Here is a 144179-nt window from a genome sequence, read left to right on the forward strand (position 1 = left end):
AGTTAGTCTGATATCAATCTCTGGCAAGATAATGAAGCAGCTATTTAACCTTTTTTATTAATGACCTCAAAGGAGATCTAAAATCCTCACTGGGAGTTTTCATATGACATTATTCATCACATGTGGTAAATAATGGAGAGACCTGTCCTCTTCAGTATTCGATTTTTTTTCTAAAAGATACACTCTAGGAATGCTTTTGGGGACGTTCTCTGGCCTGTGTTATGCAGGAGGTCGGACTAGATCAGGGGTAGGCAACCTATGGCATGCGTGCTAAAAGTGGCACACGAGCTGATTTTCAGTGGCACTCACACTGCCTAGGTCCTGGCCACCGGTCCGAGGGGCTCTGCATTTTAATTTAATTTTAAATGAAGCTTCTTAAACATTTTAAAAACCTTATTTACTATACATACAACAATAGTTCAGTTATATATTATAGACTTATAGAAAGAGACCTTCTAAAAACGTTAAAATGTATGACTGGCACACAAACCTTAAATCAGAGTGAATAAATGAAGACTCAGCACACCACTTGTGAAAGGTTGCCGACCCCTGGACTAGATGATCACCATGGTCCCTTCTAGCCTTGGAATCTATGAATCTCTGAAGTTGGAGAAAGGAAGATAGAAAACGGAGGCCCAGAGCTGTTAAATGATTTTCCCAAGGTCACACAGAAACTCTGCAGCAGAACTAGGAACTGAACTCACATCTCTTGAGGCCCCATCCTGTGTCTTAACCACAAGACTCTTTTTCCTCTCTAAAGATGCTGGTGGCATCTAGGAACAACAATCGGACCATTGATTTAAAGTGTTGTATAAAGACATTGCTGTATAAAAATCATAACAACCTGCATTCCTTTCCTCTTGTCTTCTGTACCTGGTGCAGTTTTTCTTCAGTCTCTCTCTTTCCTACTATATTGTGGCCTTTTTCTGTGATGCCGGCAAAGCAGGTGCCAGCTCTTGCCAAAGCTTTAGCTCTCAACCGAGCACTGACAAATTCATTGCTGGAAATCAGTCCGTTTCACCTGGGTGTTAGTAGGGTTAAGATGGGTATTGAACTTATAACAATGTGTTTAGTATTTAGACTTTATGACATGCTTGTAAATTGCAGCAGGCATTAATCTCACTTATACTGTCTTTATCATGTGCTGTAAGGTAATATTTAAGTTCAGGAGGGATTATCTCCTGCTCCTCAAGAAGGCTATCAAAAGGAAATGGGCCATTGAGAGACATCACAATACAAAGACTTTATTAACTGCTCCTTCACACCCCTGAAGAGGCTACAGTGCAAAAGGGATCATTCCACCAACTTGAATTCTGGAAGAAGGAAATAAAGATAGTGAAGAAGAAAATTTTTCATCTCTTTTGCTGTTTGGACTCTCATAGGGCTGAAGTCATGAAACAGCAGCAGAGATCCCCATGGTCAACCTGGGTTAGCCCTAAAAGATATGCAGTGCTCACAGATTGCTACAACTCTGTCACCTTTTGGAACCATAGACTGTAACTCATTTGTGTATGTATGTTTGCCAGCTTTAACCTGTGAGTAACTCTCTCATTTCTTTTTCCTAGTTAATAAACCCTTAGTTAGTTTACTATAAGATTGGCTACAAGCATTGTCTTTGGTGTGAGATCTGAGGTACAAGACACTAAGCCGGGGGGAGAGGTAGACACGCTGGAGGGTAAGGAAGGGTCCAGAGTGATCTAGACAAATTGGAGGATTGGGCCAAAAGAAATCTGATGAGATTCCACAAGGACAAGTGCAGAGTCCTGCACTTAGGAAGGAAGAATCCAATGCACTGCTACAGGCTGGGGACCGACTGGCTAAGCAGCAGTTTTGCAGAAAAGGACCTGGGGATTACAGTGGATGAGAAGCTGGATATGAGTCAGCAGTGTGCCCTTGTTGCCAAGAAGGCCAACCGCATACTGGACTGTATTAGTAGGAGCACTGCCAGCAGATCAAGAGAAGTGATTATTCTCCTCTATTTGGCACTGGTGAGGCCACACCTGGAGTATTGTGTCCAGTTTTGGTCTCCCCAGTACAGAAGGGATGTGGACAAATTGGAGAGAGTCCAGCGGAGGGCAACGAAAATGATTAGGGGGCTGGGGCACATGACTTACGAGGAGAGGCTGAGGGAACTGGGGTTATTTAGTCTGCAGAAGAGAAGAGTGAGGGGGGATTTGATAGCAGCCTTCAACTACCTGAAGGGGGTTCCAAAGAGGATGGAGCTTGGCTGTTCTCAGTGGTAGCAGATGACAGAACAAGAAGCAATGGTCTCAAGTTGCAGTGGGGGAGGTCTAGGTTGGATATTAGGAAACACTCTTTCACTAGGAGTGTGGTGAAGCACTGGAATGGGTTACCTAGGGAGGTGGTGGAATCTCCATCCTTAGAGGTTTTTAAGGCCTAGTTTGACAAAGCCCTGGCTGGGATGATTTAGTTGGGGTTGGTCCTGCTTTGAGCAGGGGATTGGACTAGATGACCTCCTGAGGTCTCTTCCAACCCTGATATTCTATGATTCTATGATTCTAAGTTGACCTAAGTAAGTGACTGATCTCTTGGGACTGGAAGCAACTGGAATCTTTTGTGATCTTTGGTGTATAGCAACCAACAAAGTCCAGCTTGCCCAGGTGGCAAAACAGAGGGGAATGCCCAAGGGGACTGTCTGTGACTCCGGTAAGACTGTTAGAGTGCTTCAGGAGTTGACATTTGTTACCAGGTTGGTGAAATCTAATTGTAGCACATACAACCAGTTTGAGGTCTCCACCCTGCTTCTTGACCCCCTGCCCTGAGACTGGCACTCACAGTCGTGGGCCACTCCAGACAGCGTGACAATTTCTATTTATTGTTTCTTCCTTATTTTGCCTTTATCCCCATCTAGATTTTGCTGTCAGCATTTCCCCTCTCTCCTCCTTTCCTCTGAGTAGCCCGATCTCTACCTACCATTCGGTCTCCTCCTCTGTTTTCTACCAACCCTTAGTCCTCTTGCTCTCTCCCCACCCCCAAGTACTATCTCCCACCCTTTAGTCCTCTCCCCTGTCTTCTCTTCTGCCCTTTCAGGCCTGGGACTGGAGAGCAGGATCTGCTCAGAAGGACGCAGGTGGGGAGAACATTTCAGAGGGCGAGTGGGTGAATATGCAGGCATGGGTGAGTTGACCCAGCTTGAATATCATGACCAAATCCCTTTGCTTTACAGCTTTACCTTCCAGTTGTAGCCAGAAAGTTTCCTTGGGTGGAGATTTCTAATTCACCCCACCCCCAAGCCAATCTGTACTTCATGAATATATAGATGGACACTCCCTGATCAATCAAACCATCCATCTATCAAGCATCTGTCACCATGGTGTCTAAGGATCATTCAGGGTTAAAAACCAGTGGAGCACCATCCAAAGGGTGGCTCCACGGGGCAGGGGAGGTGGGAGTGAGGCATCTGGTTTTCTGTCCTACTCTAGGTGCTTCCAGGGGTCCTAATTTGAGTGCAATGTTAGCTCTCCATCCTAATTGAAGGTATAGTCCTATTGTGCGTGGGCCTCATTTTTTCTGCTTGATCCCCTCCCCTTAAAGTGAGCAGCCATCATCAGGGCCTAGATAGGACAACTTACATTAAATAGAGGCGTACTGCTTTCAGTGGGTAGGGTGCAGCTTTCAGGGGGACGGTGAACAGTGTTGGAGACCCTCAGATTTAGGCTGGATGACCTGGTCCTTTTCTCCCTACATTATTTGCGGTGTTATTGCCTGCCAGGTTACTGCTACGGAACCACAAATAAACTGGTGGGGATGTTTTATATTGAACTCCCAGCATCCATTAGTCTGCAGTGATTCTACGCACATGCCCATTGATCCTGCAAATCCCATCCTTGTGTGGTAAAGAAAACAGCCCCCGCACTAACCGATCCCAGAGTGAGCTTTCAGCACATTCCTGAATCAAGCTACCCTGCTTTTCTTGTCTTTTCTGGCCTGGCCTAGCCTCTCCCCTCTTTGAATTTCCCCATCAGTCTGACTGAGGAGGAAATGTCCAGATTTAAAGGATCTCTGACCCCACCCCTCACAACCTCCACCAATCACAGTGCTTAGTCTGCTTCCTACAAGCTCCCGTTGGCCCTGGGAAAGTGATCAGACCTTTCTCCAGGTGCCTAGGATCAGGGTCCCTGATACACATAATGAGCATGTAGGTTCATTACTGAAGTGATTTAAAGGACGAAGCGTGAAGATTCCTGTCCAGATTCTGTCTCAGGTATTTCTAAGGTGCCTATGCAACTTGGGACAGAAGTGCCTTGTTATCTGCCTAGCCATATCACACCAGTGTGCACTTTGGCCTATCTACAGACTGACCCATGGCCTCTGTTCTGTGAATATCAGATTCAGAGTAGGATTCAAATTTTGCCCTTGCTGAAGGGAGAGAGGGCCACATAGTGCAGTCTCTGTGGCCCGGATCCACAAAGGAACTTGGGTGCTGTGACCCTGAGCATTGCAATGCCTAACTTTTTAGGCACCTAGAAAATCACAGGAACAACACTGTGACCCACTAAGCCTGAGCTAGGCGCCCAGGCTCTCTATACAATGCATGGAGAAAGAGAGAGGTGCCTGAGAATGTGACCCACAAAAGACAGCACGATAGTGTCATAGAGATTTCTGTCCGTTCCAGCTGAGGAATAAGGAGAGACGGACACAGCTAGCCAAGCAAGGAGCCCCGGGAGGGGCGATCCGTTTATTTCAATTGCAATTGGGTTCAAGCTCATAAGTCAGCAAGAACAAAGAAAACACTTACACCAAAGCATTATATGCAGTTGCTTATGATAATCTATCGCTCTATGATTGGCCAAAATTTGCCATCATTACCATACATAATTAGCAAGCTACATGTATCTGCCCCTCTTATGACCCCTTATTGTTCATCTATTTGCCCCCTCCTCCTTGCTTATTTTGCAAACTAAGCGGTTAGCTATCTACAGGACGCAGGCACAGAAAGGTCCATTGTCTCCAGGTTTGGCGTTTGGCTCCATTTCCTCTTGAAGGAACTTCCTGACTACCTATAGCTAACCCTGCATTTTGTCCTTTTTCTTTCTCCCATGTGTACGTGACAAATTTGCCCCCTGGCAGTTAAGCAGAATTATTTTATATCAATAGGAAGGGAACTGCCTAAGCTAGCCAACTGGAGAAGCCAAAGAGAGGGGTTTGTCCTAAGCCCTGCCCCACTCTCAGAGATAGGTGCTGAAGTCTGGGCTATGGGGATGTGCCTATCTCTGCTTATGATCCATGCATGGGAACCCCTCCTGCAGTCCGGTGGCTTAGGCACCTAGGCCGTGTCCATGAAAATGAATTAGGCACCTGTCTCACGCCCCACATAACAGCTGGAGGGGGTCGCCTTGCAGCCTTTAGCCCAGTGGTTAGCGCAATCACCGGGGAGGTGGGAGAGCTGGGTTTAATTCCTCCCTCTGCCTGAGCGGAGAGAAAGGATTCAGACCCGGGTCTGCCACTTTTCAGAAGCGTGCTCTAACCACTGGGCTATGGGCACCCAGCCAGCAGCCGCTGCTCTCCACTCTGCCTTCAGAGCTGGGTGTCTGGCCAGCAGCCGCTGCTCTCCCCTCTGCCTTCAGAGCTGGGTGTCCGGCCAGCAGCCGCTGCTCTCCCCTCTGCCTTCAGAGCTGGGTGGCAGTATATGTACTTGTGGGTGTGGGTGTAAATGACTACAGACACAAAGAATTGGGTCCGATCAAATACGTTTGAGAATCACTGCCTTAGAAGCTCTGGGCCCAAGTACCTGGCCTCAGTGAACTGAACACCAGCTAAGGGCGCTATGAAAGTCACGCAGCCAGCAGCAGCTCTGCCTCAGACACATCTGCATGGCCGACCTCTTTAGGATTAGAAATGCTCTCGAGAGCTGCTCTAACCCCACCCGTGGGGCTGCCGCTCTACTTGCTTCTGCTGCTGAGTGAGTCTGGCTCAAGAAAGCGGCAAAGCGACATTTTGTGTGCGTCTCCTGCCAGTGCAAGCAGCAAGAAAGAGCAGGGAGAGAGAGTGAGCGTAAAAGAGAGCTGTTTGAAAAGCTAATATACAGGCACTGCGTGAAGCAAAGGATTGTCTCTCTCGTTGACACTAGTCAGTGCAGAGAGTTTAGTTACATGAAAAGTGGCTTTTTGTCCAAATGGAGTTTTGGCCACAACATTTTCCATTTTTGTCAAAAGAAATCCAAACTCAGACGTCGGTTGACTTTCAGCTGCTGTTAATAAAACCAAAACCAACCAAACAAATGTGCTTTTTATGTTTGATTTTTTTTTGGGCTGAAAAATGCCAGGAAAAACATAGGAAAAAATGTATTGTTTTCTCATATTATTATAGATTTTGCAGAATATAAAATACATTTTCCAACCAGCACTTGTGATCATGTAAAATCCCTGTGGCAACTACCCCAATTGCTTCTATGGAATAGTAACATTAGTTAGGAGAAAGAACAGGAGTACTTGTGGCACCTTAGAGACTAACAAATTTATTAGAGCATAAGCTTTCATGGACTACAGCCCACTCCACGAAAGCTTATGCTCTAATAAATTTGTTAGTCTCTAAGGTGCCACAAGTACTCCTGTTCTTTTTGCGGATACAGACTAACACGGCTGCTACTGTGAAATTAGTTAGGAGAGTATTTAATGTCTTCTGACATGATGTAGTAGCTGAAAACCAAGAGGATCAGCCAGCACCATATGACCAGCAAGTCCTCCTCGGAACACCAGCAGATACGCTCCATGGCCCATAGCTGGGGACCACTGGTCCAGCATGATATACACCACAAACTAATTTAGCCCACTCTGGATGTGCTGACGGGGAGTCAGGGCACCTGAACGCCAAAGCACCTGTGTAGAAGCTGTCCATGGTTTGGTTGTTAATACATCTGCAATTGATTTTGGTCCTGATTCTACCACCCTTACTCTCATTGAGCAGTACCTTAACTCAATGAGACAACTGACACAGGGCTAGGCTGTGAACCTCCTTCCTCCTCTTACTCACGCTGGTGAGCAATGACTCCCCTGAGTAGCTCCATTGACAAGAATGGGGCTGCTCAGGTGAGTAACTGAGTGGGGGAATCACATTTTGGCCCCACTCAGCACGGGTAAGATCAGTAGAATCTAGCTCCAAATCAATTGTGGGGGCAAATCTGGGTTCCTGCCCCTCTCACGACCTGAGCTGAGACCATAGTTGAATTGCGGGTGCAAAAATGTGGCTTACATTTAGACCTGATGCCTGGGAGGCCATCATTGTGGATATACACACGCCACTCCTTTCACCTGGAGCCAAAGGCAGGATTCGGCCCCCTAATGAAAGACCAACCAAGCCCTTGTAAGACCTGGATGAAACCGTTTGCAATAAAACATGCCCCTCTCCGAAGAAGATTTTGCACCTGCTTTGGAGGAGTTAGGTTTAGTTGAAAACATCAGCAAGGGGCTGAGTTTTTGTCCGCTTCCACACAGACGCTTCGCGTTTGCGTTCAGAAGTTGGCTCCTATCTCACAGCAGATTTCACCACAGGAAAGCGAGTGTCGCTTCCCACGTCACTCTCTGTGCACCACAGACACCTCCTGACAGGGAGAGACCAGCATTTCAGCCCATCGCTCTGGCGAGATGTGCAGCGTTCACGTTCTCGCAGCGTAGAGGCCCCCCCGTGCTTCGGGCCTTTGGTTTTCAAAATGATGACGCTCGGGGCCAGACGCAGACCCCTCTTCTTGCAGTCAGAGTCAAAAGCACAGTGTGCAGTAAATGAAATGGGGGGGGGTGTGTGTGTTTCGGCAGTTATTCAAACGTGTTTCCCTTGCGAATCACCTACCTGCTCTGCAGTTTGGCTGTCTGGGATGATGTCTGGGAGCAGTTCTGGCCAGCGGGGTGTTAAAAGCTTGTGGTGCTCAGCCACCAAACCACAGAGGATGATTCAGCAACTCAAATTATCTCACTTCCTCAGGCTGCTCCCTTTGGCTATGCTTGCGTGAGGGTGACACATGAACCCTATGTCCTTGTATGGACGATAACCCAGCTGGATGTTACCAGATACTTAATTTAGCCTGCATTAATTACAGACAAATCCAGCCTGAGTAACTGGGCTGGACGTTTGGGATCTCTCCCCCCAGGCTGTGGAATGGGAACAAAACCATTCGAGGGGCATTGCTGGAGTAACCCCCCGCAGGCCTTGTGCACACCGCTGGGTAAGAGTTGCACTGTCAGAGATGGCCTGGATGGACGAGCTGTCAGAACTTTTCAATTTGTATCTGCTACACCGGGCTTGATTCTGATCTCACTTACGCCAGTGAAAACAGGGGGAATGCCACTGGAAACAAGGCAGTTACACTAGTGTAACTGGTTACGCTGGTGGAAGAACCAGGCTCTGTGATTTGTTGACTCTTTCCCTCAGATTAACGACAACTGAGCAGTGACCAGATCAGTCAGCAGGATGGGGGTAAATCTTCGGCCGTTTGCTCATTTCTCAGGACAAGTGGAAGGATATATTTTTGGCCTCTGGCACCCCTTACCACTGACCTGGTTCCATTAGTACCACTGTCTATTGTGGGCTAACGTCGTAACAAGAGCCTCCAAAACGTCAGTGGCCCCCTGAAGGAAACTGGTTTCATCTCATATGTTTTGACTTCCTGCATTTTCTTGGTGAGCTTCTCTAGGAGGCCACCATATTACAACTTACCTAGGTATGCAGGATCCCTGGGTCTTCCCTCCCTTTGTGGTTCAGGAATCAGAGCTGGTGCACATCTCTTAAATGTTTGGACATTTTCTCCTTTGTGAAAAATGTTTGCTATGTTTTGACCGGCTCTATCGGGGATTCCCGTTTGGCAAACAAAGGGCGGGCTCATGACATCAGTGCACAAAAGAGTGGAAAAGCTGGTTAGGCAGCGTCCATCCCATCCCAACTTTGGTTATAACCTCAGCCCCAGTGAACATGGCACTACTCTAGGGGCAAAGTGTCATCTGAATACCCAGCAACCCGGCTGGGGAAATCCATGCTTTGTGTTTGCCTCTCAGATCTCAACTCCAATATATTGCTCTTCTTCCCTACCTGGTTTCCCATGATGTCAGTCCAACTGTGCATGTAGGTAGAGCAGAACTAAAAATCTGAGCTGAACGGAGAAGAGTGATCACATTATAGCATGTCTAGCTATGTTTCTTACATAGGTGTCTGGCCCCTATTACTGTAGTATTTGAGCATCTCATAATCTTTCATATATTTATCCTTGCAACATCCCTGTGCAGTAGAGACATGCTCTAATCCCCATTTTACAGATGGGGAACTCAGGCATGGAGGCCCAGATTCATAAATGTATTTCAGGACTTAAAGATTCAGAGAGGCACCTAGAGGGATTTCGAGAAGTGCCTATGCAGGTGAGGCACCTAACTCCTCTGGGAGTTGGGCAACTGGGTCCCACATAGGCATAGGTCCCACATAGGCATAGCATTGACTCCGTGGGTGCTCCAGGGCTGGAGCACCCAGGGGAAAAAAATAGTGGGGGCTCAACACCCACCAGCCACAGCTGGGGCCCCGCTGATTAGCTCTTTGGCAGCTGGGGGAGGGCAGAGAGTGGGCAGGGGCCTCAGTGGTGGAGCTGGGTCAAGAAGAGGCGGACTGAGGGCGGGTCCTCGGAGGAGGGGCCGGAGCGGGGGCAGGAAGGGGTGGAGTCAGCGCTTAAGCACCTACCTGCACTTTTAGGTGCCTGAATGTCTGTGAAACTCTGGCCTTAAGTACCTAAATCCTTTGCAAATCTGTCCCAGAGAGACTAGTCTAAGGTCATACAGGAAGCACATGGTGGAGCATGATCTTGAATCCAGGTCTCCCAAGTTCTAGGGAGGTGCCCAACAACTAGGCCATCTGTCTTCTGTATGTAGTAATTGTTTGTGTTTGATCAGAGCTTCTGCACCAAAAGCTAAGGAAATACAGTACTTCCTCTGGCGTTCTGCTGAACCAGCTTAAGAATGTCAGTAGATAGTGTTACAGATGGGGAGAGGGAGTTTCTATGTCTAGTGAGTGAAGATATTAGAGACACAAGGTGGGTGAGGTAATATCTTTTATTGGACCAGTTTCCGTTGGTGAGAGAGACAAGTGAGTCAGGATGGCTATTTGGGGATGGTTTGTGTGGGTTGGGGGAAGGAGAAATGGGAAGCATTTAGGCAACAGTTCAGAACAATACCGTTCAGATTAGACTTTTCAAACCCAGCTCTGAATTTCTTGAAAGTCTTGGATCTCAAAGGTTTTGTTCATCCCATTGGAGATAGGGGCTGAGCACAAAGTTTAGATCCAAAGCTTCCTATAAGGTAGGCGTGTTGGTAAATAAGGTTTTGATTTGGGTTCATTTCTAATTTGGATGACAGTGTTAATAATGAAACTTGTCTTAGTTCCTCAGTGTGGAACACCAGACAGGATTAGGTAATAGTAAGAAACCTCAGAGCCAAAATTCAGAAGAAAATCAAAGCAGGAGACAAGGAGCCAGTTCAGATATTAAATGTGATATGCCTTTAAGAGGCAATCCGTGATGTATCTATTTGGCAGTATTTCCACTTGATGCGGGGAGGGCGGGGGAGGCGCAAGTGAAATGGCAGAAATTGTATGTCTGCAATGCCAATCCACAGTACTATGAAGTTGAACCTGAGCCAAAAGACAGCTCGGTTCAACAGTTATTCTGGTATAACCCTGAGCATACTGTTGGTGCTCACTAAGGGATAGTGCTGAAATCGGGGACCTTGGGGACATTACTGTACATGTGTATGTCTGTATTGTTACAGACATACTTGCTGACAGGTATTTTGAAATAAATTACCAAAATAATTGAAACTGGCATGATTATATAGTGTTATTTTGACAAATAAAATTTGCAGAATTTTAAAATATCCTGTGCAGAATTTTTAATTTTTTGGCACAGAATTTTTAATTTTTTAGCGCAGAATTCCCTCAGGAGTAGAATAGGCTTGGTTGGAATTCAACAAGCAGGAAGTGACATGATCCATCACTCTAGGTTTAAGTACAGAAAGACCCACCCTTTCAAAGTTAGATGCCTAATAATGGGCTCCTAACTCCGAATGTAAGAATCTAATGGGAAGTTTCCTTCTTACCAGCAGTGCTGAGCACTCCGAGCTCCCACTGACTTCACTGCAAGTGAGAACCAGGCCATCCTCTTTTACATGCCCTATTAAGGATTTAGGTGTGGGATTTTCAAAAGCACACCACATTGGCCTAACTCTGCTCCTGCTGGAGTCAATGGGAGTTTAACCATTGACTTCAATGGGAGCTAAGTTTAAGCCAGCGTTGAGTGCTTTTTAAAACAACACACTGGGTGCCTAAATCTAGGCCTCGTAAGCATATTTGGAACATTATGGTGGATGTTAGACCTCTCTATTATTCCCATGCAACTCCCTTTGTCACTAAGAGGAGAATTTGGCTTTTTACTTTGATCCCTTTTCCCTTGTTATAATATGAATTTTTTCTCTTAGATACAAAAGGCCTGATTCTCAGCTGGTATAAACTGGCATAGCTCCGTCGACTTCCATGGAGCGAAACTGAGATACACCTGCTGAGGATCTGGCCCCACGATGCACAAGGAAATCCCGTTATTGACATTAGCAGGAGAGGCATGCTCCTACGTAAGGGCACAATTTGGTTTTACACTTGCTGTCATCAGAAATAGACGTTAGTCCATAGCACAGTTTTTAATATCCAAATGCGTCCTGACTTTGGTTCCTTACCACCTGGTCGAAATGCCCCTGAAGAATGCACAGCAACGCGCCCATCACAATTTTAATGGCTTTTCGGAGCGGCTCCTTTCTTTGTTCCCCTTTAACCACATTTACGCTGACTCGCCAATCGTACCCAACGTTTTATTAAACTGTACAAACAGCACTGACATTTTAAAAATTCATGTTAACGGTTCTAATTAAACATGATGACTAGCGGCAAACAGCGTGCACAGATTTCGCCTACATTTCATACAGCACAAACAGGGACTTCACAAGAGGCAGGAGACTCACATTACTGGGATATTCTTTTAACAGCACGGTGGTTTTCTTTTCTGTTTTAGATTTTCATACTGCTGCCCATCACCGTATTACGCTGAGTGCCCATTCCCTCACATGGGACCATGGCCACTGACACTGATATCCACAGCGTGGTTGCACAGGTAGAAAGCCTAAGACAGTTTTAATTGTAATGAGTCACAAACATTACATTGCCCTTGGAAATCTCTAAATATTCCTACAGATCCTCAGCTGGAATAAACCAACATAGCTCCACTGAAGTCAACAGAGCTACACAGAGCAGAGAATCTGGCTCTTTATTTCTGCTTTGACATGATAACCAGGCTAAATATTTCCATAAGACTATCAGTGAAAAGCAGTAACTTAGAGGCATTAGATCTTTCCGTTTCTATCTCTTGAACGGCAACTGAATAAATAGGAAGTTTTGCAAATCTCAGAAGACAGCGTACATTTATTGTAAAGGATTTCCACTAAAATCTCATTACTGCTACAATATTTTTTGCCCCAAACAGAACATAATAGGTCAGCAACTTCTTGTCAACAGTTGAGAGAAAATAATTGCCATACCATGCAATGTATTGTCTCATCTTTAGAGTGTTGTGTGCAGTTTTGTACCTTGATTCAGGTCCCTGCTGAATACCAAAGAGCAGGGGCAGCATCATTTGTAGCAGTATTAAGTTGTTCAGTCTTTGAAAGTACTGAATACTATCTTTCAAGTTAATACCTGCAGGGCAATGACTGGAGGCCCAATCTTGAAATCCCTAAATAATGTTTTGGGGAGAGTCTCTCCATAATCCTGACCAGGTGTTAGGCAGGGGGAGTATTGTCCTGCTAAACCCAGGCTTGTGAGCTCAATCCTTGAGGGGACCATTTGGGGATCTGGGGCAAAAATCTGTCTGGGGATTGGTCCTGCTTTGAGCAGAGGGTTGGACTAGATGACCTCCTGAGGTCCCTTCCAACCCTGATGTTCTATGATTCTAAGAAGAGACTCCCCCAAAGAGAACTCAGCCCAGATCTTACCCTGATGCTGGGACAGGAGTTTAGAGCAGCATTTCCCAAACTTGGCCACCAGGGGCTTTTCTTGCGGCCACAGCCCCTGGGCTCTGTGTGTGGGGAGTAACAGCCCCTCCCTCTCCCTGTTGCTCCTGGATGCACCACCTTGGTGTTGGTTGCTGGGGCTGTCAGCAGGGGTTGGGCCCTGGCCCCCTTTGGAGACACGTGGGGCACAATGCTGGAGGAGCAGGCAGCCGGTGAGTTCCCCACCTTCCCAAGGGTGGTGGGGCTCAGGCTTCGGACTTCAGTCCTGGGGTGGTGGGCTAGCAGGGTTTCAGGCTCTACCCCCCCACCTCTCCCTAGCCCCTCATCCAGGCCTTACTTTGTTCCCAGGCTTGGCAGGGCTGAGTAAGTCTGCTGTGAAAAGAGATATTTGTAGGTTAATATCACTTTTCACAACGGACTTACTAGCTAGCAATAAATACATTATAACGATATGGACTTGCATAGGTGCATATTTAATTGTTTTTCTTAAAGCTAATTAAGCATTTTAGGAAAAAGTGTGAGAGCGGCCACCAGCAAGAGTTGGTGGCCGCACGCTGAGGCCACCAAAAAATTTGTCCTGAGAAGCCCTGATTTAGAGAGTCCTGTGTGAACGAACACCCATAGGGTACGTCTACCTTTGGAGATGAGGGTGTGATTCGCAGCTCAAGGAGACCCAGCCACACTAGCTTTGATGGAGCTGGCGGGCTAAAAATAGAGTGCAGATGCAGTGCTGTGAGCGACTGGGGAGGGGGGATGGCCTACCTGAGTGTGTACATGGCTGAGATGCTAGGCGTGAACTTGGGGCAGCTCGATCCTCGCGCTGCTTGCGGTGCCCCAGCCATGCTCTAAGTTGAGCGCACTAGCTCAGGCAGAGCTAGCGTGGGTACGTCTCCTCGAGCTGCCAATCACACCCCCCGGTTGAAGCACAGCCACGCCCATACAATGCAGAGGCGATGAATAAAGCTCAGAGCTGAGCCTCAGTGCATTGACCTAGGGCGAGATGTTTAGTCTGTGGTTTGAAGACCACGTCTACATGTCCCCAGCCTGCGCAAGTGTAAATCCCTGCCTGCGCACCTAGGCAAATCGAACATTTCTGTGCATGCAAGGACTGGAATTTGCACCCGTAAAGCCCGTCTGTGCCAAGGCTATTTTGTGAGGGCAAATTCTAACTCTTGCCTAGATCAAGGCGTTTTTAAAGAGTGCAGGCCGGTGTTCCTCTTCGCCAAGTGCACGGAGGTGTACGTACAATTTTACAGGTGCACAGCTGGGGGCTGAAAAGAGACCTACCTGGAAAGGTAGCCTTCTAGGAGATCCAATTCTTGAACACAAACCCTTTACTCAATGGAAGTTTTGCCTCAATAAGAACATCAGGACTGGACACTGGAGTAGCAAATCTGAGACGCACCGCTAGGGCCGAAATGCGGTTGTCTTACTCACACGAGGAGTCCCACCGGCTATGTGTGTGAATAAGGTGACAGTATTTTGTACCTACTCCTTTTCTATTGCCTTCAAATTCAAGAGCATCCAGAAAAGAGAGAGAGAGACCAGAAAGAGAGTTGGTCATTAGTGAAGTACGTTTGGCATCTGCTACAGGATACCACCAGGTGGAAACCCACAAACACGGTATCAGTTTTCACTGGTGAGTGCTTCTGTTCAGGTCCTCGTCCAAATGAACCATTCTTGGTTTTCAGTTGATAGAAGTGTTACTCAAATCAATTCTCAGAATTCCTTTAGCAAGGAAGGTGCTGGGGAGGGCAGATCTCAGGATAACATCCTCTCCATTTTAGGGTTCACAAATGAAAAGTTGCTGAACATATTCTGGTCCATGCTGTTAATCAGCGCTCTGTCTGCACACGACAGTCTAGGTTTTTCATTGAGAAACTCCTTGTCAAAGTTGCTACAGTCACTTGCGGATTTCTTCAAGAAGGAAGAAGAAAAGAACGAAAAAATCAGTTGTTTCATTTCACAGCATTTACCATTTATCCAAATCTAATCTAATGGTATATTTAAGGCACCCATATCTTTGGTATCTAAGGGCATATCTACACTGTAGCACTGTAGTGTAGACACTTCTTACATTGATGGAAGGGTTTTTGCGTTGATGTAGTTAATCCACCACTCCAAGAGGTGGTAGTTAGCTCAACAGAAGAATCCTTCCATTGATCTAGCCACGTCTACATTAGGGATTAGGTCGACCTAACTATGGTGCTCAGTGTGCAAAATTTTTTCACAGTCCTGAGCAATATAGTTAGTTCAATCTATTTTTAAGCATAGACCAGGCCTAAATATCCATCATCCTGGGATTGGTTACCCTGGTATCAGTGTGGTATCAAAGTATCCAGTACCTTGGTGTCAATCACCTATCTATCACCGTGCTATCTAAGTACTGTAAATGGGAGTACAGATTATATGGGCAACAGTGTGACCCCGGTGAATTCTACCATGTAGGGATATTAGAAAATTGGTTTTTCTTTCTGTAAAACAGGGATAATTATGCTTATGTATCAGTCTGTGAAGGCTAATTAACCTGTGTTTGGAAGGGATTTTGAAGGTAAAAGGCTCTACATAAATGCTGTGTTGTAAGTACTATATAAATGCTCTTGCTATTAGTGACAACATCAATGTTCTCCAGATTTCACAGAGAAGCTGATGGCTTGATTTGGTTTTGTACCTTAATTCTGTGTGTCCTAATGAAGGAAAATCCCATGGGACCAGTGCTTAATTTGTAATGAAAGATGTGCCGGGGCTCAAGCGATTAGGTGCTGGGCCTCAAACCATTTTTTGACATTCATAACTGATGCAGCAAGCCCAGAGGTGCCAAGGCTATGAACTGCCAAGCCTACAGGTGCCCTTGGCAAGCCCTGGCAGAAATTAAGCACTGCATGGGGTACCAGAAGTTAGGTTCAGCATTTTCACATTTGGATGTCTATGGTTAGATGCTTCAATGTATACTAAGGCACTTAACCAAAGGCCAACATTGTCCACCCTGTGTGTCCAAAGTCAATCCACGTGGAGGGATCAGGGACTGATTTGCAGAAGCAAAGAGTTGCCACAACTCCGCATGAAGTTAATGGGTGCTGCAGGTGGGAAATCAGCACAACTAAAAACAAGGCCCTAGGTGCCTAAATGTGGGTTGAGGTCCCTGACATTAGACCCCGGAGCTTGAAAATGTTGCCCAGTATGTCTGACCAAAGGCGACTACATTTGAAAGTGTTGGTCTGAATCCCGCTGGTGCTCTCCAGGCAGGCTGTTCTGATTGGCTGTTGGTGCCTGCTTCAGTGCTGGTACGGAGACCCAGGTGGGCCTGGGTGGGCCATGGCGCACCCACTTAGCATCCAGGCCCACCCCCCAACCCGGGCTCTGCTCTGGTCCCAGCGCTTGCCCTGCTCCTGCCCGATGCTCCAGCCGGGGAGTGGGGTCAGGGTGCGGGGACTTGCTCCACTCTGCCTGCCTGGCGCTCCTGCCGGGGCCTGGCGGGTGGAGCAGGAAAAGCCCCTGTGCCCTGAGCCCATTCCCCCGGCTGGAGCACTGGTGGGGCGGGTGGAGTGGAGCAAGCCCCTGCGCACCCACCCCGATCTCCGGCAGGAGCACCGGGCAGGCAGAGTGGGTGGGGATGTGGGAGCACCCATTTTTCCGGGGCCCTGGGTTGGCCCAATGGCTAATCCACCATTGAGAGAAGGGCGAGCAAGTGGGCAGCCGGTGGCGGTAGAGGAGATCTTCAAAAAAGGTAGGCCCGCTGCCTGGGTGAGCCGGGCCCCTGCGTAGGGGAGTGGCACCTGGAAGAGAGCCGGGAGCCATGCATGCTGGAGAGCAGCATCTCCTTCCAGAGCTTGGTGCATGCCCAGGGCCCCGGGGAGCCCCTGGGCAGAGGGTCCATCCATTGCCCCCCCACAAGGCTGGCTGCATGGGGTGGGGAGAGGCAGGCCCCCCATCTCTGCTGCCCTCCCAGCCCCCTCATAATTGCCCACCCACCCGAAATCGGAGCCCACCCAAATATTCTATGCTGGTTACGCCACTGGGGTGAACGCACAGTTCAGGAACAAAAGAATGTGGTAAGAAAAGCGTTTTGATCGGAGGGACCTAAGAATAGTCCTTACCACTCTGGGTTTGAATGGTGGCTCCATCGCCCGCTCTTCTAGAACCTCCCAGTTTATCTCCTGGAAAAAGGCATGCTGGCGGATGTTCCCCTTTGCTCCGAGCCGCCTCTCAGGTTCTCTCACGAAAAGCTGGAAGTTAGCAGAGAGCAGAGCATCTTACTCTTCTGTGGATAGCACCATCTGACTAGCACACACGTAGCCAGGGTACGTGTCACCCACGGTATCTCTTTACTCAGTGAAAACATGAATCGTGCAGGCAAAGTGGTGCTGATTCCTAGGCCCACATGCCAAGCGGGAAGTTGAATCATCTTGTCCTGTCCTCATTATTTCAGTTTGAAATTTGAGGCCAATTTTTCAATGTCAGCCATTAAGCTGTGCCCTCAAAACATGCTGGTGCACAAGCAAATGGTGAATTGTGTGAACAAAATAGGTGCTTAGATGCACAATTACTGTACCTGTTTGCCTGCACAAATGCCTGCACAATTACATGTGTGTACAATTACCTGTGTGAGGATGAATATTTTGTAGATAAATCTGAGGCATCAGTGTTGGAAAAATTAGGCCTTGACGGCTGGAATATTCATAAGGAAGGTGTTGCCCATCTTTATTTTTACCAAGCATTCCAGTCATCTGGTCTTGCATTTTGTGGGGCTCTCTGAATCAGAAAGGCTGCTAAGATGTGGCAAAGCTACTTAAAAGTCACTCCTTGCACCCTGTGTGTTGTCTTCCCTTCTGTTGGCACTTTTACCATGACACCTTGGCCCAGGGGCACCGGAACAATGGGGGCTATGCCTTCCCACTTTTTACCAGCCGTAAGGACGAGCAACGGGGGAAAGGGGTGGGGCCTCAGGGGAAGGGGCAGTGTAGGGGTGGGGCCTTGGGGGAAGGAGTGGTGTGGGGGCGAGGGTTCAGGGGGAAAGGGCGGTGCGGGGTGGGGCCACGGTTCGGGCACCCAGGGCCCCCTACTGTTAGGAAGTTTCCACCATCCCTGCCACAGCCACAGGTTCCCTCGTTTATCAAGAGTTGAGCTCTCCTGCAGGCCCCTAAATGAAATGGCATGTAGAGTGGGTCAGGGATGTTTTGACAAAATGCGTTTTCACTAGAAAATGCCAATTGGACAAAAATGAGACTTTCTGTAGGTGAGCAGTGTTGTAGTAGGCGTGCTGGACCCAAGGTATTAGAGAGACAAGGACATATCAGGTTTAATGAAAGTTTCATGGGGAAAGGTTGCTTAGGTCCGGGATGGAATTTCTGGATAGAGAGAGAGGGAGAAAGACTGTCCCCTCCCAACATCCAGAAAGACCAGTGACTACAGAATCTGTTGAGATGTTGGTAACCTAAGTTCAAGACCCATCTCTCCCTGACTCAGACCCGGGTCTCTCCACCTTAGCTAACCACCTTGGCTACAATGGCATGGGTCTCTGTGTGTGTGTTTTCATGAAAATCTTTCAAAGGTCTCTGTTCTCGTCCCAATACAGAACAGGACAATTTCTTTTTAAATCTCAGAAACTTTTGCGTGACAGGAAAACCATTTCCTGCCAGCGCTAGTGGCCACATTTTCCAAAGTGCTCAGTGCCCAACAGCTCCCGTTGTTCTCGACACAAGAAGCTGGCTGCTGAGCTCTTTGGGCAACCTGGCCCCCCAGTTGTAGGTGCTGAGGTCTTTTGAAAATCAGGCCTTTTATCTGGGGCAGGACCATGTCTTTTATGTGCATGCTCCTTAGCAAGCAAACACACAGCTGCTGCTCCACAACTAATAAGCAATAAGATCTAGGGCCAAAGGTAGCCACTGAAGAATCAGATGGAAAGAAATCCCAGCTACTCTTATTTGAAAAGAATGGAGTCTTCGGTTGTGTGCCAGCAAATCATAACCTGGCCGCAGTGTTGAAACAGACCAAAGGAGATTGATTGCGCAGCTGTAATTCAGCTATGCAGAGTTCCCTCTGCTAAATTAAGTGCTTATGCTAATGGAGCTAAATATTGCAACATGTATAACTATATAAATTCAGTGCTAATGGGAAGTGGCCAATAACCAGGCTAATTGTCTCTTTCTCAGCAAGGGAGTTTAGTGTTTAGCAATAAGGATGATTTTTATTTCTGATACTACATTAAATAAAGCTCACAAAGGCTCAGTTTGCTTGTGCAGAAAGATGGCATCGTATTCACCAAAGAGACTCCTAGTCAGGCCTCCATAATCTCTGTCTCACACGTTGTGCTTTGTTTGAGCAAGCATGTTTGTACTTCATTATTGTTTATTATTCTTATTATGGTGGTTCCTAGAAGCCTGAGTCCTGCTAGCCTAGGCGCTGTTCATACATAGAACAGAGAATCCTTTTTCTCCATTATTATTGATGGAGCATTTATTGACACATAAATATAATGGTCCTTCCCCCGAGTCCAAACCAGAAAGACTAATATGAAACATGAGAGAACAAGGTGGGGGATGGAGACGATGTGGAGATCAATGTAGGCGTTAAGACTCAGGGGGCCTGGGATCAGGCCCATTGTGCTCTGAGATCCTCAGACAAACCACTGTATATAATCGTGTGTCCAGGTTTGGTCCCTCCACTACAGAAGGGATGTGGACAAATTGGTGAGAGTCCAGTGGAGGGCAACCAAAATGATTAGGGGTGTGGGGCACATGACTTACGAGGAGAGGCTGAGGGAACTGGGCTTATTTAGTCTGCAGAAGAGAAGAGTGAGGGGGGATTTGATAGCAGCCTTCAACTACCTGAAGGAGGTTCCAAAGAGGATGGAGCTCGGCTGTTCTCAGTGGTGGCAGATGACAGAACAAAGAGTAATGGTCTCAAGTTGCATTGGGGGAGGTCTAGGTTGGATATTAGGAAACACGATTTCACTAGGAGGGTGGTGAAGCACTGGAATGGGTTACCTAGGGAGGTGGTGGAATCTCCATCCTTAGAGGTTTTTAAAGCCCAGCTTGACAAAGCCCTGGCTGGGATGATTTGGTTGATGTTGGTCCTGCTTTGAGCAGGGGGTTGGACTAGATACCTCCTGAGGTCTCTTCCAATCCCTGATCTTCTATGATTCTATGTGATTATTTCTCACCATAGGACTAAGCCCATTTCTCTGCAGACCAGTGAGAAGATGCAAAAATCAAAGAGAGATGTTAGCATCTGGCAAAAAGTATTTGACCTGTAACAGTGGAAGTGCTGTGTCTTCTTACCTTCACTAGGATGTCTTTTGCATCCTTATTGAGCCAGCGAGGGTAGAATGGATTATCCATGCGGATGGACTGGAAAAGCTCCTCTTCATCTTGGCCATGGAAAGGAGACTGGCCAATCAGCATCTCATACAGAAGGACACCAAAGGACCACCAGTCAACTGCAGTGTTGTATTTCTGTCCCAGCAAAATCTGTGTCAGAGGGAGATTGGCAGGGAGTGAGAAAGGCAGACACAAAATATTTGACATTAATAGTCTATCCTCTAGATGGTATCCATTAGTGGACCCCTCGACAGCTCCTTTGTGCTGCTTAGGCAGCGGAAAACAGGCATGATGCTGTTTTAAACAGCCATTGGACGATTTTCCTCAGCAACCTCCGGATGGCATAGACTTACCGGAGAACCCTTCCTCACAGTTGCCAGTGTGGGGTGTTTGTGGTCAGGGCAGCTCTAAATCACAGCAACCCTAGGCTTCCTGAACCCTCCCTTTGGGCCATAGACTGCTGGGTATAAGTCAGGGACTTCCCTGAGGCTTCTTTAATTGGTCCGTGGCCACTAATGGAATCAGGGACAAAAAGGTGATGTAAAGACCCTTTTGCCCCATGTCTTTTCCACAAGTTGCACCCAGAGCTGGGATGCAGCGGAGGATTTGGACCAAGGATTTGGAGAAAGCAATTAATTGGCATCATCATCAGCATCATCAAGTGGATGGGGAACCAGCCTGTGGGTCAGAAGACCTGGGTTTGCCAACAAGCTACTGTATGACTTTGGGCAAATCACTTAATCTATCTGTGCCTCAGTTTCCTTAGTTACAAAAAACAGGGATAACAATATGTACCCACCTTTGAAATCTATGCCTGAAAAGCTGTCGCTAGCAAGTATAATTTTACTACGCAGTTCACTTTCCTGCAACGGTAGAAGACTAGTGCAATTTGCTGCAGCAAAAATAGACACATGGCTAGCAGTTAAAGGTGTGCTAAAGTTACATTATAAACCCTGCTGTTTTTCTGCTTACAAACACGGAGCTAAACTGTGGAGTTGCAACATGGGAAGTCGTGCCTGAGCCAGATTCTTTTGCAAAATTCATCAGAAAAAAAAAAAAATCACCTCAGACTTGTGAGTTCCATCATTTAAAGAAAAACCCAGCTTGTGAGGTGCATTGTGGGGCTTATTTAATTAATCAGAGCTGCATTTTAAAGAACTGAATTTGGAACTGATTAGTAGTCTATACCAGTGTTCCTCAGACTGTGGTCTGTGAATCACTTTCTGGTAGCCCACAGAGAGCAGGTCATATGATGTTAGCCCCACCTAGTTACTAGCTTCTTCTACAGACATCCATGCTCTTCATTATAAAGAAAAGCCCTGAGGCCTGGGGAAGCAGGTGATGATAAGAAGGAAGGAGCCAGCCTAGCTGCATGTAATGTAATTGTTGTAATTCCCACAGGGATGTTGTGCAATTGTGAATAGGATCTTTATTAGGAGGGGTGGCAGTCAGTGGGGGAGAGGTAACCAATAGATTATGGACCTACTTCTGTTACATCCAGTTAATAGTGGGTGAAGCAAAATGTATGTGTGTGTTGGCTAGTAGGGAACTTGTTATTCTGTTCCAATAGCCTGAGTCTTTGCCCTTGAATTGGACCAGTTTAGAGAAGCCATGGGGCTGCTCTAAAATGCACCAGTGTGTTATTCCCTAAGGACCATATGCCAGCTGACTTTGTGCTCTGCCAGTCCTCTTGCCCATCCCGACACCCACCTCCCCCAGCACTAGGGTCTGCAGGGAAGCAGTAACAGGAAGCAACTCTGCTGGCTCTATGCTGGGTGGGGGTTCCCGCATGCTAGGAAGTATCAATGCAAAGGTGGTGCAATGGGTCAGAGACACTAGTCTGGCCTGGTTGTTAGGATGTAGTTCACTAGGTGAACAAGTTTAAACCTCTGGTCTTCAACGTGGTCCAATAGCATCTGACATTTTGAGAAATCAAAATCAAAACCGCCAGAATAAAGTTTAAAAATAAAATAATGTGCTCAAGTGTCCACAATCATCCAGTCGTTTTTACAGAGTTTTGTTAGGTTTCTTGTTCTTGTTATTTTCTCTTTTACCACTGACAACGTTAGTAATTACGTTAATGTGCAACTGGCCAGAAAGTTGCCTATCCATGCACTATCCGTACTTCAGCTCTACACCAATGCATAAAGCCTCTGTCAGCTGCACCTTAATGAACAAGGGTTTCATTTCACTCCACGGTTTATCGCTGTACTGGATAGATTTTTGATTCACAGAAGGGAATGCCTCTGACAGCTTGTTTGCAATGATGACTCAAAAACTTCTTGGTTCCCAAATCCCTGTTCAAACAGGGTTCAATTTCCACAGCAGGAGGTGCAAACATCATCGCGTAATAGTCGAGTGCGGTGTCTTGTAAGGTTTGCTGTAAGCAGCTACATGGGATCTTTAATGTGTTCACTAGACCCCAGTTGTAATTTTACAAGCTATCCTCTGGTGTGGTGGTGTGGTGGAATCACTCTAACTCAGGGATTCTCAAACTGGGGGTCGGGACCCCTTAGGGGATCGCGAGGTTATTACATGGGGGGTCGCGAGCTGTCAGCCTCCACCCCAAACCCCGCTTTGCATCCAGCATTTATAATGGTGTTAAATATATTAAAAAAGTGTTTTTAATTTATAAGAGGGGCTGCACTCAGAGGCTTGCTGTGTGAAAGGGGTCCCCAGTACAAAAATTTGAGAACCACTGCTCTAAGTTACCCAGGAAAGGAATGGGACAGCACAGAGGGAATTTCACTCACCTACTAATAGTGCATAAACTAAGCTTCATGTTACGGGCTATCACATGGCCATATTGAAGGCAATGCGTTTACAACGATGGAACTGAGAGCAGAATTTGGCCCGGCAAACCTATTGTGATATGATTGGTCCAGATCTGCTCTCATTTACATCTGGAGTAACTCCCATGTAGCCAGAATCTGGGTGATTGCCTGGAGCCCAGAAATGACCCTTTTCTCGAGACGAGCCAGAGCAAGAAGAATATAACCCCATGCCCAGTTGTGAGTGAGCAAGGCCAAGGTAGAATGCCCTTGAGTGTGAGCAATTTGGCAGGTGGCAAAAGACACAGGTGTGGGCTTGCCGGCATTCATTGTTTGAATTGTAAGGGCTCTATCCTGTAGACTTTACGAAGGTAAATCTCCCATTGAGGCCAGTGAGATAGGGCCACATGACAGCATTCCAATGCCAGAAGTGGGATAGAGACATGATAAATCAATGGGCATTTTACCAGAGTCAGATTGCTGGGTTGAGCCTCAAATGCAATTGTACCTATATAGCATGAGCTACATTCAGTCTGCAGTGGCCATCCCGGAGCTGCCCCCTGCAAGGAACTCTGGGAGAGTCAGCCAGAATTCTTCCTGGGGGCTCTGAGGAAACGACATCACCTTTCAGGAAGTTCCCTCTAGGGCCCTAGTCCAGCCCTCACCTCTCCCCTTTCCACCCTTTTTCAGACAGCTACTGCCCACTGTAACTTGCCCATATTAAGGGGCTCAAGAAATGGAGGGGAAGTTCATTGCGGCTTCTCCCCTATGCTCTTCAGCACAGGGGCTGATTACAATCTGACCCGGTATGCTAGAGTTGCTGTAGCTATAAACAGCTAACGGTGGAGATGATTAACACCACAGAAGACAATTATTCTTATAAGTGCAGACAGAGCCGCTGATGGCTGAAGCAATGTGGTCCGGGGAACAGGGCACTGGTGTGGGAGTCAGGATACCTGGGCTCTATTCCTCGCTCTGCTACTGACCTGCTATGTGACCTTGGGCATGTCACTTTACCTTTGTGTCTGTTTCCCTTCCCACCCTCCATCTGTCTTTTCTACTTAGCTTGTAAGCTCTTTAGGACCAGGTTAGTACAGCACATAGAACAATGTGGCCCCAGTCTCAGTTAGAAACTCCAGGCACTACCGCAATACAAATAACTGGAATAGGCAGCTGTGCTGAAATGCTGGAAAAAGTCTGTTACTTGGCTTGAAAGATGATTAATCAACTCCACCAGTTCTTTCAGTTTGTAAGGAAAAGGTTTTTCTATGCACTGGCTGAAGTTCTAAAGTAAATGATGGTGCCGAGATTAAAGCGCCTGGCCTCTCCAGCTTGCATTAAGTGAAATCGCAGATAATGGATTATCTCTTGGAGACCGTGGCTCTGGTTTAGGATCAGAAAAAGATGTCTTTAAAAGAATGCTGAAGCTGAATAAAAGCCACTGGGGACTTGATTGTGATCTCATGCCCGCCGGCGTCGTTCCAATGACTTCAACAGAGCGGCTCCTGAATTGCACGACTACCGCTGAGATCAGAATCAGGTCCCCGGAGTGCAGTAAAAGACTGACGAAATACAGCGTGGGGGAAAACAAAGCCTTTAAAAGCCATCTGGCAAGCACCGATATCCATCACGAAAACACTAAACTCGGGGAACGGGATCTTGAAAGGCAAAGAAATGGATTTCAGAGCGATGCCAGGCATGATGCATTGAGGGCTCTTGGGTTCTCTTCCTTCCTGAGAAACATTTGGCTTGCTGCTAAATTAGTCAAAGTCTCTCCCCAGTAAGATCTGTGTCTGCTTTCAGCTGGAATCTGCACGCACTCAGATCAACCACAAGGCCAGGCGTGCCAGAACAGGGTGAGGGCAGGAGAAAGAGGCATTGTGGGGGCAGGGCCTTGGGAGAAGAGATGGAGTAAGGACAGGGCCTCAGGGGAAGGGGCGGAGTGAGGGTGGGGCCTCAGAGGAAGGGGTGGAACATGGCCTCAGGGGGAAGAGGCAGAGTGGGGTGCGACCTCAGGGGAAGAGGCGGAGCAGGGGGCAGGGCCATGGTTTGGGCACCGGTGGGCTCCCCCCCCACACTTCTAGAGAGCTTCCGGCACTCCTGTACCAGGCTACATCAGTCAGGGCACACTAAGACCAGATTCTGGTCTCTATACACAGCACATTAGCTGATGCATCCTGATGAAGGAGAAGAGGACAAGGAGGAGTGCAGGAACAGAGGGGACCTTAAGCCACCTTTGTGTCTCCCTTTATCCCAGCCCAATACACTTTAGAGCAGCCTCGGGGTAAGTAATGTTAAGTTTTCCCCAGTCCCATCTAGGAACCAAAGGCAACTGAAAACAGTGAAAGCACAGTGACCACTCCCCCGATATCCCCTCACTGCCCATGTCGTGCACCATACATAGGACAAGGTGGCTACTTATACTGGGGTATTTCCCAGGGGCTGTTTCTGCCCCCTTGGGACTATAAGGGAGAACTGGGCACACTGACTTCAGATTGACCCTGGTATAAGTGAGAGTCCCTATATATTTATATGAAAAACCAGTTGTGATTCATAAGCTTGTACTGGGCCTTATTTAGGGCCCAGTCACGTTAACACTACTACTCAGCAAAGACCCTGATTCAGGAAGCACTGAAGCATGTGTGAGTCCATCCCTATTTTGGAAAGCCCTTTCAACCCATGCTTAACTTTAAGCATGGGCTTAAATCCCATTGAAATTAGGGAGTATTCAATCAACTATTCAGGATTTTCTGTTGAGTTTCGCGACGGGTCACTTTAATCGCATGGCATTTCTGTCGCCGGATTGGATGACCTGCCTTTATAAACAGCTACTGCCTGCAATGAATTCCATTTAATCACAGATCAAATCTCATTTCTTGATTCAGCCACCCATGGAGTCAGCACCTATGTTCACAGAGAGCAATAAAGGGACCAACAAGCCAAACTGAAATCCAGTTTCTAACTAGGGGAACCATTCGCAAGAACCTTATATACCAGGGGTGGCCAACCTGTGACTCCGGAACCACATGCGGCTCTTCAGAAGTTAATATGAGGCTCCTTGTATAGTAGATGACCGGATGTCCTGATTTTACAGGGACAGTCCTGATTTTTGGGTCTTTTTCTTATATAGGCTCCTGTTTCCCCCCATCCCCTGTCCCAATTTTTCACATTTGCTGTCTGGTCATCCTATTGTATAAGCACCGACTCCGGGGCTGGAGCTACAGGCGCCAACTTTCCAGTGTGCCGGGGGGTGCTCACTGCTCAACCCCTGGCTCTGCCATAGGCCCTGCCGCCACTCCAATCCTTCCCGTGCCCTCCCCTGAGCCTGCTGTGCCCTCACTCCTCCCCCCCAGCCTCCTACATGCCACAAAACAGCTGATCAGGAGGTGCGGGGAGGGAGGGAGAGGCACTGACTGGCAGGGCTGCTGGTGGGTGGGAGGCGCTGGAAGCAGGGTGGGGGGAGCTGATGGGGGGCTTCTGATGTATTACTGTGTCTCTTTGGCAATGTACATTGGTAAATTCTGGCTCCTTCTCAGGCTCAGGTTGGCCACTCCTTTTTATATACTTTTCATGCAGCCCTGCAAGTGATTAAACATTGTCTGTTTCCTCAAAGAAAATGATGCAACCCCTGGGCTACATTATGCTTTCAGTAACAACAGCGCAACCTCATTGACATTGGTGGGCTTCGTGCAGGTCGGACTGAGAACAGATTTGACCTAAGTTCAGGTCATACCTACCTCGGGAGCAATGTAATCAGGGGTTCCACAGAAAGTGCTTGTCTTTGCATCTTCAAACATGTTCTCCTTACACATCCCAAAGTCAGCGATTTTGATATGCCCGTCCTTGTCTAACAGAACGTTATCCAGCTTCAAATCTCTGCAAGAGAAGAGCAAAGTAAACATCTCCTATGGAAATGTTATCCAGCGGCGTAAGCGCATCTATAATAGTACATAACATATGTTCTTGCAATGGGCCAGTGGCAAGATTTGGTGATTTGAGAACACAAGAGGGAGGTCAAGGTCTCCATCCTGACCCCAGCAATCTCTACAGCCAACTCAGTGAGTTCACCCTGTCTACTCTACTCCCATTTCCTCACCTGTCATATGGGCTTCTAAATAGTTACTGTACCTACCATGCCTTGGAAGGGGGTTGTGAAGTTTAACAGGGAGCAGCATAGAGCTGTCCTGCCTGCTCAGAGGCTCCAAGAATGAAATTGCCTGTGTAGGAGGGGCAAGAACACAGCCTCACCCCGCCCCCTTTGGGCTGCGTTGACCCCCAGGGCACACAAGGAAGATGCACACCTTGCACTCAGGGAAGCACATGGGCTGTAGTTTTTACCTGGCTGCGGAGCCAGGGTACAAGGAGGAGGGTTTTTTTTACACCTTCTTTCTCATTTGGCAGCCCTGCAACATCCATGTTAAATAGCGGTATAAGCAGCTCTGCTCTTGGGGACAGGGAGGGATATTAGGAATTCATGGAGACTGAGACAAAGGCCACAAGTCCTGTCCCCAAAATCGAATTCCGGTGCTAGCCTCAACGGGTATATCTACACTGCAGTTAGAGAGGCATGTGTGCTGCCGCACATGGACCTATACCACAGCTAGCTTTGATCTAGCTAGCCCAAAAAACAATTGCAGGGAAGCTGCAGCCAAGCTGGCTTCGCAATGGCTGGGAGTTCCCCAGAACATAAGTAGAACATCCATCATCTTTTCCCTCCCCGGGCTGCACTAGCTGAAGCTGAAGTATTTACATAAGTCCTTCACACACTACTGCAAAGCTCTCCTCTGAGGCTGCAGATTCTGCAGGCTGCTGCGGGAAGCCGAGAGCTTGGAGAGAAAAATGTGTATGGGGGAAATAAAAAGCCAGCCAGCCAATGAATCACACACATCAACACAGAACAAAGAGGTGCCCACACAGGAACGACCCCTGAAAGGAGAAATGGGGCGATGGCTTCTTCTGGGTTCGTCTCCAGAGCTGACCTAAACTTCAAGTTACGGCTGATAAAATAGTGATTCAGTCACAGGGACCAATTTTCACGTGGTTTTCTAAAGAGCACATTCTTCTGCACTCACATGCGCCAGCAGGCCCTTAAGCATGTGATTTAGCCACTTTACCTTGAATGGTCCCTTGAAATATGTGCTTACTTATGCAATCTATTCCACCTGACTGTTTAGCAGTGACACTCCGAGTACATTTCCCAGACCTGAAGAAGAGCTCTGGAGAAGCATGAAAGTTTGTCTCTCCCACCAACAGAAGTTGGTCCAATAAAAGATGTTACCTCACCCACCTTGTCTCTGTAATATCATGGGACCGGCACAGCTACAACAATACTGCATATAGAAGTGACTTGTAATTCTGGGCACCCCATCTGAGGCACCTTGAAAGGGGCCTGACTTCCAATGGGTGGCTACTCAGAGCCTTCTGAAAATCAGAACATGTTTCAAATTGAGCAGCCCAAAAATAAAGGCAACCAAAGTTACTTAGGCTATATCTACACTAGAGACCTTACAGCGGCACACCTGTACCGATTCAGCTGTGCTACTGTAAGGTCTCTCGTGTAGCTGCTCGATGCCGACGGGAGAGAGCTCTCCCATCAACATAATTAAACCACCCCCAGCAAGTGGTTGTAGCTATATCAGTGGGAGAAGCTCTCCTGCCAACATAGCACTTGTGCACACTACCACTTATGCCGGCAACATTGATGTCACTCCGGGATGTGTTTTTTTCACACCCCTGAGTGACATCAATTTTGCCGACATAAGTGTTAGTGTAGAAATGGCCTTAGTTGCTTTTGAAAATTTAGAGCACTCTCTCTGAGTAGTCAAACATGAGCCTCCTTGGACTCCTATTAAAGACTGGGATTTATCGAAGGAAAGAAAAGGGAGTTAGGCATTCAAATCCCATTCAGTTGAGGCGCCATTGAAAATCCCAGACAAAGCACCTACGTTTAAAAATAGGGACCATACTATCAAGAGAAGAAAACATTGTCACAGGATAATAGTCTCCTGCTGCCAGGATAAAAGGCGAGACATTGACCAACAAGAAATATAGAGGCAACAGTTGCGTTCACTCTCCAAGCGGCAGATATTCATGTTGTCATCATTCCCAACTTCACTGACTTTATTTCTGTTACACGAAAGAGATTAATCCCATTCTGTGACGTTGTTTTGTCTGACAGATGGAAACAAAGAACAGTATCACTTGCCCCCACCTCCATCATTGATCAGCTACAGTTTTATTGGCTCAAGGGACAAACGTTGAACATGCTTCAGCCAATTAAAACCCAGGCTGTTTATTAAAATTCAGAGGGGAGATGTAGTCAGATCCGGGAAAATGCCTGTAGAGAAGAAGGGCAGCATGTGCTACCTGAACTACAACTCACACGAGTCATCAGGGCAGCATTTCCAAATCAAAATATTTTGTATTTCAGCAAACATATTTTGCTTTTTGGCCAACATTTTTTGGTATTGAAATTTCCGCCAAAAACTATTGATATTCTGCAAACTCACATCCTCCTCCCCCATGCTTTTCATCCAGCTCTACTAAGAACTTTCAGTAAAATTCTCAAAAGCACCAAAGGGCTGGAATAAAAATAAGACACATTCAGATGCTGGATAGCATCTTCTTAGCTTAATGCCAGTGATATTGCTCTCGTATTGACGTAATCACCGGCATTGGTCAATAGAGATTATGTAAACTGCTCCCACATGAATACTAATAACGAATAAGAAGAATGATGTGAGTCAAATCTTTTGTTTTAATGGGCAAGTTGTTTGTAAACAAGTCATTCAATTGTAATTTCTGTTACCATGTTTACACTTCATGACTAACCTTGAAATAAACTGATTTTGGTTTCAGTAAACATTGTTGCTTCTGAGAATTTTCTGATTTTCTTTCAATGATCCGCTTGCGTCCTCATTTTATAAGGTGATAATTTAACAACTAATTTTTACCAGAGCACTGGAAGGTCAATTGGCCTGTAAAGAACTAGTTCAGTCTAGTTCCCACACGTTCAGTCATTACTCCAAAGGCCAGCTATTGTCGTCTTAGGGAACATGAGCCACAAGACTGATTTTAATAGCCCTTTCCACTCCCCATTGTTGCCATGCCCTTTTATTTAGGAACTAAATGTAATCCCTGTTTGTTATATACACACACAAAACTGGCAGCCTGATTCCCCATACCTTGTCTAGTCATTTACAACTGTGCTAAGAGAAGGCAAATCAGACTGATAGGATTTGACATCCATTTGGCAGAGGGGTATTTGGCTACACAAGGTGCAAAAGAGTAGGGAATCAGGCCCTGGATATTTACTAGAGCTGGGCAAAAAAACTTTCATCGTAACTCTTCTCCATCAGAAAACACTGTTTACACAAAACTGACTTTTTGTGTGTGTTAAATTAGATCAAGTCTGATTCAATTTTGTTTAGAAAAAATGGGGGAAAACATTTAGAAAATGTTGAATCCTCTCCTCTTGATAGTGTCTGAAGGAAAAGCTTTGGTTTTTCATTTTGAAACGTGACTTTATAAAAATAAATAAATGCAAAGGGTCAAAATCAAAACAAAGTGATTCAAATTCATTGAAACAAAATGAAACAATGAAAAATGTAAAAGTTTGGCTTTTGGTCCCGTCCCAATTTTGAACAATTTCCCCCCCCCCAAAAGCTCACAATTTTTCACAGGACAGAAAATTTGTTTTCCAACCAGCTCAAATATTTACTGATTGCTGGCAAGGTTAGTTTACATTAAAGAAACCCTGGTGTTGGGTCTGATCCTCATTTAGCCTGAGGCTACTTTATGCTCCTCTAGGGTATGTCTACAGAACCAAGGTTAAAGTGCTGTCGTGGCTGTGTAGTCACGGCTCCAGCGCTGGGAGAACCACCTCCACAAGGGGAGTAGCTCCCAGCGCTGGTGCACCATCTACACTACGCTGAAACTTGCATCACTCCGGGGGGTCTTTTTTCACACCCCTGAGCGAAGAAAGTTTCAGTGCTGTAAGTGGCAGTGTGGCCGAGGCCTGAGTCATGTAAAGGGACTTTTAAAAGGGTATAAATATAAAGTCACTGTAAAGTGACCTTAATGTAAAAGAGAATCAGACCCATTACATCTGTCGGTAAACAGGCTGGGCCTGAGGCACTTTGCACTGCTCTCAGAATGTGAAGTGGCATTTAAAGGCCCTTTTACACTGCTAGAGTGGTGTGCAGTAGCCTTTGTGTAGTTGAGAATTAGGCCCATGGCTTTAGGCCCATAGTTTGTCCATTGTAAATCCAGTTTTGTGTCCTTGGTGTTTGCATCCCAATATTTCCTTAAAATGTGTCAGATCTTGGAAATTAAGAGGGATCCAGACATTCTTAATAATAATGACCTACATTCAGATTAAAAAATGAATAAATAACTTATTCATTAGACTACTTTTGAAAAATAATTCAGAAAACACACAACGACACCTTCAAAATTCGTACATATCTCCTGAATAGAACTGATGGAAAAGAAGAATTCCATTTTGTGAAACATTTTGAGGTTCCAATGTGGAACAAGCCCATGATGTCTGGCAGGGTTTTTTGTGTGAAAACAAAACGAAACAGAAAGATCTCAGTTGACTGCCAATTAGCTAGCGAATACCCTGGTGATCAGAGCACTCACTAGGGTTGTAAGAGACCCAAGTTCAAGTCATTAGTCCCTGTCAGGAGGAGCAGGGGTTTCAAACTAGGTCTCCCACATCCCAGATGGGTGTCCTGACTACTGAGAGAGAACCACCTAGTGTGGTTCTCTCTCATTTTGACCAGCAATTTCATTCTGGACCTCAGAAACCTGCCTGACGAATGTTTTGTCAACATGTCGGTCTTAACAAATTGGCATTTTCCAACAACAACAACAAAAAGTTTTGTCACAAAGTCCCCAGTCAGCTCTAATCACAGCAGGCTGTGCTGTTTACATGCTGAAATATTGTTGGTAGTGCTTCCTCTAGGGACATCTAAGGGTATTTCTACACTACCCACCGGATTGGTGGGCAGCGAGCGATCCAGTGGGGATTGATTTATCGTGTCTAGTCTAGACGTGATAAATCGACCCCTGAGCACTCTCCCGTCGACTCCTGTATTCCAGCGCCGCGAGAGGTAGAGGCAGAGTCGACGGGGGAGTGGCAGCAGTTGACTCACCGCGGTGAAGACACCATGGTAAGTCGATCTAAGTACGTCGACTTCAGCTATGTTATTCACGTAGCTGAAGTTTCAGAGGGGTAGCCGTGTTAGTCTGAATCTGTAAAAAGCAACAGAGGGTCCTGTGGCACCTTTGAGACTAACAGAAGTATTGGGAGCATAAGCTTTCATGGGTAAGAACCTCACTTCTTCAGATGCAAGAAGTGAGGTTCTTACCCACGAAAGCTTATGCTCCCAATACTTCTGTTAGTCTCAAAGGTGCCACAGGACCCTCTGTTGCTTTTTGTAGCTGAAGTTGCGTAACTTAGATCGATCCCCGCCCCCCCAGTATAGACCAGGGCTCAAACTATCATGTTGGTCATGGGGGGGAGGGATAACTCAGTGGTTTGAGCATTGGCCTGCTAAACCCAGGGTTGTGAGCTCAATCCTTGAGGGGGCCATTTAGGGAACTGGGGTAAAAATATCTGTTTGGGGATTGGTCCTGCTTTGAGCAGGGGGTTGGATTAGATGATCTCCTGAGGTCCTTCTAACCCTGATATTCTCTGATTCTACCATTGTGGAGGCAACACTTATACAGAAAATGTAACGTCATCAGCTAAAGTGGTAGGGCTTCAAAATCTCTCCATTAGCTAACGGCAGGCAGCCGAACATCCCCTTTCCCAGAAGCCAATTCCCTATATCAAGAGCTGGTTAAAAGTTAGAAGATTTTCAATTTTTCAATATAATTTTTGTGCAGAAATTTTAAATGTTGTTCTCCTGAATATCTTCCATCTGATTTTTGCTGGTTTTCCAACCAGCTTATAGGGTGATCCATATTTTTTTTTCAAATTGAATTTTGAGGAAAAATTCCTGAACAATTCTATTCATTTCCTCATTTCTTCTGAATGAGTTTTCAGCATAGAGGGGCAACTCTCATCTTGCTCCAACACATCCCTCTATTAAATAAAACTGAGCTCAGTCCACATTTAGCATTGTAGTATCCTTCTGAAAAACTTTCCAATATACAACACTGACCATATTATACGCGAAGGATGTGAGAACCCTATTGACACAGTAAAAAGAAGGCTGACTGGTATTTTTTCTCTGCAAGGATGTAATTCCATTTAGCTACACTTGGAGTTATAGATGCAAATTAAGGGGAGACAATTCCCCTTAATTTAGAAGGTGTGGCATTGGTGATTAATTAGGGGGCACTTCCATCTGATTCAGTACTGAACCAATGGAGTTAGGGAGCCTTGCTTTAGTGGAGGTGCTATCTTTTCAGCTACTTTGGGTCATTAAAGATCGCATGTCATTTTCCCATCAACTAGGATCATTGTTAACTTTGGTGACCTGGATAAATTCCTAGTAGGTAAGAACATTTTGTTTATTTAAAATCCCTTTGCAGTTCTATTGGAACAGTTCAGTAGTACTGTAATTTTTTCCCCTTTTAATATAAGCTGCTGTCTTCCAATCTAGAAGTGGCTACATTGCAGTGGCAGGGCAAAGTGACCCTTCCATATTTAAGGTCTAAGCATGCATTCCTGGTGCACTCAAAACTCCTAACGAAGTCAATGGGAGTTCTGAATGGACATGTAATGGAGGGACTGGGCCCATGTTTTGCAATCATGTCTTTGGGATCTTTCAGTGCAAGGCACTTTGTAAATGTCAATAACATCTCAAACTGGCTTTGGAATACACAATGGGCATTGACCTCAATGGAAGTAGGATGGGATCCCCAAAAGGGTGCCTAAGACTGACTCTTTTCCAAGCTCTCTTTACCAAAATAAAGTAGGCGAAAGGGATGAAAAACAGAGCGGGTTGTAAATTCAATATTAGTAAGAAGAACAAAGTACAAACTAGCAGGTGAAATCAATATGTTGAAGAAAAAGTCTAACTGTGCCGTATATTAAATTCCAAAGTGTAAAACTACCTGTATATTATTCCCTTAGAATGAAGAAATTGCAGACCACAAATGATTTCAGCAGCATAGAACCTGGAAAAAAAAAAGACCATGCATCAGAACTGATGTCTCCCCACAATAATTTTCCATTTGGGGCCAGATCCGCAGTTGATGTAAATTGGCATCACTCCAGGGCAGTCGAAGGAGTACAAGCAACGTCTTCAAAAGCAGCCGAGTGATTTTAGGACCCCAACTCCCTTTTTCAAACATGACTTAGGCACTTAAGAGCCCAAGTTCCATTGACTTTTGATTCTGGCTTTTAAGGGACAGATTATTTAGGCACCTAAAGATGCTGATAGGTTCCAAGTGGGATATTCTAAAGGGTTTGGTTCTAATTGCCATTTAAATCATTTGGGAAATCAATGAGTTGGCCCCTTACCTGCTTAAGCACTTTTTAAAATCCTCTTAGGCGCCTCGTGTGCATCTTTAGGGCATCTTTGAAAATCTGCCCCTACGTGCCTAAGTCACTTTTGAAAATGGGACGTAGGCTCCTAAATCACTTAGGTGCTGTTGGAAATTTTACTCCACATCGGTTTACACCAGCTACAGATCTGGCTACTTGTGTCCTTTGTAGAGTCATTTTTTACCAAGGTTCTTTAGAGATCCTTGTTCACAGCACATTTCTGCATTGGGGTGAAACTTCATGCCAATACGCAAGCCCAGTGTAGGACCAATACCCCACTTAAGTTTCACTTCAGCCCTCAAAATAGGAACCTTCTGCCCAGAGGTGAATGTAACCCTAGGACCATATTTCCACTGGATTCGACTGCATCCTCTCATCAGACCTTGAATGTCCTAGGCTGGGGGCACAGTCCTCAACATTCAGGTTTTTTTTAAAAAAAAAAAACCCAACAAATCAAACTTTTATTTAAATTAGGCTCTGTTATTTAAATAGAAATTAATTTCTAAGGTGTTTCAATATTGACTTTTACAATATCTTTTGCTGACATAAGGACTTAGAAAAAACTTTTATTTATTTCAGTTCCTCTATTTCAATCGTGGCTAAATACATTTTTAATTCTCCCTTGGCGTATTTACTTTTTATATAAATTTACCTTTTTGCCATTCGATTTGACAGGATTCATGTCCCCGTCCCACTTTTTTGCTGCTTGGTGACGAAAACAAGAGACTTTCGTAAAACACTATTTTTGTCCAAAGTAGGTGGTCTCAGGATCTCTGCATAAAGGGGCATGTGGCTTACACAGTCATCCTAAAGCTAAAGAGCTTCAACTTCTGGGAATGGCTGAAGATTATGGGATTCTTTTGTAGTCCTTTTGCTCAATGGCTTGTTCTAAGGGAACATCTACACTGCAACGAGAGGTGTAACTCCCAGCTCAGGTAGATGTACACATGCTACATTTGATTGAGCAACAGCGTAAAAGTAGTAAAGTAGCTGCAGCCGTTCAGGAGGTGGGAGAGTCTAGCTGCCCAGAGTACATCCCCATCCCCATCCAGTTTTTAGGCTAGGGCACGTATGTCTACCTGAGCCGGAAATGACACCCCCCAACTGTAGTGTAGACACACCCTAAGAGTTTGGAGAGAGTCTTCTCCTGCCGGCAAAGACTTTCAGCAATCAAACTGGGAAATCCTGGCTGGTTTATTTCCCCTACAGTGGGAGTTTGTTCATTTACGTCAGGGCTGAACATGGCTCAGTGTGAGTTGCCCACATGCATACAGGGCCAGAAGATGTCCCCAGACATTTGACACTGAGCCTCAGAGGCCTGATTAGCCTCTCGTTTACTCCAGTTTTACACTGCTGTAACTCCACTAACTTCAGGGGTTTTACTCCTGATTTCCATCAGTAGCAGTGAGATCGGAACCAGGGCCCAGATCTGAAATTCAAAGTGCGGCACAATCGCGGGGGGGCGGAAGAGCTTTAAGCCACCTTTGTGCTCTCAAAATTGTAGTCTAACCGGGGCCTACCCAGCTCCCAGTGCAATTTAGGGCAGCCCAGGGGCTGCTCTAATTTTCAACAGCCACCTATGGGCTGCTGCACGGCCCAGAGTGTTCCAGCAATGGCACTGTCCTCCCCCAATTCTCGTCCTCCCCCAAGATGTGTCTTGCCAGAGGCAGGGAAGGAAGGTGGCTTAAGCCACCCCTGCAGAGCCAAGGGAACCCCTCCTTTCTGGATAAATCCCCAGCAGCTGTTCTGTGCCCTTTTGTGGCTGGAGCCAAAACAAGCCACAGAATCAGGGCCCTGGTGTATTGTCAAAAGCTCTGCTATGGTCTTACAGTCTTCTTCTCTGTAGATTACCTGGAGATGTGGATCAATGTAACCCTACCATCTTAGTTCTTTATTAAATGATTCAGACTTTGTATGAAAAGGCCCAGGTACCTACTTCAGCAGCCAGACTGGGCCCACTGGTCCATGACTGGAAAAATCAGCTGAATGAAAGGCTACGCGTGACTGGAAGATCTTGAAATGGAAAGTACACTTTGTGCTTTTGTTATGGTTGTACCTAGACCCCTCAACTGCGATTGGGGCTGCATGGTGCTAGGTGCTGTACATACGCAGTATAAGAGAAAGTCTCTGTCCTGAAGAGTTTACAAGCTACATTGACAAGACAGAGAAATGGTGGGAGGGGAAACAGAGGCACAGGGAGAGGAAATGACATGCCCAAAGTCAGTGGCTGAGGCCAGATGACAGTAATCATACCAAGCCCTAATATAGTAATTTTCACCTGTAGGTCCAAAAGCTTTACAAAGGAGATTCAGTATCATTACTCCTATTTTACAGATGAGGAAACAGAGGCACAGAGAAGAGAACGGGCTTGCCCAAGCTAACACAGCAGGCCACTGGCAGAGCCAGAAACAAAACCCGTCTCCTGAGTCCCCATGCTTTATCCATTAGGTCACGCTACCTCCCTATTACACTAAGTATGTGACCTATAAAGTAAAAGGCAATTAAACCATCTTACGTTGCTCTGGCGGTGTCAAACTTGTGACAGCTTTGGATATGAAACATTAAGTCTCCTCCATTTAGATATTCCATTACAAAAAAGAGGTTTTCCTAGAAACACAATAAAAGACTAGAATTAGGCACTGAAAGGAAAAATACCATGAAGAAGGAGGGGGAGGAGAAAGGGGAAGGAAAGAAGGGTACAATACAAAGTTGGATTTCTGAAGCAAGCAACTTATTTCACCGGTATTTCCTTTCCACTTTTTTTTCGTTGACCCCCTACCTAGCTCCCACTGCCCAGATTTGTATAATCGCTGTTAAAAAACATAATAATAAACAATCCCTAACTCACACATAACATTTTTCATCAGCAGATCTCAAAGTGTATTACAAAGGAGATCAGTTTCATTATCCCCCTTTCAGAAAATGGGGAAACTGAGGCAAAGAGCAGCGAAGTGACTTGCCCAAGGCCAGCCAGCAGAGTGACAGAGCTGCGAATAGAGCCCAGGGCTTTTGAGTCTCAGTCCAGTGCATTGCTCACTAGGCCACACTGCCTGCCATGGGCCCCAGTCAGAGAGACACTTGCCCATGTGAGCAACTTTATGTATGGGAATAGTCCAATAGAGGGCTTGATCCTGCAATGTGCTGAGCACATTGGCCCTGATCCAGCAAAGCACTTAAGCAAGTGAATCGTTCTATTGATGGGGCAGTACTTAAACAATTATTGCGAAGGTTTAAGCGAATAATAATTCTTGTAGTATGTCCCAAATGTGCCAACAGTCCACAGAAGCTTTAGAAAGACACAGTTCCTACTTCCAAACTGGATACAGACAAGTGTCCTAATACTGCAATTGGAAGACCCTGAGGCTAGTACGGTGCCCCATTATATAAATGGGGTCCTGCACGGATGCAAGGGTCTGTCCGCAGGGCATCAATAGCAGGACTGGATTCCTAAGCTTCCATTTCAGTTCTTTGCGTATGGCCATTGCATATGGTTTGGATAGTGCAATTACATTAGGGACAGCCCTGTCACTTGAGCCTGCACGAATCTGAGTGGATGCCCTGGTCTAGTGGTGTCTGAACGCCATGGAGAATTATGCCAGGCTGGGTTCTTGCCCTTGCCCTGGCTCTGATACAAACTTCCTCTTGAGTCTTAGAAAAATGCTTTGACCTCAATGTCTGATTCTGCCAGGCTCCGCGGGACAGCCAGTGACATCAACCCCCACTGTGGTCCTCAAGAATTGAGGGTGCCGAGTACCTTTCAGGAGGTGAGCAGGACTGTAGCCTGTGCATATGCAGAACTTGGATATTCATTACTGACCCAAAATCCTGTTGTAAACATCAATAAAACAATAACTTAGATGATGAATTTAGGCAAAGTTTTAAACGAGTGTTGGTGCATAAACTGCATCATGCCAGGAAGCACTGTGCCTCAGAGATACTCTGGGAGTCACAATTTCTCCCTTGCTTCTTTCTTGATCCTGAAGGGTAGTGATTTGCTGCTGGCCTGTATCAGCAGTAAATTATTCTTCCAACCCTGCCAGCTCAGCTTCTCTGGCCAGCCAGTTCCCCTCCTCTCCCTGTTGCCATGCTCCAGGGTGGGAGTAAATAAACAAACATATGGAGATATACCTATTTCATAGAACTGGAAGGGACCCTGAAAGTCATTAAGTCCAGCCCCCTGCCTTCACTAGCAGGACCAAGTACTGATTTTGCCCCAGAACCCTAATTGGCCCCTTAAGGATTGAACTCATATCCTGGGGTTTAGCAAGCCAATACTCAAACCACTGAGCTACCCCTCCCTCTTATCAGCTAGCAAATAGTCCTGCTAACTCCCATGTTCCTGGACCTGGCTAGGATCGTAAGGGGGATTCTTCCTCCCATTCTTGGGCATATATTCTGGGTCAGAGGATAGCCCAATGTTTGCAGTGTCCCGTGAACATGAAAAACACTATAGTGGGCACCTTTCAAAGCTGGACATTCCCCACCTGTTGGAGTCAATCTTATAATGGCCTTTCCCATTCTAAGTACAGAGAAGACTATAAATACCACCATGCTGTAATAAGCACCCATTTTTAATGGCGCCCACTGAGTGTGCTATGTGTTATTATCATGGCACAGGGAATTGTGTTGCTCCGGGCTGTTGAATACACAACATTAAAGGCATGCTCTGCCTTGAGGAACTGGTAATTGAAAAAACAAACCCACATAAGGCAGTGTGCAATGGGAAACCATCATAAAATGATGTCACCCTTCCTCAGTGCTGAGCACTCTAAGGGGTTGACTGATTTCAGTGGGAGATGCGTTACATGATCAAACTCTCAGTGCTTTGAGAAACAGAATGTACATTCTACCAAAGCGCGTTGTATCACTTGGCTCATTGTCTACCTTCTCAGGGTGTGGCATGCATGGAGTTAAATCAACATGCTCCCGCTTTACATGCAACTCCTGTGAAAATGAATAGTTGCTGGCCGTAGTGATTTTGCCTTTATAAACAGGAAGTATGAAACAGGGCAGCATTTAAATGAATCTTGTGAAGGTGTGGGCTAACTAATCCTGTGACCAGCTGGAAACACTCCACAACACTTTCCCTGAGGTATGTTTATTTTTTAAGCACTGCATACATACAAATATATATAATGTCAGACCAGTTACTGAAGAGGAAGAAATATCTTCCCAGGGCTTTAACGGTCACAAATATTTGACCCGTTCATGTGATAGGCATGCATACCACGTACACCTGCTGTTGGTTTCCTTTGTTATCCTAGCAAATGTGTGCCATTCTAGGGCCAAATTCTCAGATAGCGTAAATTCACATAACTCCACTGAGGTCAATGGAAATAGGCCGATTTACACCAGCAAAGGAACCGGACCCTCCAAGCCCACCTATATCAGTAGGTATAGTCCTGCCTTGGGTCTGACCCTGTCCATCCTTAGACGCATTGACTTCAGTGGGACTACTTAGGTGATGAATGGCTTGGGCAGGATTCTACCTCTGTCAATTTGTGGTTCTAGGAAGTACAGAAGATACTACTTGCAGTGGAAGCTTTTGGGGACAATCAAAACTTAGCTGCTAAAGACAAAATGACTGAGGGTTTAATTTTGTTCTTCAGGGCTAAAGAATGTTTCCTCTTGTGCAATATCAGCCTATTCGCTAGAGATGGCAGCATTTCCTACAGCTGCCAGCCAATTCAATTCAGTCCTCATCTCACACAATTAGCTTTTTATTCTGATTCTTGCGCTTGCAGCATCTTTTACTGCATGTTAAATAACCTGATTCAGTATGCTCTGCTTTGCAAGTCCATCTGCTTCATTTAAAGCAGCAAACACATCTGAATATATATACAAAGATGCAGGTGTAGATTACGGTATCTCCACATACTAAAGGCCTCCTGGCAAAATTCAGCAAACGTCAGCAAAAGGCTAATTCCACTACTTAAGTCTCACTTAGGACTTCAAAACAAGAGTTCTCTGCGGTGCTTAAGTGCTAACCTACCCCTCCTACAAGGTGATAGAACTGCCCCTATTGCCGGTTTCAGGACTGGCTGAACATTTTCAAAAATTCTTTTCGGATGGAAAAATGGGTTTTTGACTAAGCAAAAAATTGCCTTTTGCTCAAAAAATTTCAGTCTTTTGTTGGAAAACCTACACATGCTCTAATTTTCCGCTGAACACGGAAACGTTTTTGGCCAAAACACTTTGGTTTTAAATCTGTGATAAAAAGTCAAAATTTTCTGCAATGGAAAAAAAAAAAATTCTGACCAGCGCTTCTTAAAACCCCCAACCTAGCGACCAGATGTTTATCTGGGATAAATGGAGCTGATTGTCAATAGAGCAATGGATAGTCAATGGAGCTAGGCAGATTTATTCCAGCTGAGATTATGTCTCTTTCTCACTTTAATAATCACGGACATCTGCTTTCCCCTTTTCCTTGCCTACCTGCTGTGCAGAGGGCAAAACTCTGCCCCCGTCATGTACTGACATCACTTGAGTACTGTAAAGTCTTTTCAATACAGACTTTATATTTTTGATGTGACAATAATCCATTGTGAACATGAGCGTGGGGGACAATTGTGTTTTTACCACTTTTTGGGAAGCTAGTCTTTGGAATTAGGATTATTGAAATTTTTCATGGCTCAAAGTGTTCTGAAAAATTTTGATTCAGAAATGGATAAGCATTTCATCACAATGAAATTTGTCAACGTGCCCATACTGAAAAGTTTTATTTTTGGTTTGTTGAACTGACCCAAAATGTTTCATTTAGAATAAGTTCAAAATTAAACTCCATTTCCTTATGATGCCACATTGCCCCATGGGAATTTTAGATTGAGAGCCTGAAGGTTCCATTGGGGCCAGGGTCCCTGACTGGACTACAGGTTTCAGAGGGGTAGCCATGTTAGTCTGTATCAGCAAAAACAACGAGGAGTCCTTGTGGCACCTTAGAGACTAACAAATTTATTTGGGCATAAGCTTTCACGGGCTATAACCCACTTCATCTGATGCATCTGGACTACATTTCCCATAATACACCTGCAATCACGTGTGTCCTTTGATGCACCACACAGCTTGGTCAGAGGGGGAGTCCATGTTGCCCATAGGAGAGCATGGGGCTCCAAAGTACAACTGCCATTAGGCAATGCAGCACAATACGGAAATGAAGTTTAATGTTGAACTGACTCAAAATGTTCGACAAACTGAAATATTCTGATTCAGATTGATGGAAAATTAAAAAAACAAAACAAAACAAAAAAATCAGCAAAATTGAAATGTTCCCATGGAAAATTCAATTTTCCAGAAACAACATTCTCTACATTCAATGTCATCTTGATAGGGAATTCCTGACCAGCTCTAATCAAGATGTAGGTTTGATTTGTTGATAAGAGGATGACGGGAGCGCTTGTGGCCTAATGCTGCAAGGTACTGAGCAGGGCCGGCTCCAGGGTTTTTGCCGCCCCAAGCGGCGGGGGAAAAAAAAAAAAAAGCCGCGATCGCGATCGGCGGCACTTCGGCGGCAGCTCCGCCGCACCGCTTTCTTCTTTGGCGGCACTTCAGCGGCAGGTCCTTCCCTCCGAGACGGACCGAGGGACCCGCCGCCGAATTGCCGCCGAAGAGCCCGACGTGCCGCCCCTTCCCGTTGGCCACCCCAAGCACCTGGTTGCTCAGCTGGTGCCTGCAGCCGGCCCTGGTACTGAGTGTTCACCATGACATCCTGAGTGCGCTCCACACCCACTGAAGCTTTTTGAAAACTCTCAGCTCACCACAGAATTGGCTCCTAAGATTTTGTTTTTAATGGAAGTTACAGGGTCTGATTCTCCTTTACCCTAAGGCCCTTTATATTATTCTGTCAGTGAACAGGAGTCTTAAAGTGTTAAATCCCATATGTTAACGTGACATGCTATGTCAAATTTGGCTCAGCCTTTAGGTGTTGTATAAATGAGCTGTTACAAAAGATAAGGCTAACAGCACAGAAATGCTTCCGTAACATTTGCTTTTAAACTACAATAAATCTGGTTTCTATTTTACTGTGAGAGGGGCCTTAATGTAAATTAGAATCTGGGGTATGAAGTGAAACAAGCTGTAAACAAAAATGAAACTGACTTTCAAAAATAGAAAGTCTATTTTTATTGTTCAAGCTCAGTGAAATGCAAAACTCAATCAATAAAAAGAAGCAGCATAAATGGGGAAGCGTTAATTCAGAGATTAACACTTTATCGGTGTCAATAATTTCAGGATTAGTCGCATAGGAATTATAAAACAGTTTTTACAGTGTCCCTTTAAATCATATAAATTAAAAGGTTTTGAACACAGTATATAATTAGTCTGTTGAACTCACTGCTGAGATCATTGTGGCAAAAAAAAAAGGTAAATATCAAAAACATCTGAAAAAAAGGGCATCTTCATTTATTCTAAGGAGGCTAAAAATGACAAGTTGCCTGATTTTCACGAGTGCTGCATCTTCTATGGAAGTCAGTGAGAGCTGTAGGTGCTCAGTATCTTTGAAATTCAGGCCAAAGGACTATCAATTCTCACGCTTCATAGCCTACATTGATCATCACTGGCTGGGATCAAGCAGAACCTACCCCCCCCGTAATGGATAATACTGTCCAAACGAGGTACATTAGGGAGATATTTTATTCCTTTGAAGACATGTGGCAGATATTGATGTTGATGAAGAACACTGGACTGAAAGGACTACTGGTCTGTCACAGTATGGAGATGCCTATGTTCCTGTTTCTACTATTGTTTGTAGATGCATTCAGTACATAAAGGAACTCAGAAACTTCGCATTGCCAACAAATCAATATTTCAGAAAGGTTTCTGACGCACGCTTTTCTGTCTGAAGCCACTTATCAAAAGCCATTCCAGTGAAGCCTTCAAAAAGAGATTCCAATAATAACTCCTAGGCATGGCTTCTACACACCAGTGCATTTGCTATGAAATGCTTACTCTGAGCATATTATGATTAAAACATGCCTCCATCGAGTGGTGAGAGAATGTCTGCGGCTTGTTACAGCTCTCTCATTCAGAATGACTTTCATGAGTTGAATGATCACTGCTTGACTCGGAAAGGTCAGAGGAGAAAAACATAAGTCAGAAATCAATCACAGTCTACGGGCGATTTGGATTAAAAAGACATGCTCTAACTCCTACAGCTATAGTGTGAAATGAAGAGGCCAAACTGCTTTAAAATGTTGAAAAGTTGACTTGGGTAAGACCGAAGAAGACGCTTAACGTACGTCAAGAGGGCAATATAGCATCATGCAGTAGAGAGGGGGGCTTGAAGTGATCATTCATTTGACCTCGTTGCATTTTTCAGTACTATTCACTATACAGATCCTTGTGCTTCAGGGTGTAAGCCAACCATGACTCTAGGAGCCCAGGAGAAGTTTGTCCTGGAGGCAGGTTACCCCATAACTGCCTACTGTAGGGTTTCTTGCACTTCCTCTGAAGCAGCTGGTGTTGGCCAATGTTGATGACAGGATCTTGGACTATATAAACCAACGCTCTATTCTAGCAATGTATACATTGCTACATATCATTCCCACTGGTGTCTCACCAACCTACCCTTGAATATCAACCACCCCCACTGGGAGTATATTCCACTTCCCAGTTGGTATTATTGTCAAGAATACTTTTCCTATTATCTAGTCTCAGTTTTCTTTCCTTAGTTTCAGGTCATTTATCTTTCCCCCACCATCAGCTGAAACTGTACATAATTTCCTTCCTGTAAGTTATGGGTATCCCTTTGCTCATCATCCTGAAAGGATTAAGATAGATGCCAGGATTCAAAATTTCATGATCTACTGACACAGGAGTTCACAAACTTTTCCACAGTAAATTTCATCCACTGTCCTTAAACACGCGTTGTTTGGGAAGCTAACTGTATATGCAGCAGAGGTACTATTTATTTCCTATGACACTGGCTGCTCTGTTGTTAACCAGCACTGAGCAACATCTAGCGTTGCTAAATTAGGGTATACGAATGAGCATGGAAGCCTCCTGAGATGAATCCAGACCTTCCAGGGCTGCCTGAGTGAACAGAGTGGTCATTGGGATATCATTCCAGATTTTATCCCCAGTTAAACTTGTCGTAATGCCAGTTTAAAATGTTACTATATAGAGCAGTGGTCCCCAAACTGCCTTAGGGAGTGCAGAGGAACATTGGGGGGGGTGAGGCCCGGGCCAGCTCCCATGGAGGGCAGGGAGGGAGCACCACCCAGCCCCACTCCACCCCCAACTCTGCCGCAGCCCCGCCTCCCAGCTGCTGCTCCGCTCCCGGCTCCAGCCTTGGCCCCCAACAGTGGTTCCGCTCCCGGCCCGGCCTCAGCCTTCAACCCCTGGCTGAAGCTCCGTTCCCGTCCCCAGACCTGTCCCCAGGCGTGGTCCCAGCCTCAGCCCCCTTATCCCTGTCCGTGCGCACCCCCCGGGAGCCGCAACCCCGGCTCCAGAGCGGGGGTGCGGACAGAGGTAAGGGTGTGTGTGACCCTGACAAGTTTGGGGACCACTGATATAAAGGGAAGGAAACAAACTAGTTCTTTTTTATTTGCCTGGTATGGTGCTTGAAAGGCTGGTCAGGGACACAAAGACAAACTCTGGAAGCTACTTTTTGCATTAGGGTGCACAAGGCTCATGCACTATTTAAGTCCCACTTAAGCCTTGTTTTGAGAGTTTAAATAGTGATATGTCTTGTGCTGTCCCTCTGCACGGGACTGAATTTCACCCTTAGTACATACTGCACCACGGTGACTCTGCACTGCCAGTCTTAGGTGGGGAAAGAAGCATGAATCTACAGGGGCCAAAGTCCAAGCATGCTCCCTGGAACGGATCAGCCGGCCAAGTGTCCTACCCACCCCTAAACCCAGCACTCGTCGGATGAAAGCTGGGGATGAGGTCAAAGTTTCTGAGGCACATGCTGAGACTGAAGATTCCTTCCTTTAGCCCTGTTTTGTTTGAGAGAACTTTCCTCAGAGTAAACAGGCTCAGGCTTTTGCCCAGTAACGGGAGTAAAGCAGAGAGTCCCCAGCATGTTCCGGCACAAATGGAAAGCACGTATTTACCTTGGTTTGGAATGTACAATACACATGGGTTAGAAACGGGTGCTCCCAAGCTAAGGAGAGGACTCTCTTTTCCACCATGGTGCATTCGACGTCATCATCCATCAAAACCACATCCTTCTTCAGAGCCTTCACAGCGAAAAACTGATCCGTGTTCTTTAACTCAGCAAGGAAGACCTAGAAGGGGAAGGCCAACTCATATAAGACGTGCATTTTCTCAAATCATGTTCAGACCCATTTAAAGAAGTCAGTTGAGAATAACTGGCTCAACACCAAGGTTGATCAGACAACTTAGAGTGGAAGGATGATCTAGTGCAGAGGGTTGGCAACCTTTCAGAAGTGGTGTGCCGAGTCTTCATTTATTCACTCTAATTCAGGGGTTCTCAAACTGGGGGTCGGGACCCCTGAGGGGGTCGCGAGGGTATTACATGGGGGGCAGGACCAGCTCCAGGGTTTTTGCCGCCCCAAGTGGCGGAAAAAAAAAAAAAAAAAAAGCCGCGATCGCAATTGCAATCGGTGGCATTCCGGCGGCAGCTCCACCGCACCGCTTTCTTCTTCGGCGGGAATTCGGCGGCAGGGACCCACCGCTGAATTGCCACCGAACAGCCCGACGTGCCGCCCCTTCCCCTTGGCCGCCCAAGCACCTGCTTGCCGGGCTGGTGCCTGGAGCCGGCCCTGATGGGGGGGGGGTCGCGAGCTATCAGCCTCCACCCCAAACCCCGCTCTGCCGCCAGCATTTATAATGGTGTTAAATATGTAAAAAAGTGTTTTTAATTTTTAAGGGGGGTCGCACTCAGAGGCTTGCTATGTGAAAGGGGTCACCAGTACAAAAGTTTGAGAACCACTGCTCTAATTTAAGGTTTCACGTGCCAGTCTTACATTTTAACGTTTTTAGAAGGTCTCTTTCTCTAAGTCTATAATATATAACTAAACTATTGTTGTATGTAAAGTAAATAAGGTTTTTAAAATGTTTAAGAAACTTCATTTAAAATTAAATCAAAATGCAGAGCCCCCCGGACCAGTGGCCAGGACCCGGGCAGTGTGAGTGCCATTGAAAATCAGCTCACGTGCCGCCTTTGGCAGGTGTGCCATAGGTTGCCTACCCCGATCTAGTGGCTAAGTCGCCCGACTAGGACTCAGGTAGCCTGAATTCAAGTCCTGAGTCTGCCCCAAATGTATGAGGCTTTGGGAAAGTCACTCAATCTACCTTATGCCTTAGTTTCCATTTGTAAAATATGGATAACGCTTTCCTACCTCCTAGGGGTGTTGTGGGGATAAATCCACTAATGACTTGGTTACTACAGTGATGTGGGCCATGTAAGTAGATGGAACACTTCTGACGTGAAAACTTTGATGACTGAAACCAGTTTTATGCACATTTTCATAAATAATGGTTTCCATTTTCTGGCCACTCTGCTAATCACTACAATACTCTAAAAGACATATGGGGGAGTATTATTTTGTCAGCAATATATAAAGGGAACATTTGGGGTCAGGTCCTCACCTGGGATAAATCAATGTAGCTCCACTGATTGACTGATTTACAAGAGTGCGGTATGAATAGAGCGGTTGCACTTCTACAGTATTTCTCGTCTGAGGATCTCAAAGCGCTTAGCAAATACTAATGAACTGCGTCTCAGAGAAATAGGCAAGTTTTATTATACCTCTCTTCCGGATGGGGAAACTGAGGCACTCAGAGGCAAAATGACTGAATGAGCCAGTAGCAGTGTTGGAAGTAGACTGATTTCTAGGCCCACAGGCTAATTACAGTACTAGGCAACCATGTGGCTTAGTGGACAGCACTGTACTGGGCCTCAGAGGACCTGGCCTCACTTCTTAACTCTGTTATAAATTTTCCAGATGATCTTGGGCAAGTCACTTCCCGCTCTGTGTCTCAGTTTCCCCATCTCTGACATGGGGATACTGACATCCTTTATAAAGTGCTTTGAGATCGATGGATAAAAAACACTGTATAAGAGTTGGGTCTTATTATTAACATGCCCCTTGGTTAGCTAAACGTTCAAGAATAATCAATAAAGCTTCCTCAGTACTGTTTACTGAACCGTAGATATGGAAAAGTGCAGGGGATCTGCAACCCCCTTGCAAGTTTTATTTACTCTTTTGGTTATTTGTATGTTTAACTTATCAGTGTGCTGTGTATCGCCTCTCCCATGCGATATGGGGAATAATCAGTAATATTAATGCTGATGCTACAACAACTCTCTCACAGTGCCCTCTCCATGCTATGGAATATTCTTTAAGAGAGGGGCTCAAGGGATAGTAAATAGAGTGAAACTGTCTGACTGGGAGGCAGGAGAGGGTAGGAGACAGTAGGGTCAATGCAGCGGCAATGGGCTTCTACACAGATGGCCCAGTACCATCGAAACCCATACAGATCTCTGGAGATTGGCAGGGTATGAAGGCTGCAGACCCTGCATCTTCTCCAAAGGAGGACACACCCCACTCCAACCAATGGAAGAATTTGGAGAGAATTCTGTGGAGGAAGCTTGTAGTATTTTCTACTCCCAACCGGTTTTCTGTGGAAGGGCCTGATTTGTCCTAAGCTTGTTCAACTATGGAAAGCAAAATGGAAAAAAATAAATCAGATGTTTCATTAACAATTTAAGATGTGGCCACTGCAATTGCATCAGTCCATAAAATATGCAAGAATCAGCCATACACCCAGGGGAGGTTCCATCTCTGATGTCTTTGGGCAACACGTTATCTAATACGTGCACACTCAACAATAGTTGATGCTAAATTGCAATGAAGAGTGGCTTCCGAATTGCCTCTCAGAACTGCATTAGCGCCAAATGAGTTCATCATGGTTAACGTTATCATAGAGGATGCTTCTACGAATTAATAATGATCAGACACACAATGTAAAGTGAGACGAATGAATCCACTGAAGGTAGAAGATACATGTTTCAGATCCAGGGCACAGATCCCCAGCTGATTTAAACTGGTAGAGCTCCATTGACTCAGTGGAGCTATACGGATTTACATCAGCTGGAGATCGGGCCCCAAACATCTAAGGGAGGTAGCTGAATCCAGCCTGAGTAAGGGGCAGAGCATAGTTGCCCCAAGAATAGAGGGCTTCATAATCTGCTCCCTGTTTCCTCTTTGCCCTGGAGGGGGAAGTAATCTACTCCAGCTTTTTTTCAGGTGCGGCTTACTTCCTCCTCTGAGCTAGCTCAGCTGTGCTGGCTGATAGCAGTGCCAGGACTCCACCCAGTCTGCTCTCTGCCCACCTTCTCCCCACCCACATGCATAAAAGGGGAAGTAGCAGCCTGGCTGCTTCTTTCCCTTTTACACAGTCATGTGGGTAGCCGGTGCAGGGGAGTAAGAGGGCCACTATAGTATATTTACTCTCCTATGCAGAGGTGGGGCTGGGTTTATGATTGAGCCCTGGGAGACTTAGGTTTCTATGCAATGCAACAGTTGGGTACCCTTGGGGATGTTTAAATCTTATTTACTATTGAGGACGTTTGGGTCAGGTTTGACCTCTTCCGAGGTTTGAAAACAGAGAGTCATGCCTTCTGCCCCTGGCAATGCAACGGCCACGTAGGCATTGAAAAGCTGTTTATATTCTCCAGCAGTGCACTGCCTGGTTTTGCTTAGCACACGTCAGCCCCATCTCACTTACCTTGCCAAAGCTTCCCTTTCCCAACATTTTGTGTAAGACAAAATCGTCGATTGTTAATTTCAGCTGCTCAGACTTCTGGTCTTTCCCTGGTTCTGATTCTATGAGAGACTCGGGGCTTGTCACGTCTTCCACCGGCGTCTCCCAGGAGATTCCCTGTGGCTCTGAAATGAACCCCAAAGCAAAATAAACACCCCAGAAACAAAACAAAAAATCCACATCCTAGTTTTCCATATTTCAAAGACACCCAGTTCCAATTAAAATCAATGGCAATCAGGTGTCCACATTCAGTAGGTGGATTTGAAAACCGCAGGCATTGTACCTTAATCTCCTTCTAGTTACATCAGTTTTTGCAGTGGTGTAACTCCACTGACTTAAGGAGAGTGACTCCCGATGTTACGTGGGTGTAAATGAGAAGAGAAAGACACCCTTTAACTGAATGTTGCTTTCATAGCCGAAGAACAGGGCCAAGCCCTTAGATTCTTTTCCTTGACATTGCTTCTTGCTGGCTGTCACACCATGCCATGACATCTTACCCTTGGGGCTTTTGCAAGTCCATTGCCAAGGTTGCTGTGTGAAACAGATGAGACACTGTTTATACTTCATGCTCCTATCCCAGACGTTCAGATCAGGTTGGCTGCCTTTGCTGTCAGTTCCTGGACTTTCAAGAGTTTCCTAGGTATTCTATTTATTTAGATTTATCAAAACCTGTATAGGAATCTATTCCTTACTGAACCTATCCTACAAACTCAAACACGCAATACCATATAGAGGATTGCTCAGCCCACCTTGACAGATAAAATAAATATCCACCGGGGAAGAGATGGTGCCTTAGGTAATCCGGTCCCAAACTCAAACTAGAAACTAACTGCAAGCCACTGCAGATGTAATCCTCTGATCAGCGTATGTCAGACATCCTCCGCTGGGGCCAATTCACAAAGGATGCAAGTCTGGCTCTTTAGAGTCAAAGAATCACAGACATGTTGGGCTACACGAGAACTCAAGAGGTCACCCAGCCCAGTTCCCTGCGCAAAGGCAGGACCAAATATACCTAGACAAGGCGTTCTCACAACAAATGATTTGGTGGCCTCAGAGTGCGGCGACCAACTCTTGCTGGTGGCCACTTTCACCTAAAATACTTAATTAGCTTTAGGAAAAACAAATACATTTGCACATATACACATCCAAATCACTGTAATTTATTTATGGCTAGCTAGTAAGTCTGCTGTGAAAAATGATATTAACAAACATATAAGTATCATTTTTCACAGCAGACTTACTCAGCCTCGGCAAGCCTGGAGACAAATTAAGCCCTGGATGAGAGGTTGGGGGAGGCAATAGCAGGGGCTGGGGTGGGGGAGGGTTGGCTGGGGGAGGCAGCCGGGGGCTGGAGCCTGAAGCCCCGCGGCTAGGGGATGGAACCCAAAGCCACAGAGCTGGAGCCCGGAGCTGGAGCCTGAACCCTTGTGGGCAGAGCCTACCTCCACACCACCCCCGGGCTGAAGCCCAAAGCCTGATCCCCACCACCCCAGAGAAGGTGGGGAACTCACCGGCTGCTCCTCCAGTGTTGTGCCCCAGGCATCTCCAGAGGGGGGCAGGGCCCAACCCTGGCTGAAAGCCCCAGCAACCAACACCAAGGCATCCAGGAGCACCAGAGAAGGGGAGGGGCCGCTGCTCCCCCTGCCCGCCCCCCCACATCACAGCCCAGGAGGTTGTGGCCGCAAGAAAAGCCCCTGGTAGCTGCATGCGGCCACAGTGGCCGCATTTGAGAAATGCTGTCCTAGACCACCCTGGACAGGTGTTTGTCCAACATGTTCTTAAAAACCTGCAATGATAGGGATTCCACAACCTCCATTGGTAACCTCCTCCAGTACTTCACTATCCTTAACGTTAGAAAGTTTTTCCTAATATCGAACCTAAATTTCCCTTGCTGCAAACTAAGCCAATTACTTCTTGTCCTACTCGGAGTGGACATGGAGAAGAATTGCCCACTGTTTTCTTCCTTTTACTTATTACTCAAGCTGTAGAGATTCATGCTTCTGGTGTGAGAGGCCTCTGGTATTGACCAAGATGGTAGTCATCACAAAGACTCCAGAGCATTGGTATAACATGCTTCTGATCGGCAACTCTGCTTTCATAAGCGGGCTGCAGCATTCTGCACAAGCTTCATTTTCCCAGTGGTCTCCATGTGCAGCCCTCGTGCAGAGCAATGCGATCTTAAGGCGACAAGGCCATAGATTCATAGATTCTAGGACTGGAAGGGACCTCGAGAGGTCATCGAGTCCAGTCCCCTGCCCTCATGGCAGGACCAAATACTGTCTAGACCATCCCTGATAGACATTTATCTAACCTACTCTTAAATATCTCCAGAGATGGAGATTCTACAACCTTCCTAGGCAGTTTATTCCAGTGTTTAACCACCCTGACAGTTAGGAACTTTTTCCTAATGTCCAACCTAAACCTCCCTTGCTGCAGTTTAAGCCCATTGCTTCTTGTTCTATCCTTAGAGGCTAAGGTGAACAAGTTTTCTCCCTCCTCCTTATGACACCCTTTTAGATACCTGAAAACTGCTATCATGTCCCCTCTCAGTCTTCTCTTTTCCAAACTAAACAAACCCAATTCTTTCAGACTTCCTTCATAGGTCATGTTCTCAAGACCTTTAATCATTCTTGTTGCTCTTCTCTGGACCCTTTCCAATTTCTCCACATCTTTCTTGAAATGCGGTGCCCAGAACTGGACACAATACTGCAGTTGAGGCCTAACCAGCACAGAGTAGAGCGGAAGAATGACTTCTCATGTCTTGCTCACAACACACCTGTTAATACATCCCAGAATCATGTTTGCTTTTTTTGCAACAGCTTCACACTGCCATGGATAATTATAGCAAGGTTGGAAAGGAAACACTGTGCTCTTCTCACAGTTCCACTGGAATCCAAGCTGGGAGCCCAGTGTTGAGGCCTTTATTGGGGTTAAGCTTTGGTTTAGTTTTGCTTTTGTTCCTAACACATGTATTTTAAATCTTGCAGGAGAGGTGGTTTCTGTGCTACCCATTTTATGAGCTGTATTTCATAAGTTGTGCTACAGCCCTTGGATGCCAAGGTAATAATAGGCACTATGGACCGAAGGTGGGATTTTCCAACAGGTCAGTGTGAGTTAGGAGTGCAGTGAAAGTCATTGGGACTTGTGCGCTGAACTCCCCTTGGGCAAATTCCCAGCTCAAAGGCTGGAAGACAATGTGCAAGGGTTCCCCACATTGGTCAACTGGGGAGGGGAACAGAATCCTCTTTCCAGGTCACTGGGCTCCAGCCCAGATCCACAGGCCTATGCTCTTACCCTACGCTGGTACCCTGCCCTGCCCACCTGAACCTTCTCTCCGGTAACATAGAGCATGCTGTCATGGAACGCTGCTTCACAGCCGGAAGGACAAGGGGAGCTTCCTTGTCTGGCCTCCTGTTGGCTATTTCCAAATGCAGTTCTTTCACGTCAAGGTGCACATTAGCACTGCAGATTAGCATGTATGCACCCTGATCTCAATTATCCAGTCACAATGATACTTGAATTTGGTAGGCATAGCATATACTGTAATTCTTAAATTTACCATGCAACTCATAGAATCATAGAATATCAGGGTTGGAAGGGACCTCGGGAGGTCATCTAGTCCAACCCCCTGCTCAAAGCAGGACCAACCCCAACTAAATCATCTCAGCCAGGGCTTTGTCAAGCCAAAACTCAATCATTTTATTAATAGATCCTCAGCTGGTGTAAATCAGTGTCACACCGTTCACTTCAATGCAGTGTGACAGACCCAGACCAGTGGGGTACAGGAGTCTGGTAGAGGGCAAATATACTGGTCACTGGATGAGTAGTTTTCTGTTCCCTGAGTGACCAGAGCAGGAGCTGCACTAGAGTAATCAGGAACCTGCTAAAACCAGTTAAGGCAGGCAGGCTAATTAGGACACCTGGAGCCAATTAAGAAGCTGCTAGAGTCAATTAAGGCAGGCTAATCAGGGCACCTGGGTTTTAAAAAAAAGGAGTTCACTTCAGTTTGTGGTGCGAGTGTGAGGAGCTGGGAGCAAGAGGCACAAGGAGCTGAGAGGGTGAGGGTGTGCTGCTGGAGGACTGAGGAGCACAAGCGTTATCAGACACCAGGAGGAAGGTCCTGTGGTGAGAATAAGGAAGGTGTTTGGAGGAGGCCATGGGGAAGTAGCCCAGGGAGTTGTAGCTGTCATGCAGCTGTTACAGGAGGCACTATAGACAGCTGCAGTCCACAGGGCCCTGGGCTGGAACCCGGAGTAGAGGGCGGGCCCGGGTTCCTCCCAAACCTCCCAACTGATCTGGACTGTGGGTTCTCCCAGAGGGGAAGGTCTCTGGGCTGTTCCCCAACCCACATGGTGAATCTCTGAGGCAAGAAAATCCGCCAATAAGCGCAGGACCCACCAAGATAGAGGAGGAACTTTGTCACAGCAGCTACAGTGATTTACACCACTAAGAATCTGGGCCAATTTGCTCTGATTTCTTTTGAATTTGAAATCTTCACTGCTAATACTAAAAGGAATAAAAGCTATTGTGGTTCACAGGGGGAGGTAATTTCCAAATGTGGGAGCTGAAAGATTCCACTTAAAACCCACATTTTGATGTTTAGGTCAGCTCTTGGGTGAGTAAGGTGGAGATTTTCCATTGACTTTCTATGGGAATGATGGCATGGCTACATGGGGACATCCAGGAAAATTAATCCAAATTAACTAAAGGTGTGAATTTGAAGCACACTTTGGAAGTGAATTAAGACACATCAAATTAAGGCCACTTTAATTCTGAATTATACTGTCCGTGCCGGGATTTAATGTGGTTTAACTAATCCACTTTAAACATTAATTTGGATTCACCTTCTTGAGTGTCCCAGTGTAGACAAGCTCTTCAGCACCTAATTGCCATTTGTGTCTTTGAAAGATTTCCCCCCAAATGGTCATTTTTTGTACACGAGTGCAGATTGTTCTGAAATGTGCGATTTGGCCATGCTATGAAGGTGGGCCACACTCACAAAGAAGGCTCATAGCATCAATGGTCATTACCTGCAGGGATGTTCACAAAACTAAGTACAAATATCATCCAAGAGAGGAGAGAAAAGAGTAAAGTGAAACAAAATTAAGCCAGTTCTTGGAACAAGTACACATGTCAACAGCAGAGTGTAGCTTGCCAACCGCGTGGCAGGATACACAGGTAAGATAAACACAACACTGAAACTCTTGCATCAGTTTCTGTAATCAGTATAATTAGTTAAGACTATAACAACATGCCTGCAGTACTAAAACAATAAATAAATAAATAAATAAATAAATTTAAACGATTATGAAGTTGCTACCTGTTGAGAGCATTGTTCTTTCATTAGCTGTAAGCCGTAACACAGAGAAAATAATAAAACCGGGATATGAATTTTCAGTGGTGAGCAGATAGTTCAAACTAAACAGTGGGTGACGTTTCTTCTTGAGGTTCTGATGAATATGGTTGTGGGTGGGGGAAGTGGTGGGTATTGGGATACCTGACCTAAAGGAGGATTTGGGGAAGATTTTGCCAGCAGTGTGTGTGGTGCTTTGTGGTTCATGTCACTGGAGGACAGAAATGGATGGGTTAGGGCACATGTCTACGGAGAGGTAGAAGGGAATTGCACTGGGACCACGGGGATTAGGTGCCCCTCTATGGAGTGGCTGGGAATAGTTTGAGGGTAGGTATGACAGAGTGTGGATGAGAGGGATATGTTTTGGTAGAGGCATGACTCTAGAAGCGACAGATGTTGCTTTGTATTGACTAATGAACACATCACCCAGAGTGAGTTATTTTGTGGAAACTTCATTATTGGGAGCATGCACTGGAATTGTTGCTGACTAGGTCTAAACCATAAATCATGTCCGTGCTACTATGTCAGAATCATGACATCACGTGAGGCTTGGAAGGAACCTCTTGTAAGTGTAAGCCACACACACTCGGTGCGACTCTCTGTCTCCTTCTGGTGGCAGCTAGGCCTTGGCTCAGAGAGGTGGGTCTTTCAGCTCAAGTAATAGCGGCTCATTTATGGATTTCCCAGGTTTGATCCCTGCTGTCAACAACCCATCCAGAGACATCAGCATTACAAGTGATGGTCCATACATGGAATCTAGCTGGGAAGCGCTTCCTGGTCAGGGGGAGATGAAAGCCACCACCAGAGGGGGACAGAGCACAGAGTGGGCATGGCTTATATACGTAATACATAGGATGTCTGTTTCCCTGTACTATGAATGGACTAAGTTCATTATTATCATTGTCTCCGGCTAACAGTTTAAATAATTGGCACCGTGAATACACATAATTGGAGAGCTACCTCTTTTCCCAGTTGCAGGTGCTGGCACAGTGTGAAGCAGAGTTACTTCTTTCATAGGAATGGGAAGGCCAATTTCAATAGGTCCTTCTCTGAAGATCTGTTCAGTGTCACGCAAACAGCGAGCCTGGGTCACAAGCAAAAAAGGAGCGATGTTTAGGCTGAAAATGCCTACGAGCACAGGTGTCTTATTAAACCTGCTTAATCCGCACAGTCATAATTACAGAAAGACAAGGAGGTGGCTACAAACTAAAGTCATCGACTGAACGCATTAGGTAGCTCACGTTTTTGGAGTCTTTGTTTCTTTAAAGCAACACACTGTGGAAGAGTTTGAGTCTCCGTGTTGTTATATATATATTTATATATATTACAGCCATGCCTGGAGGCCCCAACCAAGATCTGGGTCCCATTGTGTTGCATGCTGTTCACACAGAGTCAGAGACAGTCTCTGCCCTGAAGAGTTTACAATCCAAATAGACAAGACAGAGTGGAAGGGGAAACAGAGGGTGAAATGATTTGCCCCAGCTCACACAGCGTGTCAGTAGACTAGCACCCAGGTCTCTTGAATGCCACACCAGCACCCTATCCACTATACCATGCCGTTTCAGCCCACGAGCTGTTGTACCTGCTGGGTGCTCTCTATCATTGCCAGTGCTTCGGCCATTAGTTTCTGGTTAACTCCACAAAGGTTTGCCACTTTTGTCTGGCACTTGTGATGGACGTTCATGCCACATGCTGAAAGGAAGAAGTTTATGAGGTGATCAGAGCCTGGGGAGGTTTGCATTATAAACAGCGTTTGTTTGACACGAGGCAGAGCACTTCTATTGGCCTGAGCCAACAGCTGAGGGTGAAATTTGCCCCTGTGAAGCCCTCTGTAGCTCAAGGCCTAAGCACCAGTTAAATCCTATTGGTGCATAGTCACTGTGCTGGTCCAACCTGAATAAGCCACAGGCTGGAGAGATGCATGCAGGCATTTTCCTCCATAAGCCTGTGGACAGATGTGGATCCACTCTTCAGCCCTATGGATCATGCATCCTTGTGTATCCCCCCCAAAATGATCCTGTTGTGTGTGTGGGGGGAGATCCTCGGGCTCTGCCCTCAGCATGTCCTCATGCTCCCAACTACTAAGGAGGTATTTGCAGGTGTAACGTAAACAGGATTTGGCCCTTAGATTGCAGCTCCTCAGGAGAGCAGCCTTATAAAGGCCCATTCCGTCTACATTTGCAGAGCAGCGGGACTCACCGTCACACTTCAACCCTTGCCTCGCCAGGCCCCAAAGAAGCGTGCCACAGTGCTCGCAGAATGTCGGGCTCTTATAGTTGTAGACCTTAAACCGGTGAGGCATATCTATCTTAAACCTCTCCTTGTGGAACTGCAAGAAAAAAAGACAGCTGTGAAAATACTGCCCACTCTACATCAGCGCTGAATTAAAAAAATGTAGTACTCATCATCCATATTATTCTATCTATTTTAGGGGATTAGACTGCTGCCCATCACTGTGGTCTTTGGCAGCCTTATTATTAGTTGCCAGGGTTTTTACCATGCCCAGGGGGGGAAAATCCTTGGGAATAAGCAATATATTGTACATAGAAAACAAGGTAGGAAAAAAAGTGACATCCATGCCAGTGCTGCATCTTTGTTATTGGAATTGACCAAAAAGAGGAAATTGTCTATAGATTTACAAAGCCAAGTAGGGGATTTTGCCACAAAGCTCCCATCTTTGTCAATGGGAATTGTGTGGCTAAACCCACTAGTTAGCTTTGAGAATAACAGCCTAAAGAGTTTGAAGGGTTTAAACACCATGGAGGGATCAGAGCTGATGAAGGGAAATGCTACATGGGTATAAATAGGAGCTGTGGGATGAAATTAACTAAGAAAAATGTAGTTTTAACATCAAGGCGGAAATGGCAGCTTACTCTCCTTTTTGCACAGGGTAGGGGAATGCTCCCTGGAACAATGACGGTGGGAGGGATAGCTCAGTGGTTTGAGCATTGGCCTGCTAAAGCCAGGGTTGTAAATTCAATCCTTGAGGGGGCCACTTAGGGATCAGGGGCAAAAATCTGTCTCAGGATTGGCCCTGCTTTAAGCAGGGGGTTGGCCTAGATGACCTCCTGAGGTCCCTTCTAACCCTGTGATTCTATGATGAAAGACAAGATAAAAATATAATAAAGGGGAACTTGTCAATATACACATCTCCTATTAACAATCTGCAAAGTTTGGATAATATATACACTCTTGAAATGGTAAATTCCTCAATTTTAAGGCCGGAAGGGACCATTATGATCATTGAGTCTGACCTCCTGCATCATAAAGGCCAACGAATTTCACCCAATAATGTCTCCCTCGTGCCCATAACTTCTATCTGAGGTACAGCATCTCTTTTAGAATCATAGAATATTAGGATTGGAAGGGACCTCAGGAGGTCATCGAGTCCAACTCCCTGCTCAAAGCAGGACCAATGGAAGACATCCAGTCTTCATCTAAATATTGCAAATTCAGTTATTAAATTTGAGTGCATCACAAATAAGAGATTGTGTGACCGATTAGGAAGGTGCAAGCAATCTGATCCCTTACACCCATTCTACATCAGTGACTTTAGTGACTTCGCTGGAGTTACTCCTGATTTACATCAGCATGAGAAAGATCAGAATGAAATCCCTACGTCGAAATGTGACACATACCATTGTTTCTCTGCTGTTGATTGCTGACCCTGTGCACTTAGCTATTACTTTATCAATACACTTCTTATGAATGGCAGCATTGCATTCTGAAAGAACAGAGAAGTCATAATATTAGGAAAAATGCCATTTAAAAAAACAACGGAATAAATAATGATAGTAATAAAATAAAGCTTCTTACGCCTGCACTGGTAGCCTTGTTTGTTAAGACCCCTGGAATAAACAGAAAACTGGTTACTTTTGAATTTTCAGAGTGCTAATGTCAGCAGTATTTATGCAATGAAAATTGAATAAAACCACACTGATTTTTATTAGCTCCTGTGGGGCTTATCTAGATTAAGTATCTTTATTCACTTCAGCTAGTAGTTAGAATGACTGCCTGCGGCCCTCACAGCAGTTTTTGTGCACTTTACAACTTTTAATTTTGCATCAGTTAATGGGAAACTGTTTATTAGAAACTTGTGTCTTTTAGTCACTGCATAAAAAGTAAAAGATAGGAGTGAATGTTCACACTGGTGCAAATGCAATTAGAAACATGACCATTGTGTGTGTCATATCCCGGGAATGAAACATGTAGCCCCTACATGTAACGGATAAAGGGCCTGATACCGTGACACTTACTCACACGAGGAGTCTTTACTCCTTCAAACAGTTCCAATGCCCCAAATCCGGAGGCCTTTTCTCAGTTTCCAGTCCTAACGGCCTGATCCCACTCCCATTAAAGTCAATGGAAAGATTCTCAGGCCCAGATCTTCAGAGATAGTTAGGCACCTAACTCCAATTGATTTCAAAGGAAGCTGAGAGGCTAAATGCCTTTGGGGATTTGTGCCGGACTGACTTAAATAGGAGCTGGATTGGGCCCTGCTCAGACAAACGCTCACTGAAAAGGCCCACTGGAGTCAAGTATGGGAGTGAGAGTTGTGGGGTCAGGCGTCTTAATGGTGAGCAGTAATAATGTTTCTTCACTGATGTTTGGAGGAATAGGTTCTCCTGAGATGATGATTAGTGTCTAGTGTATAACAGACATGCTTGGGGACATCTGTATACACACGTACATGCTGAATTGCACTGGGCTGTGATCCAGGGAAGACTTGAAAGCCCCTCACTTGCACCAACTGTGACGGTACCTCCCATAAGGCTTTATGGAAATATGCTTAGAATGTGTTTTATGCTACATATGCCATGTAACATATCTCAAAGGTTATGATCTACTGAATGTATTAATCCTATTTGTATGCATGTATCATTTCGAAGTTATGAATGTTATGAATGTTGGCTGGGGACTGGCTTGATTTCTAAATAACCTTAGTAGAGCATTTGGTCAGCTCCTGGAGAAAGGAATGTTGAAGTTAAGTATCTAATCAAGAGACACTTAACGGACAATGGATCTTGGAATGCTCCAATCTACATAAGAAGTCTACTTGAGGATGTTCAAGGTAGCATGTAAACAATGGATGCTACCTGTAAAAACTGTGAGTCATGCATGGACATGTGACTTGCCCGGGTGACTCCTAAACTCCATCTTGGAGCTGGACTTTGCATAGGAGTGAGGAGGGGGTCTCCACCCACAAGAGAGTCTATTTACACCCCTGGGAGACCCCTCCATTTGGTCTTCAGTTGGCTAAAGAGAGAGCCTCTCCACCCCCCCAGGATACTTGAAAGAAACTGGAACAAAGGACAGTGTGCAAGGGGTGTGAGTGATTGCTGGACCCAGGCTAAAAGGAGATTAGTCTGTAAAAGGGAGCATTCTGGAACTGGTGAGGATCTTATCTGTATTCAGTTTGATTAGACATAGATTTGCACATTTTATTTTATTTTGCCTGGTGACTTACTTTGTTCTGTCTGTTACTACTTGGAACCACTTAAATCCTACTTTCTGTATTTAATAAAATCACTTTTTACCTGTTAATTAACTCAGGGGTATATATTAATACCTGGGGGAGCAAACAGCTGTGCATATCTCTCTATCAGTGTTAGAGAGGGTGAACAATTTATGAATTTACCCTGTATAAGCTTTATACAGGGTAAAACGGATTTATTTGGGTTTAGACGCCATTGGGAGTTGGGCATCTGAGTGTTAAAGACAGGAACACTTCTGTTAGCTGCTTTCAGGTAAACCTGCAGCTTTGGGGCAAGTAATTCAGACCCTGGGTCTGTGTTGGAGTAGACGGGCGTGTCTGGCTCAGCAAGACAGGGTGCTGGAGTCCCGAGCTGGCAGGGAAAGCAGGAGCAGAGGTAGTCTTGGCACATCAGGTGGCAGCTCCCAAGGGGGGTTCTGTGATCCAACCCGTCACACCAACTCTCATTCATTCGTAGTCACAGAGAGCTTATGGGAGGGCAGCCAGTTAACACAACAGACAATGAGTTTCAGAATGAAAGGTGGAGGAAACACTGAATCATTGTACGTACCAGACGAACTCATGGCAGACAGAGCAGAATGTGGGTTGCGGGAAAAAGGTAGCAGTGAACTCGTGACATTTGACGTTGTGAATTTTGGCTTGCTTGATAGCTCCCCGGCGCTGATGCAAGGAGAAAAACCCCTCTGTCTCGCAGTCAATCAGCTCTTTAGCATCTGGGAAGAAAGGAGACATAAAAGTTCATTACGAAATTCAGTTATTGTGTATGTGTGTGGATATATACAGTATAAGTACATACAGTGTATGTACAGTATAACTACAGTGTGTGTATATACTCACTATACTTACAATGTATTTATACTCTGTGTTCTGAGCTGTCGTTTACTGGAGAATCTCAGAGTGCTTTACAAGCATTAATACAAGAAGCCACACACCACCCTGGCGAGGCAGGTATTACTCTCATTTGACGGATGGGGAACTGGGACACAGAGAAGTTAAATGACTTGCCTAAGGACAGAGGCTGTATAGCTGAGAATAGAATCCAGCAGGCCTGAGTCCCAGCCCTACCCTCTCGCCTCCTCTCTGTAACTATGCTCATGGAAGCCACTAAATGAGACCAAACTCTTTAACACAGATACTTAGTATAAAACTTATAAGAGATTACACATGAATCCTCTGGTTAGAAATGAAGCAGACAGAGTGCCCATGTCTGTTTCGTGAGGGCTTTCATTCTACCACCTTAAAGCAGAAAGGGAAAGTCCTCCAAATAAGCAGTTAATCAGTTTAAATACCAATTGTGGGCTGTAGTCCACGAAAGCTTATGCTCTAATAAATTTGTTAGTCTCTAAGGTGCCACAAGTACTCCTGTTCTTCAATTTGCTGCTGTGAAACTACTGGTAGAAGATCCTTTCAGCATTTACAATGTGAACATATGATGGGGGGCATGACCTAGGAGAGGAAAAAGGGTGGTGGGAGGGAACAGCTGGCAAAATTCACAATGATAATCCAAGCTGGGTGGAAAAAGGTCATTCCGGTTCAGGGAGGATTTTTATATTTCGTTCCAACTGGGAACGAAACCCCAAAATGTCAAAATTCTCATTGAAAAAGATCCCCAGCTCTGGGTCAGTCTGCTGATGGGCTGTCTGGAAGTTATGCACCCTGGAAACCGTGGGGTCCCCAGCAGCCCACCGGGTGGCCCCTGAATCTCTGGAGTCTCTGACTCTGAAGCAGTCTGCCTTGTATGCGACGCTGGAGCCGTGGACCATGGAAGCCCTGAGGTCCCCAGCAGCCCATCGGACAGGCTGTCAAGGAGCCCGGTGGGTGAGCTGGCAGAAAACACTGCCTGGGTTCCATTGGAACGTTGGTGAAATTGAACCATCTCCGTGAAATATTTTATTTTTGATGAATTGGCAAATTCTGACAAATTACTGTTGCATTGGAATTTTCCCGACCAACTCGAATGATAAAGTGGATTGAACTGTTTGCTACCATGACAGTGTAGGTGTCCTTCATGGTGCATCCCCAGTGTAACTCAGCCCAGATCAGAATAGCGGGTAGAGCACATCTACCGGCAAGAAAATAGCTCCGTTTCCATGTCTGTTCAATCCATGTTCAGTCTTGCTAGCTAGTGTTAATAATAAGGTCAATTGTGCCGGTAGAACTATCCACTAGGAAATGGACTGAGACCACCTTATTTCACCTGGGACCCCAGAATTTTGGTTTCTACTGACTTGAACTAGCGCTGAGCTGATGACTTAAGAGAGAACATTCTAGATCCTATAGCCAATGCCTTGAGCCCTCCTATCTGACTTTCCTCCCACCTCTACCCATATTTTAAATAGTGTGTTTGTTTCCCATATATGTTTACATTTAAATTCTAGAATCTTGGGTGATCCTATTTATTGTTAGAAAAAGGCTATTTCATTCTGTGGCAAGCAATATTGCATGATAATCCCCCCAAAACTACAGCCCCATGCTTCTAAATATATGTTTCCAAAGGTTGGAATTGGCTTAACATGCTGAATTACAAGACAACAGGGACCAATGAATTGTTGCTAATGCTAATTCATAGTATGCAGAGCATAGGAATTATTTAATGTATTGTTTCCAGCAAATAATTTTCTTAAAATAAAAAGACATTGAACCCTTTCTGATCTCTATAGCCTGCAGAAGCAGAATGTGTTAACACAGACAAGCTCTTGTCTTCTCCTCTTGTTGGCTTTCACCAACGAAGCAGGGCTGGGTCTGGTTAGTATTTGGGTGGGAGATTTCCAAGGAAACCCTAAGCTTTGAAGGAAGTGGTTTGTGTGGTTCAGTAAGTCGTGCACGTCCCTCTATTCAGAATTGAGCTAATGCCCCAGCAGTATGGAAGTGCTGGCCTTGGATTAGATGCAAAGGAGAGAATGTGCCTGGAAAACAGTCACAAGTATCTCTTTGGGATGTTGTTGACCTCACTGATGGCACCTTGATCTAAATCAAGATCTTAAGAGAAACGAACAGTTAAAATACTAAGTGTTGCATAAACAAGAGGAAGTATTTTTTAAGCATGTTTTTTTAAAACCCACTGGGTGCTCTTTCAGATGCAGTTTCTTTGCAGTTCAAACTACAATCTGTAATACCACAAAAATTTAGGGCTTGATCCAACTATGGGAGTTAGATCAGGGCCATGGGGTAAATATTAATGAAGCTGTTTTCAAAAATATAGACCTTTCGACTCTTGACATGAGTGCTCAGGTGTAAGATTTTCAATTTACACAGAATTGTGCCCTGAAAAAAGTGGTTAGAATGATATATAATTTGCTGAAAGATTCCTTTTGCATATTCCTTGTCATTCTACCAGGCCAGTACTGCTTTCCTATATGCTGTATTCATGAAAATATTCACAGTTAGCGTGATTCTGCAAGCTTTGCGAGGAAAAAAACCCCAACCCTTGCTAAATAATATAATAATAGCCACATAGTGGATTGTGCAACAATTCACCTAAGTATTCTGTAGGACGTAGCCTGCACTAAAGTATTGATTCTGACCTTGCTATGTGCAATTCAGAGATGTACTATACACCTAACTTCCCTAAAGGTTAGCCCCTATGATGGGTTAAGACTTCTGTTTCAATGCTGACCTGATACAGCGTGACAGCAAAAGCCTTACTACCCATCAGAGATAGGAGTTGATGAGGAAAAGTACCAATGTACACACGCTTCCTAATGAATTATTTTCATTGTCTCATTGGAAGATCTTTCTAAGTTCAGGTTGTTACCTCTCCATCTAGTCCGCCCATCCTGCAGCCATCAAAGTCAATGGGAGTTTTGTCATTAAGGTCAAAAGATGAAAATGTGTTTTACATGGCCATTTATGCATGTTGCCATCCCTTTATGTTGAGATTGTTCCAAACCAATATATTCTTAATGTATACATTTTTCAGCTAGGATCTCTATATGGGGCTAGTCCAAACCTTTGACATCAGTGGGAGTCTTTTCTCTGTCCTGGATGGGAGCTGGATCTGGAATTAGGTCCTTTTCTCTTTTGGGTCTATCCTGGTTGGCTTAAGGGAATGCATATGTAGGGCTGGCAGTTAGAGAATCCACTTTTTTACTAAAAAAAGAACAGGAGTACTTGTGGCACCTTAGAGACTAACAAATTTATTAGAGCATAAGCTTTCGTGGACTACAGCCCACTTCTTCGGATGCATAGTCCACGAAAGCTTATGCTCTAATAAATTTGTTAGTCTCTAAGGTGCCACAAGTACTCCTGTTCTTCTTTTTGCGGATACAGACTAACACGGCTGCTACTCTGAAACCTGTCACTTTTTTACTGGTAAAGCTAGCAGATTTGAATGCAAATAACTGAGGGACAGCAAGCATGGAACCCCGCAATGCTATACGAATTGCTCTTCATAGTGGAGCCGCATTCAACCCATTGCAATAATCTCAATACAAGTCTATAGGTGAATCACCAGTATTGAAGTGAGCATTATTTTAAATGGTAGGTGTTTATCTGAAGATGACTTGTCTGCCCCACATAACCAGAAATCAAATCAATTATTCAATAAATAGTGTCACTTGCCACTCATTTCCAGGAAATATCTTGCATTCATTAGCATTCTCCCTTGAGGTTTCAATTCTAGCTGGTTGAGACAAGGCGAAAGAAAAAAAAGTGTAGATGTTAGACAGCAATACTACTTCATGGCAATCACGTCAAATGCTTGAGCGAACTCAAAGCTAAAGTCTAGCAATAATCTCAGCTGGCAAGAAAAGAATGAATTTCCACACAGAATTCAATAACTGGCAATAAATGCTTGGTTTTGGTTTGTTCATTATTAGACACAGTAATTACTGGACAACAAAGTACACCGGAGAACAAAGTGTATAGGAGGGTTGTGGGAGGAGAGACAGACAATATGGATATAGGACTATGCTGCTTCTCATCAGAGGCTTGGGAACAGCATGCTAGAACATACGTAAGTCTCTCTCAGCAAGTTTGCAGATGACACTAAACTGGGAGGCATGGTAGATACACTAGAGGGTAGGGATCGGATACAGAGGGACCTAGACAAATTAGAGGATTGGGCCAAAAAAAACCTGATGAGGTTCAACAAGGACAAGTGCAGAGTCCTGCACTTAGAACGGAAGAATCCCATGCACTGTTACAGACTAGGGACCGAATGGCTAGGTAGCGGTTCTGCAGAAAAGGTCCTAGGGGTCACAGTGGACGAGAAGCTGGATATGAGTCAACAGTGTGCTCTTGTTGCCAAGAAGGCTAACGGCATTTTGGGCTGTATAAGTAGAGGCATTGCCAGCAGATCGAGGGACGTGATCGTTCCCCTTTATTCGACATTGGTGAGGCCTCATCTGGAGTACTGTGTCCAGTTTTGGGCCCCACGCTACAAGAAGGATGTGGAAAAATTGGAAAGAGTCCAGCAGAGGGCAACAAAAATGATTAGGGGTCTGGAGCACATGACTTATGAGGAGAGGCTGAGGGAACTGGGATTGTTTAGTCTCCAGAAGAGAAGAATGAGGGGGGATTTGATAGCAGCCTTCAACTACCTGAAGGGGGGTTCCAAAGAGGATGGAGCTTGGCTGTTCTCAGTGGTAGCAGATGACAGAACAAGGAGCAATGGTCTCAAGTTACAGTGGGGGAGGTCCAGGTTGGATATTAGGAAACACTATTTCACTAGGAGGGTGGTGAAGCACTGGAATGCGTTACCTAGGGAGGTGGTGGAATCACCTTCCTTGGAGGTTTTTAAGGCCCAGCTTGACAAAGCCCTGGCTGGGATGATTTAGTTGGGAATTGGTCCTGCTTTGAGCAGGGGGTTGGACTAGATGACCTCTTGAGGTCCCTTCCAACCCTGATATTCTATGATTCTATGATTCTAAGTATGAATAAAATAATAAAAAAGGCTGAGATTTTCCAAAGGAGCTTGGTATCCACCAGCTTCCATCAAGAGAACATATCATTCCCAGCACTTTTGCAAATTTGGCTGTAAGTGCCTAACTCCCATAGGCTTTCATGGGAGTTAGGTGCCTAGCGCTATTTTTGGTTTGCTGGCTGAATCAAAACGTTTTTTATTTTTTTTTAATTGTTTCAGGTTGACCCCAAATGAAATTTTTCGGCATTTAGAAAAAGTAAAAAAAAACTCAAGGAAAGTTTGATTCGACCCAACGTGAAATGTTCCATTTTGTTTTTGAAGGATTTCTGCTGAAAAAACAACCCCCCGAGCGGTCTACACAGTAATGAATCAGCCCCACTGTCTGAGCCTCGCGAGCCCACGTTGGCTGGCATGGGCCAGCTGTGGGTTTTTCTTTGCTGTGCAGACATACTCTTAGGCTCTATCTACCCGTAGGCTCTGAAGTACCCAAACTGTTTTTAAAACAGAAATTAGGTGCTTTTGAAAATGTCACCCTAGGGGTAAATCTTACAAGTTAGCATAGGTGCCGACTCTGTGGGTGCTCCAGGGATGGAGCACCCACAGAAAAAAAATAGTGGGGGCTCAACACCCACTGGCGGGTCCCGCCAATCAGCTCCTCCCCCTCTCCCCAGTGCCTCCCACCAGCCAAGGATCAGCTGTTCAGCAGCGGGCAGGAGGAGCTGGGGAGGGGAGGAGGAGCGGGGGCATGAAGAGGCAGAGTGAGGGTGGGGTGCATTCGGGGGAGGGGGTGGAACAAGCTAGGAAGGGGTAGGGCCTTGGGGGAAGGGTGGCGTGGGGGCAGGGCCTGGGGCAGAGTGGGGGTGAGCACCCTCCGGGAAATCAGAAAGTCGGTGCCTCTGCAAGTTAGCCTGAAAACTGACAGGAAAAACTACCGGCGATTCAAGTAATTTAACATTTCTCCAAATGTCATGTCCCTATTAAGAGCACGGCAATCACAAAAATCCTATTGGCTAAACAGTATTACCCGCAGCCTGCCTGCTGGGATTATCATGCCACGTAATTAATACTCCGAGCCGGTTTCATCACTGCGTTACTTCAGATTTACACCACTGATGCTTAATGGAGTCACAGTGATACAACACTGAAGTACAACACAGCGGGGAATCAGTTCATTGATATTAGAAAGATTAAATGTTAAGAGCATTTCTCTAGGGCACCTAAGATAATTCATATGTAGTCACTCATATTACTATCTGCCCCCAAAGGATTGTCTAAGCAAAGCTATTTTGTCTGCATGACTCATAGGAGCCAGAATCCTTGCTAATATAAGGTATAAGTTTTAATATAGCAGCGACAGTTAATATAAGAGCATTAGGTTGCTCTTTCTGATGTTCATGGAATGCTTTCCATCAAGCAATACACAAGATGACTCCACATGTGTTCCTTGGACGGCAGACAATTTTTTTTGGCATATCACTTACATTTGCAATCTGGTATGCACCTAGCGCCTCCCCTTATTCCATAACAGTTATCTCTAACAAGCCATCAGTGGTGTTAAGAACCCAAAGCGCTTACCCATATTTCTGTCTTCCCATTGGTCTTCTTGCACCTGTCCGCCAGTACGTTGAGTTCGACGGTGGTTTCTGAAACCATTTCCGCGCTTTTGTCCTTCACAACGATGTGCATGACCCTACCCTTGTTGATATGGGCATCGAACGTGCTGTTCCAGGGTGGGTACATGGTGGGCTTCTTTTGGACGTACACCTGGCCATTCTCTGTTAATGGAAAAGATAAATGTCTATCAGGGATGGTCTAGACAGTATTTGGTCCTGCCATGAGGGCAGGGGACTGGACTTGATGACCTCTCGAGGTCCCTTCCAATCCTAGAATCTATGAATTTAGGCGTATCGGGATGTCCACCTGAGAGGCTGCGGTTGGGCCCGATTCTCATTTATGCCAAGGCCACCATGCAAGCGAGAAGGGGCCCTTGAACTAGATTTAAATGTAATTTGTGCCCACTTAAAGACCTCTTTATTCTGCCACAGTGATGTAAAGTGACTTAGTATAAATAAGAGTCAAGTCCATTAAAATCAGTGGAGTTACACTGGCGTTAATCTGTAGTAATGCAGTTATGAATCAGGCCCTAATATTGTCTCGGTCAAAATTATTTTTCCAACATTCCTGCCTCTAAACTTCTTTGTCTTCCACGATGAAACCAAAACAAGTAAAGCAATTCCATGGTTATTCACTCTGAACCCAAACAAGAAACCGGCGGCTAGATCATTTCTGTGGAGGAAATGAGACCAGAGTCAGAGAACTTAGGCTTCTGTGGGAGGATAATCACTTGTTTCCCTCACAATTACTCCATCAAAGCCAGAAACACTGAAGAAAATAGGGGCAGGAAAATGTGACATGGGAGACACAGGTGCTGACTTCTATTTTTCCCAGTGGGTGCTCCATCCCCACTCCGCCACAGTTGCCAACTTTCATGTGTTAAATAAGCACCCCGACTTTCACAATAAGCCAGAAATCAAGCGAATCCCATTTCAAAACGAGGCCAAAACAAGCCAATCCCTAAGAACCCCAACACACTATGTGACTAGATCCTCCCGGCGTGCAGGCTGGGACTGTGGTGGGCCCACTGTGCACCCCTGACTCTCTCCCCCCCCTTGCCCTTGCTTGCCCCTAGCCCCTGCTTGCCCCCTTTGCCCCGTTTGCTGGGAGCTGATCAAAAAAAAGGCGCAACAAGCTACAAGCCAAACAAGTTACAAGCCAAAAACTTGCCAACAAGCAACTCACAAGCCAATTAAGCCAAAAACAAGGGCAATTTCTGCATTTTTTTTCACAGGTTTGGCATGTCTGCACTCTGCCCTGAGGCCTTGCCCCTACTCTGCCCCTCTCCCCAGAGGCCCTGCACTCACTCAACTTCTTCCCGCACCCTGCTCCACTCCCTTCCCTGAGGCCCCGGCCTGCCTGCTGCTCACTGCTCTCTGCCCTCCCGCGAGCGCCTTCTGCCCGCTGCTGAACAGCTGTGGCTGGTGGGTGCTGACCACCCCTATTTTTTTTTTCCTTGGGCGCTTGAGCCCTGGAGCACCTATGGCGTCAACGCTTATGATAGGAGACACATCTTACTAGGAAGTGAGGTATCTTTGAGGCCTACCATAAAATTGCCCAGCCAGTGCCAATCATTCTTGCCCCCACTCTTTAGTCCAAGTCTCGCCAGCCTCTTTGTCCCAATCTACTCCTTTCCTTAGATCCGGCTTTAGCCCTCTCCGCATTTGAATCAGACAGTTTCCTCCTCCACACTGCCTGGGTGCCAGCAGAAGGGTGACCAAGAGGACAGGAGAAAGGCTGCCTGTCTTCAGTTCCAGTGCCCAAACCCACACGGACTTGGAGCAGCTGGGAGAAGCCATTATGGGGAAAGCTTTATCCCCATTGTGACCATAAAAATGGAAAAGAACCTCACCCATCTTTCTTAGTCTTATAACTATCAGTTTATACACCACGTCAACTTGGACTCTTTACTCAAGGTGAGTTTTGTTTAACAATAACCATCCTTAACTTTTCCTCTTATAAAATGTTAATTTAATGGAATAAGAAAATTAAAAATAGAAAGCATGTTTCAGTGCATTGTGGGATAATAATATTGCCCCTCTGCCAAGCGTTAGCAGAGGTCAGGACCCTCCAAGTTGGTTTCCCATTGAAGGAAAAATCAATGACGCAGAGTGAGGGGGTGTACCCTTACTGTAACTCATTTATTTATACAATATACACGAATCCATGAACAGAGGTAGTCACAAACGGCAAGCAGGAAAACCCCCACTTTCTGAAATCTCCACCCAAAAGCCAATACCTGGTTCCCAGGAAGCAACTCTGCACCAAGTATGGATTGGAATTAGAGAAATAAAGGCAGAGAACAAACTCGCTTGCTGTTTGCAACAGCTTTCCTTTAAAAGAAGCTATGTCAAAAAAAGTAACTACAATACAGCATTTCTTCAAAGAATATACACTGCTTGCATGCTGTGTGTAATGGTACCATCTGGTGACTCCCTCCATAACAATAATACTTTACACTGCCATAGCCTCTTACTTCAGACAATCTACAAATGCTTTACGAATATTCATAAAAATACTTCCATGACTTCTTTATATATCACACAGAAGCAATAGAAACCACAGCACTGGACTGGGATTTAGGAGACCTGGGCTCTATTCCTGGGTTAGCCACTGACCTGACAGGTGATCTTGGGTAAGTCACTTCAGTGCTCTGTGCCTCAGTTTCCCCATCTGTGAAATGGGGATAATGATACTGATCTCCTTTGTAAAGTGTTTTGAGATCTACTGATGAAAAGCGCTATGTAAGAGCTCGGTATTATTATTAAGTAGCATCCTCCTCCTATTCATCAACAAGTCAATTTTAAATACTTGGGTGTGTGCAACCAACTGGAACCAGTTTAACTAAAGGTGGTTTTATAAACCAATTGGGTGACATTGGTATGAGTTTTGGTTTAGACACTTATTTTGGTTTAAAAGTAGTTCATTTTGATTTTTCTTAATCCAGTTTTAAAAAAATGGATTAATAGGCAGTGAACCACTCTTAAACTGAATTAAGTGTGTCTTCACGCAGACTTACACCAGTTTAACTAAATCAGTTTGCAAACTGATTTAAGGTAAACCATGGCAAGTTCTGTATTTAGACTAGGTCTTGAAGGAGCAGCATTTTAAGAGAGCCCATACTTCCAGGTAAAAGAACCTCCCTACCCCCCTGTCTTTTCTCTAAGGGTCCAGAGTGGGTAGAGGCAATATAAGGAGACAGCAACCTACTGTTGATTGGGCCCTCGGACACCTGCTGCTGCTGGAAGGGAGGAGCAGGAACCAGAGGGGAGGGAACAGAGAATGGGGAGCACATGGAAAGCTTTTAAACTCCATTCCCTGTCCGGCTCACCCAATGACAACAGAAAGCTGCCTTTATTGCTCCTTTCCATCTCCCTCACCTTAGGAGTCCACACACTCCCCTCCCTTCCAGCAGCTGGACCACTGGAGAAAAAGGCAGAGAAGAGATGTCTCTTACTATACCTGGTGCTGCGTCCCAGTGTGACCTCTGCTAGGATGCTGCCTCTTAGCTCCCTGGGTCTGTCCTATTTGCATATCACCACAGCAGTGATCCCCACCCCTGCTTTCACTAAGGAAGTAGAGACAAGGGCTGGGAAAAGAAATATACAGTCTTGAAGGAAGGATCTGGAATCCAGTCCCAGCTCCCTGTACGTCTCGAGGTTTTATATGGTAAGGACCAGATAGTGAACCTTTACTCACACTGGCTTATTTACGCCATATACACCAGTCCTTGAACAGAGATGGTCACAAATGGTATGCTGGCAAACCCTGCTTCCTGAAATCTCAGCCCAAACTCTGATGTGTTGTTCCCCGGAGCAATTTTGCACCAAGACGTAAGGGAAATAAAGGCAGAGAACAAACTTCTTACCGCTTGCCACAGCTTCTGCAAAAAGAATCTGTATCACAAAACTAACCACACAGTGTTTCCTCACGTGAATTGGGACTTCTCGTATAAGGGTCTCCCAATATGAGTAGAGGCTGCACCACTCAGTCCAAAGTTTAAATCTGTATGTGGACTTTCCCGAAGTTCAGGGGAATTTGGGTCTAGATCAGGCCCATCTCTACGATTAAGGACCATCACATATTTAGTAAGTGTGTGGTTGGGCATATTTTACTCACACTTGAACACTGTATGTATGTAGATTTTTGCAATTAATATACTTAGATAATAGTCTGTGGGCCTAATTCATCCCTGGTGTAATTCCTGGCTTTGATGGAGTTTCATCAGGGATGACTATGGCTCTGTATGTCAAATAACAGAGGCTTGCTTCAAGGCACAAGCTCATAAATATACATTCAGTATCTTTTGATAAAAAGTTGCACAAAAAGAAAAGCAGCCGAGTGCAACATAAACTTCCAGATGTCACTGAGAACAAAAATATTAACAGGAAGAGCCATGACTTCCTCACTGCATCAGCTACCCAGCCACCCGACACAGAGAAATCAATTTATCCAAGAGACACAATCATTTGCAAAATAAATCTCTCAGTTTTTAGTGCCCTGGAAAATATATGGCTAAAATAAACAAACACTGGGATGGTAATGAATTAACCAATGCATAAGGGCAAAATTCTCTCTGATGTAACTCCACTGAAGTGAATAGAGTTATATCAGGGATTAATTTACCTCCATGCTCCTGGAAGATGAAACAGCAGCTGCCTTTCCTGTAGTGCAAGGCTTTCTCCTTGGCTGACAGTGTCTCTTGATCAGTGGGACTGCGTATAAAGTTCAAACACAGTGCAGAATCTCTCATGAGACAAATGTCATCAAGCCAGGTGTTCAAAGGGCATGGATCCAGGTGGCCCATTAGGTCCAGAGCAGCTTTTAAAGGGCAGATTTTTTTATGCCTCAAAGGCTCCTATGATATCTGAAAAGGTTTCTCTTCTGTAGTGAGCTGCAGTAGCCCTTCCAACCACTTGACTTTTATTTTGGAGAATGGATTAAATACGGCGATTCCTTTGTTTAAAACAAACAACCCGAAAACCTTGCCTATAATTACAAAGTGCAAAAAAAAACAGCATTCAACAGACACAGCAGTGAAAAATGACACCAGTGCACATTGCAAAGTATCGAGGCAGAATCTCCTACCAAAACGGTGCCAGCAAAGAGGGCCTGATCTAAAATCCATTGAAATCAATGGGAGTTTTAAGGGGCTTTGAATCAGACATAATGTAGCTGCATATTGGGATAAGGCTCTGTGAGATACCAGAGTGGAACCAGACCAGTGGGGGGCTGTGTCACCCCTGCCCTATAACTTTGGGTGCCTTGCTGCTGTAGCCTCCAACCTGGGTTGCTCATAAACAACCACCAGCATGCAGGTCACTCCCAGATGTGTTTGTGTAAATGCACATCAACAGCCTTGGTTACACTAAAGGGTGACCTCAACACACTCCCAGTCCCAGATTTTCCCCCTGAAATGTATGTCTTACACTGCCCAGCCCTCTCCTGGACAGTCCAAATATATGAAGTCTGTTATTCCGTTAAGAGAATAATACACAACAGTTATTACCTGAAACAGTTACCCAGACACTTTAACTAACAATGCTGGATTCGATAAAACAATAAAACAAGTTTATTAACTACAAAGAGCGAGATTTTAAGTGAGTACAAGCAATGAGGCATAAGAGTCAGAAATGGTTACAAGAAGAACAAAGATAAAATGCTTTTTAGTGCCTAACTTAACAAACTAGATAAGATTCAAGCAAAGTTTCTCACCACATGCTTCTAACAAGGTTAAAACACTTCATGTCAGGACCCCTCCCCACAAAGTCCAATCGCTGTTTTCCTTTGTTTTCAAAGGCCTGGTCCACACTAACCCCCCACTTCGGACTAAGGTACGCAAATTCAGCTACGTTAATAACATAGCTAAATTCGAAGTACCTTAGTTCGAACTTACCGCGGATCCAGACGCGGCAGGCAGGCTCCCCCGTCGAGGCCGCGTACTCCTCTCGCCGAGCTGGAGTACCGGCGTCGACAGCGAGCACTTCCGGGATCGATCCGGGATCGATTTATTGCATCTAGAAAAGACGCGATAAATCGATCCCAGAAGATCGATTGCTTACCGCCAGACCCGGAGGTAAGTGTAGACCTACCCTTAGGTGTGATGCCAGAGACAGACAGGGAAACACAGGGATGTCTTGGGGTATTTGCCCCTCCTTTTTATAGTTTTTAACCCCCCTTTGAAAAGCATTTCCAGCTGAGAACCAGGTGACAGGCAGTCTGCTGGAGGAAAGCAACTCCAGGCTGTTTTTCGCTGAGATGCAGATCTCTTTGTCCCTGTCCCCTTTCTTGCCAAAGAATGGTCACTTGGTAGGTAAGGGCCCATCAACTTTGTTAAGACCTGGCTGGGGCATCAGCTTGCTCTTTGTCTTTGGGAAACTGGTATAATCACTCTCTAGACTTATCTGGGAAACCTATTTCAGTCATGATTTCAGCTTATGTTCTTAACGTTACATATAATGTGGCTATATGGACTTCACCATGCTATTACTGATCAGCAAGTGGTGAGTTTTCAAATTATACCTCACAGGGCATACCTTGTACAAAGACTATTACAATAGCCTGTAGGGTGTGAACACAGGGGTGTGTTCCATCACAAGCTCATTCCATCCTGATAGATCATTGGACCCAACTAACAAAAACAAATCCATTTAAATAATTTACGTTTATAAAAGACACCAACAATAGCCAAAAGTTCACTGAGCATTCCCTGTCCTATAGTGGAAATTTAGCGTCTTTTCCCCATAAAAGCCTTGGAGGTACCATGGTCAGAGCATAAGGCTCAGAGCCAGGATTCCTGGATTCTATTACCAACTTCGCAACTAATTAACTGAATCTCCTTGAGCATTTCACCGAGCCCAATATTTTCATGCTTGGGTATCATGTTTGGGCACCTAAATAAAAACAGCCTGTTCTTCACAGGTGTTGAGCAGGATCTCAAGTATTGAGTGGATCTAATTTACCTCGATTTCAGTAAGGCATTTGATACGGTTCCACATGGGGAATTATTAGTTACATTGGAAAAGATGGGGATCAATGTGAAAATTGAAAGGTGGATAAGGAGCTAGCTAAAGGGGAGACTACAACGGGTCATACTGAAAGGTGAACTGTCAGGCTGGAGGGAGGTTACTAGTGGAGTTCCTCAGGGATCAGTTTTGGGACCAAACTTATTTGATCTTTTTATTACTGACCTTGGCACAAAAAGCAGGAGTGTGCTAATAAAAGTTTGCGGAAGACACAAAGCTGGGAGGTATTGCCAATACAGAGAAGGACTGGGATATCATACAGGAAGATCTGGATGACCTTGTAAACTGGAGTAATAGTAATAGGTTGAAATTTAATAGTGAAAAGTGCAAGGTCATGCATTTAGGGATTAATAACAAGAATTTTTGTTATAAGCTGGGGACTCATCAGTTGAAAGTAACAGAGGAGGAGAAGGACCTTGGAGTATTGGTTGATCACAGGATGACTATGAGCCGCCAGTGTGATATGGCCGTGAAAAAAAGCTAATGCGGTCTTGGGATGCATCAAGAGAGGTATTTCCAGTAGAGATAAGGAGGTGTTAGTAGCGTTATACAAGGCACTGGTGAGATCTCATCTGGAATACTGTGTGCAGTTCTGGTCTCCCATGTTTAAGAAGGATGAATTCAAACTGGAACAGGTACAGAGAAGGGCTACTAGGATGATCCGAGGAATGGAAAACTTGTCTTATGAAAGGAGATTCAAAGAGCTCGGCTTGTTTAGCCTAACCAAAAGAAGGCTGAGGGGAGATATGATTACTCTCTATAAATATATCAGAGGGATAAATACCAGAGAGGGAGAGGAATTATTTAAGCTCAGTACCAATGTGGACACAAGAACAAATGGATATAAACTGGCCATCAGGAAGTTTAGACTTGAAATTAGATGAAGGTTTCTAACCATCAGAGGAGTGAAGCTCTGGAACAGCCTTCCAAGGGGAGTAGTGGGGGCAAAAGACAAATCTGGCTTCAAGACTGTATATGCTTGAAGGGCCTGTACAACTTTACTCCTGCCTGCATCTCAGGTCTTGCCTCTTATCATGTCTTCTCTTGCCTCCTTTGCTCTGCCAGTGATGCTGTCTATCCTTAATGCCCCTTTATTTCCTTTGCCTACTCCTGGCTTCATTCCTTCTTCCATGCTGCCAGGTCACAGGGCATCAGACCCCCCACCGTCTTCTCCTTCTTCATCTCTCTCCTAAAACCCCATATCTTCAGCAAGGATCAGAGACACTAGCCAACTAACAGATGCCCTAACATTTTGGAACAGAGGTTGTATAGGAAATATACAAACTGAGATTTTCAAAGGGGCCTAAGGGAGTAATGTGCCCAAATCCCACTGAAATTCAATGGGAATTGGAGCCCAGCTCCTCAAAGATATTTAGGAACTAACTTCCATTGAAATCAGTGAAAGTTAGTTGTCTAAATACCTTTAGGGATCTGGGCCTGGGTGCTTAACTCCATTAAATAAACACCTTCCATCAAGTCACCCAGTGCATTTTGCCTTATCTGTGCCTATTGCAAGCTCTTCTGGGCACGGTCTGTGTGACATTTCCCCGGGTACCCAGGGCTGTGAGGCACCTGCTTCCGCCTGCTCTTAGTGTGAGGAAGTCTTGTCTGTGCCTGCTGGGGGGTCAGCTCCCCAGCCCCACCAGCCACGGGCAACACAAGTGCTCCCTTCTAGGCCTACACAGACCCTACTGTCACTCTGCAGACTAGCGAAAGGTACACTCAGGTCCTGGAGCCCTCAGAGCATCCCCCTGTTCTACTGGACGTTCGCAGGGTTCACAGATCCGCTGCATCCAAAGGAACAATTCGCCTCAGTTTACCAGTTCCACCTCAGATTACTGCACCACTTAACACACAGCACTTAGGTATGTTTGCAGTGAAATTAAGTGTAAGTTTATTTAACAAAGCAGAGAGAGTCAAGTAACAGCAGTATTGGAAACAAATGGTCACAGAAAAGTAAAATCGTAGCACGCATTCTAGAACCTAGACTTCGTTAACTAGATACGCGCCTGCCTTGTAGAGCAATGCTCACCCCAAGTCCTTTCAGTGTTTGCCAGCCAGACTGATGGTGACCCTACTTTCCTACAACAAACATGGTGTCAGCTTGCCTCCGTGAACAATCCTGTGTGCTTCCTTATGTATATTCCTGTGTATCCCTAGCAGCGCTTTGTCTTTAGTCAGAATCAGGACATACCCTGCTGTTGTTTTTTCCCCTGTACATTTTCTTTCTTGTAGATTTCACAATCTTTCCACTGCGATCTGGGTAGTGTGCAAATAGGCATCCATTGTAAGACATACAATATACATATGGCCAGACACAGAGATGATTGTCTGTTTCTGCCTGCCTGAAAGGAACATGTCCAAGGTTTATCATCTCCTGGTGACCTACTTTATAATATATGGAGATGTACCTATCTCATAGAACTGGAAGGGACCCTAAAAGGTTATTGAGTCCAGGCCCCTGCCTTCACTAACGGGACCAAGTACTGATTTTGCCCCAGATCCCTAAGTGCCCCCCTCAAGGATTGAGCTCACAAGCCTGGGTTTAGGAGGCCAATGCTCAAACCACTGAGCTCTCCCTCCCTGTCCCCAATACCTTAACTCCCAGATCTTCAGAACATAATTTTCAGTACGGATATATACCTTCGTCAATATTGTCCGTGTATACATTTTGCAATGATTATGCCGACCAGTGGGCTACTGCCTTTTAGTTGAGACTTCACATGCCACTCTTTGGTGAACAATAATGCACATATTTGACCCAGGGAATCCCTGGAAAGCCCTGGGCACCCCTCTGCCAGCTGGCACCAAGTGATCCCTCAATCACAGTCTGTCACTATTTGTGTCCGGCACAGAGCTGAGAACACTGTCGGGACTTAATGAACAATAATCTGTTAAGCGAGGGACATAACTTCAGAGTCTTCTCTAATGGAATAAACCAAGATTCCCCAAATTTATTTTATTCCCTTCTCAACTGACAAGACGCTTCAGTCTGAGTTGTGGCTCCTTTAAAGGATTCACTGAAGAAGACCCTGTAACACCCTGCAGGACTTGTGATATAAAGAGACTCCTTAGGCAGGTTGATTTATAAGACAGTCACCTGAATTATTATTATTTATTATTGTAGCATCTCAGAGCCCGTGTCGTGGACCAGGATCCCATTGTGCTAGGTGCTGTACAAACAGAACTTAAAAAGATGGTCCCTACCCCCAAAAGCTTGCAATCTAAGTATAAGGCAAGAGACCACAGATGGATACAGGCAGATGGGGGAATGCAAGGAAATAATGAGACAATGGTCAGCATGGTAAGCAGTGGCCAACAATTAGTCTAATGATTAAAATAAATAATGGTCAAATGCAACAGTAAATACAAGAAATTCTTGAACAATAATTATGACCTGATTTTGCAAATACTTATGGATGCGAATAACTTTACACTTGTGAGTAATCTCATTAGGATGGTTCTCATGCTTAAATACGTGTGAAAATGGTTTCAGCACTATGGCCTATATAAGTCATAGAATCATAGAATATTAGGGTTGGAAGAGACCTCAGGAGGTCATCTAGTCCAATCCCCTGCTCAAAGCAGGACCAACCCCAACTAAATCATCCCAGCCAGGGCTTTGTCAAGCTAGGCCTTAAAAACCTCTAAGGATGGAGATTCCACCACCTCCCTAGGTAACCCAGTCCATGCTTCATCACCCTCCTAGTGAAATAGTTTTTCCTAATATCCAACCTAGACCTCCCCCACTGCAACTTGCGACCATTGCTTCTTGTTCTGTCATCTGCCACCACCTAGAACAGCCTAGCTCCATCCTCCTTCCCCCCCCCCACTCTTCTCTTCTGCAGACTAAATAACCCCAGTTCCCTCAGCCTCTCCTCATAAGTCATGTGCCCCAGCCCCCTGATCATTTTCATTGCCCTCCACCGGACTCTCTCCAATTAGTCATTCCACTATCAAAACTGTAACAGTGCATGCATTTGGAGCTGGAAAACCGGCTACTCTAGTGTTTTCTCTTCATACCTAAGTGTAAAATCCCCTCAAAAATATATCTTATACAGGGCAGTGATTATGCTAAACAGTTCATTCAGTTTTGAATGATTCTGCCTGTTTGAGAGAGATTTCCCAGGCTTCTTCAAACAGAGAAATGGTTGCACCTGGCTGTATCTCTAAAAATGGAATGAACGTTTTAAGTTATACCGCTGTATCTCAGAGACACCCAGGCAATTTGCACCTAATTTGAATAAAAATGAAATGTGACTTGGCTCAGCTAATTCTGGAGCAATGCATGCTGGGATCTATAGCCTCAGTACCCATGAGCCCACAGTAAAGATGAGGACTTTTCTAGGCTACATTTTTAAAACATCATGGTTTTGAAGGCCTCATTGAGCCCAGCCAAGCCGTGCACGATGGAGGAATTATTCTACGGAATACTATCGTTTTTAAAATTTGTTATTAAAAGATGCTAGGAATGCTCATAAGGATCTCAGCACACGTTTTACGCACAAGTAGCAATGCAGAGAGGCACACATCTATAACAGCCACATAACATGTATATCTTAGCATGTATATGCTTACCTGTTTCCTCTGCTTCTTTGACCATCACCGCACAATAAGGATTAATCACCTCCCCTTGTGATGGCAGATAGGGGCCGCTGTCATAATTTGATAAGCCAATCCGAAGAAAGGGTGACATGACAGATCCTGTGTCGAGGAAAAGAGAAATGATATTTGGGGGAGTCTAAAAATTCCCTTTGTTTTAACTACCATCACTGGTAGTCGGGGGGCAAACTAGCAGCTACTTATCCATCTGAAAAGGGGCTCTATGATTTCCTCTTCTGCCTAGCAAGTTGCTTGACTAGCACAAAACAGTCATGAGACTACGCATGAGTGAGGTAACGTAACCAGATGTGTTGATTTCAAGGTGTGACTTAACCGGTCACAAGGCATTTGCTGGAAATGCACTCAGCTGGCTTCAGCGTGCCACTGATTCAACACCAGCTCACATATAACCACACATTGGAACTACAGCAATAGTGAAACCAAGTCATATTCATGGGATAACCTCTCCTGTAGTTCATGTGCAGTCACACGCTCACAAAACAGAACATTGTGGGGAAACACTGAGTTTTGGGAACACCAGTCTATTGGAAACCTGAAAGTGAAACATGACGCTGTGAAAAATTGAAGCACTATTTATATGCAACGTGGAAATGATGCCAGGCATCATTGGGTAGCTGACACTTATTTATTGGCAATTTATTAACCTTTGAAGTGAAAATTCTGCTCATTGGAGCCAGATCTTTTTGCAGGGTCAGGGAGGAGAACACTAATGGAATTATAGATTCACAGAAATGTAGGGCTGGAAGGAACCTCTAATCCACCCCCTGCACTGAGGCAGGTCCAAGCAAACCTAGACCTGACATATGTTTGTCTAATTTGCTCTTAAAAATCCTCCAGTGACGGGGATTTCACAAGCTCCCTTGGAACCCTATTCCAATGCTTAATTATCCGTATAGTTAGAAAGATTTTCCCAATATCTAACCTAAATCTCCTTTGCTGCACATCAAGTCATTACTTCTTTTCCTACTTTCAGTGAACATGGAGAACAATTGATCACCGTCCTCTTTATAACCACCCCTAACATATTCAAAGACTGGTATCAAGCCCCCCTCTTGGACTTCTTTTTTCAAGATTAAACATGCCCAGTTTTTTTAACTTTTCCTTATAGGTCAGGTTTTCTAAATCACTTATCATTGTTGTTGCTCTCCTCTGGATTCTCTTCAATTTGTCCACATCTTTCATAACATGTGGTGCCCAGAATTGGACACAATACTACAGCTGAGGCCTCACCAGTGCCAAGCAGAGCAGGACAATTACCTCCTGTGTCTTACATATAACACTCCTGTTAATACATCTGAGAATGATATTAGCCTTTTTTGGAACTGCATCATACTGTTGACTCATATTGAATTTGTGATCCACTATAACCCCCCAGATCCTTTTCAGCAGTACTAACCAGTTATTCCCCATTTTGTGGCTGTGAATTTGATTTTGCTCCCTAAATGTAGTACTTGTCTTTACTGAATTGAGTTTTGTTGATTTCAGAACAATTCTCCAGTGTGTCAAGGTCCTTTTGAATTTCAATCCTATCCTTCAAAGTGCTAGCAATCCATCCCAGCTTGGTGCCATCTACACATTTTAGAAGCACACTCTCCACTCAGTTATCCAGAGTAATTAATGAAGACATCAAATATTACCAGATCCAGGACAGACCCCTGCAGATCCCCACTAGTTATGACCTCTCAGTTTGACAGCAAGCCATGGAGAACTATTCTTTGAATATGGTCTTCGGGAACAAGCTGCAGCCTTCTATACCGATATTCCAGTCATGAGATTTATCCCACCAATTGATGCCAATGAAATCAGAATTTAGCTTACGTACAATATTTCCAGTTCTTCCTGTTTATTCCCCATGCGCCTTCCATTTGTGCATAGACATCTAAAGCCTGGTCTACACTACAGAGTTAGGTTGATGCAAGGCAGCTTACGTCAACCTAACTACATTTAAATTTCACCTCCACTGATGTAACCGCCCTGCTATGCCGACGTAATACTCCACCTCCAAAGGCGGCGTAGAGTCAAAGCCAATGTAGGTAGGTCGACGCAGTGTCAGTATAGACACTGTGTTGCTTATGTCCACTGTTACTGGCTTTCAGGAGCCGTCCCACCATGCCCCAGTACAATCAATACAAGTGCTCCTGGTGAGGATGTACACTGACACAAGGAGCCAAGTGTAGACACGCACAAGCGATGCAGTCACTGAGGCGGCTGCACGCTGATGTAAGTTAGGTTGTGTAGATGTGGCCTAAGATACGTTAAGCCACTAAGAAATACTATACAGCCGAACAGCAACTTATCTGTTCTCCTCTTGTAGCGCTTTTACAACTTGCAGTGAAAAGATACCGCAAAGTGATCATCGTGTCAACAGAATAACAGATTATTGGGTGCCCACCATAGTCATATCTAGGTCCCATCCAAAGTATAAAAGCTCAAGACTCTGGTCTGGCCCCTCCAATGTCTCCCAGTCCACTACAGCTGCCAGTTTAAGTCCTTGCATCTAGTTGTCAGAGCCATTAATGCATAAGCGCTGACTCCATGGGTGCTCTGCGGCTAGAGCACCCACAGGGAAAAAATGGTGGGTGCTGAGCACCCACCAGCAGCCCCCCTATCAGCATCTCCCCCAGCGCCTCCACCCCGTTGGTGGGCCCCACGGATCAGCACCTCCCCCTCCCTCCCCGCACCTCCCGCCCACAGCAATCAGCTGTTTTGTGGCATGCAGGGAGGCTGGGAGGGAGCGGGAAGAAGCGAGGATGTGGCACACTCAGGGGAGGGGGTAGAACTGACTGGGAAGAGGCGGGGCAGGGGTGGGGGCTTGGGGGAAGGGATGGAGTGGAGGAGGGGCCTGGGGCACCCCCCCGGCAGTTTGAAAAGTCGGCACCTGTGCATTTATGGCTCAGGTCCTACCAACATATGAGAGTGAATTTCCATCTAAGAACCACCTAAAACTTGGGGCTTGGGGGAAGGGATGGAGTGGAGGACAGGCCTGGGGCACCCCCCCGGCAGTTTGAAAAGTCGGCACCTGTGCATTTATGGCTCAGGTCCTACCAACATATGAGAGTGAATTTCCATCTAAGAACCACCTAAAACAGTGTGATTCTCTGGGGGACAATGAAGATCACAGAGCCCAGAAATAAGTGTGAGAGAGCTGGAGGCAAAACATTCCCAGTTAAGGGGATTTGAACTTCCAGAAGAGTTTAGCTGAATCCAGAATCTGACCAATGTTAGAAAACACTGAAAAACTTTCTCACGTTAGAAAGGTTTTCCCACCCTAACCAGAACAACATTCACAAGAACAACCACCACATCTCACTTATACACACAAACACCCTCTCCCGAGCAGAGCATTTTATACGCTGAAAAGTAAGACGTGCCAGAGACTGTATGAAAGTCACTGGGAGGGATTTTGGTATTGCTAATCTATTTTTGCACAGAAAGTGCCCAGATATGGTCATGGGCAGCAGTACAAAAGCCTAAAATAAACAGAATTGACACATGCGCACGGACCACAAATGGCAAACCCTGTGTCTGTAACCTCCTGCTGCCTTTTGAACTGCTTAGTTCCAGCATCAGTCAACGTTGATTAAAAGGATACACCTTGCACTGCGCTCTGAAAGCCAAACCTGCCCTTTCAGGGACTATGCGTGGAAATAAATCTCATAGTCCAGAACAGACACCTGAGACCACCCAGCCACCAGTGCGCCTAAGGACTGACAGCAAAAACAACCCAGCTGACCTCAAAGGTCACGCGAAGGAGGATAGGGTAAATAAAGCCATTTTTCTTACCTGTAAATGGAATTTTACTGCTAGACAAGGTCAGTCTCTAACTAGATGGGTTTTTCTTTTCATCACATCTGTAGAAAACATGGAGCAATGTCACGGCTGTCTCTCATTGTCACTGTTCCTAGGGCTGGGCTGCCTTTAAAACTCTGGACTCTCTGTTTAAGGAGGTGGGAGAAAGGAGAATGAATGGGGGGAGTCAGAGCAAAACCGTGCCGCAGCCAATTGCCATAATGGCAACCATTTTACCAGGCAATTTGGAGAGACGCGAGTCCATCCCCCCGCGCTGTGCAGAAGTAGTGGGTGACTGCAACAGTCAGAAGGAGTCTCTGTAAATGCATGACTGTCCCCCACAACCCTAGCGTCTGGCAGATCCGCTTGTCATCTAAATATGGCAAAACCCTCTTCTTCCTGGTTTGGAAAATAAAGACAAACATCTACAATTAGGATTGGGATTGAAACAAGATTTGGGGGCAAACACTCATGGCTCAGCACCTTCGAAGGCTGGGACACCTTTATTCGCTGCTAGATCTTTTAAGGGGTTCGTCAAGGGAATTCTCAGATAAGTTGCACCAGTATAGGGACGATCCACGAGCTTGGCATTATTGTGAAGGTTCTCCTCCCAATTTTAGCTGAAGTACCCTGTGATCGGCAGCTTGTGTAGCTGCTAATCTGACTGAGACACAGATTGAACTCTATGAGGAATCACACAGGCACTTAAATACTATGTCTAAGAAAGTGGAAAGCCTTTGGATACCTGGAGAGGGGCCTTATGCCTAGGAGAAAGAAAACTCCATGAGTTCTTCATAAGACCCCAGGCAGTGCACCGATGATGGTCAGACTGTGCCAGGTGAAAATCTGAAAGCGCCTAGGGTCACTTCAAAAGACTACCCACATGCTTCTCTATAAGATCTCAGTGTGTGATGTTGCCCGCAAGTAGGAGAAAATATTTTCGGAAGCATCTGTGATTTGTAGCTTTCCCAGGAATTGCTGGGGAGGGTAAATCACAGGCGGGAGTATCTGAAATTAGTTTCTGTACTGCAGGATAATGCAGGGAATTAGCACCATCCATCTCTCCTCAGGTCTTGGGCGATATATCTCTGGAGTTAGCTTCAGCAGCTTGGAGATACATCAGTATTAGAAAGATAGGTCCTTGAGGGAAGCTGGTGAGGCCATCCTCATTATCGACCCAGGTTTGGATAGGTTTGCATGGCACCAAACAAGATGGGAATAGATATGGAGTATCACCATGAGCCCGGGGAGTAGAACCCCCCTCCAAAGTTACTTATTAGGGGAGGGGTCCATGATATTAAAGCAGGTGGGGCATCAGGAAGAGGACTTGGCCTGGATTGATGGCAAAACCCAATCCAAATAGATAGTAGTCTCCCCACAAGAAACAAATGCATTGTTCTTCTTTCTTTGTCTTCAACTATTCGAACATTTCTTACCCCCCTGAAATAAGAGGCCTAGCTACACTGGGAGGGGAAAAAAATAACCTGAGGAATTCTGGCAGCAAGATGTAAATATAAATGCCTGTGCCAAGTAATGGGCATCAGGGCAAGCTAACAGGATCCTGAAGACAGCCTGGGGCTGACACTCAAAACGGCTGCAATCTTCCGCTCATGCCTGTTCAAATATGAAGTAAGTAGAAACCCGTCTCCTTAGAGGCTGACCCTGCCCACTTGGAGTGAGGAGATGAGTCTGTTGTATAAATAGCACAGCAGGAGTTTGGTTCCACTTTGCATTTGTTTATACCTCTCAGAGTTGGTAAGACAACTCCCACCTGTTCATGCTCTCTGTATGTGTGTATATATATCTCCTCATTATATGTTTCACTCTATATGCATCCGAAGAAGTGGGCTGTAGTCCACGAAAGCTTATGCTCTAATAAATTTGTTAGTCTCTAAGGTGCCACAAGTACTCCTGTTCTTTTTGCGGATACAGACTAACACGGCTGCTACTCTGAAACCTGTCTTTATATCATCAGCTCTCCATGTTTTTCATTCTGCTAATGACCTGGCAAGAGAAAGATCCCTTAATGGATACATGTCCCAACACCCTAATTCCCAACTGTTTGGCTCTCAAAACAATCCACTCTGTGGACCCTCAGGAAGGGCTTTGATCACCATTAAGTGGTCCACTGACCCCATGCTGAGCAGCTCTGGCTTACAGGCACTGCATGATGGCAGGGGATGGATCACTTGATGATTACTTGTTCTGTTCATTCCCTCTGAAGCACCAGGCATTGGCCACTGTCGGAAGACAGGACACTGGGCTAGATGGACCTTTGGTCTGACCCAGTATGGCCGTTCTTATGATTAAAAAGTGTAATACAGCACTTCGGGAATCTTTGAGCATGAAAATCAACAAAGCAATCTAAATATTGTTCTATATCTTCTTGGCACAGAAATACCCCAAATGCAACTAAATCATTTTCTCAAATATTTAGAAAAACTTCACTTAGGTGACAAGTATTGGGCTAAATTCATCACTAGTGTAATCCACTGAAGTGATGCAATTACTTGACAGCAAAGGTCAAAGTTTAAAGAAAAAATCAGTTTTGAAGAGTTATCAGATCTCAAATCAGTACCAGACTTAGGGCCCACCCCTCATACGCCATCAGCGTTAGGAGCACGGTCTGTATTCCACTAGACAGTTGAAAACCCTCCGTTCCAATGGAAAACAGCATTTATTGTAACCCTGGTTGGCTGCGCAGTAACTGACCTCAACAGCATGTGACTATATTCTATTGATGATCAATTTTAGCGACTCTTACCACATATTAGTTATAGAGAACTGGAGCCCTGTACTGGGATATTCAGGGAACTTCCCATAAGCTGATCTATCACTCAGAGGTTCTAGAAATTGAAATGTCATGGCAATCAAGCAGTCATCAGCAAAGGAGAGAGGATATTTGACATGGCTGTGTGGGCCCTTTGCAGCTGAAGGAAACAGATCGTATCTGCGGGAGGATTCATCAGGGATCTGCGTGAGTCTTTTGTGTTGTGTGCACTAGCTTTCTATTACATTTCTTTATAAAGAACAATAACTGCAGGCTTACTTTTCCTCCCCAGTAAGACTTATAGAAATGTGTGAAGTCCCCACAGAAGCGTCTGGGGGGAGACAGAGAGTGGGCACCTGATTACTTGATGAAAGCAGAGGGCATATAGTACATACCCAGTCCTGGCATAGGGGAGGGCTGGATGATCTAATCCTTTGCTTCATCTCCAACTTCTAACATCCTTCTATTTTCTGTAGCTAAATGCCTATATAAAAATACTTCTTTATTAACTATTTGGAAAGCTTGAAGCTGGACAGGACTGGACCTCTGGCAGATATCATGGCGTGGTGCAGGAGAGCAGTAGCTATGGCAGATGACAGATGCACCTAATGGCCCCCGTTGCGATATTAAGATGCAGCTCCTGCCCCTGAAGAGCTTACCCTCTAAGCTAACAAGGAAGACAGAGGGAAGGAAGCACCATAGTCTCCATTTCACAGATGGGGAACTAAGCACAAAGGGATTCAGTGACTCACCCAACATTACACAGGAAGTCTGTGGCGGAGTTGGGATTTAAACCCAGGTCTCACAGTAAGGCGACGTGTCTAAGACACTTATATGGCGCCTATCAACATGCTATCTGAGCACCTCACAACCTTTAACAAATTTATCTTCCCAGCCCCCTGGTGAACTAGGGCCGTGCTATTACCCCCATTTTAAAGAAGGGGATTGAGGCACAGAGAGACTAAGGGCCAGATCCACAAAGGAACTTTGGCATCTAAGTCCCAGTTTTAGGGACCGCTGCAATCCACAAACCCCCGTCAGCTGCTGCCTAACCCGATGGGTGCCAAAACTCACTGGGCACCTAAAGTTTTGCTGTAAAAGTTGCGTTGGTGCCTAAGTTTCTGCTTCTGGGCATATGCACTGCTGTTTGAGGCAGGTGCCTTGGCCCCTGTCTCCTACCACAGCCCCTCACACCTGGGAAAATAGGAAGGGCAACTCTTTCTTGACTATATTAGGAAGCAATACACTTCATGGTCTTAAGCAAATGAACTTGAACAGCATGGAATGTACAGACTAAGGCCCTTATTCAGCAAAGCACGTAATCACACACTTACGGTAGGTCTACACTTACCTCCGGGTTCAGCGGTAAGCAATCCATCTTTTGGGATCGATCCCGGAAGTGCTCTCCGTCGACGCCGGTACTCCAGCTCGGCGAGAGGAGTACGCGGCATCGATGGGGGAGCCTGCCTGCCGCGTCTGGACCCGCGGTAAGTTCGAACTAAGGTACTTCAAATTCAGCTACGTTATTAACGTAGCTGAATTTGCGTACCTTAGTTCGAAATGGGGGGTTAATGTGGACCAGGCCTTAGCATGGTTGACTTCTGAGGGGTTTAAGCATGTGCTGAAGTGTTTTGCTGAATCAAGGTCTACCCGAGGGGAGATTTTAAACAGTTCAGCTCTTTTTTCAGTAACTAATCTCACAGTTTGTGGAGAGGATGGGATCTATTTCCAGCCATATTGATATGGCATAAATTAGCTCCCTTTTGCTGGCAAAACAACAGCTGCAAAAAACTGAGTATTTGTGCCTTTAGCTTTCTCATTGTGACCACAAACAGATAGAGGAGCCGGTATTGTAGGTGAAAAATGTAACTCTCAAAGGGATGCTTCCCAGCTGAAAGACACTTGGACACATGCATAACTTTACACACCAAGAGTAGTCCCGTGACTTCTGGGCTCCCAAACTGAGTTCAACGGGATTACTTCCAGTGAATAAAGATGAGCACATGAGCATAACGCGGACTCCATGGGTGCTCCGGGACTGGAGCACCCATGCAGAAAAAATAGTGGGTGCTGAGCACCCACTGGCAGCCCTCCTATCAGCTCCCCCCCACCCCCAGCGCCCCACCCACTGGCAGGTCCTGCCAATCAGCATCTCCCCTTCCCTTCCCGCGCCTCCCGCCCATCGCAATCAGCTATTTTTGCAGTGTGCAAGGAGGCTGGGAGGGAGTGGGGAGGAGCAAGGGGCAGGGGTGGAGCCTTGGGGAAAGGGGTGGAGTGGGAGCCTTTGAAAAGTCGGAGCCTATGAGCACATGCATAAATCCTTGCAGGATCAGGGCCAAATTTTCTCTCTCTCTGTCCTGAAATTCAGGAGAGAACATCTGTAAATAATTCCCTTCTGTCATTTTCATTGTAGGGGTATACATCGACCGGTAGTGCAAAAGAGCTAAAAACAATATTTTTATAAAGAGAACATCTGAAAGCATTTTGGGTGGGACAGTCCCTTTTTCAGACTGCCTTGGGCAGTGGGAGGAGGGCCAAAAGGGAATTGGAATAGCTATCTAATTTCCCCTTTCTCCACAGCCAGCCATAGAATTTGCAGTCAGTGGCTTAGAGGGGTGGAGCAGGACTGGCTTTAAGCCGATTCCCCAGAATCGGGCCCTGCGCCTAAGAGGGCCCTGCTCCGGGGGTCTTCATCGGCATTTTGGCGGCGGGGGGTCCTTCGCTACCGCGGAAGACCCAGAGCGGACCCCCCGCCGCCGAAGTGTCGCCAAAGCCCCGGACCGCCGCCGGGTATTGGAATCGGGCCCCACGGGTCATAAAGCCGGTCCTTGGGTGGAGGAGGAGTGAGAGGGAGTGGAGGGGAGCCAGTTGTCACTTATGGGAATGTTACAGAATGAGACTCTATGAGGTGAAGATCTCCAAAAAGTTTACAATCAAATTTGATTCCCACACCTAGGGGATTCCTAACTCAGCACCAGGCCAACACCCCCACTGATCTGTATACAGTTCAGCCAGAAAATGCACTGAATGCTTCTGCCATGTGGAAAAGATGGTACAGGGTTCAGAGCAGCCCATTGGAGCATACAGGAATGGGTAATTTCCCTTTAAATAGTTTGTGGACGGGGCGGCTCTAGCTTTTTTGCTGCCCCAAGCATGGCAGGCAGGCTGCCTTCAGCGGCATGCCTGCGGGAAGTCCCCGGTCCCGCGGATTCGGCGGCATGCCTGCGGGAGGTCCCCGGTCCCGCGGATTCGGCGTACCCGCTGCCGAATTGCCACCCAATCCGCGGGACTGGCGGACCTCCTGCAGGCAAGCCACCAAAGGCTGCTTGACTGCCGCCCTTGCAGGGACTGGCAGGGTGCCCCCCGCGGCTTGCCACCCCAGGCACGCGCTTGGAGCGCTGGTGCCTGGAGCCGCCGCTGTTTGTGAAGCATCTAGTGATGGTCTCTGTGTTCTATGTTTAGAGATCTGCCAGAGCAGCAGGGTATGAAGGTAGCTAGGCCTTGCACGCTATATAAGGCTAGTAGACTGGGTTATTTGGACTCCACCATGCTCATGTGACGTCATCGAGTTTAAGGCCAGAAGGTTCGTTAGATCACCCAGTGCGACGTCCTGTATATTACATTCATCTAATGCTTGTTGTGTGACAAAGAAGAGACACAGCTCCTAGACTGAGCCAAATTCCCAGCTGGTTTAAATTAGGTCCAGTGACGTTAATGTAACTAGGCAGATACTGCAGTTGAGGCTTCAGCCCACACTACAGATGAAGGAGAGACAGAGCTCAGGGGTTGAACAATGGACAGCTGGAGACATGTCTAATGGTGTTTGGCAGCCTTAAAGAGACACTGAAATGTTAAGGGAAGGATTAATACTCTTCATCCCCGAGAGATGGACTTCCTGCAAGATAAGGATTATTCCATGCAAAAGGGATCTTTCCGAGATGCTGGGTACTTGCCTTGTTCCCTAATAGGCAATGGGAACATCTGTAGCAATTAATCTACCTTTAGAGAGCAGTAATTTTTACAGGCTGGTTTGAATCCTCTGCTACTTCTGCAAACACCAGGGAGAGGCAAACCAGGAACACCAATAGGGGAATTGCAAAGATATTCAGTGACTAAAACCTTGCCGAATTCCCTGTCTACTAAGCAACTGTATAACCATTTCTCTTGCCATCATTCCATGCACTGCCACCTCTGATGCCCTAAACACAACACAGCCTTACCTATTCAAACAGAAAGATGTACAAACACTAGATTTACATTCCTCCATTTCTGCTGCTTGTTTACTTTTTGCCTTTTTCTCAGCTACGCATAAGGAAAATTGACTGGTCAGTTTGCTTTTGTTCGTCGTTAATTTCACGTCCTGCATTACCCCAGTGCTGCAACATCTGGGTGGCAAAAACCACAGGGGGATATTTAATTGTCTAAAAACAACTATTTCCACTGCTTTTTTTTTTATTTCATGAAAATATTTCTCATGGTCTTAGTTTTCTTCTAAGAAAATTTGACCGGATGGTGGATCTTTTCATAAGGCTTTTTAACAGCAGTTGCATTCCATACAGTGATGAGGGAAATCTCTTACACTGAGATACAACTGTAGTACCTTTCGCCCTTTTGTTGTCTTGTTCGTTAACCTGGTGGTTCCTGTATTTCTATAAGATTTTGGTATTGGTTAACAGACTTCCTGCTGTGTTTACTTTTTAAAAAAATGACACAGCTGGAGTTTTGCCTTAACCAATATCTAACCACCTTAAGTCAGAGTGGCATCTATTTCATAGCACTTCCTGCCCACACCGGCTTCTGTATTTTTTTTTTTCACTCTCAATCAAAAGCAAAAGAAAATGCAATGGGGGGGGGGGGGGGAGAAATAAGATGGGCTTGATGTTTAAAAGTCCTCCATTTTGCAGGCCCAGTTTTGAACCCACACTTAATTCTGGACAGAAATATGGACCTCTAGCTCCCTGATCTCACCCACAAATCAGGCACAGTAGTTAGATAATGGACATGCTTAAGGTGACCATGTATTCCTGAAAAGTGGGACCAAGATTATCACACAGAGGAGCTGAAATCCATATTTTAGTACTCCAGTATGCTTATTTAGGAGCCTAATCTAGGATTAAAGAGCCTAATTTTAGGCCCTGTTTTAGTCTGGGAATGTCCCTGTTTTCACGACCTGTCCCCAGTGTTTTGTCCCAGTTTTTGTAATGTCCCTGCAAAATGGACACCTCAGGGTGCTGCCGGCCAGCTAGCTAATCAAATTGAAGGCAGACTGACAGAACACAGGGTCACCTCAAGAACATCCCCTGGGACTGTCATGTTCTACCCTTTCCCCACCTCACACCTGCCAGGAAACCTGTATCCTCTGTACAAGAGTCCTTGAACCAGCCGAGCATCTAGCCCAGGATTACTGAATACTTTTGCATTGCTGAGACTCAATTATTCTATCATTTGGTACCTTCAGTCATTCATCCTTGTCCACTTTCACTTGGCCAGGTACCTTGTGGTTTCATCTCTACTCCCTTCAGCTAATTATCTTAAAGGCAGCTGCATTTCTCTTGGGCAAGAGGAGCATCCCTTCGCAGAACTCCACACCTTCTATCTCCATCCTCAGCTAATGTCTCCCATAGGTCTCTATTGCCCATAGCCTTGACTTTGAGCTCTCCTCCTATATCTACAAATCACCTCCACAAAGTTTCCTGGCTGCATCGCTGCCATGACGTTGAGGTCCTGTTGAGGTCCTCGCCTGTATCTGCATCTTCTCTTGTCATTACTATTGCAATGCCCTTCTCTCTGGCTTTCCAGCTCCCAAGCTCTCCAGACTCTAGAATTCTATCTGCTTTCTTACATTCTTAACACATCAATCCCATCCATCAACAACTCCATCAGCTCCCCACTCATTCCAGGGTCCGGTTAAAAGTGGCATTCATTGTTTATGAAACCCTTTTGTAGCTCGATTCACAGCTCCCTGTCTAGTTAACACTGGCCTCCTTTCTTTCCCCTCGCACAGTCTCACATCTGACCACGGCAGATCCTTCTGAACAACCTCCCTGTAGCTCTCTGCTTTGCCCATTTTCCAGCTCATGTCAGCTGAAGAGATATCTCTTCTCCTTTATCCATACCCACAAATGTCTCTCTCTTTCTTTCTGCCCTTATTTTCCTCTGTGACCTGAACCGAGTATGGTGGGATACAGACTGGATAAGAGAATCCAATATAAAATTAAGATCTAGGGTATTACATTCAGTCCGGGATGGCGAGAATTAGGCACTTTGTCACGTTCCCTCCTAAAAGTGTGAGCTTTCCGCAGGTGAGTTTCATCCTCTGTGAAGAACTAAGCAAAGATCAAGCAGCTACGACCTACTGCCAACTTGCAGGGGGGTCACTGCATGGCTGTGTCAGTCCATGGGCTAGAACAGCTTCCACTGCCCTTCTGTGTCCCTTGGAGGTACCAGATCCAGGCTGTCACCCATGCAGTGGCTTCTCTTCTGGCCTTCTTCCTGCACTCCCCTCTATGCTGGCCTATGTAGGGCACATCCACCCCACCCCTACACAGCATATCTCAGGATTTTGTGATATGAAGGGCCTTGCCCAGGATCTTCAGGGTTCATCACGGGGTGAATTTCACCTTAGCAGCACAAACTTTTACTTTACTTGTATAGTATGATCCCATTCTTACTGTACAATGAATTGTCCAAATAGCATCTGTGGTTACTCACGGGTGATCGTGATGCACTCAGGCAATCCAGAAAGCGTGAGTAGCTTCAGGGTTGCATTGCTTCTCTGCCAGCTCCACACATCACTTATTTATTTATTCATTTATTATTACAGTGCAAATAAGCGATGGTCACATAAACACCACCCTATACCGGAAACCTACTGACCGCTATACTTAGCTACATGCCTCCAGCTTCCATCCAGACCACATCACACGATCCATTGTCTACAGCCAAGCCCTCAGATACAACCTCATTTGCTCCAATCCCTCAGACAGAGACAAACACCTACAGGATCTCTATCAAGCGTTCTTAAAACTACAACACCCACCTGGTGAAGTGAAGAAATATGTTGACAAAGCCAGAAGTCACCTACTACAGGACAGGCCCAACAAAGAAAGTAACAGAAGGCCACTAGCTGTCACCTACAGCCCCCAACTAAAACCTCTCCAGCGCATCATCAAGGATCTACAACCTATCCTGAAGGACAATCCCTCACTCTCACAGATCTTGGGAGACAGGCCAGTCCTCGCTTACAGACAGCCCCCCAGCCTGAAGCAAATACTCACCAGCAACTACACACCACACAACAAAAACAGTAACCCAGGAACCAACCCCTGCAACAAACCCCTTGCCAACATTGTCCACATATCTATTCAAGGGACACCATCATAGGGACCTAACCACATCAGCCACACCATCAACGGCTCATTCACCTGCACATCTATCCATGTGATATATGCCATCATGTGCCAGCAATGCCCCTCTGCTATGAACATTGGCCAAACTGGGCAGTCTCTATGCAAAAGAATAAATGAACATAAATCAGACATCAAGAATTGTAACATTAAAAACCAGTAGGAGAGCACTTCAATCTCCTTGGTCACTCAGTAACAGACTTAAAAGTGGCAATTCTTCAACAAAAAAACTTCAAAAACAGACTTCAATGAGAAACTGCAGAACTGGAATTAATTTGCAAACTGGACACCGTCAAATTAGGCCTGAATAAAGACTGGGAGTGGCTGGGTCACTACAAAAAGTAATTTCCCCTCTACTGATACTCACACCTTCTTATCAACTGTTGAGAATAGGCCACTTCCACCTTAATTGGTTAACACTGACCCCCCCACTTGGTAAGGCAACTCCCATTTTTTCACGTGCTGTATATATATATATACTGCTTACTGTATTTTTCACTCCATGCATCTGATGAAGTGGGTTTTAGCCCACAAAAGCTTATGCCCAAATAAATTTGTTAGTCTCTAAGGTGCCTCAAGGACTCCTCTTTGTTTCTATTTATTTCAGATTCTTAAACACCAAGGAAGTGTAAGAACACATAGGACGTTATAACTGGGAAACAGAAAATTTAGGCTGACTCTAAGAATGAATTTCCTGACAGTCAGATCTATTAGAGTGACAGAAGCACCAACACATTTAAATACAGATGGGACAATACACTAGAAAAATACACAGTAGGGAACAATTCTGCTTAGGCAGGAGCATGGGGTAAATCACTGAATGGGTCTTTTTTGCCTCTCGGACTTTGAGGATTCTAAGCATATTGGCTTAAGAGGTGTCTTTACTAATTGTTACAGTTTTCACTCCTAGGGCCAGCACTTTTTTTCTTTCCCTTTCTGTATTTTTAAACACAGGGGAAAAAATGAGGGAGATGGGTGGGTGGAAGTGGCTGAAAAAGGAAGCTAGAGGGTGGGTGTTCGCTAGTTTACTAATGTGATAGATCTAAAGAGAAACAGTGCTCTTTAGTGCAGGAGGGGAAGGACAGGGAAAACCTAGGCCTGGCTAAATTCCAGCCCTGGTTCTTTTTCACCCTTTTGGGCATATAACGGTGTTTCCCATCGTAGTACTTGGGCCTTTATTTGATTTTTACAGGCAGCCACAGTACGGCCTTGCTTAAATTCCATTCACACACCAATACAAATCTGCATAAGCCTCAACCTGTTCTTTTTGCACCTGACTCTCCTCCGACTGGCCCCGATTCTTCCCCATCATTGACTTCAACAGAGTGATTCCTGATTTACATTGGTGTAATTTACATCAGAGGAGAATCAGGCCCATTGGTGCACAGAAGAGCCAAAGCAGCATCATGCTAATGCAGCATGTTAAAAAAAACCCGCAAACACACCGAATGTATATCTTAAAATCTTGGGATGAAATCCTGGCCCCATTGAAGTCAACAGGAGTTTTGCCATTGACTTTAACAGGCCCAGATTTCACCCTTGATCGTTATGCATTGTTTCATCACATGTGGTGCTCTTTAAAGGAAAAGGCCAAATTCTGAGTTCTGTCACAGCTGTATAAATTCAGAGCAAGCCTGTTCATTTCAGCGGCGTCCCTATAGATTTACACCAGGGAAACTGTTAGCAAAATTTGGCCTGGTACCATTTATATTTTTAATAGGTTAAAAATGAAAAACATCTTGCTGGGCAGGCTATTTAGAAATCAGTCTAAGGGCCAAATTTGGCTTCGCAGTTATGGACGCACAGCTTTCCATTGAGGTTGATGGGAGTTACATGTGTGTTTCTGACAGCAGAATCTGACCCTACATTTGGATTAGGGCAAAAGTCACACTGCATGTTGGGCTTGACTGTGATCTTTTTTTACACCAGTCTAAGTTAGGAGCAACTCCACCAAAGCCAACAAGTCATTCTGAGACCAAAATCAGGCCCATTGGGCCTTAAATCTATATGCATAGCTGAGTAAAGGTTACATGATCCACCCAGCTGTGCAATTCTCCGTGAGCCAAAGCCTGGTCCCATTGAATCGGTGGGAGGTTTAATATTCTATTCTGTTCTACACAGGTTCTTATACTGTGCTCATCACTGTACTATCTGAGCATAGAATCTGGGAGACTTCAGTGGGACCATGAGTTGACATTAGAAAGAGCTGCACTGTGGATAGGTCAGGGGTAGGCAACCTATGGCACGCGTGCCAAAGGCGGCATGTGAGCTGATTTTCAGTGGCACTCACACTGCCCAGGTGTTGGCCACCGGTCCAGGGGGCTCTGGATTTTAATTTAATTTTAAATGGAGGTTCTTAAACATTTTGAAAACCTTATTTACTTTACATACAACAATAGTTTAGTTCTATATTATAGACTTATAGAAAGAGACCTTCTAAAAACGTTAAAATGTATTACTGGCAAGTGAAACCTTAAATTAGCGTGACTAAATGAAGACGCGGCACACCACTTCTGAAAGGTTGCTGACCCCTGGGATAGGTTGTGATATATGGTTATAATTAATAAAGGGGCTAAATCCTGTGGTCATTATTGAGGAAGGAAACCACTGGAAGTTTGCTTGTGTAACCCACACACCTCCTGGGTGTGGTGTTCTGTCCAATCTAGTGGCACCGAGACCACTTAGAGAAAGAGATAAAATGAGTCTGCCCTACAGCCGTCACTAATGGCCAGTTGGCTTTTAGCTCATGTACTAGAGGCTCATGCACTCAGCTCCAGAGACCCCCGGTTCAATCCTGCCTGCGGACAGTCAGCGTTACACTTGAATAAGTAGTGAGTAAAATCTGAGGAAGGATCTTAGGAACTGGCCTAAACTCTGAGCAAGTTTCTTAGCTGGTTTATATTTCCCCATAAATCATCAGACTACTTTATTACCTGACCCTTAAAAAAACCCAGATGTCCTAAGCAGGCATCAGCAATTCAATGAAGGTGTTGTGATCTGTATACGCACACATTAAACTGCCCCGGTTCCCCATGGTGGAGAAGTACAACATTACAGACGTGCTCTGAGCTAACGTGCATGCTGAGAATGATGCAGAAATGGTCAAAATAATCAAATGCCATATAGGTCTTGCACTTACTGGCTGAGAGGCTTGTGTCGACTGGACTTGGTTTATTTTTCTTTACAGACAGTGCCTGGTGCTATAACACAAACATGGAAAGAACTGCGCTTCATGGCCTGAAAAAGCACATTCTGCTGCACCTCCATGTTTGTTTACTCTGGAACGGAATATCTAGGCTATGGGTGGTCTTTTACCTTTCAGCACAAAGAAGATATACCATCTATGTAGGTACTTGGATGGTCCTCAATACCAGAGTATCCATTGACAATATACTTATCCAGTCTCTAATCTCACTGCATTATGACCAGCTGTGACCCAAGAACCTATTAATGTCCATTGGCAAGGGAGTGCAATGGGCAGTGCAGGGATCTCCTGGGTCGGATATGTATGCATGTGAGGTCTCAAATAAAAGCTGGCATCACACTGGTCATCAGTGTCATTGTGAAATTTATGTACAGAAACTGTTTAAGGAGTTATGTATAGACATTTAAAATACGTTCTTAAAGTCTGTCTCAAGGCACGGGCCACTGGCAAAGGTAAAATAACAGGTTTCCTGTCAGACAAGAGATCTAGCTCTACCTATGTGTTTACATGTAAACTGAGTATTGTCTCTTTCACAATGGATTTCCCATCAGCAGTCTGAACTAAAGGCAAATGAAAGATTGTGGAAAGACTCTAAGGGCTAGTCTACCCTAGAATCACTACAGGGGCATAATTACTCCACCACCCCGCATGGTGGTAGCTATGTCAGCGGGAGAGCATCTCCCACCGACACAGTGTTGTCCACACCGGCACTTAGGTTGGTGTAAGTTATGTCATAAGTTATATCAAAATAAGCATTAGTGTAGACCTGCCCTCTCTCAGGACGAGTAGCACAGCAGAGGGGAGGGAACCCTGTCTGGAGATGCACATCAAAGGTTTTCTTGACTATATTTGGGGGGCAGAGAAGACACCTGGGCACCCTTGACTGGGGACTAAAAGGACAGCAGTTTTGCTACATGAAAAAGAGGTCTCAATCAGGCTTGGTCAAACACGCTGAAGAGAACTTCGGAAGCGATAGACTTCTTTAGACAGAATGTTAACCTGTTAGTTAAATGTAGTCTTTAGAAAGGGTGTTACGATTTCGTTTTGTATGTAACCATTTGTTTCCAATATTCTTATCCACTTTCACTTGAATCGCTGTTCTTTGATAATAAACTTATTCTTGTTTTCACTACAAATATACCTCAGTGCTGTGGTGTTAAGCAAAGTGATGATCCTGAGTTGAATCTTACAAGCTGGTGTGTGCTATTCCTTTGGGAACAACAGGCCGGGTAATTCTGTGAGTGTTCAGTGAAAAGGGGGCTGGACACTGCAGGCAATGCTCCGAGGACTTGGGGGTTGGCGAGTGCCTTTTAATACCTGCCCGGAGAGAGTGAGGCCTGTGGACGAAGGGAAGGCAGTGCTTGTGCTGCCAAAAGCTGTTGGTTTGAGGGAGCTGATCCACCGCAGGCATAGACACAACCCCTTCACAAGGGCAGGTGGTGGTGAGATGCCTCAGAACCCTGGGGGAGCATTACACCAGTTCTCCCCCGACTCCCTCTTCTCTCTCTCTCTCTGGGTTTAATACGGCCACCCATCACCATAGTAATGACTTGTTGATCGTACTCAATTATGGCAGCCTCTTTCACCCATTTCTCCCATGAACATTCTCACACCTCCCATGCTGCCCCATATGCTTGGATCATATGGCCTCCCATGGCCATTCCCCTGTCCTTCAAATCCTTTTCTGAGACCCAACTCTACACATTTTTTCCCTGAAAAGTGCCTTTCTTCTATGGAAAATTTACATTTTTCATTGAAAAAACAAATGCCTGGAAATCGAAAGATTTCAAGATATCCCATCATGGTGCCTCATGGGAGTTGTAGTTCAGCTTCCTCATTTCCCCACACTCCTTCTTTGGGGCAGGCTCTCCAGTTGGACTACATCTTCCAGGATGCACTACAGCCTGGGACTTCCATGATGCAACTGCATCACCTCACGTAGGGAGCCCGTTTTATAGAGGAGAATGATAGCATGAGGCAGCGAACTACAACTACCATGAGGCACTGTGGCAGCACTTCAGAATCAAAATATTTCAGTTTTTGATTATTTTTTTTGACAAGTCAAAATTTTCCATGCTGAAAATCACACTTCGCTCTATTATTTAGTGTCTCTTATTCACTCATCTTATTAAAAACAAATAAACAAACGACATTTGTACACTTAGGTCCTGATCATGCATCATCTTACATCTGAGCAGACTACTATGTCCATGTGGAGTCACAGCCTACCCACGTACAAGGAGTTGCAGGGTCAGGACCTTAGTTAAAAATATATGCAGCCTTGCATTCCTACTGCTGTCATCCTCCTTTTTCTTCTTTTCCCTTTTCCATCCCAATTATCAGAGGGGTAGCTGTGTTAGTCTGGATCTGTAAAAAGCGACGAAGAGTCCTGTGGCACCTTATAGACTAACAGACGTATTGGAGCATGAGCTTTCGTGGGTGAACGCATCTGACGAAGTGGGTATTCACCCACGAAAGCTCATGCTCCGATACGTCTGTTAGTCTATAAGGTGCCACAGGACTCTTTGTTGCTTTTTCCATCCCAATTATGTTTTTCATCCCTCTGAGCCACCTGGCACCTCTTTACATTGTAAGTTTTTTGGGTCAGGGAGTGTCTTTTATTGCATAGTTGCACAACACTAGATCTAGCTCTAATCCGGATTAGGGCCTATGGGTGCTCCTGGAATAATAATAATTAACAGTTCATTCCATTGTCACAGTCTCTGAGGTTTACAATAGGTTAAGTATAGAAGGGTCGTTCTGGTGGAATGAACATTAAAGGACCAATAAGTTATTGGTAAATTAATGTATTTGTCATGAATCATTACAAAGATGACACATTTTATAAGTGTTCGTTTTAGGATGAAATAATCGGTGGCAGAATAGGACATTGGTCTTTTATGAGCAGGGTCTCAAACAACATTAGGGATGTGACCTAGCAAAGATCATGTTAACAATTATACAAGACAGTTTCTTCATTAAGAGTCTCTCTCCCCCTTTGCTCTCCATCTCTCCTGATGTAAGGGCTCAATCATGCAAGGAACACGCGAGGTTCATTCTGGCCCTGATACAGCAAAACGCTTACATCCAGACTTCACTTTAAATTCATGAGCAGTCCCATTGAGACGCCTTCGTAAAAGTGATGGCCTTAATTCTCAGGTTTCCGAAGGCTGTTTGAAACCAGAAGGCTCACTTGGCCTTCTTTCCTTCACCAAAGTATCCAAGCACCTTACAAGCTTTCGTAGCTTTCCTGTAAGATAAGGAAATATCCCCATTTTGCAGCTAGGGGATGACTGAATGATTTGTTTAAGACCACACAGGGAGTCTGTAACTGAGGGGGAAAATGAACCCACTGATCCTAGTGCCAATGTGCTATCCACTAGACCATCCTTCCTCCCTGCTTTAGCAGTGTTAAGGTGTCTTAAAGCAGGTAGAAATATTAAGGCTCTTTCTCCCTACCTTTACTATACTGCTTGAGTTTCGAAAAGGTGCCTTATTAGGCCTGAGTCTCAGTTAACCTCTGTGCTAATTATAGAGCAGGCTGCAATGATTAAGGATTCATAATGATTTCCCGTCTTATCCTCTAGTCATTTGGAAACTTTCATCTCTTGGACTAACATTTTCCATGCTTGGGGGCTCTCTCCAATGGTAGATTTGTTCTGAAGGCTTGAAGAAAAAGGGGGTCAGGTGTTCTTAAGCATATGGAGCGTAGGGAAAAAAAGATACACTTTTCCCATTGCAAAATAAAGTAAAAATAAAATAAAAATGCATGCATTCATTTATTTGAACACCTGTATGGTCAAAAAGGAGTTGCAAGGTGACTTAGAAATAACCCTTCCTGAAAATAATAAAAATACTACCTAGCTCTTTTCATCTGTAGATTCAAAGCACTTTACAAAGAAGGTATCAGTAATTTCAGTTTACAGACAAGGACACGGAAATCAGAAGCCATTTGCCTAAAGTAACCCAGTGGGTTTGAACTAGAAGCCAAATCTCCTAAGATCTAGTCCAGTGTATTACCCACTGGACCACACTGACTAATTACCCTGGAGAAAAGTGGCAGCTTCGTGGTATACATGGGTATTCCCTTCAACCTGTCTCTGCACAGGTATTCCATACCCTTAACACTTCCGGTATGCAGCCTTTCAGGCCACATGTGCCCTGATGAGCCAGCAGTAGGATATAGGCCAAAATGCATGGCTGTGTTTTAATATATATGGTACCAAAAGAGTCGAGTAATGTGACAGCACAATTCTGTACTAACCAGCTGCTTGAAAACAATAGCTCTAATATCTGACAACACTAAAACAGGAGAGGTTATTGACTGCTAGGACAGCTGTGTGTAATTTCAGGAGCAACCTGGTCTTATTCTAAATGTACCAAAAAACTAATAAACTTTTTCTCTGCAGCTGGATGTAGCATGGTCTGTGTCAAATTAAAAATCTCCAACAGGCCAGGAAAATTACAAAAATTAACCTCAACTGACAATAATATGGATAATCACTTGAAGCCAGCTACCAATAAGAATCTGCAGTTATTCTGCTAGTGTTTTCTTTCCCAAAAGCCCTATGATCAGAAATCAAACATTCTGGTCAGGATGTGAGTATAGGCTACAGGAGAACAAATACACTAGAATTGAAATAAGTGGTCATGGTTTCTGCTAAACTCAGGCCACTTCCTGATTTGAACCAAGGACCAGATCCTGCAAACCCTTATGCACGAGTAACTGTAAGGCAAGAAGTCCCTCATGTTCAATAGTACTAATCACAGGCAGAAAGTTACTCATGTGTGATTGTAGGACCAAGGTCCTAGTTAGCACTATGCAGTACATGCACAGGTGTAGTTTTTAGATCTTCATACAAATGTGTTTACTTTCTTTTTATTTTATGTTTTTCAAAATCAATCTGCAAAGCCAGCACAAAAAACTGCAGTCCACTCTCACAAATTCTTTCTTTAACAGGTTTGCAGAAACGTCAACAGCAGAATCAGGAGCAGAGCTTTTAAACCGATACAAACTTAAATCCATAAAAATGAAAACAAAAAGCCAACAACAACAAAGCAGATAAAATTATGGGGGATGGTTAATACAACACCATATAATACTCAGCCAGGAATATAGCTTTTTCTGATCAATATCCAACCAACAAGAGAAGAAATTAAAAAGCACTCATCAAAGGTTAAAACCTACTTTTGACGTAAGGGTAAATGTGGAAAATATCTCTTTTAACCTGCCAACGTGCAGACGTGATATATGACAAAGACCCAAAATGAGGAAAACTAAAAATGTTTCATGATGGGAAGCTAAAATGCTGGAGATTCCTTTCTTTAGTGTTGATGACTTTTTCCATAGCTGCAGTTTCATGGGTCTTTATTTCCGACTTAAATATTCTCAACAACAGCAGAACAGAGGAGACTAAATGTGTGTGGACCATAGAACTTTGGGAATAGGTGATTTTCCTTGAAAGGAAGTACTCTTGAGGGTGGGAAATAGAGTTAACCCCATAGAAGAGATTATTAGGGCAGCCTCCTGTTTTAAGGCACCATTCAAATTACCACCATATGTAGTGAGTACAAGTCTGCTCCACATTTATCAGATTAAATGGTCAACTCCATTGAGCAATCAATTTTTGTTAGTGTCTTGATTGGTATTTTAGGACACATCCCACTGTTAACGGGAATGTGCAAAAAACATACCATTGTCTTGGTGGAGACTTAAGAGGATTTTTCTGAAATAAGAAATGTCATGATACTAATACAGGAACCCAAGTTTGGCAATTCAATAAGATCGAAGTCAAAATACAACCCCCCCTGAACTGCAAACATTTCTATTTCTCGTTTTTAAAATCGCAATTCAGTGAAACTTTATCTCTTTCTGCCCTAGTAACCTTATTAAGTACTCTTTTATTAGCATGACTCAGTTGGGTGGCTGTCAGCTGGTCAAGTTATTTTTACTGCAATGAGCATTTCACTGGTGGAAAAAGAATGTAAGTCTCTCCCTGCAAAGCATGTCAGTAGCTCTGTAATGAAGGAAAGTATCATTGAAAAGTTACTGTATTGTATCCACCAATCAAAAGCAATGACCAAAAGGATCTGACTATGTCCAGGAGTCTAACTGTACTTCATTAGCATTCAACACTCTAAGGTTACAGTACAACCAAGGTCACATGATTGAGTGGACGGAGGCTGAGTTTTCAAATCCCACCCCCTGAGAAAGGAAGTGCAGCTCACTACACTAAGACTGTAGGCAGGAGTTGGTTAGTTTCTCTAGGCCTCTCAAATACACTTTCAAATCTCTCACAATATTATTTTGTAGTGCCTCTCCTTACATGCTGGATGCCAACATGATTTACAGAGATACACCATCAACTTCAAAACCCCACTTTCTGCCTGAAAATCTGTTGCCTGCCATTGTCACAAAGAGGCACTCAAATTACTATATATGAAAGAGGTTAGAAGGGGGAAAGTGTTTTCTCTATTTTTTCCAGTTTGTTTACTTTGGACATTCCATAGCACTCTGTTTATAGCCCTTTTCTCTGTTCCCCATGTACAGCCAGTCATTTCCCCCTATTCTATGTATTGCATACAGCAACAGGGGAGAGAAAAACAATTTTTAAAGACAGGAAAATGTGATTATGAAACCACAGAAACTTGTGGGGAGCCTCAGATGTAGGACTTGAAACTAATTTAAGCTCTTTTTTAAAAAAAATGAGTAGGTTTCGGGTTGAGCACGGCACTTTAAAATGAGAACAAAATGAGAGAGAAATTAAGAATTTTTTTTTAATTTTATTAAAAATGACAACAAAAACACCCAGACAGTCTCAAAACTTTCTTTTTTTCAGTTCCTGCTCATTCAAACACTAAAATTTCCTGGAACTTCAGACTTCCTTTTCTCATGCACATTTTACAGGCACAAACACTCTAGGTCACACAAACACACACGCATATATATATACGCTCTGGCACTTATACACACAGCCGCACACTTTCACATATCAACACACGGTCGCATACATACACCATCACCCTTCAACATTGTGTCATGTACATGGATGCCCATTCTCATGTGTCGCACTCTCACTTGCACGCACACATACATGCTCCCTCACACACAAATGTGTTCTCCGACACACACTCCCTCCAACATCACATCGTTTGTACATACACATGATCGCTCCCACTGTTACACATCCGTGTCTCTCTGTCAGATGCTTCCACTCTCCTCTGATGTTCACACTCACGCCTTCAGCCATCTTTCACAATCACACACATCCTCTTTCTCTCTCACACACCGCTCTACGCTTCTCTCACAATAACACACTGAGACCCCTTCACACAATTGCATTCACTCTCACCTACACAAACTCTCTCACTCTTGCCTGTGTGGATCTCTCACCATAACACACACAAACACCCCGGGTGTATCGCTGACCTTACACCCACACACAGCCCTGTGTGTGTCTCTCTCACACACCCCTGTGTGTAGTTCTCACCATTATCCACACACTCATCCCTGTGTGTGTATCGCTCACAATTGCACACACCTGTGTGTGTGTCTCTCTCACACACACCCCATGTGTATCTCTGACTATTGTACATACACACACCCCTGTGTGTCTCTCTCACAGGTACACCCCCATGTGTACCTCTCATTATTACACACCCATGTGTGTAACTCACAATTACACCCCCGTGTTTCTCTCTTTCTCACACACATCCAGTGTGTATCTCTCACAATCACACACACACCTCCCTGCGTGTCTCTCACCACTACATATACACACATTTGTAACTCACAGTTACACACCCCGTGTGTCTCTCTCACCATTACACACACAGACACACACCTCCCTGCGTGTCTCTCACTGTCACCTCTACACATACACACGTTTGTAACTCACAGTTACACACTCTGTGTGTCTCTCTCACCATTACACACACAGACACACACCTCCCTGCGTGTCTCTCACTGTCACCTCTACACATACACACGTTTGTAACTCACAGTTACACACTCTGTGTGTCTCTCTCACCATTACACACACAGACACACACCTCCCTGCGTGTCTCTCACTGTCACCTCTACACATACACACGTTTGTAACTCACAGTTACACACCCCGTGTGTCTCGCTCACCATTACACACACACACACACACACACACAGCCGCCACTCCCGGCTCAGCGCCAGCCCCTGCCGCGCATCTCACTCCGCTCCGCGCTCCGGACCCCAGCCCGGGACCCCGCGCAACGCGCCGCGGACCCACCTGTTCTCCGCCGCCTGGAGCGGGGCCGCAGCGGGGCTCAGCGATCCCAGCGGCTGCCCCGTCCGAGCGCCGCGCCGTGCCCCAGCTGCCGCATCCACCCACCGCCTCCGCTGCCGGGGGGAAGTGAGTGGGGAGCTGAGCCTGGCTGGCTGCCACCCTGGGTCTCCCCTCACCTTCCCGCCCCTCTCGCAGATCCCTCCTCCCCCGGGGCAAGGAATCCCCCGCCCCACCCCTCTGCTGGAGACTCAGTCACCTCCCAGCCCCGGGGCACAGTCCCCACTCTGTGGATTTCCTGCGCCTGGCAGCATCATGCGCTAAGTGTGTGACTAGCGATTCACAGATCCGGAGGAGGCTAGAAAGCAGGGGACGGTGTGACCCTCTAGGGGACTTCCTATATAGCAAAGACAACTTCCCCATGGGAATTCCGAGAGCAGATCGTCTAGCGAAACAGCCCGTCTTGATTTAAAAATGATCAGTGGTGGAGACTCCTTCAGGACTCTTGGTAAATTGTTCCTGTGCTTAATTACCGCCTAGGTTAAAAACGGACCCTTTACATTTGAATTTGTCTGACTTCAACTTCCAGCCCTTGGATCCTAATCTCCCTGTCTCTGCTAGAATGAAGAGCCAGTTATTCAATATTTGTTTCCCATACAGATATTTATAGACTATAATCAACTCACCCCTTCACTGTCTCTTTGTCAAGCTAAGAGCAAGCTTCTTGTGTTCTCAAACGTTTGTACTGGTGACCCCTTTCACACAGCAAGCCTCTGAGTGTGACCCCCCCTTATAAATTAAAAACACATTTTTATATATTGAACACCATTATAAATGCTGGAGGCAAAGCAGGGTTTGGGGTGGAGGCTGACAGCTCGCGACCCCCCATGTAATAACCTCATGACCCCATGAGAGGTTCCCAACCCCCAGTTTGAGATCCCCTGGCATAAGGCATGTTGTCTATTCCTTTAATCATTCTGGTGGCTCTTCTCTGAACCCTCTCCAATTTAGCAACATCATCCTTGACTTGTGGACACCATAACTAGACACAGTATTCCAGCAGCAGTCGCACCAGTGCCAAATACAGAGGTAAAATAATGAGGGCTGTCGATTCATCGCAGTTAGCTCACGCGATTAACTAAAAAAAAAACATTAATCGCACTAAAAAAATTAATCGGGATTAACCACAGTTTTAATCTCACTGTTAAATAATAGAATACGAATTGAAAGTTATTAAAACTTTTGGATGTTTTTCTACTTTTTCACATATATTGTATTCTGTGGTGTAATTGAAATAAAATTGTATATTATTTTTGATTACAAATATTTGCACTGTAAAAATGATAAGCAAAAGAAATTGTATGTTTCAATTCACCTCATACACGTACTGTAGTGCAATCTCTTTATCATGAAAGTGCAATTTACAAATGTAGATTTTTTTTTGTTAAAACAAAACAATGTAAATCTTCAGCGCCTACAAGTCCACTCAGTCCTACTTCTTGTTCAGCCAATCGCTAAGACAAACAAGTTTGTTTACATTTACAGGAGATAATACTGCCTGCTTCTTATTACAATGTCACCAGAAAGTGAAAACAGGCATTTGCATGGCATTTTTGTAGTTGGCATTGCAAGGTATTTACGTGCCAGATATGCTAACCATTCGTATGCGCCTTCATGCTTCGGCCATCATTCCAGAGGACATGCTTCTATGCTGATGACACTTGTTAAAAAAAAAAATGTGTTAATTAAATTTGTGACTGAACTCCTTGGGGAGAGAATTGTATGTTCCCTGATCTATTTTACCAGCATTTTGCCATATATTTCATGTTATAGCAGTCTCGGATGATGACCCAGCACATGTTCATTTTAAGAACACTTTCACTGCAGATTTGACAAAACACAAAGACGATACCAATGTGAGATTTCTAAAGATAGCTACAGCACTCGACCCAAAGTTTAAGAATCTGAAGTGCCTTCCAAAATCTGAGAGGGACGAGGTGTAGATCATGCTTTCAGAAGTCTTAAAAGAGCAACATCCTATGCGGAAACTACGGAACCACCAAAAAAGAAAATCAACCTTCTGCTGGTGGCATCTGACTCAGATAATGAAAATGAACATGTGTCGGTCTGCACTGATTTGGATAGTTATCGAGCAGACCCCATCATCAGCATGGACGCATGTCCCCTGGAATGGTGGTTGAAGCATGAAGGGACATATGAATCTTTAGTGCATCTGGCATGTAAATATCTTGCGATGCCAGCTACAACAGTGCCGTGAGAATGCCTGTTCTCACTTTCAGGTGACATTGTAAACAAGAAGCGGGCAGCATTATCTTCTGCAAATGTAAACAACCGTGTTTGTCTGAGCGATTGGCTGAACAAGAAATAGGACCGAGTGGACTTGCAGGCTCTAAAATTTTACATTATTTTTTAATGCAGATTTTTGGACATAATTCTATATTTGTAAGTTCAACTTTCATGATAAAGAGATTGCACTATATTACTTGTATTAGGTAAATTGAAAAATACTATTTCTTTTGTTTTTTTTACAGAGCAAATATTTGTAAATAAATATAAAGGGAGCACTGTCCACTTTGTATTCTGTGTTATACTTGAAATCAATATATTTGAAAATGCAGCAAACATTCCAAATTTTTTAAATAAATGGTATTCTATTATTGTTTAACAGTGCAATTAATCACGATTAATTATTTGAATCATGTGATTAATCGCGATTAATTTTTTTAATCGCTTGACAGCCCTAAAAATAACCTCTCTACTCCTACTCAAGATTCCCCTGTTTATGCATTCCAGGATCACGTTAGCACTTTTGGCCACAGCGGACTGGGAGCTCACCTTCAGCTGATTATCCCAAATCTTTTTCAGTCATTAAAAGGATAAAGCCCCCCATCCTGTAAGCTAATACATGCATTAGCTGTATGAAAATGCCTATTGTTTGCTTGCACCCAGCATACCTAGCGATCCATATCACTCTATTTCAGTGAGCAGTTCTTCCCATCACCACTCCCCCAGTTTTTGTGTCATCTGCAAACTTTATCAGTGACAATTTTATGTTTCCTTCCAGGTCATTAATAAAAATATTAAATAAGGTATGGCCAAGCATTGATTCCTGAAGGACTCCACTAGAAGCACAGCCATTTGACGATGATTCTCTGGTTACAATTACATTTGGAGGCCAATCAGCAAGCCAGCTGTTAATCCATGTAATATGTGCCATGTTCATTTTAGATCTTTCGGTTTTTTTAATCAAAATGGTGTGCAGTACAAAGTCAAATGCCTTAAGAAAGTCTAAATCTATGACATCAACACCATTCCTTTGTCAACCAAATTTATAATCTCATAAAAATATCAAATTTGTTTGCCAGCATCTATTTTTCATAAACCCATGTTGATTGGCATTCATTATATTATCTTCCCACAATTCTTTATTCATGAAGTCCCTTATCAGCTGCTCCATTATCTTGCCTATGACTGATGTCAGACTCACAGGCCTATAATTACCCAGATCATCCTGTTTACCCTTTTTAAAATATTTTAAATACCCTTTCCATCTTCTGGAACTTCCCCAGTATTACATATAAGAACATAAGGGCAGCCGTACTGGGTCACACCAAAAGTCCATCTAGCCCAGTATCCTGTCTACCGACCGTGGCCAATGCCAGGTGCCCCAGAGGGAGTGAACTTAACAGGTAATGATCAAGTGATCTCTCTCCTGCCATCCATCTCCACCCTCTGACAAACAGAGGCTAGGGACACCATTCCTTACCCATCCTGGCTAATAGCCATTAATGGACTTAACCTCCATGAATCTATCCAGTTCTCTTTTAAATGCTGTTATAGTCCTAGCCTTCACAACCTCCTCAGGCAAGGAGTTCCACAAGTTGACTGTGCGCTGTGTGAAGAACTTCCTTTTATTTGTTTTAAACCTGCTGCCCATTAATTTCATTTGGTGGCCCCTAGTTCTTGTATTATGGGAACAAATAAATAACTTTTCCTTATCTACTTTCTCCACATCACTCATGATTTTATATACCTCTATCATATCCCCCCTTAGTCTCCTCTTTTCCAAGCTGAAAAGTCCTAGCCTCTGTTCCAAGACTTATTGAAAACCAGCATTAACAGTCCAGTGAGCTCCTCAGCCAACTCTTTTAAAACTCTTGGGTGCAAGTTAGGAGGAGCTAGTGAACAGGAACAGCAAACAGGGAGAGGAAGTTTAGAGAGAAAACATGAAAGCCAGATACACTTAATGCTCTGTAAATGTAGTCCAATAACAACCTCCCCAAACCCAAACAATAGCAACAAAACAAAGAACAAAGAAACACCCCCCCGCCACAAGAATAAAAATAATTCAGGCGGAAGTCCATAAGCAGAAGGAAGGCTGCCCAGTTTATTTCACTGAATGCCACATGTAGGATTACCTACCTTGTGGGCAGGCAGTGTATGTGTGCATTTAGTGCAAGCAACTCATGGGCCCCAGAGACCGAATATGGGCTCTTGAGATCAGAATGCCTGAACTGGAGGTGCTAAGGGAGAAAGAGATGTACACAGATGAGACTTTCAGGACACCGGTCCCGTCCCCAGTTTGATGGTCTCTGTGCTGTTGAGGAGGATGGAAGTTTCAGAGAAGGAGAATAGCAAACTGGAGTGGAAAGAAACCATCCCATGATTGGGACCTTCCTTCCAAATGATGTCATAGTGTCCTTTCACACTGAAGAGATCCCTCTGGGGGAGGGAACCTTTGTTATTAAGAAGAGAGAGGCAGGGCGGCTGAGAGCGGGTTCGGGCCCCGGTGAAAATTTTTTTTCGGGCCTCCCAGCAATGGTGGACCGGCTAAACAGGGCCGGCAAAACCGGGGAAGCTGGGCCTCGGGCCCCCTTCCGGACTGCCGGGCCCCGGTAATTTGTACCAGCTTCCCCCCACTCTCGTCAGCCCTGGAGAGAGGTAATTATAATGCGGGATTCCATTATTAGACATATACATAGTTGGGTTTGTGATGACCGGGAGAACTGCGTGGTGAATTGCCTGCTAGGGTTGAAGGTTGTGGACCTCTCAAAACCTGTAGATAGACTTATGTGCAGTTCTGGGAAGGAGCCAATGGTCATGGTACCTAGGTAGGGAAAGGTAGGAGAGAGATCCTGGAGGCCAAATTTAGGCTATTAGGTCAGAGATTAAACTCCAGTCCCTTCATGGTAGCATTCTCCAAAATGCTTCCAGTTCCCTGTGCAGGGACTGTGAGACAGGCAGAACTGCAGGGTTTCAATGAGTGGATGAGACAATGGTGTTTGGAGGAGGGATTTCAATATATTAGGAAGTGGGGAACCTGTTGGGAAGACTATACAGGAAGGATAGGCTCCTCCTAAACCAAAACAGAAGCAGATTGCTGGCATGCAAAAATAAAAAGGTTGTAGAGAAGTTTTTAAACTGGGGGAAAGTCAACTGATGTGGAGGAGCACACAATTCAGACAGAGACATCACTTAGGGGAGGATTTATTAAAGTGGATATTCTATATCCTAGTAAAGAGGAGGGGATAGAAGTTGATAAAGGTACAGGTAGGAGCTGAAGAGAAACAGCCAAGTGGAAAAAGAGTTTCATTCAGTTACATCACATGAAGGCAGACAATTAAATATTGACAAATTTGATAAATGCTTGTATGCAAATGCTCGAAGTCTAAAAACTAAGATGGGTGAACTTGAGTGCCTGGTATTAAATGAAGATACTGATATTGTGGGCATCAGAGAACATCAGAAGGCAGAAAGTTGTTTGAATGATGATAATCAATGGAACATAGTACTACCAGGGTACAAAATATATAGGAATGACAGAGTAGATCGTGCTGGTGAGGGATTGACAATATATATGTGAAAGCAAACACAGAGTCAAATATAACAAAAATCTTAAAAAGAAGAACAGGAGTACTTGTGGCACCTTAAATCTTAAATGAATCAAATGGTACCACAGAATCTCTGTGTACAAAAATGTCATGCTTGGATAATAAAAGTATAACAGTAGGAATATATTACCGACCACTTGACTAGGATGATGACAGCGATTATGAAATGCTCAGGGATATTAGAGAGGCTACCAAAACAGAAACCCCAATAATATTGGGGGATTTCTACTATACCCATATTGACTGGATACATGTCATCTCAGGACAGGATGCAAAAACAAAATTTCTAGACACCATTAATGACTGCTTTTTGGAGCAGGTACTCCTGGAACCCACAAGGGGAGAGGCAATTCTTGATTTAGGCCTGGTCTACACTACGACTTTAATTCGGATTTATCAGCTTTAATTCGAATTAACCCTGTAACCGTCCACACAACGACGCCATTTAATTCGATGTAAAGGGCCCTTTAAATCGATTTCTGTACTCCACCCCAACGAGCGGAGTAGCGCCAAAATCGATTTTAGCAATTCGAATTAGGGTTAGTGTGGCCGCAATTCGATGGTATTGGCCTCCGGGAGCTATCCCACAGTGCATCATTGTGACCGCTCTGGACAGCAATCCGAACTCGGATGCACTGGCCAGGTAGACAGGAAAAGCCCCGCGAACATTTGAACTTCATTTCCTGTTTGCCCAGCGTGGAGAGCACAGGTGACCACAGATACCTCATCAGCACAGGTAACCATGCAGGCTGATAATCGAAAAAGAGCACCAGCATGGACCGTGAGGGAGGTACTGGATCTGATCGCTGTATGGGGAGAGGATTCAGTGCTTGCAGAACTTCGTTCTAAAAGACGAAATGCAAAAACTTTTGAAAAAATTTCCAAGGGCATGATGGAGAGAGGCCACAATAGGGACTCTGAGCAGTGCCGCGTGAAGGTCAAGGAGCTCAGACAAGCCTATCAAAAAACAAAGGAGGCAAACGGTCGCTCCGGGTCAGAGCCGCGGACATGCCGCTACTACGCCGAGCTGCATGCAATTCTAGGGGGGGCTGCCACCACTACCCCACCTTTGTTCGTGGATTCTGGGTCGGGGATAGTCTCGACGCCTGAGGATTCTGCCGATGGGGTAGAGGAGGAGGAGGAGGAGGATGAGCTTGCAGAGAGCACACAGCACTCCATTCTCCCCAACAGCCAGGATCTTTTTATCACCCTGACTGAAGTACCCTCCCAAGCCTCCCAAGCCAGTACCCAAGACTCTGACCCCATGGAAGGGACCTCAGGTGAGTTTACCTTTTAAAATATAAAACTTGTTTTAAAAGCAAACGGTTTTTAATGATTACTTTGCCTGACTTTGCATTCGCGGTCAGTTCAGCTACTGGAAAAGTCTGTAGCTACTGGAAAAGTCTGTTAACGTGTCTGGGGATGGAGCGGAAATCCTCCAGGGACATCTCCATGAAGCTCTCCTGGAGGTACTCCGAAAGCCTTGCCAGAAGGTTTCTTTATTCTTTAAGGCATCCTTATTCCCTCCTCCATGGTAGGACACTTGACCACGCCATGCTTGCAGCAAGTAATCTGGTATCATTGCCTGACAAAGCCTGGCAGCGTATGGTCCCGGTGTTTGCTGGCATTCAAGCAACATCCGTTCTTTATCTTGTTGTGTAATCCTCAGGAGAGTGATATCACTCCTGGTAACCTGGTTGAAATACGGGAACTTAATTAAGGGGACAGAGGTGGCCGTTCCTACTGGGCTGTTTGCCTGTGGTGGAAAATAAATCCTTCCCTGCAGTTAGCCAAGCGCAGATGGGAAATTGGCCCTGAAGTTTTCCGCGTTTGGCTAGCAGGGATCTTCCCTGTTACCAGCCACGCGGTGGGGGGAGGGTACCGTGATCATCCCAGAGAATTCATGGCGAGGGGGGGGGGTCGGCGGCGGGGGGGGGGGGTAGTTTGGTGCCTGCAGGGATCTTCCCTGATACCAGCCATGCGGTGGGGGGAGGGGTACCGTGATCATCCCAGAGAATTCATGGCGGGGGGGGGGGGGTTAGTTTGTTTTCTGGTGCTGCTGAATGTTAACAGAAAAACAGAAAAAGCACTCTACTTGCCTGAAGGGGCCCAGACAAGCCCCCCCACACTGCCCCCCCCCCCAACTGGCTGAGATTGGCCAGGCTTCTGCAGCACTCTACAGGCTATGCTTGGTATGTGGGAAAGGAGGGTGCAGAAGCTGTAAAACAATGGCTTACCATGGCCGCATGCAAGCCGAATTCTGTTGCCCAGACCTGTGATCTCTAGCAGCAAAGCCACAAGCACTCAGCATTAAGAGGCAAAATGCGACCTTGCACAGAAATCACATGTGCTATGTAATGTGAACAGTGTTGGTCACCGTGAAAGAGTATAAGCATTGTTCTGCAAAATGTAGCTTTTAAAACAATTCTCTCTTTTTTCCCCTCCCTACAGCAGCTGCAAATTCCTCAAGCCTCCCTCCTCCATCCCGAAGGTTATCACAGATAAGGCGTCGTAAGAAGAAGACGCGGGAGGACATGTTTTCTGAAATTATGCAATCCAGCAGGAGTGACAGAGCTCATCTGAATGAGTGGAAGGAAACAGTTTCAAAGTATAGGAAAGAAGTCAGTGAACGTGAGGAGAGGAGGGACCAACGTGAGGAGAGGAGGGACCAACGTGAGGAGAGGAGAGACGATCGAGATGAGAGATGGCGGCAGGAAGACCAGAGGATGAAGGATGCAACGCTGGGGCTGCTCCGGCGTCTGGTGGAGGTTCAGGAACGGCTGCTGGAAAACAGACTGCCGCTTCAGCCCCTGTTCCACCCTTCCCCCTCCCCATGTTCCGTATCCTCCTCACCCAGACGTGTAAGAACGCGGGGGGGGAGGCTCCGTACACCTTCCCATTCCACCCCAGTAGACAGCCCAAGCAAAAGGCTGTCATTTTTTTAACCTTTTCTTTGTGGCTTTTTCCTTCCCAGCAATCCTCCTCCCAAATACCACCCGGGTTCCCTCCCTCTTTTTCTAATCTATTAATAAAGAATAAATGATTTTTAAATGATAGTGACTTTATTTGGTTTGAAAGAAAGCTGGGGGAAGGGGCAGGGTGGGTTCCTTACAGAAAATCAGTCAGTAAAGGGGGAGGGTTTTCATGAAGGAGAAACAAACAGATATTTCACACGGTAGCCTGGCCAGCCATGAAACTGGTTTTCAAAGCTTCTCTGATGCACAGCGCTTCATGGTGTGATCTTCTAATCGCCCTGGTGTCTGGCTGCGCGTAATCAGCAGCCAGGCGATTTGCCTCAGCCTCCCACCCCGCCATAAAGGTCTCCCCCTTACTTTCACAGAGATTGTGGAGCACACAGCAAGCAGAAATAACAATGGGGAGATTTCTTTGGCTGAGGTCAGAGCGAGTCAATAATGAACGCCAGCGACCTTTTAAACGGCCAAATGCACATTCTACCACCATTCTGCACTTGCTTAGCCTGTAGTTAAACAGCTCCTGACTCCTGTCCAGGCTGCCTGTGTATGGCTTCATAAGCCATGGCATTAAGGGGTAGGCTGGGTCCCCAAGAATAACTATGGGCATTTCAACATCCCCAACGGTTATTTTCTGGTCCGGAAAGTAAGTCCCTTGCTGCAGCCCTTTAAACAGAGTAGTGTTCCTGAAGACGCGAGCGTCATGAACCCTTCCCGCCCAGCCCGCGTTGATGTTGGTGAAACGTCCCTTGTGATCCACAAGTGCTTGCAGCACCATTGAAAAGTACCCCTTGCGGTTTATGTACTCGGTGGCTTGGTGCTCCGGTGCCAAGATAGGGATATGGGTTCCGTCTATTGCCCCACCACAGTTAGGGAATCCCATTGCAGCAAAACCATCCACTATAGCCTGCACATTTCCCAGAGTCACTAACTTTCGTAGCAGCACCTGAGTGATTGCTTTGGCTACTTGCATCACAGCAGCCCCCACCGTAGATTTGCCCACTCCAAATTGATTCCCGACTGACCGGTAGCTGTCTGGCGTTGCAAGCTTCCACAGGGCTATCGCCATGCGCTTCTCAACTGTGAGGGCTGCTCTCATCTTGGTATTCTGGCGTTTCAGGGCAGGAGACAGCAAGTCACAAAGTTCCATGAAAGTGCCCTTACGCATGCGAAAGTTCCGCAGCCACTGGGAATCGTCCCAGACCTGCAACACTATGCGGTCCCACCAGTCTGTGCTTGTTTCCCTTGCCCAGAATCGGCGTTCCATGGATAGAATCTGCCCCATTAACAACATGATCTCCAAAGCACCGGGGCCTGTGGTTTCACTGAATTCTGTGTCCGTGTCCGTGTCCATGTCCTCATCATGCTTGTCGCTGCGCTGCCGCCGCCGCTGCCTCCTCGCCTCGTTTTTCTGGTCCTGGCTGAGCATAAACTCCACGAGAACGCGCGAGGTGTTTGCAATATTCATGAGTGCTGTCTTGACCTCAGCGGGCTCCATGCTTGCCGTGGTATGGAGTCTGCAGTGTTCACCCACCCAGGAAAAAAGGCGCGAAAATGGTTGTCTGCCGTCCGTTGCTTTCATGCAGGGAGGGAGGGAGGGAGGAAGTGAGGCTGTACCCAGAACCACCTGCGACGATGTTTTTTGTCCCATCAGGCACTGGGATCTTAACCCACAATCCCAATGGGCGCAGGAGACTGCGGGAACTATGGGATAGCTATGGAATTGCTACCCACAGTGCAACGGTGCAGAAATCGACGCTAGCCCTGGTACTTGGACGCACACCACCGAATTACTGTGCTAGTGTGGCCGCACTCATTTCGACTTTATACAACCTGTTTCTCAAATCCGAATTATCTAAATTCGGATTAATCCCGTAGTGTAGACATACCCTTAGTCCTAAATGGCACAAAGCATCTGGTCCAAGAGGTGAATATAGCTGAACCTCTCAGTAATAGAGACCATAATGCAATTAAATTTAACATCCTTATAGGAGGGCAAACACCAAATAAACCTACCATAGAAGCATTTAACTTCAAAAAGAGGAACTATACAAAAATGAGGACGCTAGCTCAATGAAATGGAATAGCCACAAGAGTTAAATGCCTGAAAACTGCATGGAAACTTTTTAAAAACACCATAATATAGGCTCAAACTACATATATGTTCCTAATAATTTTAATAATAGTAATAATAATAATAAAATGAAGAGGACCAAAAAGAAATGCCACCATGGCTAAACAACAGAGTAAACGAAGCAGAGACAAAAAGGCATCCTCTAAAATTTGGAAGATAAATTCTGAGGAGGAAAATAGAAAGGAGCGTAAACTCTCACAAGTCCAGTGTAAAAGTATAATTAGACAGGCCAAAAGAAAATTTGAAGAGCAACTAGCAAAAGAGAGAAAATCTAACAGCAATTTTTTTTAAGTACATGAGAAGCAGAAGCCTACCAAACAATCAGTGGGGATACTGGATGATCAAGGTGCTAAAGGAGCACTCAAGGAAGACAAAAGGCTGTTGAGGAGAAACTAAATGAATTCTTTGCATCAGTCTTCACTGCAGAGAATATAAGGGAGATTCCCACATCTGAGCCATTCTTTTTACTTGACAGATCTGAAGAACTGTCCCAGACTGAGATGTCAACAGAGGAAGTGTTGCAACAAACTGATAAATTAAATAGTAATAAGTCACCAGGATCAGATGGTATTCACACAAGAATTCTGAACAAACTCTGATATGAAACTACAGAACTACTGACAGTGATAAGTAATCTATCACTTAAATCAGCGTCCGTACTAGATGACTGGAGGATAGCTAATGTAATGCCGATTTTTAAAAAAAACTCCAGAGATGATCCTGGCAAGTACAGGCCAGTAAACCCAACTTCAGTGCTGGGCCAATTGGGTGTAACTATAGTAAAGAACACAATTATCAGACACATAGATGAACACAATATGTTGGGGAAGAGTCAACATGGCTTCTGTAAGGGCAAATCATGCCTCACCAATCTATTAGAATTCTTTGAGAGGGTCAGCAAACATGTGGACAAGGGTGATCCAGTGGATATTGTATACTTGAACTTTTAGAAGGCCTTTGACAAGGTCTGCCACAAAAGGCTCTTATGCAAAGTAAGCAGTCATGATATAAGAGGGAAGGTCTTCTCACTGTTTAAAAGATAGGAAACACAGGGTAGAAATAAATGGTCAGTTTTCACAGTGGAGAGAGATAAATAGCAGTGTCTCCCAAAGATCTGAACCTGGATGAATGCTGTTCAACATACTCATCAATGATCTGGAAAAAGGGGTAAACAGTGAGGTAGTAGTTTGCAGATGATTCAAAATTACTTAGGATAGTTAAGTCCAAAGCAGATTGCAAAGAGTTACAAAGGGATTCCGCAAAACTGGGTGAGTGGGCAACAAAATGGTAAATGAAATTCAATGCTTATAAATACAAAGTAATGCACATTGGAAAACATAATCCTAACTATACACACAAAACGCTGGGGTCAAAATTAGCTGTTACCACTCAAGAAAGAAATCGTGGAGTCATCATGGAGAGTTCTCTGAAAATATCTGCTCAATGTCTAGCATCAGTCAAAAAAGCAAACATCATATGAGGAATCATTAGGAAAGGGATAGATAATAAGACAATAAATATCACAATGCCACTATATAAATCCATGGTACACCCACACCTTATATACTGTGTGCAGTTGTGGTTGCCCCATCGCAGAAAGGATACATTAGAATTGTAAAAGACACAGAGAAGGGCAACATAAACAATTAAGAAAACAGCTTCCATAAAAGGAGAGATTAAAAAGACTGAGACTGTTGAGATTAGAAAAGAAACAACTAAGGGGGAATATGATAGAGGTCTATAAAAGCATGAATAGTGTGAAGAAAGTGAATACGGAAGAATGATTTGCCCCTTCACATAACAAAAGAACCAGGGGGTCCCCTGATGAAATTAATAGGCATCAGGTTTAAAACAAACAAAAGGAAGGACTTCTTCACGCTATGCATGGTCAACTTGTGGAACGAGTTACCAAGGGATGTTGAAAAGACCAAACGTATAACTGAGTTCAAAAAGGAATTAGATAAGTTCATGGAGGGTAGGTCCATCAGTGGCTATTAGCCAAGATGGTCAAGGATGCAACCCCATGTTCCGGGTGTCCCTAAACCTCTGACGGCCAGAAGCTGGGACTGGACACCAGGGGATGCATCTCTCTGGCCCATCCATCAGATGTTTGGAACTCCAGATTAATAGGAATTAGGTGCATAAATATATCCCAGGGGTGGGGTTTAGACCCTGCCCCTTTCCTTTGCATTTCACTCCCGGGTAGCTTAGGCAGTTCTTCACTCAGTTTACTGGCTTCTGAGAACACCTTCCTTAGGCATCTGTATCTCCTGATGCATGGTACAGGGAGCCAGGGCGCTGAGGATTCTACTAGCTGACAGGGTGTCTAAGGGTGAGGTGCTGCAAGACCTAAATCCCCTTGCACTTTTGCTGGGGCGAATCGTTGACATTTGACGTAAGGAGCAATTGTCTGTCAGATCTCCCAAATCCGGCCTTAGAAGGGGCAATGTGCTCTTCAGCATTTTCAAAATGAATCATTCGGCAGCTTTAGGTCTGAGTTTAAAGCACTCCGGGATGGTTGTTTGAATGCTGCTGTAGATGCTAGGTGCTATTGTATCACCCTAACTGAGGTTTCCTAAAATATCATCCCGGCAAGCCCAAAAGGGAGCTCGAGGAAAAGAAAAGACTATTTGGCTTTTGGAAGTCAGGGAGTAAATAATTGTACAACCTTCCAATTGCCCCCGTCCTCTGACATACACTCGACCAATTTCAATCAAGTACAATCATTTTCTTGTTACTGAAACAAAGATCAACTCGGGGAACGCAAATGGCATCTCATGAGACTGACAATCTCGCATTTTAGCTGCGCTCATTCCATTAAGTTACGTATTCCGCCTTCTTGTCCACATCAGGGTGTATTATATTGGCTTTTGGTATCATAAGCGGTCAGGACATAAAGGTTTCCTTGGCATCCAAAACTAAAGGAGAGCTGCAGAAAACCAAATTTTGAGTTTTATATAGCGCGGGACACGTGCCTGGCGCTTTATACAACGCTGTCCCGGCCCTGAAGCGTTTGCAGTCTAATCAGTGGTTGATCATTATTACCATTTTATTATTTCTTTTCAATAGCACCCACACTGTCACTGATCTGCCCCTGGCACCCCACATAGAATAAGCCAGGGGGACTCAGCCTTCTAAATCTGCAGATCATTCCTGATCTGGAAATGGAAGGGATCACAGAGCCGTCACTATTTAGCTGAAAGGAAAGACCCTAAACTGACCTTACATCAGCAGGTGCTGCGGTGGAGGTGAGAGTTGGCAGCAGACTTCTTCAGGCCCAAAGCTACGTTTTATATTAGGGCAAAACTCGCAATGGGGTCAATGGGAGATTTCAATGCGCAAGTCTAACTCACTTGTCTGTGTGTGTTTTTGGTCCCCCTCTGTGCCTGACCCACTGAGGCAGTGAGTCTGCTACTGCTACCAGCCTCGGGATGTAGTTCCCCAGCTCAATCTATACATGCTCCTGGCTTTAGCTCTAGAGATCCCTGGTCATGGTCAAGAGGAGGGTGGGTGTTACAGAAAGAAAGGACCCGTGGGCTCTGTGTCTATGAATTGGAGGAGTAATGCAGGTTGCACGGTTTCTCATCAGAGCCGATCACATTGGGCTGCATGACGTTGAAGCTTTGGTGGCAGTTGATGCAGAGCGTCCATTGCAATGTGTGTGACTGGCGTGTCTGACTGCTGCCACTTCACTCTACATGCACAGCTAATTGGGCATTGCCTTCTACAGCACAGGAGGCCCTTCAAAGTAGGTGTAGGCATTTGGAAACCAAAAGCCCTTAAAGCTGCATCTTTCTGGTGGAAAATATCACCACAAGCCGTTGTGTTTTCTTTCCTGTATTTGAAAACCACCCACATTTTTTAGTAAAAAATGCAACTGATCAAGCATTTTTACCCAAGCAAAGGGCCTCTTTGCAGTATCTCACCTCAAAATATTTGTCAGTGTTATGTTTTTTCTTTTCTTTTAATGACTGGTTATGTACAGTTATTTATTAGCCATGAGGGGATATTAAATGGCCAGGAGACCCAAATCCAGTAGATGCCATGGAAGAAGGCTAAAAAATGCTCTCCCTCTCTGCGTTCAGTTAGTTGGATTTAAGCATTAAGTAGCCAGTGCACTTGACATAAAGAAAGGAACACGCGTCATTACCGTGGGTACTTTTCAAAGCTAATGCTTTTCTTATAGTAGGAATATTGGAGAGGCAATTTTGGAGATACCATTTGCCCATCTAGCCTGCGACAATGCCCAATAACAGATGCTGCAAGTGAATTGGGAAAAGCCCCATAGTGGCCAATTATGGAATAACCAACCCACAGGGAAAGTTCCTTCCTAGCCTCCAGGAGTTACAGGTTGGATTATACCCTGAGGCATGTTGATTTATATCCCTTCCAAACTTTAAACAGAAATTCTATCAGTATAGCTGTGGTTATTATCATTATTAATTATGACACTAACAGCTAAGAGCCCCAGTCACGGACCAGTATCTCATTGTGCGAGATGTTGGACAAACACAGAGCAAAAAACAATGGTCCCTGCCCCAGAGAGCTTAACAAATCGTTTTCATTCGAAGTGTTCAGTACCTTTTCTAAATCCTGCTAAGCTCTTGGCCTCAGTGATCATTGTGGCAATGAGTTCCACAGGCCAAGTGTGCTTAAAACACTTGACCCATTTACATAAGGAAATGAGAAATGTAGACCATGCCTGACCGGGCTGGGTAGGTGTGTTTTTTAATATATATTTGAAAATGAATTTGGTGCTAGTGGATGGTCCTGAACTACTGGAGATTAACATCTCCTGTTGACACATAGAACAGTGTACTCATGCTACCTTGCCAGCGTGCGCCCCTTTTACATATGTGATGTATACCCCAAGGGAAGTAGACAACAAAAAAAAACAAATAATGTTGGGTTCTTTTATTTAACACGTGTTATGTCCATATCTATCCTCTACCCAATTCAATGAGGTTTAGTCTACATTTCTTATGAACCACACAATTTTAGCCTGTGGAACTCATTGCCACCAGAAATCAAGAAGGCCAAGAACTTAGTAGGGTTTTTAATGTTGATGTTTATTTTTTGTAACCTTATGCTTGTATAACATGGTTCTCTGTCCCCTCCTAGTGCCTGGACTGCATAGATGTTTATGAGTTTGCTATTGCCTATTGCTGGGGTTTTAGCTGAGAGGGTAAAGGTTTATTGACGGTAGATGCAGAAGGTCTGGGTTTGAGTCCTACTAGTGACAATCCATCTACAAGTATTGTGTTATCAAAGTGGTGGCCTGTACCAGGATCTGAGCTGCAGTGGAACTCTGAATGTCAGGATGACCTTCCCTTGCAGGGGGAGTGTGCATCTCAGGCTTATACCGTGTAGCTCTCTGTCCCCCTCTAGTGGCTGGCCCACATGGAGTTGTATGAGGCTGTACAGCTTTTGAGCAAAGATCTGCCTGGGTCTTTTAGTTCAGTCAGAAGAGACTCCTGGCTGTTGATCCAGAGATCTCAGGTTCATGCTGGGTTCGATCCCTGCTCCCAACACCCCAGCCAGGGGTGTTGCATTACGTTTGCACTTCCGATAGCCTCATATGCAAGATTTAATATTTCTGATGTAAAACTGGCAGGAAAAAGCCGTAAGATAACACCAGGGAAAAGGGAAATTTGTGTCCCAAATAAATGATGTCTCATGTACTAAAGAAGAGTTGAGAGGCTGTGACAGGATCCCCGGGGTGCAACCTGGGACTGTGGGACTTCTGTGCCCCCTTTTCTCACTATACTGGGTTGTCGCTCACAATGCCTTACTGGTGGCAAGCAGCAAACCCTTCCAGGGGCTGTTACCATTCAGTACAACCGGATATGGTGCCCCACACCGAGCTGGATTTCATGAATGCTCCCAGAGCCACTCATGTATCACACAGAGAAAGACACTAGCCAAATCTCCCCAGCTCCCAGCCTGGTACTTTAGGAATCTACTATCTTGCACTGCTTTCTGAGACAGCAAATGAAGATGCTGCTTAAGGCCAAACGTGGTAGTGGTTTTGTGCTGTGGACACCTGCTGTCTCCTGGAATCTGGGCAGGGATCCTGGACTCATTTCAACAGCCAGCGGTCAGTGGAAGACATTCGGGGCGGAGTTCCCATCTCATGTTGGCTTGACGCCAAACTCACTCACATAGTTTTGTTACTTGTATGACGGTAGTGCTGAGGGGCCGCAACCAAAACAGGTCCCGTTGTGTGAGGTGCGAGCCAAGCCCTCCCGTGGCAGGACACCCTCTGCTCCCATCCTCTCTGTAGGACACTCGTCAGGGTATGACTGCTGCATAGCTGTGTCTCTTCAGTTCTCCAACCTGGGCTGCCTTTTACACTGCTTTACCAGTGAACTGCCACGCCTGGCCAGGTAACACAGCCTCCAGCATGTAACCTGCTCCCAGCTACCCAGTATTGAGTGCTACTAGCTAGCCACTCATGAATTATGCTGCAGAAGAACACCAGCAGATTCTCCAGTCCAAGACTTTCCCCCAGAAATGTGTGTCTTGTACTGCCCAGCAAATTCCTGGACAAAACAAGCTCATCTGAAGTCCATCATCTCATCAATGGAAAATGATATGCACTAGTTGTCTTATCCCAGATGGAGTTTCCCCACACACTTTAATCCAAACACACTGGTGAGATAAAGCAGTGAAACAAGTTTATTAACTACAGAAAGAAAAGAAAGATTTTAAGTGACTATAGGTAATGAGGCATAGAAGTCAGGTTTGGTTATAAAATAAATAAAATGCAAGCTAACAAGCCAAGTGAACTTAAAAGCAAAAGTTTTTTTGTTCTCACCCTAAGCTTACAGCAGTCCATACTGGCTGAAAAGTCTTCCAGCCAGGACTCACCCCTCCACCCCCCAAGTTCAGTACTTTAAGAGCCGTTGATGGCCTGAGCAGAGATGAAGGAGACTGAAGTCAAGTGTTTTTCTCCCCTCTTTATAATTCAATTTCTTGTGCTAGAAACATCCTTGCTGAGTCTTGGTGACAAACAGTCACTTCTGGGGACGTGAGGTTTGAACCGTCCTTGTGATGAAATGCAAATTTCTTGTTCATGCCTCCCCCCTGCCAGAGAATGGTCGCTCATCTACATGATAGTTCACTTGACTTTGTTGATACCTGTCTCGCACGCCAGTGTAATTTTGTCGCTGAAAAACTGCTTTGAGCCTGTTTTTCTAACTTGGAATATATTACAGCAATGTCATACAGTAAAATCTTATAACTTTACACACACAATGTTGGTATGCACCCTGTACCAGGACAAAAATGTTAAGCAGATGATGAGTTTTCAAATGATCTCTCACAAGGCATACTTTGTACAAAATGTGTCATAATTCTGTAAAAGTGGTGAACATATTGGTATAGACTGTCACACTTTGCTTTTCCCAGACAGCTCAGAGACCTCCTGTGTAGCAACCAGGGTACAGTTTACAGTGCTTCACTCCACCACCTTCTGCATACTGATGCAATCACAGCTTTTACAATGTCCTCCAATGGTACTACCCCTTCTCCAAAGGCGTGGGAAGAAAAGGTGTCTCTTCCCGGACAACGTGCTTTTGGCAGGCCCTAGTGGCCAGTCTCTCTCTTCCTCTTGAACTCCCTCCCTGTGTTCTTTTAGCCCATTCACAAGGAGACTGACTGAGTGGCTGAGTCCCTGCACTTTGTCATGCCCTCACTCTCTGCTGGCCTCAAACTGAGTCCGCCTGTCTAGCTAAGATCATTAGTATAGCAGCTGAGTACAGGGCACTGTAACATATTTAGCGTCACAACGCCCCTGTGAGGTAGGGCAGTGCTATTCTCCGCTTTGGGGGAACTGACACGCTCAAGCCCAGATCCCCAAAGGCACTTTTGGTTGCTAAACTCCAGATGTAGGCCTCTAAGAGTACATCTACCCTGCAAGTAACCCCATGCGGTAGTGAATCACTGAACCTGGTCAACTGACTTGGGCTTGCAGGGCTCGTGCTGTGGTGATAAAAATATCAGGGTGGATGTGCCATCGCGGGCTCTGAAATCCAGCAAAGCAGGTGGGGCTCAGAGCCTGGGTGGGAATGTCTACACCGCTAGTTTTAGTCCCATAGCATGAACCTCATGAGCCCAAGCCCGTTGACCCAGGCTCTGAGATTTGCTGCTGGGGGGTTTTTGATTTGCAGTGTAGATGCTCCACAAAACTGCCCCCAAACCCTGTAAGCACCTTAAAAACTCAGGCACTGAGTGAGTTTGAGTATAAGCTTCCTAGATGCTATGTTTCAGGCTCTGAGCATGCACACTGCTGCTTCCTGGCAAGCCCTGGCTGAGATGATTTAATTGGGGTTGGTCCTGCTTTGAGCAGAGGGTTGGGATAAATGACCTCCTGAGGTCTCTTCTAACCCTAATCTTCTATGATTCCCTCCGGATGTCTGTATGCCTATCACCTACTTAAGCCCCAGAATGATCCACAAACTGGGGAAGACAGGTGTTTGGCCACCTCACTCACATGGGGGGCCCAATCCAGTAGGCGGCCCCTGAGCATGCTTGCTGGACTGGGTCCCATTCAAAATCCATCCAGAGGAGGCAACAGTGCCCACTTTATACCCTTTAGCCCAGTGGTTAGAGCACTCACCCAGAACGTGGGCAAGCCAGGTTCAATTCCCCCTTCTCTACAAAAGTGGGAGAGAGGATTTGAACGGGAATCTCCCATCTCTCAGGTGATTGAACTTTGGGCGTGGGCTGCTCTATCTTGCAATGGAGGCTCAGCTGCTATCCTCTGGTAACATGTGGTATTGACCCTCCCTTAGCTGGACCTGCAGCCAAAGCACAGCTCGGCAGTCTAGGCCAACAAGACAGTAGTAAATTCTAACAAGTATTTTTCTTCCCATATTTTTAGTTCTCTGCATTAACACTGTAACATCTCCCTAACCCTGGACTAGATGATGATAGACTATGAAGATCTATTGGTGTCATAGAATCTTTTAATACTCCCTGAAAATTTCCCTTCCACTGGCAGCTTGATTTAAGAGAATTCGGGTAGCAGTAGATGGTATTCTGTTTCCAGATAAAAATTGCCAGTGTGCTGAGATCTCCTGAGTAATTGGATAACTATGAGTAAAATGTGGTATGTGCCACAGCAAAGTTCATGGACTTTGTCATCTCAACTTTGTTGTTTAATTACAATGTACGGCAGTCCACTGGAAAAATAACAGAGTCCCCGAGCGTTGCTGTTTCAAACCTGGCCATCTTGGTTTATGGGGGACAAGGGACAAGCTTGCCGGCTTCGTTTCTTTTGGAGGAGGAGGGTGGAAGGTCAAAGGATTTTTCCGATGCTCTGCAGTTGTTTGTGAAAAGTCCATTTCTCTGTGTGTTTACCGTCACCTCTAACCAATGGAAACATGTCAAGCTGTGGTAAAGAGAACAGAGATCATGTCCTTTCCACAACAGCCACAAAAGTCTCGAGATGAGGACTCTCCAGATGTTGACTTTTCTCATATTCACTGGGCGAGGATAGGTCTCCAGGTCAAACTTTTGACACTCAACATTAAAGACCACTAATGACAATGATTGTCGTCGTTACTAGGAAGGGAGTGAATAAGCTAATGGGAGGATACGCTGGCCTTGCAGCAGAAACTACACTAATGACTCTGGTAAGCCACAGCGATTGCTTAGTGTGACCTAGATGTTTCCAGAAGCCTGAGCAGAGTCAGTCTGAGCTGAATGCTTCGGAGGTTAATAACAATACTAGGGGGGAGTCTGACCCCTGCTCTGGCCCCTTTACACAGAGCCGGAGCAGTGTAACGGGGCTCTAGAGTCGGCTGGGGAAAAGGAAGCGAGGAGGACAGCCACGGGATGCCTTAAAGCACCCCTCAAAAGACCCGATGTGGGGGGGAAGAATAGGAGGGGCCCGTTGGAGGTAAGGCAGCAGCCTGCAGAGATTGTGGGCAGTGCTGTGGTCCATGGGACAGACTGGGCCAGATGCCGTAACTTTAATACAGAGGAGCCCAGGATTGGGAAAGTGAAAAAGTGGCTTAAAGCCACCATAGCTCTCCCTAGACCCTGAGTTCTGTGCTGTCAGGGCCGGCTCTCACTTTTTTGCTGCCCCAACAAAAAAAACAAAAAAAGCACCGCTTCGCCATAACAACCCCCCTGAGCACCGCGCCGCCCCGCCGAAACAACCCCTCCCCCCGAGCACTGCCCTGTCCCGCCAAAACAAACAAACAAAAAACCTCGAGGGCTGCCCCGCCAAACCAAAAAATCCCGAGCGCTGCCCTGCCACCCGAAGATTGGCTGCCCCTTACAAGGTGCCGCGCCAAGCACGTGCTTGGTCGGCTGGTGCCTGGAGCCGGCCCTGTGCGCAGTCCAGACCCTCACCCATGGTGCCTTCACCCCAGCCACGCTGTCTCCTGAGGGCTCACTAAATGTTAAAAGGTCACTGAAATCAAGGCTGATGATCTCTTGACTCTGGTGTTAGTGGTGTGAGCGTTCGGCTTCCCAGATGGTATTAAACAGGAAGAGAAATATATGAATCATTTCTAGTTTCTGGTATCAGAGGGGTAGCCATGTTTGCTGCTTTTACAGATCCAGACTAAGAGTCTTGTGGCACCTTATAGACTAACAGACATATAGGAGCATGCATCCGAAGAAGTGGGTATTCACCCCGAAAGCTCATGCTCCTATATGTCTGTTAGTCTATAAGGTGCCACAGGACTCTTTGCGGCTTTTCTAGTTTCTGGTTCATTTGATTCTTATCGAGAGTTCTTGTAGAGGTCCAGCTTTCCGGAAGCCTGTTCAGTATTGCCTCCTAGTCCAAAGGACAAACCTGAAATCAGTTCCCTGGTGTCTGATCCAAACTGGGTGTATATAAAGAAAAGCCTGACCGTATTCTGAAAACATTATAATAGATCCCGGTGCAGGAAGCTAACTCACCATTTCACTCCCACTGCAACACTCTTTTGAAGGCTTAAGTAATGACCCCGGCTTTCATCTTTAAATAAGGGTGTGGAGGATTGATTCCTTTTCTTCTAAGCTATCAAGACATGGTAACCCTGAATCTGGTTCAAAAATTAAAATGGGGACCAGATTCTTTTAATCCGTGCACACAGCACCTACACTGGCTATTGTCCCTTTATAGTGTTTACCCAGTCTTCCACTCCCTGTAGCATTAGTCACAGCCCCTTTCCAGAAGCAGAGGGAACCCAGGGCGCCCTTTCTCATCAGCAAAACAATTTGAATGAAAAGCCTTAAGTTCCCAGAGTGAGGGTAGCTACAGTAACACAGGAAGCAGGGAGTGCCAATAACACTTTTAAAAGGTCACTGCCCATTGCCGCGCCCTGGGAACTTGAGGGGCGTGGGTGATATTCAGTGTGTGTTTCCCTTAAAGTCAGGGCACAAACTCTTGCTCTACGTGATTTCTTATGCCTCCGCGTATGCAGCTCCACACTGCAATCAGCAGCTTGCACAATGTACGTAGCGCTGATTTTTTGGCATGTCGATACACTTATTATTGAAGACGACCATCCGCTGATTTTGACATATCCTTATATTAACTGTCCTTCCTCCCCCCACATCTTGATGCTATAGATCATACACTTTGGGGCAAGGACTGTCATTTTATGTATGTTTACCCAGCACCCCGCACAATGGTGTGTAATATATCTTTCACCCACCCTTTGTCGGTCTTGTCTATTGACAATATACATTCTCTGGGGCCGAGGCTGTCTCTCACTCTGTGTTTGTATAGTGCCCGGCACAATGCGGCCCTGATCGTGGTAGGCACTAGGATATTAATACTTTATAAAAAAGCTGCTAACACGGTCCAATTGTGGTGGAGTATGAATTCATTTAATTCACGTGACACATGACAGATGGCAGTCACATAACTTAATGCACTACTGCAAGGCGGTCAGATACCACAATGATGGGCCCAGGATAAGCACCTGAGTAGAAGAGGGTGGCATAATTAGAGAGCATAAAGCAAGAATTCCATGTTCAAGAAGTTGTAAGAGGCCATGGAGCCACTGTGTCAATTTTCATGGTTTCAGTTTGAATCCTTCATTACTTAATTTTATGCTAAATGAAGATTCCCACTAACATCCAACTAATGGAGCAGTTCAAGGTACCAAAGGTAAATACAGAAATGAAAAATGAATTTTCATTTACAAATGAAATACCTAATTTTGCATGATTAAGCCATCTACTATGAAGACTGATTATGGACAGTTAATAAGTCAGCTATTTTTCCGGCGCAGTTTTTGGGGATGTTTGCATATGCAAATTACTACAAATGGGCCATCCTAATCACTGTCATTTACATTAGTAATATTTCGATAGCATGGATAGAATTTCAGTAATGTGATCTCTCTTCTCGCTCTTTATAAATCCTGAAACAGTTTTTGCAAATGTGAATGAGTCTAAGGGTACATCTACACAGCAAAAAAGGAAAAAAAAAAGACCCACAGAAGCGACTCTCAGAGCCCTGCTCAACTGACTCAGGCTTGCGGGGTCTGCATTGCAGGGCTAAAAATAGCAACATAGACAAGACATTCCCTCCTTGCTTGGCCCACCCCAAGCCCAAATGTCTACACTATTTTTAGCCCTGCATCTCAAGCCCAAGTCAGTTGACCTGGGCTTTGAGACTCACCGTGGTGGGTTTTTTCTGCTGGGTGGATGTACCCTATGGGACAGATCTTCAGCTGGTGTAGATCAACATAGCTACGTTGGTGTGAATGGAGCTACACTGATTTGCCTTAAGAGTTGTTATTACTATCAGAGTGGGGCCTAGGTGCCCCATTAGGGACTGGGACCCCATTGTGCTAGGTTCTGTACAAACATATAATCCCAGCCCTGAAGAGCTTCCAGACAAACTGGGCAAGACAGACAGAGAGGGGAGACAGAGTTCAAGTGATTTGCCTGAGGTCACACAGCTGGTCAGTGGCAGATCCAAGAACGGAACCCAGGCCTCCTAACTCCCAGCCCAATGCCCTATCCCAGAGAGGAATCTAAGGGTACGTCTACACTACAATCCCCACAGCTACAGTGCTGCAGCCACACAGTTGTGGTGTAGACACTACAGCAACAGAAGGGGTTTTTCAACTGCTGTAGTAAACCCACCTCTCTGAGAGGTGGTAGCTAGGTCAACCTACCTGAGTATACAGTGGGGGTTAGGTCGACCTACAAGCATTGCCCAGGGTATGAAATTTTTCACAGCCCTCAGAGATGTAGCTTGTTTGACCTACATTTCAGGTGTAAACCAGGTGTTAGTAAATGTGGATTCTGGAGCACAGTTTTGCAGCAAGGAGCAAAATTTATGGTGAATTCCATGGCAATGGAATAATCCATGGTACGGGACTAATCCATATGGGTGGATTGTGAGCCAAGAACTGAAACTCAAACTCCCCCCCTAGAAGTTCATAGGAGTTCATATTTGATATTCCAATCCTTGCCCAGCTCTAGTTTATATAGGTCCCTCATTTCTCGGACTAGCTAATTATGTAGCTTGGTGCCCGAGGGGTCATTTTTCCAACACAAGAAAAACTCGCAAGATTTTGACACTTTCCAATCTGAACCCCAAATGTCAACCCTGTTTCAGCCTGAAACCTCAACACTGGACCATAGTTCGCGGCTCACCCAGAACAGGATCTGAATAATGCATCCTGGTGTATCCTTCTATGATGTACTCTGGCTGTTTTCAGTTTGCGTGCTACTTTAGAACCCCCAGATTACAAATCTGGACCTAAATGCCCTGTGTTGACACCAAGAGCAAGCAGGACACATTGCACGCCAGCACCACTGTCACTTGGATGATGTGGCGTTCCGCTTATAGCCAGCAGCCACAGATAACCCAATGGATTTTAGTGCAATATAAATGTATAGGATTCCATGAGGGTACCTCCCTTTGTCTTCCTCGTGCCTCATGATTCTCGACCCTACCTGGCTTTGTGAATGGGAATGAGGCACTTTGTGTTGCAAAGGACTCGCGGGTCCCCATAGCAATTGGCTATAAAACATTAACCACCAGTGATGAAATAAAGGGAATGTTATTACAGCGGAGGATACTCTCTCCCCACCAGGCAAGTTCCTTCGCACACAGCAAAGACCACACGGAGTGGGGCTGCGCTGGGGAGGTGGGGGCATGCAAGAAATCCCCCCCTCCCCCCCACCATCTTGCATGGCTTGCACCGGTGCCACTCACAGTAGCAGTCTCTGTACTGTGGGGAGCATCCAGGGGGCAGGACTGTGAAAAGGGGGCGGGGTCATAGCCTGCTTCAGTCTGTGGGGTGGGGTCTGTTCCTTGGCAGCCTAAAGGTTGGTCTGAAATGTGCTCCTCCCCAGAGCTGGAGGAGATTGAACCTGCCTGAAGTACAATCTGCCCCAGTGTTTCTCCTGCGTGACATTGCTCCCTACCGTTCCCTACTCAGGGCTTGTAGCTGACTGCCACAGTCTAGCCCACAGAGATGAGCCTGAGCCATAAAGCACAGCACGTGGGCAAAGTTTTCCCCCAGGTGCCTTTTATAAATCATTCAATCACTGGCATTTCATTCTGATCGAGAAAATTATGTTGGATGATATGAGGATTTGGTGGGGTGGGGCTACGGGCTCCTGGCTAGTTGTAATTACAGCCCTGGGTGTTTCAGAGTTTGGGGTTAATCCTCTGCATGTTCTGATTGGTGCAGCTCTGTTTTGGATCCAGTGAGAGGTTCAGCAGGGATTCCTGGACATCTGCTGCTTGTAATATGAGTAAATTACCGTAAGCGTCAGGCTTGGGTATCGGCTTCCAATTAATGAGCTAAAATTAAGCAATGGTGTGCTGGGGAAGGTTTAGTGCTGGTTACCAGCCCAGATTCTTGTTCTGTCTGGTGCAAGTTAAAAATAAAGCACCTCTCTCTCTAAGTCCTGAAAAGTTTGGGATCTGTAGTCATTCTCCTTGCTCCCCAGGCGCTGTTTAAAAAGCGCAGGGCAAACACAGACGGCCGTCTCCGGGCAAACCATTTCTTCAATATCCATCCAGGTTAAAACCCAGGTTCTTGCTGACTGTCCAGTGGCTCTTTTAGCTGTAAGGTGTCTAACTATCCTCGGCAGAATTCAATTTTTATTTGGTTGTCAGTTTGACGGTTAACATCGATTTTTTATTTTTCAGCCATTTTTTTTAGGTTTGATTGATTTTAATGTTCGTGGTGGTGTGAAATTAGATAAAAATAAAAACTAAAAGAGGTGAAACCCCCTCATTAAATGTTGAGGATTTCAGGAAATAAAGGGGGAGGGGTGTCAGCCAGGAATTTAGTGATGCTAGATCACTGCAGGAGCAAGGGGTGGGGAAGGCTGTGGTCCTGGTGGGGCTGAACAGAGACCCCCAGCCAGGACTCCAAGGAGGCGGATGAGCCCCTGGATGCAGGGGAGGACACCCGACTGGTGAACAGCTCCTACCCTGGGATGGCCTCTGCGCTCCTGGCCGATGAGTGAGTGAGCAGGCCGGGGAGCCGGTGCAGGGGAGACTGCACTTGCTGACTGATCTTGATGGATATTTTTTCCATCAGTTTTTGTGTGTCAAGTGAAACTGACATTTGCTGATGATGACTGATTTCAATCAAATCCTGCCAAGCCTCTGTGTGACACAGTATGGGAGGCTAGGGGCCTGGGCTGTATTTAAGTAGCTATTGGTCCTTGAAATCTTTCTCCTCATAGGCCCTCGAGCCAGGCATCCCGAGCGCTCCTCTCCCAATCCTGCAGAACTTAAAGCCTGATCCCGGAAGGACCAAAACTGAGTCTCCGCAGCTGAATAAGGACTTTTACGGCCAGCTGCTGGCGTAACTGAACGCACGGAACCCACATGTTTCATAGAAATAAGTTTACTGTGGCGTTGCCCTTTTAGTCAAAAGGAAAAACCTTAACTAATTGGCGCTCTGTTAATGGAAATACATCACAGTCACGTTAAGTCGCAGGCGTACCTATTGACACCATAGTCCTATACCTCTTTCTTCTGGAGTTAATGGGATACTGCTGGTTTCAACAGGAGCTGGATGGAGCCCCCTGATTGTATGGTAAGGTGACCAGATTTCCTGATTTTGTAGGGACAGTCCTGATTTTTGGATCTTTCTTATATAGACTTCTATTACCCCCCACCCCCGTCCCGCTTTTTCACACTTGCTGTCTGGTCACCCTGTTGTATGGTTATGCTGTGGCCTGATCCAGCATCTATTATTTATATTACTGTAGGACCTAGGAGCCCTGGTAGTAGACCAGAACCCCATTGCGCTAGGGGCTGTACACATACAGAACAAAAAGACAGTCCCACCCCGAGGGGCTCACACCCTGAGCATAAGACAAGAGACAACAGATGGATACTGACAAACTGGGGAGTGCAGGTAAACAATGAGACAAAGCATTGGTCAGCATGATAGGCTATGGTCTCAGTGTAGACATCCCAGTTACTATGCAGATGAAGATGAATGCTTAAGAGCTGATTCAAGTATTTAATTGTGGTTCTTTAGGGTTACCATACGTCCGGATTTTCCCGGACATGTCCGGCTTTTGGGGACTCAAATCCCCGTCCGGGGGGAAATCCGAAAAAGCCAAACATGTCCGGGAAAATACGGCGCCGCTGGGTCGGGGGCTGGCCCGGGGGCCGGCGGTGCTGGGCGGTCGGGGGGTGCGCCGGGCTGCCGGGGGCCGGCGGTGCTGGGCGGTCGGGGGGTGCGCCGGGCTGCCGGCGGTGCTGGGCGGCCGGGGGGTGCGCCGGGCCGCCGGGGGCCGGCGGTGCTGGGCGGCCGGGGCAGGCGGTGCTGGCCCAGGGCCGGCACCCCAGGGCCCGAGCCAAGCCAGGCTGGAGACACTAGGGCCGGCCGCCAGAGGGGGCCAGACTGGGCTGCACCTCCTCGCCCTACCCCCCGAGCTTACCTGCTGCCTGCTTCCTGCTTCAGGCTTCCCGCGAATCAAATGTTTGCGGGAAGCAGGGGAAGGGGTGGAGTTGGGGCAGGGGCATGGGCGGGGCTGGGGGCGGGGCCGGGGCCCGTGGAGTGTCCTCTTTTTGGACACTCAAAATATGGTAACCCTAGGTTCTTTGATCCATCCCAGTGTCCAGGCCTTGTTGCAAAATCAGAACAGAAAGTCACTTCTCACAGACACTCCCCACGCCCACCCCTATGAGCCGGGTATGCAATCTGTCTCACATAATGGGAAAAGCGCTGCATTTCCAATAACAATTAGTCATCCGTCCATTGTACCCCTCTTCCACTCCATGATGGACAAAATAAAAGAAAGCCATTGACTTGCTGAGTAATCCTTTGTGTCAATAAAGGATGAACAGGCTCTGACTTAAAACAATGTATAGATTCATAGACTTCTGTTCAGCTGCTGTGTGATGGTTTTGACTCCAGGCTTCAGGTTGTTTAATTAGTGACATTAATCCAGTAAATGATGGGAAAATGCTTAGTAATGATGTCTAACCGGGGGCCTTTTGAGGAAACCTTGTTGTTTAATTAGGAGATAATTGATGAGAGTGCATGGAGAACAAGGTTATAAAAGGCTCTTGCATGTCAATTGGTCTTGTGCTGAGCTCGATACAGTAGCTTTCGAAACAGGCTGTTCAAATAAATTGCCATTATTATGGTACAAGGGTTTAAGAGTTGGGTCATTATTCACCATGATTTTTATTTAGCATTTATTTAGCAGCAGCCAACTAGAGGTGGCCAGGAAAGGAAGGAAGAGAGAGATCGGGAGTAAACTGGGTGACGACTGGCAAGGGAGGAATGCCAGTGACTGGAGGCAGGTTCCATTTACTAATATCCTAAATATATTCATGGTGCTGAGAACAATTCTCCTTGATGTGCCGGTGAAGCCATTCGAAGCTCAAATCTCCAATCAAAGATCCCACTGAAGCCATTTCAACTGATCACTGAAATCAATGGGAGTCTTTCCCTTGACTTCGGTGCATTGGGATCCAGCCCTGAGTAAGGATTGATAGCCACATTCTCTAGTCCTTACTTGAGCAAAAAGAGGTGCTGAGGGAATCCCCAGAGGGGCAGGAGAAGAACAAAGGAGAGGACCACAAAGGCCAAAGGAGGGCAAGATGACAAGGACAGTATGTTACTCGGTGACAAAAACAGCTGAGAAATAAGGAGGGATGGATGAGAATGGAGTAGAGGCTGAGATTTGACCAGGAAGGAGTCAGCTGAGATCTATTGTAACTTGATCAGTAGGGCATAAGGAGCAGAAGGGTCTGAGGTCTATTCTTGCTGGCCCTGCGCAGTTCTTAATGGATCCGGTGTGCAGTGTAGTGACAACCATGAAATCGAAGGTGGCCATGTCTTTGCAGCCATAATAGAATTATGCATGAAGGGTGATTACCGGCACTCGTTTGTAGCTTCATTACATAGTCTTCAAATGTCTGAGGAGTCTATGAAGACTGGCCTGGTGCCAATATGTACATGGTATACAAGTCTTTTATGCAGTGTAGCTGGAAAAGGAAGCCTTTGCAGGCAGGGGTTTGGAGCCGTTTCATAGCATGTCAGTCGCTGCTAGATAGAGCCGTGCTGCTGTACACTCAGCAGCTGTTTTGAAAGGGCTGATACAAACGTTTCCTTCAGTTTCCCCGCAAGCGTGTTTGCACCTCCTGAGTTTCACATGGAGATTTTGGTTTTGAAATTTCCCCCAATACATGGGTGCCCTCTCCTATTACTTCTTACCATGTAAACTGCCTGTCCAGATGAAATATGTCTGGCATAGCTTTTCGCTGCTGTGCAGACCGAGAAAGGATAGCCCACTGGATAAAATAGAGGAGATTGGCTCTGTCACAGACTTCTTGCACGCCACTTCATCTCTGTTCCTCATCTGGGAAAGGAGGCTACTAATACTTCTACCTGTCTCGTCTGTTTTGACTGCAGGCTCTTCAAGGTGGGAGGTGCCTCTTCCTGTGTGTTTGTCCGGAGCCTCAATCTCAGTCGGGATCTCTCAGCGCTCTCCGACCGCTGCTACTCAGAATAATTGGAACTTGTTGCAGTGTTTTATTTGGAGATGTGCCTGACTCAAAAAAGCCAGGAACTCATCACTTTTGTAAAAATTCAGCACTAGACCCAGAACTGAACTTTAGGGCTTGGGAGTCTATCGAGTTATTTTACAATGGTTTTGCAGTCTCTGGACATCAGGGCACGTCACCGTCTGTTCCTTGTAGGTCCCAAGTCTCCTCCTCAGGCCCTGGTTGTGCTGCAGGGATGCTGCGGGTTGGACACTTGCAATGGTGGTGGCCACATACCTCCGGGCTTTGGGTGGTGGGACCCTTCTTCCCAGCGGCAGCCCCCCCCGTCAGGTTAAGATCTCCCTCCCAGTCTGGCCTGCAAGGGCCCTTGGCTGGGGGTGTCTTTCTGCCCTGGGCCCTTTGCCCAAGGTCCCCCCTTGGCTGGCCTCAGTTGCTCACCACACCTGGCTCCGTGGCTGCAGCTCTGCTCCCAGCACAGGATCTGCTCTCCCTCTGACCTTTTCTGGCCCCTCTGGATCTGGCAGGGCTCTGCTCCCCAGCCCAGCTCGGGCCCCTGCTCTCTCCTTAGCTCGGCCCCACCCTGTCTGACCCAGGCAATTCCAGCTCACACGGAGGACGGGACCCCCCTGGCCTCCTGACTCCCTGATTAGCTGCCCGCCCTGTCAATCAGGCTCAGAGGCTGAGGCTGACCTGGCGCATTGGCCTCTCCCCCAATCTTTTAGTGCTGGGAACTAGCCAACCAAAACACCCCACTGAACGTTAGTAAAGGGGGCAACAGTCCCCTTACATATGGCTGCAAGGGGCAGTAAGTTCTGTGACCTCAGAACTGCGGCGTAGACAGGGTCCTGTTCTTAATAAACTCTCGTGGCAAGAATATTCTATCTTCCCTTGTGTTTTTATTGAGTCATTTCTCTGTCATGATATGCAAAAAACCCAAATGAGTAGACCATCTCCTGAGGAAAGGAAGATCATAGAATTATAGAATCATAGAAGATTAGGGTTGGAAGGGACCTCAGGAGGTCATCTAGTCCAACCCCCTGCTCAAAGCAGGACCAACCCCAACTAAATCATCCCAGCCAGGGCTTTGTCAAGACTGACCTTAAAAACCTCTAAGGAAGGAGATTCTACCACCTCCCTAGGTAACCCATTCCAGTGCTTCACCACCCTCCTAGTGAAATAGTTTTTCCTAATATCCAACCTAGACCACCCCCACTGCAACTTGAGACCATTGCTCCTTGTTCGGTCATCTGCCACCACTGAGAACAGCCGAGCTCCATCCTCTTTGGAACCCCTCTTCAGGTAGTTGAAGGCTGCTATCAAATCCCCCCTCACTTTTCTCTTTTGCAGACTAAATAAGCCCAGTTCCCTCAGCCTCTCCTTGTAAGTTATGTGCCCCAGCCTACTAATCATTTTCATTGCCCTCTGCTGGACTCTCTCCAATTTGTCCACATCCCTTCTGTAGTAGGGGGCCCAAAACTGGACGCAATACTGCAGATGTGGCCTCGCCAGTGCCGAATAGAGGGGAATAATCACTTCCCTCGATCTGCTGGCAATGCTCCTACTAATACAGCCCAATATACCGTTAGCCTTCTTGGCAACAAGGGCACACTGCTGACTCATATCCAGTTTCTCATCCACCATAATCCCCAGGTCCTTTTCTGCAAAACTGCTGCTTAGCCAGTCGGTCCCCAGCCTGTAGCGGTGCATGGGATTCTTCCATCCTAAGTGTAGGACTCTGCACCTGTCCTTGTTGAACCTCAGATTTCTTTTGGCCCAATCCTCCAATTTATCTAGGTCACTCTGGACCCTATCTCTACCCTCTTGCATATCTACTTCTCCCCCCAGCTTAGTGACATCAGCAAACTTGCTGAGGGTGCAATCCATACCATCATGCAGATAATTAATGAAGATGTTGAACAAAACTGGCCCCAGGACCGATCCCTGGGGCACTCCGCTTGATACTGGCTGCCAGCTAGACATAGAGCCATTGTTCACCCATGAGCCCGACAATCTAGCTAGCTTTCTATCCACCTTATAGTCCATTCATCCAATCCATACTTTTTTTTACCTTGCTGGCAAGAATACTGTGGGAGACCATATCAAAAGCTTTGCTAAAGTCAAGGTATATCACGTCCACCACTTTCCCCATGTCCACAGAGCCAGTTATCTCATCATAGGAGGCAATCAGGTTGGTCAGGCATGACTTGCCCTTGTTGAATCCATGTTAACTGTTCCTGATCTCCTTCTCCTCCTCCAAGTGCTTCAAAATAGATTCCTTGAGGACCTGCTCCATGATTTTTCCAGGGACTGAGGTGAGGCTGACTGATCTGTAGTTTTCTGGATTCTCCTTCATCGCTTTTTAAAAGATGGGCACTATATTTGCCTTTTTCCAATCATCCGGGACCTCTTATAATCGCCACAAGTCTTCAAAGATAATGGCCAATGGCTCTGCAATCATATCAGCCACCCTTGGATGTATTGCATCCAGCCCCATGGACTTGTGTATGTCCAGCTTTTCTAAATAGTCCTTAACCTGTTTTTTCAGCTTAGCCAAATGCAAGATTGTACATCTAGCAAGAAAGAAGGCAGGTCATATTTATAAGATGGGGAGTGTATCTTGGCAAGCAGTGACTGAAAAGGACTTGCAATCATGGAAGATAACTAATTAAACATGAGGGGTGCTGTGGCTAAGAGAAGAGGGTGAATGTGACCCTGGGATGTATAAATGGGGGAATAATCAGGGATGTGGTGTTATCTCAGCATGCCGCATTAGTGAGAGCATTATTGGACTATTGTGTCCAGGGCCGACTCCAGGCACCAGCTTAACAAGCAGGTGCTTGGGGCGGCCAAGGGAGAGGGGCAGCACCTGCGGCACTTCGGGGGCGGCAGGTCCCTCACTCCCTCTAGGAGCGAAGGACCTGCCGCTGAACTGCCACCGCCGATCACGGCTTTTTTTTCCCCCATTGTCGCCGCCGGTCGCAATCGTGGCTTTTTTGGGGGGGGGGCGCTTGGGGCAGCAGAAATGCTGGCGCTGGCCCTGATTGTGTCCACTTTGGATGTCAAGAGGTTGACAAACTCTAAAGTGTTCAGAAAAGTCTGGAAAACATGCCTTATAACGAGAGATTAAAGAAGCTTAATTTGTTTAGTTTATCCAAGAGAAGGTTAGCAGGTGGCTTGATCATGGACTACAAGTACCTATGTGGGGAAGAGATTTTTGATAGCAGACAGCTGTTTAATCACCAGAAAATGACAGAATGAGATCCAGTGGTTGGGGGATAAAGCTGCACAAATTCAGACTAGAAACAAGGCCCAGTTTTTAGTGAGGGTAATTAGCCTCAACTTCCCTAGGGAACCGTGGTGGAGGTTTGGTCACTTGCAGTCTTTAAATCAAGACTGGACACCTTTCTACAAGAGATGCTCTAGCTGAAACGGAAAGTTATGGATGTGATGCGGAAATTATTGGATGAGATTCTTCAGCCTGGGTTCTAGAGGAGGTCAGGCTAGAGGATCCTACTGGTACCTTCTGGTCTTAGAAATATATGAACATCTGAACATAAAATAAAAGACAGCCTCTGCCCTAAAGTAATTAGAGTCTAAACCTAAGGAGGGCAGGATTGCAGCCCCTGATTGTCGGGAAGAGTAGGGGGCTAGGACTGAGCAACTTGCCAGAAAGGGCAGGGATGGTGGGAAGTAGATGGAGCCATGACTCAATGCCAACACCCAGTTTGCCAGCCAGTGGTCACCTTGCAGGGGATATGGTGGTGAAGGGTGTCACCTACTGTGCTCCCCACCAGCAGAACTGGGGCATTCTGGGAGGCTCCTTGAACAGCGTGACCAGGCACCTTCTCTTAATATAGCTCCATACTAGTAACATGATCTATATCAAAATAAAGCAAACGAATGAATATCTGGTATACGAGTACCTGGGGCCTGATTCTGCTCTCGCTTACACTGGGGTAACTCAGTTGAAATCATGGCAGTAACTCCAGATAGACACTGGGATAAGTCAAAGCTGAAGCCCCCTGATAGATTCCCAGTTGGAGGTGCTGATTTTTTTAAAGTAATATTTTTTTAAATATCTCCACACGGAGGTGATATTCTCTTAACTTTTTTTCCTCATCTCTCAGTCTCATCTTAGCCTTTGAAGAATGACCCCCAAAGAGCACATCCATCATCATCACTCAAAGGAGAGAACTTAATAATGGACTTTGTAATAGAAACACAGTCCCACAGTCATCTCCATCGCAGTATATTAAACTAAGTTCCTTTGATCCACAATACCAAACTACACAGTTAGTCACAAACTATCTATAATCGCCAAGGGTCAAGTCAGCAGCTGAAGGGAATGACTGTAATTTATCCCATTGGCATCTGAACCCAGCAACTTCAGCACAAGCATTTACCACTCAAGTTAAAAGACTAAGCCTCAAAGATGAGAGTATTAGCAGACTCTCATACCTCCCAGCAACTAGAGGGGGACTGTGGCAGGGCTGTCACTGCAGCACCCCCTTGGGGCAGGGGTAGGATGGGGTGTCAGCACCGCACCACTCTACAGTTTTTGTAGCTGCCCCTCTGTGGGCAGTCTGTTACGGCCTCTCGGCCTTCCTCTCTACTGCGCCGTCTGGAGCAGTAGCACAACCTAGCGGTCAGAGTCCATACAAACCCCCTCCCAAGCAGGGTAGCATGGCCTAGCAGCCTGAGTCCATATAAGATCCCTCATGGTTTGGGTGGTGAGGGAATAGGGGGACTCAGGCCCACCCTCTCCACCAAGCCCCAACCCAGAGCCCTGGTAGCAGCAAGCTTTCCTTACCACTCGCTTGGCAGGGATCCACCCACAACACACCAAGCATCAATACAGCTTTAACACCATTTATTTTTATAGTTCCCCTGGGTCACTTCCTACCATGAATACCAGTTCCTCTGTGGCAGGGGGTCCTACAGTCTGTTCCTCCCCGGTGACACCCTCCATCTGGGTTTCAGGTAGTGCCTCGGCTTGGCTGCCTCCCAGTTCCTGGCTCACGGGCCTTCCCTCTGCAGGATCTAGCAGCACACATCCTTCTCCTCTGGTAATCAGCCCAAACTGAGCTGATCTGCAGGCTTTTATAGCTGTGCTCCAGTTGGAGCATGCCCAGCAGAGCTTCCTGGGTGTGGCTTCCTCTGCTAGAAAAGAAGGGTTAACCCTTGCTGTACCAGTGTGGGGCCGCTCTGCCCCTTCACAGGGACAAAGACCCATGTTTTCCTAGCGTGGGTTACACCCACCTAGGACTTATCACTGTATTGATTCAGAGATAGGCAGATGCTGTGCAAGCGTTCCTTCAAACTATAAAGCTAATTCATCTCTGCTGTGTTATGGACCATGAATATGCTGTTGGGATTCTCTCTGAGACCTCTTTCCATTCGGTTCCCAAGAACTCAGTTCGACTCCGGCCTCACTCAGATATCTTTATTTGGCATACAGCAATGCCATGCTGAGTTGATAAGACTCAAACACAGGAGGGATGGATGCAGGGTACATCACAGCTCCAAAGAAACCCTCTCCCTTTAAATACATGACACATCTCACTGAATTTACTATACATTGCATCACCCTTTTTGGATTGACTTGGTTACTATGCAGGAACCAATCCCTGTGCAGTCCACACACTGTCCATGATTGGACTTCCTCTTTACCTCATCTCTACTTTCCATGTCCCTTGTTATGTAGTTCATAGTAAATAGCTCCCTGGGTGTTCTCCCTCTTATCTTAGTTGGCTCATACAGTCTGTTTTCTTAGCCAACTGACTTAGTATATCTCCATATATTTACAAAAAAAATAGCTATCTCCTAGAACTGGAAGGGACCCTGAAATGTCATTGAGTCCAGCCCCCTGCCTTCACTAGCAGGACCAAGTACTGATTTTGCCCCAGATCCCTAAGTGTCCCCCTCAAGGATTAAACTCACAACACTGGGTTTAACAGGCTAATGCTCAAACCACTGAGCTATCTCTTCCCCATAACTGTTTACTTATTTTATTTAACACAAACATTCTGTTTTCAATCTAATAATTTATTTCCTTCCCTAATCCTATCTTCTAAAAATGAGGCCCCCCTCTATGTGTTAATTACACATTTTAGGACAGGCCTCAGCTACATATTCTAGTGAATGAGTTTACCAGCAGGAATGTTCACCAAAGGGGCCACGTTTTAAGATAATATTGCAGAATAGTCATGGGATGCAAATTGCAAATTAATAATCATAAATATTTGGACTGCAAACCGAATTCTCCTAAGAGTTACACTCACCCAGGCAGGGGACAGAGAGGTACCGTGTGCCCTGTTTATCCAGTCAAAACAATTCCAGTTTGGACTACTGAACACTTGCAACCTCTTGCCCAGAATCAGATGATGAGGAATTATTCACAGAAACCATTTGCCAAAGATTTTTGAGAAATCACAATCCGCCTATGAGCAACGTGCAAACAGGAAGAGAGGCGAAAATTGACCAGTAGTTTATTTGGTGTGGATTTGTGACGGGGCACCTGCCCCGCACTGGCCCTGAGAGGGTTAAAACCAGCCTAGGGAGGCAGCCAGAGGATCGGCTCCAGGGGAAACAGCCAATTAGGGCAGTGGCTAGACCAGCCAATCAGGGCCCAGCCGGCCCATATAAAAGGAAGCTGCAGATCAGAGTGAGTTAATTTGCTGTAGGGAGCCCCAGGGAGAAGACTAGCTTACTAGAGGGCTATAGAGGAAGGGCAAAGGCTAGCAGGGACTGGAGGAGCTAGGGTGAGCTCCTGATTGGCTGCTAGGATTTGCAGGCTTGAGGCCCTGGGAAGAGGGCAAAGGAGCTGGAGCCAGAGGCAGGAGCAGAAGGAACTGAGGCTGTAGGGAAGTGGCCCAGGGAATAGAAATGGTGAGCTGGAAGGAAGAGGTAGCAGGAAGATGTTGTTTGTAGGGTTCCTAGGATGGGGCCTGGAGTAGTGGGTGGGCTTGGCCCTCCCCACTAGCCACTGAAGGAATGGCCTGGCTTTACACTGCCAAGCTGCTTTGAGGAGAGGCTGGGCTCTTTTTGGAGGAGTCCCCCAGAAGTGTGTGTGTGGTGGGGGGGATGGACGGATGGTGACATGGCTGGAGGGCCATGAAGCAGAAGCTGAGAGGAAGGAGCAGTAAAGGGTTGACAGGCTCAGGCAAGGATGGGAGAGGCCCCATCACCTGAGGGTGCACCCACTGGGACTGAGCTAATTCCCAAAATGCCCAGCAGGAGGCGCTAATGTGGTGAGTAACCCTGGGACAGGATTATTTACCCAGCTCTAATGATGGAATGGACTGTAACTGGCAAAGAAAAGGTTAACTAAGGTGGGGGAGGGGAAAAGTCATACAGCCCAAACCAAATGCATTAGGGTCTGACCCAGTGCCCAGGGAGTCAATGGAAAAACTCCCCTTTGACTTCAGTTGGAAGCAGACATTTTTCACAAACAAATTCAGTTGAAAGCTCCTTCTCTCACTCCATGAGCTGCTGCTACCTCTTCGTGACTTAGCCCTCTAGCCAGGTCACCAAATGATTTCCCCATCCTGGGTTGGAAAGTCTTACCACAAACCGGATCAGGCAGTCTTCTTACTCACTGCCTCACAGTGCCACTCTGTCAGTGGCTGGCAGGGGAACCTGGGCCTGCCCTCTGCTCTGGGTTCTGGCTCAGGGACCCTCCCGCCAGCAGTCAGGGTCTGTTCCCCTTTAGACCTTACTGCCTTTCCCTGAGCCTTGTCCTACCTTCCTGGCTTCCCTCTGCTCTGGGTTTGCCGTCCTGAACAATTCTCCCTTCTCCCAGGGAGTGACTGCCAATTTCCTGCCTTTATCATCCCAGCCCAGCTTGTTCTTTCTCGGCAGGGCTTCCTCATTCAATCACTGGATTGTTTAACCACCTGATTCCCCTGAGCTGTGGCCTGTTGGGTTAATTAGCCCCCTTCTTCATCTGCATTAGCCCTTTCAGGGCAAGTGTGGGGGTGAACACCCCATCCCACCAGACCTACTAAACAATGAGTAAGGGGGGGAAATGTCCACATATATTTGAAAGGTGTTAACATCCAGGACAGAAGGGAATTATTTTGGGTGGGTCGAAGAGAATGTAGGGCCTGATGCAAAGCTCACTGAAGACAATGGACATGGGCTCTGGATAAGCCCCTTACTATCATTACTTATTGATCATGTATGTTATGGTAGTGCCTAAGGACCAACCAAGAATGTGTTAGCAGTAGACAGTTCCAGCCCCAAGGAGCTTACAATCTAAATAGACTAGACAGACACAGGGTGGGGGAAGGGGTAGAACACACAGGTCGAGTGAACAAGGTGATGGCAGCAAACCTCATAGTAATGCCACAATTATTTTCTTCGGTGGATTTAGTTAGGAGGGAATCAGCTAAATGGAAAGAAAAGGGAAAGGTAGGGGAGGAGGAGGAAGACAGGACAGGGGAAGAGAAGGTCGGGGGCAGGTGTGGAGTAAAGCTAAGATGAAGGTAGATTCTCTAACTTGACGTCTTTAAATCATGATTTGAGGACTTCAGCAACTCAGCCTGAGGGTAGGGGTCTATTACAGGAGTGGGTGGGTGAGGTTTTGTGGCGTGCAATGTGCAGGAGGTCAGACTAGATGATCATGATGGTCCCTTCTGGCCTTAAAATCTATGAGTCTGTGATTGTGGAAGAGAGGGAGGGAGATGGTTGGAGCAAGGAGCCAATCGGCACAGGGCAGAGAAAGTCACAACATTCTATAGGTTTGACTAGAACGTTCAAAGCTGGAAACGGTCCTTGGTTCTGCCCCTGCCAACTGGGGTCTTTCCCTGGCTCCTCTTGGCAGTTCTCCCCCCCAAGGCCACATGGTGAGGGGGTGGAGAGGCACCAGCAGGATCCTACTTCCCCCAGAATGTGAGTATGTGTGGAGGGGTCTCCCCTGTACAGTTGTGGGTGCTAATGGGACCAATGGATCTGCCTAGGCTGTATTTTACCCCCTCCTAGCTGCTTCTGTTACTATAGGCTCCATAATTTGTTGGGGAAGAGAGGAGTTAAACAGCTCTATGCAAACTTTTTTCATAGATCCCAAGGCCAGAAGGGTCCATAGTGATCATCTAGTCTGCCCTTCTGCATAACACAGCCCAGAGAACTTACCTTAGGAATTGTTTCAGGGATCTCTTTTAGAGAAAACATCCAATCTTAATTTAAAAATTGCCAGCAATTGATAATCCACCATGACTCTTGGCAAGTTGTTCTAATGTTTAATTACTCTGTCTATTAAAATTTTACACCTTATTTCCATTTTCTGAAAAAGTAGAAGCTTCAAATACTGAATCTGAAATCTATAAATCTTTTAAACTTTCCACCCTGCTTTGCTTGTCAGCGATCCATTATGCTGCCATGGTACCTGTATTGTATTTCAATATACTCAGCTTTTTGACCTGTGTGTATTGGTT

At 45.7% G+C, this 144179-nt stretch overlaps 1 protein-coding gene across 3 annotated transcripts; it reads right to left on the minus strand.

Annotated features, from left to right (window-relative positions):
* Positions 1-11832: 11832 nt before the first annotated feature.
* On the minus strand, positions 11833-104916 carry PRKCQ (protein kinase C theta). Of its 3 annotated transcripts, XM_054016099.1 has the most exons (20): positions 104773-104916; positions 83365-83526; positions 83122-83273; positions 79294-79419; positions 67652-67851; positions 64774-64834; positions 60764-60926; positions 58536-58567; positions 58358-58443; positions 56919-57048; positions 56302-56411; positions 55680-55803; positions 49331-49491; positions 45688-45861; positions 37149-37240; positions 34201-34263; positions 26868-27006; positions 20321-20509; positions 17138-17266; positions 11833-14957 (listed from the first exon to the last, which is right to left on the minus strand). In XM_054016099.1, the coding sequence occupies exons 4-20, from the start codon at positions 79409-79411 to the stop codon at positions 14802-14804; spliced, it is 2127 nt and encodes a 708-aa protein (XP_053872074.1). In that variant the 5' UTR covers positions 79412-79419; positions 83122-83273; positions 83365-83526; positions 104773-104916; the 3' UTR covers positions 11833-14801. The 3 variants fall into 3 exon arrangements, with proteins under 3 accessions (XP_053872074.1, XP_053872083.1, XP_053872092.1); XM_054016108.1 differs by lacking the exons at positions 83122-83273; positions 83365-83526; XM_054016117.1 differs by lacking the exons at positions 79294-79419; positions 83122-83273; positions 83365-83526; positions 104773-104916 and having other exon boundaries at positions 64774-64830; positions 67652-67730.
* Between the last annotated feature and the right edge of the window lie 39263 nt (positions 104917-144179).

The sequence above is a fragment of the Malaclemys terrapin genome, chromosome 1 (assembly GCF_027887155.1).
Source record: "Malaclemys terrapin pileata isolate rMalTer1 chromosome 1, rMalTer1.hap1, whole genome shotgun sequence".
Classification (NCBI taxonomy): domain Eukaryota; kingdom Metazoa; phylum Chordata; order Testudines; family Emydidae; genus Malaclemys; species Malaclemys terrapin.

Coding starts and splice junctions, on each gene's coding strand:
- PRKCQ (XM_054016108.1), bottom strand. CDS start 79,411: ATGTCACCCTTTCTTCGGATTGGCTTATCAAATTATGACAGCGGCCCC. Junction 37,241..45,687: donor ATTGTACATTCCAAACCAAG/GTAAATACGTGC, acceptor TTGTGTTTCTAG/GAAAACCTCTTTTTTGTAAT. Junction 17,267..20,320: donor CAAAAGACATCCTAGTGAAG/GTAAGAAGACAC, acceptor GCTAACTTCCAG/CTTTTCGTGAGAGAACCTGA.